Below are 144,179 nucleotides of genomic sequence, written 5' to 3' on the forward strand. Positions count from 1 at the left end.
GCGGTTCAGTTCATGAAAAAGGTGATTTTTCGCTTTGGTTTTCCACATAGCATTATCACTGACAATGGCACTAATTTGTCCCAAGGTGTTATGGAGGAGTTTTGTCAACGTGAGCATATCCGGCTTGATGTTTCTTCAGTAGCTCACCCTCAATCCAATGGTCAAGCTGAAAGAGCAAATGTAACACCCCGGATATGATTTACCCAATATGTAATCCAACTCTTGCCGTTTCTGGCCTTAAGTTATTTTATTTTCTCGGGTTCGGGTTTTTGTCTCCGTGTGTTGTTGTCGTTGTCATGCATCTCATATCATGTCATCATGTGCATTGCATTTGCATATGTGTTCGTCTCATGCATTCGAGCATTTTCCCCGTTATCCGTTTTGCATTTCGGCGCTCCGTTCTCCTCCGGTGGTCATTTCTACCTTTCTTTCGTGTGTGGGGATTAAACATTTCCGGATTGGACTGAGACTTGCCAAGCGGCCTTGGTTTACTACCGGTAGACCGCCTGTCAAGTTTCGTACCATTTGGACTTCGTTTGATGCTCCAACGGTTAACCGAGGGACCGAAAAGGCCTCATGTGTGTTGCAGCCCAACACCCCTCCAAGTTGACCCAAAACCCACCAAAACCCTCTCCATCATCTAGAGCTTCGATCACGATCGCGTGGCCGAAAACCGCACCTCATTTGGACTCTCCTAGCTCCCTCTACCTCTATATAAAGACCACCCTCCGAAATTCGCGGTTCCACTCTCCCCTAACCGTAGATCCATTCGTCTCCGCCGCCACCGGACACGTCCGGACGGCGCCGGACGCGTTCGCCCGCCGCCGCCGTCCAACAAGCAGTCGCCACGTGGCGCCCCTGTGACCACATCGCCGCCTCCCGCGCCGCGGGCCCGCCAGGCCCGCATCGGGGCCCCCGAGGCCCACTTCGCCCCGCCGCCTCCACCTCGCGGCGCGCCGCCTCTTCCCCGAGGCCGGCCACCTCGCCGGCCGCTCTTCCGCCGCACCGCCCGTACCCCGGCAAGGCTCGGCTCCGCGCTCCGGCAAGGGCCCGCCACCAAGCTCGCCGCCACCCGGCCGCCGAGCGCCGCCCTCCGTCGTCCGCGCCGCCCCCAAGACCGGCAAGTCCGGCCGGCGTGCGTCCTTCGAGCTCCGGCGTCCCCCAAGTCCCCTCCAGCGAACCTCGTTTTGCGTGCTCCGGCGAGATCCGATCCAGATATGAAAAACCCTAGGGTTGACCTTTTTTTCCACTAAGTTCTCAGTTTATTTTGCATACTTTGACCTGTGATAACTCCGCATCTGTAGCTCCGTTTTGGGCATATAGCATATCAAAACGTTCGTCTTAGAGAGCACATCATTTCATCTCATTGCATCATTTTCATTTGAGTTCATCTTGATGCCCGCAATGCTGTTAGAAGAGTGCTATTTGAGATAATTGTCAGATCTGCTGGTCCAATTAGATATTTGTCATTTTTGCCATGATTATTGTGTGCATGATATGCCCCTGAGCTCTACATGAGTTTTGTTATATGTTTTGCCATCTATCCAGAGGTGCAACCCATGTATTTTTTTGATGTGTGTGGTGACTAGCACAAGCTTGCAAAGTGGTGCATTCGTTAATGCTGATTTCAGGGACTTAGCATTTCCACTAAGTCCTTGATCTGTTTATTTCAATATGCCATATGTTCATGTTGTTTCCCAGTGATCCGTGCCTCTTTTGAGGATGATCAGTAAGGATGTTTTGTTAATCTTGTAGTGCTCTATCCATACATGTCTTTGTTTGCAATTATGGAGCACCCTAGCTTGAGTCAATCGAGCTCTACTTTTGTCATTTCGTGAATCTGTGCAGATTGTCTACTTGTTAGCGATTTTGCCGAGGATGTTGTAGTTGACCCGTGCATGCTATGTTATTGTTCTTGCCATGTATAGATTGTATAATGTGTTATCTTGATGGGTGCATACTTAGATTGTCATGACATGCTCTGTATTGAGTTCATCGAGCTCGTAAACATGCCTACTTGATATCTGATTTTGCATGCTCCAGTTTTCACTAAGTCTGTGATCTGATTATGTTTTTGCCATGTTCACATGCTTGCAAATGTATTTTCTGATCCCTTTTGGCCCAAGGTCACTAAGGGACTTTTGTTAAGCTCTTTGAGTAGATCCATTCCATGCTTTACTTTGCCATGTTCAGGTCCTGTAGCATATAGTTTTCATGCTCCAAAGTGTGCTACCTAATCTGAAATTCCAGACAAGTGTTAATTTCACTAAGTCTGAAATCTGTTTACCAAATGCATTTTTGCCATGCTTGTTTGAACCTGTTAATGGATGAATTGGCCGTAGCCCAGTGTTCATCTTTTGTTAAGCATCATGAATGGATCCCTGCCATGTATTTTGTTGCCATGTTTGAGTGCTGTAGCATGTTCATCTTGTTGCATTTAGATGACTACTTGCTGTATATCGCAGAACGTGGTCATATTTGAATTGCTTGCCATTTCCAAACCGTAACTCTGATTCCGGTGATCTTTATATCGTTTCCAAGCGATTTCATCTCACCTTTACAGTGGAACACTTGGATTTCCAAGTTGAGACCAGGTTCATTCACTCCTTGTCAAATCTTGCATATGCATCCCACATCGCATCCCGCATAGCATACCATCTTTGCATCATATTGTTTGAGCTTTGCACGTGGTTGATTGTGTCCTTGTTGCTTGTTTGTCTTGTTTGGGTAGAGCCAGGAGACGAGTTCTCTAATGAGGAGCCCGTTGAGTTTGCTTTCGAGGATCCAGCCAACTCTGACAACTTTGCAGGCAAGATGATCATACCCTCGAAATCACTACTATCTTTGCTTTGCTAGATGCTCGCTCTTTTGCTATGCCTATGCTACGATGCCTACCACTTGCTTATCATGCCTCCCAAATTGCCATGTCAAACCTCTAACCCACCATGTCCTAGCAAACCGTTGATTGGCTATGTGACCGCTTTGCTCAGCCCCTCTTATAGCGTTGCTAGTTGCAGGTGAAGATTGGAAACTGTTCCTTGTTGGAACATTATTTACTTGTTGGGATATCATTATATTGCCTTGTTATCTTAATGCATCTATATACTTGGTAAAGGGTGGAAGGCTCGGCCTCTCGCTTAGTGTTTTGTTCCACTCTTGCCGCCTTAGTTTCCGTCATATCGGTGTTATGTTCCCGGATTTTGCGTTCCTTACGCGGTTGGGTTATAATGGGAACCCCTTGATAGTTAGCCTTGATTAAAGCTTTTCCAGCAATGCCCAACCTTGGTTTTACCATTTGCCACCTAGCCTCTTTTTCCCTTGGGTTTCCGGAGCCCGAGGGTCATCTTATTTTAACCCCCCGGGCCAGTGCTCCTCTGAGTGTTGGTCCACCTCGTCAGCCGCCAGTGGCCACCAGGGGCAACTCTGGGCTGGCCTACCGGAAGTTTGGACAATCTGAGTGTGCCCTGAGAACGAGATATGTGCAGCTCCTATCGGGATTTGTCGGCACATTTGGGCGGTGTTGCTGGATTTGTTTTAACTTGTCGAAGTGTCTTGTAGAACCGGGATACCGAGTCTGATTGGAATGTCTCGGGAGAAGGTCTATTCCTTCGTTGACCATGAGAGCTTGTCATGGGTTAAGTTGGGACTCCCCTGCATGGATTTGAACTTTCGAAAGTCGTGCTGGCGGTTATGGGCAGATGGGAATTTGTTAATGTCCAGTTGTAGATAACTTGAACCTTAACTTAATTAAAATGAATCAACTATGTGAGTTACCGTGATGGTCTTTTCTCGGCGGAGTCCGGGAAGTGAACATGGTGTTGGAGTAATGCTTGCCGCAGGTTGCCCTCTAGTTGCTCGTTCGCGCTTTGCCCTCTCTTCTCGCTCTCTTTTGCGAACAGGTTAGCTACCATATATGCTAGTCGCTTGCTGCAGCTCCACATATTTTACCTTGCCTTACCTATAAGCTTAAATAGTCTTGATCGCGAGGGTGCGAGATTGCTGAGTCCCTGTGGCTCATAGATTACTTCCAAACCAGATGCAGGGCCTGATGATTCCGTTCCAGATGACGCGCTTGAGCTCAAGTGGGAGTTCGACGAGGACTCACGCCGATACTACGTGTCTTTCCCTGATGATCAGTAGTGCTGCCCAGTTGGGGTGATCGGGACCGTGTCGCATGTTGGGTTATCTTTTATTTTGGCGCCGTAGTCGGGCCATGAGTGTTTGAATGTTGTAATGCTATTTATGTACTTTGATTGACGTGGCGAGTGTAAGCCAACTACGTTTCTCCCCTTTTATTATTTATATTACATGGGATGTTGTGAAGATTGCCTAACTTGCGACATTGCTTTCAATGCGGTTATGCCTCTAAGTCGTGCCTCGACATGTGGGAGCTATAGCCGCATCGAGGGCGTTACAGCAAATCAGGAAATCTTAAAAGGTCTCAAGCCCCGGCTTATGGTTCCCTTACAACGGATGCCGGGTTGTTGGGTAGAGGAATTACCCTCGGTGTTGTGGAGTATCAACACCACTCCTAACAGGTCTACAGGTTATACACCTTTCTTCATGGTTTATGGAGCGGAAGCAGTGCTGCCTAGTGACATCCTCATGACTCGCCTCATGTGGCGGCTTACGTTGAAGCTGATAATGAACAAGCCCGACAGGATGCACTTGACTTGTTAGATGAGGAGAGAGACTTGGAAGCGGCTCGATCAGCAATTTATCAATAGGACCTGCGTCGTTATCACAGCCGCCGGGTTAAATCCAGGACCTTTCAAGAAGGTGACCTGGTGCTCCGGATCATCCAGGATCTGTCTGATGCACACAAACTATCCCCGCCTGGGGAAGGACCCTTTGTGGTCAGCAAGAATTTAAACAACGGGTCATATTACCTCATTGACGTTCGAGAGCACAAAGACTCACGTAAGTCGGAGGAGGAGACACGCCGGCCGTGGAACATTGCTCAGCTTCGGCCATATTACACCTAAGCTACCGGCTCTCGTCATGTACATACTTTGACGTTATATATATTATGATACGTAATAAAGCAGGACCTCTGTCCTTTTCCTTTTCAAAGATCATATATCTTTACTATTTTCAGTATTTAAATGACTATTAAGGAGCTGATCGTATCTGAATTTAGCTTAACCTTTTTGGTCCGGCTTATGATCATATTCGAATCTAGCTGTAAACCTCATGGTCACTTGGGGGCTTCCTGTTCAAACATAGGTTGTATTCGAACCAAAGAGAACATAGCTGTCGTAACCCTCTTGATCGGCTCAAAGCCAAACTCACTAGGGGGCTTCTTGATCGTATCCGAATCACAGCTTAACCCCTTTTGGGTCCGACTTGGATCGTATTCGAATTAGGGTCGTTAAAAACCTCTCAAGGTCATTTGGGGGCTTCCTGTTCAAACATAGGTCGTATTCGAACCAAAGAGAACATAGCTGTCGGTACCCTCTTGATCGGCGCAACGCCAAAGCCACTGGGGGCTATGTGATCGTATTCGAATCTTAGCTTAACCCCTTTGGTCCGGTTTACTGATCGTATTCGAATCAGAAACCCCCAAATTTATGTTGTTTGAAATCCGTTATTTTGTCTTACTGGTTTTTATTTTAAACTATCAGTATGGTTTTTATTTAAAGCCGGCTTGACTATTTGACAATAAGCCGCCAAGGCATGATTGTCATCAGGTATATGGAAGCATTGACTTCTCAAAAAGATTGGGTCATCAACCTCATCATCCGGGTCATGAAAACCGGCAGTCCAAAACACAAGTATGACAGTGTTATTCACAAACAGGTTTTTCAGCCTTGTTTATCTTTTCCAATATGACAATTTCATAAATACATATACCGGGTGTTTTTGACTCGTCCGGTGCTAAACCGCCAGGCCAACTCTTTCATTTTTTGTAGGAGCAAAGTTAAAACATTGCAGATGTAATCAAATATGTGCTGGCAAAGAGTAGTATGCAACATTTTGTGTGCGATGGCATAAGCAACACATGCAGTTTTTAAGCTAAATCTATTACAAGGCTTTGAGAGCCCACAAGATGGTTATGACTCTCCCCTCGCCGGTTCACCTCCTTCTACTGATTGGAAGCTGGGATTGGACCAGTCAAAGCCGTTTAGAGCAATGAATTCCACTTCATCATCAATCAGGCCGGCCGGGTCAACTTCCGGAGCAAAAGTGTGTTGACGAACCATCGGGATAAGATCTGTCACCTTATAAGAGGGAGTCGCCATCTTCTTATTCTCCATATCAAAACCCGGCTAATATTTATCGATGTTGGTCTCCTCTCCAAGAATGGTAGCTTGAGGTCGAACTCCCCTCACACGGGCAATGAAGTCATCTTGCTCAAATAGAGTCCCGTCTTCCTTCACGGTAGGGTACCCCTTAGCCACATCCACCGGGTCTAGATCTGGCACCCAGGCTTTGGCGCGGCTCAGGGCAGTCAGGGCTCCGGCTCTGGCACAAGATCGTTTGACCTCTTGAAACTTGGCAGGTAAGATTGATAACTTCTTCAAGACATTGCTCAACCGATTGGGTCCTTGGTTGGTAGGGGAGATGGTGGCAAGTGCTCGTTGAGTGCCAGTATACAATTGCTCCACCAAGGTATAAACCGCCTTCAACTTCGTCGCACTATCTTGGTTCAGATTTCTACTTCGTGGACCTGCGAGTGTTTTTAACAAAGGTTCAGCAAGCGGCTTATATTCCTGGCCAAAATAAAGCATAAGTGATTAATACAATTGACTTACCGAAGATGGCGGAGACCATTTGAGACACACGGTTTTTTAAGCCAGTGAGCTCCGTGGTGACCTCCTCAAGAGCCGCTTCAGCTGTCTCAGCACGTTGTATCAGCAGCGTCTTTTCTTCGGCCCAGGATTTCTTCTTTGCAGTCAAGCTGGTCTTCAATTTTTCTGTCTCAGAAAGACTCAATTGGAGTTTACAGTCAGCAGTCTTGATTTCTGCCTCTTGATCCGTCAGCCGGGTCTTTGCATCAGTTAATTGGGAGCCCAATTCAGATAGGGCATTCTACAAAACATACATAGGTGTGTCAAGGCTTAAACTAAAAGTTATAAGGGTTCAAGTCTCAAGTACTTTGCACAGCAATACCACTTGCCGAAGGAGCAGGCCCTCAAGCTATCCAACGAGAAGAGCACGCTCAACAGCGCCTTGGCGGAGGCACAAGGAGCGGTCATCAGCAGGACTGGGGAGCTCTCCGAAGCGCAAAACTCCGTCAGAGATCTCAAGCTGAAGCTGGAGGATCTCGCGAAGATGTTGTCGGAGAGCAGGGCTCGGGAGGAGACCTTGACCAGGAATCTGGAGGAGGAGAAGCACCTGCGGGCGAACGAGGCCGCCTTCCATCAGGAATATGTGGCGGGCGAGAACAGATGGATCAGCCGTCTGGAGGACGTCGCCGGCAGGGTCACCTCGCAGTTGGCCACCATGGGGATGCCAAACGTGAGGTACGCCCCTGAGCGCAGCGGGACCATCAACACCAAGCTGACCCAGTTCTTTGAGGGCGTCCTTGGAGCCTTGGCTTATCTTCACTCCAACCGAGCGGCCACATTGGCCGGGGAAGCCTGGCGACTTTGCCGGGGGGTCATGACCAAGGTCCTCACCAAGATGGCGTACTGGAACCCCGACCTCGACTTCGATGCCGCGATGGATAGCTTGCTGGATGGTACTAACATCACGGTGCTCAAGGAGCGCATCAAGCCCGTCATCAGCAGCATCGACGAAATCAAGAGGGTGGAAGGCCAGCGCCGGGATTAGGCATCCCGTTCTTCACCGCCGTTGCAGGTTCACGACCAAGACAAATTTCATCTTTAGTTAGAACCGCAGCAATGATGTGATGTAACATAACTTTTGCAGTACTCTTAATTTCATGCACGTTATTTCCCCGTTCAATTCCTCTTTGTATGCGCGCCCTACGTCGATTGGGTAGGCTCGCCGGCGCGGAAGCCCCTAGCGGCGTTTTGGGGACGGATCCCCATGGGCCTGCTGGGTATGCGTGCTACCGGACGAGCCACCTTTCCGTTCTGAATGGGGCCGCTCGAACTGTCGAGCTTGACTCGATTCAGAATCGTGGGCGTTGTTGATCGCGGAAGGCTACTCTGCCATTCTCGACACAGCCGCTTGAGCTGTTGAGCGGACTCGAAACAGGGCAAGGGCGTTGCCGATCGTGGGAGAGCCCCCTGGCATGCAGGTTTCTCATACAAAGGCGTGACATCTCCGGGGGGAATAACCTCATATAAGAAGGATAGAACAAATAAGGGTTCAGTGCAACTTAGCTTCTGTTTGCAATCGCTCGAGTGCCGATCTTCTGGCCTCCTTTCTTCTCCAAGGGTCACGAAGATGAAGGAGTGTCGGGCTAACTGCTAAAGCCAATTCACACAGCTACGCCCCCTACCTGGCACGCCAAAGGTGTCGGTGGGAACGATACCTATGGGATCACAAGAATCCCTACTGTGGTTAGCGGGGCGCGGGGTCGTGAGAAGAGCGGATCAAACAGATAGCACACGGTTCGTTTATCCAGGTTCGGGCCGTGAGGATGCGTAAAACCCTACTCCTGCTTTGGTGGATTGTATATCTGTGTTCTTGAGCTAGCTATGGGGCGTGAGGAGCTCTGAAAAGCCGAATCCCTCCTCTGGTCGCCTCGGGCCTCCTTTTATAGAAAAAGGGGTTGCCACAGTGGCACACAGGAGGTGGAAAGGGTACAGTGATGCGAGGTTATCCCTCGCATTACATGACAAGGCGCATTTAATGCGTCTTGCTTAGGTGTCCTTGCTTTATCGGGGACGGGGGAGAGATCTGTCTCGTCCGTCGCCGCTCCTTCTTGTGTCGACACGCGCCCTGGCCAGCGACGTCTGTGATGCCATGTAGGTAGGCAGGCAGCTGAGGTGGCATAGTGGTGGGTCTTCATGAAGATCTGCAATGCCGCCACGCGGGTGCCTGCCCAGCTAGTTGGGTCGGCAGCTGCATGCATGAGGTGGTGGAGGTTTAGTCGGCATGGGCCTGATGGTGGCCCTGCGGGTGTCCTCGGCAAGGGCCTTGACGGGGCCCCGGCAAGGGTCTTGCCGAGGTGCCTGCTGTCATCCCCGGCAAGGCGCTTGCCGGGGGCCTTGTGGTCTTCCTCGTCTGGGATCCTGCCAAAGGTTGTCGTCTCCTTAGTGCGTATCTGATCTTGAATGTCTTCACAAAGATCTGCATGCCGCTACGGGGATGTCTCCCGAATCCTTGCCCTTTGGGGGCAGTGGACTCAAGGGTGATTTGCTCCGTAGGCGCGGGACGAGCCGCCGCGGCAAGGGTCTTGCCGGGGCTGCTAGAACTGTCTCCCGGCAAGGATCTTGCCGGGGGAGTCCGCTTCGTCCCCTTTGCTCTTTGTGGTCTTGGCCTTGGCGTTGTTCTAGTTCTCTTGAGCTTCGGTCTTACCCTGGCTCACCTCCCTTGCCTTGCTTGGTGTGGTGGTGCCCGTGGCTCAGACTGCCTGTGCACAGTTATAGGGGTACAAAAAGTGTACCCCTCTTTTTGTACACCGGCACCCTCCTTCCTCTCCGGTAGACCCCGAGACCGTTGATGCTTCATTGTTCGACTACGGCTACTGAGGGAGTCCTGGATTAGGGGGTGTCCGGATAGCCGGACTATACCTTCGGTCGGACTCCTGGACCATGAAGATACAAGATTGAAGATTTCGTCCCGTGTCCGGAAGGGACTTTCCTTGGCGTGGAAGGCAAGCTTGGCGATACGGATATGTAGATCTCCTACCATTTTAACTGACTCTGTGTAACCCTAGCCCTCTCCGGTGTCTATATAAACCGGAGGGTTTTAGTCCGTAGGACAAAGAACAATCATACCATAGGCTAACTTCTAGGGTTTAGCCTCTCTGATCTCGTGGTAGATCTACTCTTGTACTACCCATATCATCAATATTAATCAAGCAGGACGTAGGGTTTTACCTCCATCAAGAGGGCCCGAACCTGGGTAAAACATTGTGTCCCTCGTCTCCTGTTACCATCCGTCTAGACGCACAGTTCGGGACCCCCTACCCGAGATCCGCCGGTTTTGACACCGACATTGGTGCTTTCATTGAGAGTTCCTCTGTGTCGTCACTTTTAGGCCCGATGGCTCCTTCAATCATCAACGACGATGTGATCCAGGGTGAGACTTTTCTCCCCGGATAGATCTTCGTATTTGGCGGCTTTGCACTGCGGGCCAATTCGCTTGGCCATCTGGAGCAGATCGAAAGCTACGCCCCTAGCTGTCAGGTCATATTTGGAAATTTAAACTACACAGCGGACCTCCACGGAGACTTGATCTTCGACGGATTCGAGCTGCAGCCGAGCGCGCCGCACTGTCACGATGGGCATGATCTAGCTCTGCTGCCGAACAGTGCCCTGGAGGCCGCACCCGCATCAGCTCCGACCCTTAATTCAGAGCCAACTGCGCCAATCGAGGTGGGTGGTTGGACACCGCCTCGGGGGCTGCAATCTCTACAACGATCGAGCCGAACACCAGCCCTATTCTCTACAAAGCCCGTGACTCCAAGGAGCCGGACTCCTCTACCAATCGAACCTGATTGGGCGCCGATCATGGAGTTCACCGCCGCGGACATCTTTCAGCACTCGCCCTTCGGCGATATTCTGAATTCACTAAAGTCTCTCTCTTTATCAGGAGAGCCCTGGCCGGACTATGGTCAGCAAGGTTGGGATGCGGATGATGAAGAAACTCAAAGCCCACCCACCACCCACTTCGTAACCACTGTCGATGATTTAACCGACATGCTCGACTTCGACTCCGAAGACATCGACGGTATGGACGCCGATGCAGGAGATGATCAAGAACCAGCGCCTATAGGGCACTGGAAAGCCACCTCGTCGTATGATATATACATGGTGTACACCCCAAAAGAAGACAATGGCGATGGAACAGCAGAGGATGACCCCTCCAAGAAGCAGCCTAAGCGCCAGCGTCAACGGCGCCGCTCTAAATCCCGCCAAAGCAAAAATAGTGATTCCGGCACGGGAGATAATAACACCCCGGACAGTGCCGAAGACAACCACCTCCAGCAAGATTCAGCACGGGAGGATGGAGAAGCCAGCCCTCATGAGAGAGCGGCAGACAGAGAGGTCGAGGACGATAATTATATACCTCCCTCCGAAGACGAGGCAAGCCTCGACGACGATGAATTCGTCGTGCCAGAGGATCCCGTCGAACAAGAGCGTTTCAAACGCAGGCTTATGGCCACGGCGAGCAGCCTCAAGAAAAAACAACAACAGCTTAGAGCTGATCAAGATTTGCTAGCCGACAGATGGACTGAAGTCCTTGCGGCCGAAGAGTACGAACTCGAACGCCCCTCCAAGAGCTACCCAAAGCGCAGGTTGCTACCCCGATTAGAGGAGGAAGCACCTAAACCTACATCACCAGCGCATGATGTGGCCGACCGGCCACCCCGTGGCCGCGACAGAGAGGCCTCTTGGCCCTCCACTCAAGCCGCACCCCGACGCCGCTCAAAAAATATCAAGGCACGGGAAAATGCGCCAGACCTGCGAGATATATTGGAGGACAAGGCAAGGCAAACAAGATCGATCTACGGATCGCGTGGGCACCCCACGGCACGAGACGCTAATCGTCACTCCGGATACAGTAAATCCGGCCGGGCCGAACACAGTAGACAAAGCTCGTTTGAGCTGCATCGTGATATAGCCCAATACAGAGGCGCCGCACACCCACTATGCTTCACAGATGAAGTAATGGATCATCAAATCCCCGAGGGTTTCAAACCTGTGAACATCGAATCATACGATGGCACAACAGATCCTGCGGTATGGATCGAGGACTATCTCCTTCATATCCACATGGCCCGCGGTGATGACCTACACGCCATCAAATACCTCCCACTCAAGCTTAAAGGACCAGCTCGGCATTGTCTTAACAGCTTGCCAGCAGAATCAATTGGTTGTTGGGAGGACCTGGAAACCGCATTCCTCGACAATTTCCAGGGCACTTATGTGCGACCACCAGACGCTGATGACCTTAGCCACATAATTCAACAGCCAGAGGAATCGGCCAGACAATTCTGGACACGGTTCCTAACCAAGAAAAATCAAATTGTCGACTGTCCGGACGCAGAGGCCCTAGCAGCCTTCAAGCATAACATCCATGACAGTGGCTTGCACGGCACCTAGGACAGGAAAAGCCGAAATCTATGGCAGCCCTCACGACACTTATGACCCGCTTTTGCGCGGGAGAAGACAGCTGGCTAGCTCGCAGCAATAACATGACCAAGAGCCCTGGTAATTCGGATACCAAGGACAGCAGTGGCAGGTCGCGTCGCAACAAGCAAAAGCGCCGCATTAACGGCGACAATGCTGAGGATACGGCAATTAATGCCGAATTCAGAGGCTCTAAACCCGGTCAGCGGAAAAAGCCATTCAAAAGAAATACTCCGGGCCTGTCCAGCTTGGACCGAATACTCGACCGCTCATGCCAGATACATGGCACCCCCGAAAAACCAGCCATTCACACCAACAGGGATTGTTGGGTGTTCAAGCAGGCAGGCAAGTTAAATGCCGAAAACAGAGACAAGGCGTTGCATAGTGATGACGAGGAGGAGCCCCGGCCGCCGAACAACAGTGGACAGAAAGGTTTTCCCCCACAAGTGCGGACGGTGAACATGATATATGCAACCCACGTCCCCAAGAGGGAGCGGAAGCGTGCGCTAAGGGACGTATACACGATGGAGCCAGTCGCCCCAAAGTTCAACCCATGGTCTTCCTGCCCGATCACTTTTGATCGAAGGGACCACCCCACTAGCATCCGTCATGGCGGATCCGCCGCATTGGTTCTAGACCCAATTATTGACGGATTTCACCTCACTAGAGTCCTTATGGACGGCGGCAGCAGCCTGAACCTGCTTTACCAGGATACAGTGCGGAAAATGGGCATCGATTCCTCGAGGATTAAACCCACTAAAACGACCTTTAAAGGCGTCATACCAGGTGTAGAGGCCAACTGTACAGGCTCAGTTACACTTGAAGTGGTCTTCGGATCTCCAGATAATTTCCGAAGCGAGGAGTTAATCTTCGACATAGTCCCGTTCCGCAGTGGCTATCACGCACTGCTCGGGCGAACCGCATTTGCCAAGTTCAATGCGGTGCCGCACTACGCATACCTCAAGCTCAAGATGCCAGGCCCTCGAGGCGTCATCACGGTCAATGGAAACACCGAACACTCTCTTCGAACGGAGCAGCATATGGCGGCTATCGCAGCGGAAGTACAAAGTAGCCTCTCAAGGCAATTCTCCAGTCCGGCCATTAAACGTCTGGACACCATCAAGCGTGCCCGGAGTAACCTACAACAAGACCGCCTGGCACGTTCCGAGCAAGCGTAGCAATGCGGCCCCAACCCCAGCCCTTGCGAACTTGTGAAACCAGTGTTGCGCGTACATAACTACGCTCTGGAAATACCATGGGCACAGGGGTAGGGGCACCATCACGGCACGCCCGAAACGCGGGTTAAACCGCACTAGGGGTGTCGATTTCTTAATTTTCTCTTATTTTCAGGACTCCATTCTTCGGAAGGCTTGTCCGGCAGTACAATTGCCGCACAAATGATACAACCAGGGAAGCAGAAAGCTACGCCACACTAGGGAACTCTAAGGTGGTCTCTATAACGAGCAGTATACCTGTTTTACATAACATTCCGCAGCTTGCCCCTGGAAAGGACATATTAAATAGTCCCATCTTTTGCTTATTGCAGTATTTGTATCGTTCTGCTTTGATCGCAGCTTTTTTAAATAAACAATGCATAGCTTCCGTCTATTATTGCATTACTCTTTTTTTTACGAATATATGTTCATTAATGACATGTTGCACCCGTACACTTTGGTACGGCCAATACACCAGGGGCTTACGTACCCCACAATACGGTGTGAGAAGTCCGAACACCTTCACAAGTGCGGCACCCCGAACTTATAGCATTATATGCATCGGCTCCGAATCATGTCTTGGGTCAATAGTTGGGTTTGCCCGGCTCCTATGTTTTGGTACCTTACGTTCCGTTATATCGGCTAAGGTAGCACTAGGAGAACTACTGCGATTGTGCCCCAGTTGAGCTGGGCTAAGCACCTCAGTAGAGAAAGCTAAAACTGACCGTCATGATGAGGCGAGAGCTGGTCGCTGTTCGAGAGGTTTTCGAGTCCCTAAAGACTTATGCCGCTTAGAGCGAGGAGTCGGCTTTGTCTGGCCTAGGCGTGGATAGCGCCCCGAACTCAGTCTTCCAAACACTAGGGGCTTCGCAGAAATTTAAAATTATAGAATTCTATGGCTAAGTGAGAGTGTTCAAGCATTATAGTCTAATTGCCTTGTTCGTTGTGTTGAGCGCCTCCCTCGAAGGACCCAAGAATGGGAAAAAGAGCGCTCATGTTTATCCCGAACACCCCAGCACTCGTGGCATGGGGGCAGAAGCCGACGACTCGCCATCTCTCAAATTTGATAAACGGCCGCACAGAAGGTAATATTTTAAATTCAAAAGCGTTGCTTAGCGCATATGAACAAGTTTTCAGCGTACAGGATCACAAATGCGAGTTTACTCAAATATTACATCTTTGGAGCATTCATCCGCTATAAGGCAGGCACCCTTCAGGACGCCCTCATAATATGCTTCCGGGACGTGATGCTCCTTACCCGGCGGCGGCCCGTCCTTCACCAGCTTCTCCGCATCCATCTTGCCCCAGTGCACTTTAGCACGGGAAAGCGCCCTACAGGCACCTTTGATGCAGACAGAGCGCTTGATTACTTCAAGCCGTGGACAGGCATCCACCAGCCGCCTCACCAGCCCGAAGTAGCTCCCAGGCAGAGCCTCTCCAGGCCAAAGCCGAACTATGAGGCCCTTTATGGCCTGTTCGGCCACCTTGTGGAGCTCGACCATTTGCTTCAGCTGGTCGCTCAAAGGCACCAGGTGTCCGGCCTCAGCATACTGAGACCAGAACACCTTCTCCGTCGAGCTCCCCTCCTCGGCTCGGTAGTAGGCGGCGGTATCAGACGCACTATGGGGCAAATCTGCGAATGCTCCTAGAGAGCTCCGGACTCGGGTAAGTAACAAGTAATTCACTTTCACGTGCTTGCTTTGCATAATGAATGCCTTACCCGCCGCTATCTTCTTCATATCTCCAATTTCTTGGAGGGCTTTCTGGGCTTCGGCCTTGGCAGACTTCGCGCTTTCGAGGGCTGCCGCAAGCTCGGACGCTTGCGTCTTCGAGTCAAGCTCCAAACTCTCGTGTTTTTTCACGAGAGCCTGGAGCTCTTTCTGCACCTCCTCCACCCGCGCCTCCTGCTCCTCTCTCTCTGTGCGCTCCATGGCCGCTCTGTTTTCGGCCTCGGACAGCGCTTTCTTAAGGGTTGCCACCTCAGTCGTGGCCCCTATAATAGCACGTTGATCCTGTCATTTTTTGCAACCACATCTTCTCTATATAGTTGCACAAGGTATTACTTACCTTCCTTCTCCTCGAGTTGCCTCTTGGCATGGACAAGCTCGTTCTCGGACCACGCGAGGTTTTGCTTCAGCGTATCCACCTCCGCAGTCAGTGCGGCGGAGGCCAGCAGCGAAGCCTGCATACGCATATTGACTTGATTATGTTAGACTCTTGCGAATGTTATTAGATCCTCTATTCGGCTTTTCTTTCCGAACGCCGAACAGAGCATCAGGGGCTATTGTCTATGCGGTAATATTTTTACATATTCTTTACTTACCTCAAAGCCTGTTAGAAGGCTGGCACAGGCTTCAGTCAGTCTGCTCTTGGCGGACTGAACCTTCTGGATCACCGCACTCATAATAGTGCGGTGCTCCTCGTCGATGGAGGCGCCGTTAAGCACCTCCAACAAATTGTCCGGTGCCTCCGGTTGGACGGAGGTCGCCGGCTTGGTAGGCTTGCTCCTCTTGGAAGGAGGCTGCCTACCGGAGTCCGGAACCGTTGAAGGTTCCAGCGCAGTGTCCGGCTCAAGGCCGGACTTGGAGCCCTTGGGGGTTCTATCCCCTTTACCCCTGGAGTCCGGGAGGTCGCCTTGCGACGCCTCCAGGACCACCTCCTCCTGGCTTGGAACCTGTTGGGACGCCACCGCGGCGTCGTCCGTAGGATGGGGGGAGGTAGCCGTCGGAAGCGAATTCACATCCGACGAATCCAGGGAACCGCTCGACGACACGTCAAGCTGGTCTTTGGGTGGACTGCATAAACATGTTCGACGTATGGAAAAGCTGTGCAATGGGGGAATACTATGAATCACTCTGGTATCCAGATACTTACGATCTTGCCAGGGGCTTGGCCCTATGCGGACACTCCTCTTCGCCGTCGTCGGCGTTGGTGGAGTAGTCCGGAGGAGGGGTCTTCCCCTTCTTGGACCCTTCGGCCTCCCCAGTTGGGGTGGCCTTCCTTTTCTTTCCTCCCCCCGCCGGAGGGGGAGAGGTCTCTTCTTCCTCCTCCTCGTCTTCATGGGAGGAGTGCGCCTTGGAGTCGTCGGATGATGAATCCGACACCTCCTGGCGCCGGGCACTCTTTCGAGTCCCTGTGGCCTTCTTCTTGGCCTTCTTCTCCAGCACCACATAGGGCGCCGGAACCAGCAGCTTCGCCAAGCGAGCGTCCGCTGGGCCTTCAGGCAAAGGAGCCGGACAGTTGATCTGTCCGGACGTCTCCTGCCAATCTTGTCAAAGGTAAGGGAGCTTAGATCCCGCATGGAGTCAAACTATGAAAAACTAAATACCCTATAAAAGGTAAAAACAGCTTACCGCACGAGCGTGACGCTGCGTGCTGAATCCGCGATCCTTGGTAGCGGATGCGGGGGCCTCGGCGCCCTTGAAAAGCACCTTCCAGGCATCTTCGTACGTCGTGTTGAAGAGCCTGCTCAGAGTTCGGTGCCGCGCCGGGTCAAACTCCCAGGTTGAAAGCCCGTTGTTTACACGGGAGGATCCGGCGGATGAGCATAACCTGGACTACGTTGACAAGTTTGAGCTTCTTGTCCACCAGGGTTTGGACGCATGTTTGGAGTCCGATCAGCTCTCCTTTTTTACCCCACGACAGGCCCGTCTCTTTCCAGGAGGCGAGCCACGTAGGGGGTCCGGATCGGAACTCGGGGGCTGCGACCCATTCAGGGTCGCGCGCAAGGTTGACAGAATCGCGATTCTGTTATACGATTCTATGACTTTACGATCCAAACTTACCGCTCTGATTCTACGATTTTAGTTCATGGAATCTACGTTTCTACGATCCTGATAGTGAAGATTCTATGATTTGCGATCCTGCCATCAGAGCTCCGATTCGATTCAAAATCACGATTCTGACAACCTTGGTCGCGCGGCTCGGTGATGTAAAACCACCACGATTGCCACCCCTTTAGGGACTCCACGAAGGAGCCCTAGAGCCATAGGACGTTGGGCATCTTGCCCACCATGGCGCCTCCGCACTCCGCCTGGGTGCCGCGCACCACCTTCGGCATGACATTGAAAGTCTTCAGCCATAGGCCGAAATGGGGGCGGATGCAGAAGAAAGCCTCGCACACGACGATAAACGCCGAGATGTTGAGGACAAAGTTCAGGGCCAGATCGTGGAAATCCAGGCCATAGTAGAACATGAGCCCCCGGACAAATGGGTGGAGAGGGAAGCCCAGTCCGCGGAGGAAATGGGGGAGGAACACCACCCTCTCATGGTGTAACGCCCCGAGACCGATGTGCCAGGTGTCCTCCAGTTATTCGTTGTTGTTGCCGTGTCATTGCTTGCGTGTCATGCATTTCATATCATGTCATCATGTGCATTTCATTTGCATACATGTTCGTCTCATGCATCCGGGCATTTTCCCCATTGTCCGTTTTGCATTCCGGCGCTCCGTTCTCCTCCGGTGGTCATTTCTACCTTTCTCTCGCATGTGGGGATTAAACATTTTCAGATTGGACCGAGACTTTCCAAGCGGCCTTGGTTTACTACCGGTAGACCGCCTGTCAAGTTTCGTACCATTTGGACTTCGTTTGATGCTCCAACGGTTAACCGAGGGACCGAAAAGGCCTCGTGTGTGTTGCAGCCCAACACCCCTCCAAAATGGCCCAAAACCCACCTAAACCTCTTCCATCATCTCGGTCGTTCGATCACGATCGCGTGGCCGAAAACCGCACCTCATTTGGACTCTCCTAGCTCCCTCTACCTATAAATATGTGCTCCCCTCTCGAAATTCGCGGATGAACCCTAGATCTTCCTCCTCCGCGCGCCGGACATGTCCACTCCGCCGCCGGACATGTCCGCCTCTGCCCCTCGTCCAACCAGATTGCGCCACGTCAGCGCCCGCGCCGCCCCACTTTGCCGCCGGCCCGTGAGGCCCGAATCGGACTCGCCCCGGGCCGCGCCGGGCCCGAGGAGGCCCGTGCCTCCGCCGCCGCCCCCGCGTTGCCGGAGTTCCGCGCCGGCTTCGTCTCCGGCCGCCGCCGGCCAGCAGCTCGCCGGAGCCGACCGAGCCGACCACGCCGCCCTGCCGCCTGGAGGCCCGCTCCCAGCCGGATCCCGCGCCTGAGCGAGCCCGATGCCGCTGCTCGCCGCTGCGCTCGCCGGCCACCGCCTCCTCGCCGCTGCGCTCGCCGCCGACCGCCGCCTCCACCACGCGACTCCATCGCAGCGCCCCGCTCGCCCCTGGACGCCGCCGCGCGCCTTGCCTCGCCGCCGCACCCGGCTGCCCGCATCACACCTCGCCCGGGGACTCCAGCGAGCGGCCCGACCTCACCTCCCAACTCCGGCCGCCTCCGCCGCCACGTCGTCTCCGGTCATCCCCTCCGGCGAGATCCGGTGGATCGAGACGAGATCCACCGGGATCTCATCCAAACACATCCCGTCTCAGATCTGCACCACTCCGTCCCGGATCCCTCCGTCCCGCGTTGACTTTCGCGGAGGTATAATTTCACTAACTCCCCGAAATTCCCAGATTCATATGCTCATGTTCATCATATCGTAACTCCGCATCCGTAGATCCGTTTTGCACATATAGCATATCAAAATGTTCGTCTTAGAGAGAGCATCATTTCATCTCATTGCATCATTTTCATTTGAGCTCATCTTGATGCCCGAAATGCTGTTAGAAGAGTGCCACTTGAGATAATTGTCAGATCTGCTGCTCCATTTAGTTATTTGTCATTTTTGCCATGATTATTGTGTGCATGATATGCCCTTGAGCTCTACATGTGTTTTGTTATATGCTTTGCCATCTTTCCAGAGGTGCAACCCATGTATTTTTGTGATGTGTGTGGTGACTAGCACAAGCTTGCAAAGTGGAGCATTCGTTAATGCTGATTTCAGGGACTTAGCATTTCCACTAGGTCCTTGAGCTGTTTATCTCATTATGTCATATGTTCATGTTGTTTTCTAGTGATCCGTGCCTCTTTTGAGAATGATCAGTAAGGATGTTTTGTTAATCTTGTAGTGCTCTATCCATCCATGTCTTTGTTTGCAATTATGGAGCACCCTAGCTTGAGTCAATCGAGCTCTACTTTTGCTATTTCGTGAATCTGGGCAGATTGTCTACTTGTTAGCGATTTTGCTGAGGATGTTGTATTTGATCCATGCATGCTATGGTATTGTTCTTGCCATGTCTAGCTTGTATAATGTGTACTCTTGATGGGTGTATGCTTAGATTGTCATGCCTTGCTCTGTAGTGAGTGCATCGAGCTCGTAAACATGCCTACTTGATATCTGTTTTCAGCATGCTCCAGTTTTCACTAAGTCTGTGAACTGATTATGTTTTTGCCATGTTCACATGCTTGCAATTGTTTTTTCTGATCCCTTTTGGCTCAAGGTCACTAAGGGACTTTTGTTAAGCTCTTTGAGTAGCTCCATTCCATGCTTTACTTTGCCATGTTCAGATCCTGTAGCATGTAGTTTTGTTGCTCCAAAGTGTGCTACCTGATCTGAAATTCCAGACAAGTGTTAATTTCACTAAGTCTGAAATCTGTTTACCATATGCATTTTTGCCATGCTTGTTTGAACCTGTTAATGGATGAATTGGCCGTAGCTCGGTGCTAGTCTTTTGTTAAGCATCATGTATGGATTTCTGCCATGTATTTTGTTGCCATGTTTGAGTGTTGTAGCATGTTCATCTTGTTGCATTTAGTTGGCTACTTGTTGTAAATCGCAGACCGGTGCCATATTTGAATCGCTTGCCATTTCCAAACCGTAACTCTGATTCCGGTGATCTTTATATCGTTTTCAAGCGATTTCTTCTCACCTTTCCAGTGGCACACTTGGTTTTCCAAGTTGAGGCCAGGTTCTTTCGTTCCTTGGCAAATCATGCATATGCATCGCATACCGCATCCCGCATATCATATCATGTTCATGTGTGGTTTTTTTACTATGTTGTGTGCTTCTTTCCGGTGTTTACTTCTTCGGGTTGGTTTCGATAACGTCGCTTTTGTGAGGACCCGTTCAACTACATCCGTTTGTCTTCTTCATGGACTCGTTCTTCTTCCTTGCGGGATCTCAGGCAAGATGACCATACCCTCTAAATCACTTCTATCTTTGCTTGCTAGTTGCTCGCTCTTTTGCTATGCCTATGTTGCGATACCTACCACTTGCTTATCATGCCTCCCATATTGTTAAACCAAGCCTCCAACCCACCTTGTCCTAGCAAACCGTTGATTGGCTATGTTACCGCTTTGCTCAGCCCCTCTTATAGCGTTGCTAGTTGCAGGTGAAGATTGGAGATCGTTCCTTGTTGGAACATTATTCACTTGTTAGGATATCACAATATATCTTATTTAATTAATGCATCTATATACTCGGTAAAGGATGGAAGGCTCGGCCTTATGCCTGGTGTTTTGTTCCACTCTTGCCGCCCTAGTTTCCGTCATATCGGTGTTATGTTCCCGGATTTTGCGTCCCTTACGCGGTTGGGCTATAATGGGAACCCCTTGACAGTTCGCCTTGAGTAAAACTCTTCCAGCAATGCCCAACATTGGTTTTACCATTCGCCACCCAGCCTTTTTCTTTTCCCTTGGGGGTCGCGCCCCCAAGGGTCATCATTATTTTAAACCCCCGGGTCAGTGCTCCTCTAAGTGTTGGTCCAACTTGTCAGCCGCCGGTGGCCACCAGGGGCAACTCTGGGCTGGCCTACCAGAAGTTTAGACAATCCGGTGTGCCCTGAGAAAGAGATATGTGCAGCCCCTATCGGGATTTGTCGGCACATTCGGGCGGTGTTGCTGGTTTAGTTTTACCCTATCGAAGTGTCTTGTAGAACCGGGATACCGAGTCTGATCGGAATGTCTCGGGAGGAGGTCTATTCCTTCGTTGACCGTGAGAGCTTGTGATGGGCTAAGTTGGGACACCCCTGCAGGGATTTGAACTTTTGAAAGCCGTGCCCGCGGTTATGGGCAGATGGGAATTTGTTAACGTCCGGTTGTAGAAAACCTGAAGTTGACCTTAATTAAAATGAATCAACAGCGTGTGTTACCGTGATGGTCTCTTTCTGGCGGAGTCCGGGAAGTGAACACGGTGTTGGAGTTATGTTCGACGTAGGTTGTTTAGGATCACTTCTTGATCATACTTCCTCGAACGTGCTTTGCCTTCTCTTCTCGCTCTCATTTGCGTATGTTAGCCACCATATATGCTAGTCACTTGCTGCAGCTCCACCTCATACCTTCACCTTACCCATAAGCTTAAATATCTTGATCGCGAGGGTGCGAGATTGCTGAGTCCCCGTGACTCACAGATACTTCCATAACCAGCTTGCAGGTGCCGATGAGTCCGTGCAGATGACGCAACCAAGCTCAGGAGGAGCTCGTTGAAGATCTTATCCTTTGTGTTGTTTCGTTCTAGTTGATCAGTAGTGGAGCCCAGTTGGGGTCGATCGGGGACCGTGTCGCATTTGGGGTTCTTCTTTTATTTTGGGTTCCGTAGTCGGACCTTGATTGTATCTGGATGATGTAATGCTTTATTCGTGTAATTGTGTGAAGTGGCGATTGTAAGCCAACTATGTATCTCTTTCCCCTTATGGTATTACATGGGTTGTGTGAAGATTACCTCACTTGCGACATTGCTTTCAATGCGGTTATGCCTCTAAGTCGTGCTTCGACACGTGGGAGATATAGCCGCATCGAGGGCGTTATACATGGGGCCTAGGGGTGGGGACGATTTGCCCCTCTTCGGGAAGCCGGTGCGCAATGTCGTTAGACAAGTATCCGGCCTTCCTCAGTTTTTTTGATGTGTCCCTCCGTAACGGAGGAGACCATCCACTTGCCTCCCACTCCGGACATGGCTGGAGAAGGTTGAGGTGGGGTGTGCGGACTTGGGCGCTGGAGCTCGAGTGCACGGAAATGGATAGGCAAAGGAGGAAGAAGGCGTGGATGAAAAGGTGGATCCTTATCCCCTTATATGGGTGGACGCGACTATGCGTCCCCACCAGCCTGGTAAAACTCGCTTATCTCCCAAGCGCCGTAATCAATGGCGCGGTTGGGTTACCCACGCCCGTGTTGATGAGAATCCCGGAATAAGGGAACACGATCTCTGCTTTGACAAGACGTGCCAAGGAAACTGCCTCGCTAAACGCGCTGAGGTGGGACAGTAAAACGATTCGAATAAAGACTTGGCCGTGGTGTGATGTCACGCTACGGAATACGTCAGCAGATTAGATTTGTGTAAATATTATTCTTTCTATGGCAATATGTGGAAACTTATTTTGCAGAGCCGGACACTACCTTTGTGTTCAAAATCTTCTATGAAGTACTTGGAGGAGGAACCCGCCTTGCAATGCCGAAGACAATCTGCGCGCCGGACTCGTCGTCATTGAAGCCTGGTTCAGGGGCTACTGAGGGAGTGCTGGATTAGGGGGTGTCCGAATAGCCGGACTATACCTTCGGCTGGACTCCTGGACCATGAAGATACAAGATTGAAGACTTCATCCCGTGTCCGAAAGGGACTTTCCTTGGCGTGGAAGGCAAGCTTGGCGATACGGATATGTAGATCTCCTACCATTGTAACCGACTCTGTGTAACCCTAGCCCTCTCCGGTGTCTATATAAACCGGAGGGTTTTAGTTCGTAGGACGAAGAACAATCATACCATAGGCTAGCTTCTAGGGTTTAGCCTCTCTGATCTTGTGGTAGATCTACTCTTGTACTACCCATATCATCAATATTAATCAAGCAGGACGTAGGGTTTTACCTCCATCAAGAGGGCCCGAACCTGGGTAAAACATTGTGTCCCTCGTCTCATGTTACCATCCGCCTAAACGCACAGTTCGGGACCCCCTACCCGAGATCCGCCGGTTTTGACACCGACAACTACGCTTCCGAAGATTCCTTCCATCTGCTGAGCAATCAGGAAAGCAAACCCTCTTTATCATTCTGATATAGCCCATTTCTTTCCCTCTCATGCTTGCATTAGAACTACTACTGCTTTTGTATGACCCTATTCTGATGCATAGCTTGATTTTGTAACTTGCAATTGTTACCTTACCTATTTATCCTAAACTGCTTAGTATAGGTTGGTTAGTGATCCACCAGTGACCCCTCACCCTGTCCCAGTTGCCCCTGCTCGATGACCGATGACTCAATCAACATGATCCACGTCCAGAGCCCGACACATCACATCATACCCCCTTAGTTGTACAACTCGGCAGAGCTACTATCGAGTGCTGAGGGTTCTGCCTCGTATAGCACTACTGATGAGATCTTTGTAGTGTAGCTAATCAGTCGTGGTCTTCGAGGATGATTCCTCCTTCACCACTCCCGATATGACTCTGTCGTGTAGCCCCTCAAGTGTGAACCATCGAGGGTGATTCCTCCAAGTCCATCTCGACGGTTACATCGAGCGGGAATTCATCGAGGGTGATTCCTCGGGTCCCCCCTTGCTGTTTTGGACACACGGTTACTATGACTTTACCACAGAACCATGATGGAGTCAGGTCAGCCTCGCGGGGTACCTGCGAGAGAAATGTGACGAGTGGTGTGAAGTCGGGTTGACCTAGAGGGTATCCACAAGTTTTCTACGCGGCATGGCCGGGCATTCTCAGCCCTTGTTGTAAGTCCGTGAGACGGGGCGACGGGACCACATATCATGGATCATTGATCATTACCGTGCGCTCCCAAGACATTAACGATTTGTATATGTGATCCGAGTAGGCCTCTGGCCTTTTCGCACTGACCACCACACATGAATAAGTATGGGCACTCCGCATCGTATGTACCAGCCGAAAGCTCTTCGGACGTCAGCGACTGAACGATACGCGCCCGGGTGGCCCGCGTAAGCACCTGCCTTGTATAAGGACATTGCCAGGACTGATCCCGCCCATCCACCCAATGTGTAGGAGTGCAAAGGGCGATGGGCCCAAGCCCCCTGCGCTTAGGATGTAGACTGGCGTGCTGGTCTCTCTGTTGAGCCTAGGTAGGGCTGCGGTGTGTTGATCGGCCGAGGCCAGTCATGACCTGATGGTGTGTCCGGCCGGAGTTGATCGAGTGTGTTGGGTAAGTTTGTGCACTCCTACAGGGAAGTATTATCTGTTCGAATAGCCATGTCCACGGTAACAGACGCTCAGAGTTGTATCCTGATCAATACAACTAGAACTGGATCCTGAGGCATGAAATAGAATTGATGGCTCCGGTATTGCTTTCTCGCAGGGAGTCAAAGAAGTGATCTCTGGGCGATGTTAGAACACACTTACAACTATCTCTTCTGATGTTGCAAGATGCTTGAAGATGTTAGTCTTCGATAGGCTAGGCTTTTCCCTTTCTCTTCTGGCATTCTACAGTTGAGTCCACAGATACAATCCATTCATTTGATACAAATGCATACTTAGTTTAGATCTGATGTAAGTTTTGTGAGTACTTTGGATAAGTACTTACGGTTGCTTTGCTACCTCTTTTCCCCTATACCCGATTGTTGCGATCAGATGACGGACCCCAGGAGCCAGATGCTACCGCCGCCGCCGACTACTACTACCCTGAGAGTGCCTACTACTACGCGGAGACCGTTGACGACCATGAGTAGTTAGGGGGCTCCCAGGCAGGAGGCCTTGCCTTTTCGGTCGATGCTACTTTTGTGCTAGCCTTTTTAAGGCAAATTTGTTTAACTTATGTCTGTACTCATATATTGTTGCTTTCGCTGACTCGTTTGTTTCGAGCTTATATATTTGAGCCCTTTGGCTTGTAATATGAGTTTGTATGACTCTAATTTATGTCTAGAGTTGTGTTGTGATATCTTCCCGTGAGTCCCTGATCTTGATCGTACACGTTTACGTGTATGTTTAGTGTACGATTGAATCGAGGGCGTCACACTGATGCACCAGCACAACAGCCTATTGTGCGCCGCGATGTTCTGATCGACTTGGGGCGGCGGGTCATTCGACCAGGGGCGGCAGTGTGACCGACCTTGACCGGGGTGACCTATGGGGTGATCTACAGCAGCGGAAGATGCGGAGTACCGGCGGCAGGAACGGCTAGGCAGAGGGTGCGCCGGCGACTGCCATGGTCGCACACACACAAGAAGGGTAAGGGAGTGGCGGCTAGCTAGGTTGGGGGATAATCGGGAGTGGGTTGGTCGTTCAGGCCGCAGTGGGTCTTGTCGCATAGAGGCGAGCGCCACACACGTGTGATGATACGGGTGACATCCAACAGTCAGGAGCGAGCCGCTCATTCTTCTCAAATACTCCCTATGTTCCTAAATACTTGTCTTTCTAGGCATTTCAATAAGTGACTACATACGAAGCAAAATAAGTGAATCTACACTCTAAATATGTTTACATACATCCGTATGTAGTAGTCATTTGAAATGTCTAGAAAGACAAATATTTAGGAACGGAGGGAGGGAGTAGTATGTACACACTTTTTAGATTTTAGGAAATAAAAATTCATGGCTCCTCAAAGAGAGGGGACAGTCTGATGTGGTCTCCGCACGTGCGTAGGCCCGTGCCCACTGGAATACTCGTAAAGCCAGCCCACTGGATGCGATTTGCTCTTCCCCTCTGCCTCTCCGATTTGCCGTCCCCGGTATCGCTGCCGCTCTGGTCGGAGGCTGTGAGAGAGGGAGATGACGGGACTAGGCGGCGGCGCGGCGGCCCCCGGGGACTACGTCTACTTCAAGTCCGTCGTCCCGCTCCACAAGATCTCTGTAAGCTCCGGCCTTTCCGAACCCCTCCCCGGCCTCGCCGTCAACCAACGCGGGCACTGACTTTAGCGTGGTGCCGTGGTCTCGAGCACGGGCCGTGTAGTGGGTTCCGTTTTGTTCTGAGGTCGTGGATAGTTCTCAGGATCGAAGTGGATAGGTAGGGGAATTTTGGGAAAATCCTGACGGAAGAAGAGAGGAAAATCGATCAAGAGAGATAGCTGCGCTAGAGTTCTAGTTGCGGAAATGTGAAGGCAAGTAATTTAGGGTTTTTCTGTTTATCCCTCTCATATCCAGCTCCGAGTGTATATACTACTCGTGCGGTGAATCAATAGTAGCTCACTTAGAGTTTAAACTGGAGTGTAATTATTACAAAGCCGAGATGAAACTGAACAGGAAAGGTAATTTGTCGGAATTGTTCTCTGCTGTTGCATTTGAGGGATCTGGACCGTCCGAGGAACATAATGTTTGCCCGTTCCTTTGTTACTCTTCTGGAGAATAGACTGACTGTTGAAATGTTCAGACTAGGATATTTGGGTCCTGACACTGCACCTCCTGAGATTAGATTTCAAGGCTAAAATGTAGGAATTACCTTTTGAATGAATGCGCATCCTCCCAGGTATGCACAAGCCATTACATCATTGCAGCATTTTTGTGAAGGATAGCCGGAAGAGCTAATCATAGGCAGTTGAGGGTTTGGGAGTGCATTGGGGCCCAAGTGCTACTTGAGATGACTGACATGAAACAGTTGGTGGATTTGAGTGCTCTCCAGATGTTGCAATTTATAAGACATCTCACCCACTTTCTGAAGGATGTGAAAGGGGCCGTAGTATTTGGACTGCACCGTCAAGGTGGAACGGAGACCAAATGCAGTAATTCTGTATGCTTGAAGTTTAAGGTATACCATCTCTCCCATGTTGAACGTTCTGTCTGCTTCAGGTATGCGAATTTGTTGATTCTGGCCTAAGCATGATCCCGATTTTCCTGCAGTTTTGCCATTGTAGCTCCTGTGTCAATTAGTGCAGCTCTGGCTTTGTCACTGACAGTGCAAGGAATTGCCATTTCAGCAATCTGAGGTGTCTGATACCCATACAGAGCCTTCAAGGGAGAAGTTTTCAAAGATATGTGGTATGATGTGTTGTGCCACCATTCTGCTGCTGGCAGCAGATTACACCAACACTTGGGTTCGTGAAATGTCATGCTACCGAGGTAGCTTTCGAGACATTGATTTACACGTTCAGGTTCAGGCTGTCCGTCAGTTTCTAGGCGATGAGTGGTGGTCAATTTCAGTTCTACATTTAGAGATGTGAAGAAATCCATCCTATCTTGATCAGATACGATCACCTGAGGCAGACCATGTAGCTTATGGATATTATCCATTAAAAGTTTTTGCCACAGTTTGCACAGTGAATGCATGAACCAAAGGCAGGAAGTGTGCATACATTGTCAGTTGACCAACCACCACTAGAATGAAATCTTTGCCCTTGGATTAGGCAATCCCTCTATAAAATCCATGGATATTTGGGATCATGCCTCTAGGAATTCTGAGTGGGTTGAGCGAACCAGGGTAATTAATTGTTTCTCCTCTAGTAACCTGACAATTTGGACACTAAGCAAGGAACTGCTCAATTTCTCCTTCTAACCCATGCCAATACAAGAGCTTCTTAATTCTGTGGCATGTCACTCTTCTGCGAGAATAGAATACCCTCCAATGATGGAAGAATGGGAAGAAGTGAGGATTTGTTTCCCGAGGTTGTTGGAGTTGCCCACATAAATTATTTATCTGAGGATACCAACTTCAGATGAATATTTTGGTTTGCTTGAGGGAGCTACAACCAGTTCCTGTAGTAATTTCAAGCACTTGTCGTCAGTTTTGTATGATTGTTCCACTTCTTTCACTCAAGCCGAGATTACCATTGAGATTTCATTACAACAATCACTTCATTTTCTTGGTCTTTCTTGGATAGCTACCTTGTTTTCTACTCGTTTTTTGTACTTAATAGCATAATCATACCCTAAGAGCTTGAGCATGAGTTTGTGTTGTATTGCCTTTAGTTATCTCTGACTGAACATGAACTTGAGACTTCTATGGTCTGATTTGATGATCAGTTTGTTGCCAGTGAAGTAATGTCTCCACTTTTTCAACCCTTCCAAAATTGCAATGGCCTATTTTCATATGTTGACTGTGCAGTTGCATTTAGACCTAAACTCTTACCGACATAGGCAGGATGTCCCTTTTGCATGAGAACAACTCCTATAGAAGTACCACTTGCATCAACTTGTAGTGTGAAAGGCAGAGAAAAATCAGGTAATGCCAAGACAGGTGCAGTAGTCGTTGTTGTCTTCACTAATCCAAATGCAGCAGTTTGCTCTGCTCCTACTGAAAAGCCTCTTTTTTTGGCATGTCATGGAGAGGCTTGCGGATGTAACTGTAATTTCTGATGAACCTTTTGCAGTAGCTAGTCATCCCCAAGAAACTTGAGTTTACTGAGGGTTGTTGGTTGTTTCCAAGCAATGATTGCAGCTATCTTTGAAGGATCAATAGCTACCGCCTTAGAGGAAATGACGTGTCCCAAATATTCAACAACAGGTTGTGCAAAAACACGCTTTATTTTCTTCACAACCAGTTTGTTCTTTCTCAAAATATTTCCAAAACTTAGTGTGGATGAGTTGCACGCTGTTTTATGCTTTTGCTGTAGACCCGTATGTCATCAAAGAACACCAGTACATGTTCCTTGAGTATCTTTGAGAAAATGTTGTTCATAATGGCTTGGAATGTTGCTGGTGCATTTGTAAGCCCAAAAGGCATTACAAGATACTCATAATGCCCTAGATATGTTCTGAATGCAGTTTTGTGGACATCATCTGGATGCATTCTTATTGGATGGTACCAGGATCTGAGGTCCAATTTGGTTAATATAATGGCCTGCCCCTTGTAGTTCATCTAATAACTCTTCTATCACTGGCACAGGATATTTGTTGTTGCTCTTGCTCTTGTGCTGGAAGTTGTTCTTGTTCCAGTTCCTCTTGCTCATCACCAGAAGGACCTTGCATTTTGAGTGCATTCATGTTCTTTGCAGCCCCTTGCATTTGTGCTCATAGAACCAGTTCTTAGGACAACATCAACATTTCTTTGGTTCTCTACCTTTGTCATTTGGAGCCCTGGGTCAGTTATCTCTTGCAGGTGCTTGCCTTGATCCTTGCTGAAATTGATTTGGTCTGGCCCCCTTTTGAGTGGCAGCAAGAACATGTCTTTTTACTGCTGCCAAATGAGTTTGTTCTAGCTGCCTGGAGGACTCGTATGCACCGAGCAGCGTTAGGTTTATGACATTTGACCATACGTTTCACATTATCCTTGTGGCCACTGATAAATCTCAGCACAAAGAAATATTCAGGTAAATAGGGATTGTCCCTCGTCATTAGTTGCATCCAACTCTCAAACTGATCAATGTAATTATCCGTACTGTTGATTTGCTTTAGATGTTGGAAGTGGTCCATTGAATCATACCAGTTTGCTTCAGGAAATCTGTCACATAGCAAGCTGCAGAATTGATGCCAGCTGAAGTAGTGCAGCTGTATATTGTCCTCTGCCGACCATATTTGAGCTCTTTCTCTAATGTGTGCACTGACCATTTTACTCACTGATCTTGTTGGATGCCTGATAGCCCAATTTTTTTTTCACATTGCTGGATCCTAGTGATTATGTCATCTCCATTGTAAATGGGAATTTCTAGAGGGTGATCAAATAAGGGGCTCAATTGGAGGTTATGGTGTTGAGGGGGTGGGGGTGGAGGATTGGCTGGTGGTATGCTGCTATTGATGTTGTAGCTGAGGAATTTGTGGATAGTAACAATAGAGATGGGGTGGGTCTTGTGGGTGATATACCGGTGTGTTTTGAGGAATATGTGCTACTGGATAGTAGTTTTGAGGTACGTAAGGTTGCTGGTAATTGAGATTGCTGTTGTTTGGCTGTAGATGTGGTGGTAGGCATGCGATGGGAGTGTTGGTTTTGTTGCGGAGTAGTCTGAAATTGTGGGTTTTGAGTTGGAGAATGGACAAAGAAGTTGATGTAGGGTAGAGACCCTAATCGCCCGATCTTTCACGAAAGGAGCGGATCCCGCGGAAATCACGAAGAACACGGGGAAGAACGGAGAGAAAACACAATAAGAAACACGAGAGGAATCACTAAACCGACACGAATAAGTCACACATGGGCTAGATCCTCGAGTACATAAGGAAAGATACACGATCCACGGACAACTAGGGACGATACAAGGGTAGCCGGTCTTCTCCGTGAGGTCTTGGGTTCTTCCCTAAAAGGGGTCTTGAATCCGCTTGGGGGATCTTCTCCGGTGGAGGCTCGAATCTCCGTAGAGAAGACTACCAAGTGGATGAGCAAAGCTCTCTCACAAACATGAGCTAAACATTTGCTAACCCTAAAAATGAGGAGTAGAAGATCTATTTATGGCCCAAGGGGCGAAAGGGTAAGTGGGGGGGGGGGGGCGAAACGGGTACACGGGCCTCGGCCCAAGTCACGCACACAGGTGGTGGCCGGATGATCCGGGAGTTGGTCCGGATGATCCGGGCTTTGGGGGTCCGGATGATTCGGGTCGGCGTCCGGATGATCCGGCTGTGTTGGAGCAGCTGGGGGAGGGCCGGATGTCCGGGACCTGGTCTGGACGTCCGGGCGTGTCCGGATGATCCGGGTCTGGGTCCGGATGACCCATCTCCAAGATGACGTCTCGGGTGTCGCTGGGCACATTATCCGGATTGTCCGAATGGCGGTCCGGATCGTCCGGGCTTCTGCTGACTTAGCCCTTTTTCTTCTCCGCCTTCACGTCCATCTTCCTCTTCGGATTCTCCTCGCTCCTTGGCGTCTACATGGCTAACTCCTTGATACCTGAGTATGCACAATGTCTCCGTTTGAGGTAGTAGCCATGTCTTATGGTCATCGAAGTGGAATTGTGAGAGGAGAGATGTCACCTCGGTCTTGAGAGCTCTTGCACGTGATCGAGTCATGGGTCCACTAGGCACTTGATGAGATGATGGTATGTCCATGGGGATGACCTTGGGATGCTCAGCATCATCTCCCCTCCTTTGGGAAAGATCCGACCTCGGATCGAAATCCTCATCACCATGGTACGGGGAGAGATCTTTGACGTTGAAGATGTCGCTCACGGAGTATTTGTCACGTGGGATGTCGATCTTGTATGCGTTGTTGTTGTAGCGTGTAAGCACCTTGAATGGTCCATCCGCTCGTGGTAGAAGCTTGGACTTGCGTTCGTTGGGGAAGCGTTCCTTGCGAAGGTGTAGCCACACAAGATCTTCAATGTTAAATATCATGTGATGCTTGTTGACATTGAGCTTGGTCGCGAGTCGTTGTACTTGGAGCTCAGTGGTGTGCCTTGTATCTTCATGCATCTTCTTGAGGTGGTTGACTCGGGCACTCGTGTCCATGTTTGTGCGCTCGTGTAGTGGTAGAGGTAGAATGTCCAATGAGGACAACGGGTTGAAGCCGTAGACAACCTCGAAGGGGGACTTGCCGGTAGTCGAATGTCTTGCGCGGTTGTAGGCGTACTCGGCGATGGGTAAGCACTCTTCCCACTCCTTGATATTCTTCTTGATTAGCACGCGAAGAAGGGTGGAGAGCGTACGGTTTGTCACCTCGTTTGGCTGTTGGTTTGTGGATGATATGCCGTGGAGAATAGTAGCTTGATGCCGAGCTTGGCGCATAAGGTCTTTCAAAAGTAACTCAAGAACTTGACGTCGCGGTCCGAGACGATAGTCTTTGGCACACCATGTAGACGCAATATTTCCCTACAAAAGAGATTAGCAACCTGTGAAGCATCGTCTATCTTGTTACAAGGAATAAAATGTGCCATTTTTGAGAAACGGTCCACATCGACAAATATGGAATCTTTCCTATTACGAGTCCTAGGCAAACCAAGTACAAAGTCCATGCTAATGTCTTTCCATGGTTGGTATGGAATTGGTAGAGGCATATAGAGGCCATGAGATTGAGCTTTGGACTTAACTGGTGAAACGATTGATGTCCCGAAACATCTTGGGTCAAAAGTAGTTCTTCGAAAGCGTGGCGAACGTCTTGTCGTGTCCGAAATGTCCCATCAAGCCTCTTTCATGAGATTCCTGCAAAAGCAACAAACGAAGAAAGAACTTGGGGATGCAAAGTTTGTTAGCTCTCATAAGATAGCCATCTTTGATGTAATAGCGTTCCCAAGATGTATTCGACAAACACTTGGCATAAGGAGTAGCAAAAGTTGCATCATGCTCATACAAGTCTTTGATATGCTCGAAGCCAATGACATCTAACTCAAGTTGTGTAATAAGCATGCATATGCAGGAAAGAGCATCCGCTACGATGTTTTCTTTACCCTTGATGTACTTAATGATATAAGGAAAAGACTCAATAAATTCACTCTTTACCCTTGATGTACTTAATGACATAAGGAAAAGACTCAATAAATTCACTCCATTTAGCATGACGCTTGTTCAACTTGGTTTGACCCTTAAGATACTTGAGCGTCTCATGATCGGTATGAATGATAAACTCATGGGGACGAAGGTAATGTTCCCATTCACGCAAAACACGGACTAAAGCATATAGCTCTTTGTCATAGATGGGGTAATTGAGTTGCGCTCCGGAAAGTTTCTCACTAAAGTAAGCTATGGGGCGCTTCTCTTGCGTTAACACACCCCCTATGCCATTACCACTAGCATCGCAATGAATCTCAAAAGGTTTATCAAAGTTGGGTAAGGCAAGCACGGGAGCATGAGTAAGCAAGTTCTTCAGCTCATTGAAAGCGGTATCTTGGGATGGTTCCCAAACAAAAGGCGCATTCTTCTTGCTCAAAGCATGCAAAGGCGAAGCAATGGTGCTAAAATCCTTCACAAAGCGACGATAAAAACCCGCAAGGCCAAGGAAACTACGCACTTGATGCAAGTTTGTTGGTTGCGGCCAAGTCTTAATAGCATTGATCTTGGACTCATCAACATGAACACCCTTAGAAGAAACAACAAAACCCAAGAAAACGAGCTTATCAACACCAAAAAGGCATTTCTCCATATTAGCATAGAGGCGCTCTTTTCTAAGAGTTTGCAAAATGGTGCGGACATGGATGACATGCTCTTTGATAGATGTGCTAAACACAAGAATGTCATCAAAGTAAACCACGACAAATATACCAATGTAAGGGCAAAAGACATGATTCATAAGGCGCATAAAAGTGCCCGGTGCTTCCCAAGAGACCCATAGGCATGACTAACCACTCATACAAACCAAACTTGGTTTTGAATGCGGTTTTCCATTCATCACTTTCTTGTATGTGGATTTGATAGTAACCACTCTTAAGATCAATTTTGAAAAATATAGTGGCACCACTAAGTTCATCTAGCATATCATCTAGGCGTGGAATAGGATATCTATAGCGAACGGTGATAGCATTGATAGGTCTACAATCGGAGCACATGCGAAAGCTACCGTCACGTTTTGGCAGAAGAATGACCGGTACGGCACAAGGGCTCAAACTTTCACGCACATGTCCATGGTCTATGAGATGCTTTACTTGCCTTTGTATTTCTTTGGTTTCTTCGGGGTTGACGCGGTACGGAGCTTTGTTCGGAAGTGGTGCTCCGGGGATGAGGTCAATGCAGTGCTCAATGCCTCAGAGTGGAGGTAGTCCCGGAGGTAGCTCATCGGGGAAAACATCTTGGAATTCCTGCAATAAAGAAAATAACACCAAGGGTAGATTGTGAGAGGTGTTAGTTTGTGGTGCCTTGTCCTTGCACAATAGGACATAGTGTAGGACACTCGATGGGTTCTTACACGCTTCCCTCATCTCACGTTTGGTGGCAAAGAGAACTAAGTTTTTCTTGTCGCTCATCGTGGAGGCGTTCAATTTGGGCTTGTGGCGCTCTCCTCTCTCTTTTGGGTTGTTCGCTCTCTCGCTATTCTCTTCACGATGGGTGTTTTGCTTGTCGGCGAGCACTTGGCTTGGAGACATAGGATGTAGCACAAACTCCTTTCCTTTCATCTTGAAGCTATAGTGGTTTGTACGCCCATTGTGGACGACTCCTCTATTGAATTGCCATGGCTGTCCAAGGAGAAAATGACAAACGGACATTGGAACGACGTCGCACTTCAAGGTGTCTTCGTAGGCGCCGATTTTGAAGGAGACTTGTACTCGGTGCTTGACTTGGATAGTGCCGGAGTCACTAAGCCATTGCACTTTGTATGGATGTGGATGCTTCGTCTTGGGCAATTGGAGCTTGGAGCAAAGTTCTTCACTTGCGAGATTATGACAACTTCCTCCATCGATGATGAGCTTGATGGATCGTCCATTAATGCCGGCCTTGGTGTGGAATATGTTGCATCTTTGGTCTTCTTCTTGGTGATGTTGGAGGGTCAAGACTTTGGAGACAACAAGTGCGGGACTTGAGTCTTCATCGCAAAAGACTTGTCCTTCTTCATTGTTCACTTGGCGGTGCATGGCGACTTGCTCAAGGGCTTCCATTTCGCCTTCACTCATGGAGTCTTAAGTGCCATCGTCGTTGAAAATCATGGTTCGCTTGTTGGTGCACTCATAGGACTTGTGGCCTCGGCCTCCGCAAGTGAAACACTTGAAGGAACTCGTCTTGACGGGCTCATCGGTTGGGGTTGATGATGATGAAGCTCTCGGCTTGAAGTTGCTCGTAGTAGGATGGCTTGTATTTGACGAAGCTTTCTTGGAAGTTGATTTGTCGATGTTGGTAGAAGAAGGCTTTGTAGTCGGTGTTGGAGTCGTTGAAGCTTGGTTGTTGGTGAAGCTATAGGACTTGGATGAGAACTTGGCATACTTGAAATCATCTTGCACTTGGCGTTCCGCTTTGGTAGCTTGGTGCACTAGCTCGATGAGATTTGTGTATGGTTGGAAGTCGGCGATCTTCTTGATGGGATGATTGAGTCCATTCAAGAAGCGTGCCATTGTTTGCTCATCATCTTCCGTGACATTGACTCTTATCATTACAATCTCCATCTCCTTGTAGTATTCTTAAACGCTCTTGGTTCCTTACTTCAGTTGTTGGTGTTTCTTAAAAAGGTCGCGGTTGTAGTAGGTAGGTACGAAGCGTGCTCTCATGACATCCTTCATTTGCGTCTAAGTAGTGATGGGTGGTTCACCCCTTGCCGCGCGGCGCTCAATGACTTGTTCCCATCAAATGAGTACATAGTCTTGGAACTCAAGGGATGCCATTGCGATCTTCTTCTCTTCTTCATAATTGTGCAAACGGAAAATCTTGTCAACTTTCAATGCCCATGAAAGGTACTCTTCGGGATCGTTGCTTCCGTTGAACTTGGGCATGGTGAACTTAAGCTTGCCGTAGCGTTGCTCTTCATTGTGTTGGGGTCGGGGATGATGACGCCCATGTTGTAGATGATTGTTCAACTCGTGGTGCTCTTGGCGCGGAGGGTTGTCAACCTCGTGTTGCTCTTGTCGTGGAGGATTCCCATTGTCTTCATGCTCTCGATGAACTTGATGGTCTTGGCAAGCTTGTGGATGAGCTTCTCGAGCTCGAGGAGGAACTTGACGGTGCACGCGAGCTTGATAAATCCTCTCGCGGACTTCTTCGCGAAGTGCTTCGGCATGGTCACAAGCTTGTCGGCCTCGGTCGGCTATGGCTCGACTTGAATCGCGTAGAGCTCGTTGTGCCTCAAGTGCTTGAGCGTCACGGAGTTGTTGTTCTTAACGTTGTGCCTCGGCATCTTGTGCATTTTGGTGTAGACGTGCATGTTCTTCCTCTTCATGTTGGCGTTGTCGTTGCCGTTCTCGTGCTAGCGCAAAGGCTTCTTGGGTTTGACGTCGTCGGTGCTCTTGCGAGTCGGTGTCGCGTAGAGGATTGAGGCTTGCTTGATGCTCGTTGCGCGCGGCACGTCGAAGAGTGTTCGATGACGGTGTACTTGAGCCGGAGAGGGTAAAGTCGGAGTGGCGACTTGAACGGCTCCTTGAAGTGGAAGAAGAGCGGTTGAGCAACAAAGCGCGAATCTCGTCCATCCTTGCGTCATTCTCTTGCTTGTGATCGTCGAGCTTGTGGTTGAAGTAGTCCCTTGTACGTTGCTCGGAGAGTCGCAAGTCGGTGGCGAGGTTGTCGATGCGGTCACTCATGGCTTGTTGTTCTTGATGCAAAGCACGTTGTGCACCAAAGAGGTGGCTTTTGGTGACGAAGGAGTTCATGTCATCGTCTTGCTCCGTGAAGAGTGAGTTGGTAGATGTACTTGGCCTATCCATCATTCCAAGACAAATGTGAGTGGTAGAAAGAGAATAACGAATACCAAATGTACCTTGACCGAAGTTGAAAGTGGATCGATGATCACTCCAATGTAGGACAAGGGAATAGCCCAATTGGTATGAATTCTTGTCGGTTTCTCACACCTACACAAGTAAAAGCTTATGGTGGAGCTTGGTTAGGATGGTGGCACAATTTTTGATGTGAATGTAAACAAGATTCAATAATGTTGGAGAAGATTCACGACTTGTAAATGCAACAAGTAGACCAATAGCAAGATGTGGTACACGGAAACACAATACACGGAAAGATAAATGGGGTCGTGCAACTAAGGGTGAGTCAAAATGTGGAATCCACGAAAATGCTCTTGTTGCACAATACTAGAGAGACGCTAGCACGATTGCACAATAGGCGGATACGAACTTGTGCACAACCTACTAAGAAAAAATGCAACACTTCTCCCAAGTATGATGTTCCGGAGATATGATCCAAGATGATCGAGTATGACAATCTTAATGTTGTATGATGCTATGGTTCTTGCTTATAAGCTCTTTGCTTATCTTTTCTTTTTGCTTAAAAGCTTGTTTGGCTCTTTGATGTTTGAGCTCTTTTCTCATGCGATGCTTCACGAACCAAGATAGCAATTGTGTATGCGATGACAACTTTGTGACACAAGAGATGATTCCAAGATATGCAACACGATAATAGTATGTATGCTATGGGATGTATGATCACTAATGTGCACAAGTCACGTTGCCGGCAATACTCAAATGCTAGTCTCGATGGGTAAGCTATGCAAAAGTAAGGCTATGGGGTTATCAATCCAAATTGAGAAGAGTATGATGATATCACAATACCAAGATGATACCAATGGGAAATTGATACCACAAGGGTGTAGTCGTTCGTAGTAGTCCTTGGTGAAAATGAGCGGTGGTGATGTTGATGTCGAACCGTCCCTAGGTAACCGAAACACGAAAGGAAACGGTGAGCCACAACTCAAATTCTCAAAACCAAGCGCGACCAAAAGCGTCGGAGTAGGTATCGGTCAAGTGGTGGTGTGGGTTGGGGTATTGGAAGGGTGTGCGTAGGGGTTTGCGGAAGTTAGGAGGTGGTGGTCGAAGTGGGTATGCGGAGGCATAGGCGGCGGTGGTTAAAAACTGCAGGAAATGCAGTTTGGTCAGAGAAGGCCGGATGATCCGGGCCAGGAGCCAGATGATTCGGGCGGATCCGGATGATCCGGGCGACCAGCCGGATGATCCGGGCGGGTCAACTCGCTCGGGAATGGCTCAGGATGAACTCAAAAACGGCCACAAATTCGGGGATTTCGCGGATTTTGGAGGGATTTCGAGGTGGAGATGGTGGGGAAGGCTAGATCCACTTGCAACACAACAAACTCACGGATCAAAACCAACAAAACATCATCAAAACTCACAAATCACAAGAAAAAATTTTAGGCTATTTTTGTGGGTATTTTCGGATTAGGACGAAAACAACAAAATCAAGCTAGAAAACGAAGAGGGGAGGCTCCGAAATCATGATCAACCTTGCTCATGATACCAAGATGATGTAGGGTAGAGACCCTAATCGCCCGATCTTTTACGAAAGGAGCGGATCCCGCAAAAATCACGAAAAACACGGGAAAGAACGGAGAGAAAACACAATAAGAAACACGAGAGGAATCACTAAACCGACACGAATAAGTCACACATGGGCTAGGAGGTCTTGGGTTCTTCCCTAAAAGGGGTCTTGAATCTACTTGGGGGATCTTCTCCGGTGGAGGCTCGAATCTCCGTAGAGAAGACTACCAAGTGGATGAGCAAAGCTCTCTCACAAACATGAGCTAAACATTTACTAACCCTAAAAATGAGGAGTAGAAGGTCTATTTATGGCCCAAGGGGCGAAAGGGTAAGTGGGGGGGAGGGGGGCGAAACGGGTGCACGGGCCTCGGCCCAAGTCACGCACACAGGCGGTGGCCGGATGATCCGGGAGTTGGTCCGGATGATCCGGGCTTCGGGGGTCCGGATGATCCGGGTCGGCGTCCGGATGATCCGGCTGTGTTGGAGCAGCCGCGGGAGGGCCGGATGTCCGGGACCTGGTCCGGACGTCCGGGCGTGTCCGGATGATCCGGGCCTCGGTCTGGATGACCCATCTCCAAGATGACGTCTCGGGTGTCGCTGGGCACATTATCCGGATCGTCCGGGCCGGGGTCCGGATCATCCGGGCTGAGGCCGGATCGTCCGGACGGCGGTCTGGATCGTCCGGGCTTCTGCTGACTTAGCCCTTTTTCTTCTCCGCCTTCACGTCCATCTTCCTCTTCGGATTCTCCTCGCTCCTTGGCGTCTCCATGGCTAACTCCTAGATACCTGAGTATGCACAATGTCTCCATTTGAGGTAGTAGCCATGTCTCATGGTCATCAAAGTGGAATTGTGAGAGGAGAGATGTCACCTTGGTCTCGAGAGCTCTTGCACGTGATCGAGTCATGGGTCTACCAGGCACTTGATGAGACGATGGTAGGTCCATGGAGATGACCTTGGGATGCCCCGTATCAGAAGTTCTGCTGTTTTGTAGGAGTGAAGTAAAGAAAATTATGGTTGTGGCATTTAGGCTATTCTGTGGGGTGCGTGGAAGCTTGCTATCCATGTGCCAGAGCCATGAGTTGATCGCGAGATCTTATGGGTTTCACCTCTAGCCTACCCCAACTTGTTTGAGACTAAAGGTGTTGTTATTGTTGCTGTTGTTGTTGTTGTTGTTGTTGTTGTAGAACTGTAATTGGTTTCATGAATGGCCATCAGATATTCGCTAGGCCCTTAAGACATGTGATGACCGAACCGACCGTGAACCTCAAAAGTTCATGCATTGAATTCAACTCACGAGTGGATTGCAGTCAGTCGATGGCTACTTGCTAAAATTAATGCTCATCACCACCTCTATTAGCTTAGAGATCTCACCGTGCAAAGAGAGCAATGAGTCTTGTTGATCCTTTTGCCCATGGAGGCACACCATCTCGTGGGGCCAATGATCACGCACTGCTTCCTCAACGCATGCGGCTCTTTCCTGCTTCTAGCCACCGCCAGAGTAGTCGCTTCCTCTTCCATCACCTCGAAGAGCTCCTTTCATCACTGTCGTCGTAACTCACTTTGAATCGTGGGATTTTGCATTGTTCCACCAACCCTTCTTCGTTGCTTTGCTGAATCGTCCTCGGTCTGTCAAATCCGCGGCGGTAGGGTTCTAGCAGGTAGCGGTGTTCATACCTTGCTCGCGAATTTGAGCCAATAATGGGTGAGAGGCTCTAATACCCTTGTCAAGATCGAAAGAAGAGATGGAAATCGATCGGGATAGATAGCTATGCTAGGGTTCTAGTTGTGAAAATGTAAAGGCAAGTAATTTAGTTTTTTTTTGCTTATCCCTCTCATAGCCATTATATACTACTTGTGTGGTGAATCACTGGTAGCCATGTAGAAACAAGGTTTGTTCGTTAGGATGCCTCAGCTGAATGCATCACTGCACTTCCACTTGACACCTATTTAAACGACTCGTCTCGCCGCTACCTTATCCTATTTCCATACTGCTGTCGCTCCATCCCGTATGGGTAGAGAACCCGTCGCTGTCTCGGCTGTGATACCGGAGGCTCTAGGGAAGTCAGAGGAGAGAGCACTCATCTTTGGGTGGGTTTACTACTTACTAGTAATCGTGTACGTGCAAATGCACGTATCTAAGTAAAATTGATCATTATTCAATTTGCATGCAGGTACAAATCTGAACAAATAATTTTAAGAACATAACTAACATATATATCTTTTATTTGAAATTGCTGCTTCACCCCAGAAATAAAAAGCAAACAAAATTCCAATTATCATCTACATGCAAGCCACATATTGACCAACGCAAATACTGCAAAAACATACTCTCTCCGTTCCAAAATATTTGTCTTTTTAGTGATTTCAAATGGCTACCACATACGGATGTATATATACATATTTTAGAGTGTAGATTCACTCATTTTGCTCCGTATGTAGTCACTTGTTGAAATCTCTAGAAAGACAAATATTTAGGAACGGAGGGAGTATTTCAAATGCAAGAAACTTATAATCTTTGTACACAATTTTATCTGAGCTAAGCGAAATCACAGAAGTACTCTCTTGCACATCAATTTTATAATTTATACAGCTAATTGTATAATTTCCAGATTTTAGGAAAATAAGAACTTCTGCTACTATAGACTTATAGAGATCTATTCGAAGATGACACCATTCAAATATATTAAAACAGATTTTTCTTTACGGGAATACATTCACAAAACAACAAACATCAATAAGAAACTCTTTATATTAATATTTCAAATGACTTACATAATTTTCAATATATATCGAAAAACTTGAAACAGGTCTATGCCTATATGATTGGCTTGCAATTCCATGCGTGACTCTATTCCATTGTTTGATGCTCTAACTCTTCACATCTTCTATATAACAAGACATACTTTGTACTACTCTTCACATCTTCTCATTAACGACAAATACATGATTATCATCGCAACTACCAGTCAAGAGAAATGAATGGAAAATGGAAAGTACCTGTCAGCATCTCCCTTACTCCCAATATTATGCTTCCTCTCTCTGTTTCCTTCCCTTCTCTGGATTCTTTTCATCAAACTAACAGCATGAAGGAGAAAATCAATCAAGCATACCAGTCAAGAGAAACAAAATATAAAAACATGAATAAACCTTATCTCACTTCAATGCAAATCTGGGATACTTGTGGGCACCGAGCCGCTGATTATCCTGCTACTCGTTGGACTGCTCAATGCAAATTACCCAGAAGGTTCAGCTTTGGTGGTCCTGCAAGCAAATATCTTGTCTGGATATAATAATAGCAGGGACAAACTTAAAAACTTTATTAGATGCCCCTGATGCACCGTAAGGCCTTCCAGTGGTAGGTTGAACAGCCCAACAGTATAGACCTGTAAATCAGGTACCAACATGAAAATATAGAGGAAGATTCCATACATTCTTGTAGGTGAAGAAAAAACCCTAGTTAGTAGTTGCTGCAAGTCTGCAAGTACATATGTATTGTAAGATTCTACATACAATATGATATATCAGTCCAGTAAAAGTGGTGACAAGTCTATACATATTGCAGCATTGTATACATAGTAAGATATGGGGTGAAGATAACATATCATTACAAAACTCAGTCCCCAAAAGTGAGGTCAACCTTCTGCATATTTGCACGGGAAACACAATATAGTCAGACATATGGAAAATGTATTTACATGCCAAAATCATACAATTAGATGGCATATATTTAGACATTTGTTCAGACTGTCTTATTTTTTATAAAAAGTAGTACAGATATGCTAATGCTGCTATCGTTCTTCTTATGTAAGCAAACGCCTTCTAATGGATGGCATGGAAACTTGTTTTCTAAAATGCATTCAGAAGGATAAAAGTTTCCTCTTCTTATGTAAGCAAACGCCTTCTAATGGATGGCATGGGAACTTGTTTTCTAAAATGCCCTCAGAAGGATAAAAGTTTCGCATGGAAACTTATTTTATAAAATGCCTCTAGAAGAATACATGAACTATACAGATGAGAAAATCCCTGTTGTTTAAATTGAAATTTTATTAATGACGTTGAAGTTGGGATAGAAAATATTTATGTTACCCATTCGTCTAGCAAATAACAAAAAAAATGACCATATATATACTTGCATCAAAATCAATTTTAGGGTCTTGCACAATTACTTCTCGAACCCAGTGCTGGTACGGATGCTTGGCTAGGAGGTATGTAAAAGTCCTAAATGAAAATAAATATACACTCCTACTTGTTTTATCTAATTCAATCATGCATATCGGTGAATAGTAAAAAAACATATTGGTTCAGGAATAGGAGTTAATCTGAAGCATGTGTGTTGTTCTGAACTTATCTCTGGCTGCTCTCTCCTCCTCCTCCCGGTTGCTCTGTTGATATCCTCTTTCAGAAGCACATTTAGTAGAAGGAACAAAATTGAGTTTGAAGGAGAACCGTATTTTTAGAAGAAAAAAACAGTGGAAATTTAGTACAGGTCAAATCCAGTAGCTTCAGAAAAATATGCAATTGATACACATCATTTTGGGCCATGCTTAAGAACAATACCAATACCAATTTAAGATTGCTTATTCTGCCACCGAATTTACGTAAGCCAAATTGGCAATGAATGTCAGATTGCACGTACATTAGGGAATAGGTGAAAGCATCTTACAAGGAATACCTGTACCTGTAGTGCGTTATGGAGTTGTACACGTCAACTGGAGATTAATTTGCGAAGGGCCATACAGAGAACGAATGCCCAAGAAACAAGCACAAAGGCAGATTTTCTCAGAGATGAGTGCAACCTCCGATGCACAAGGATCGACCAAAGGACGTGAATCAACGGCCGCTCCTGCATGGGTCCACGTCCCTAGCGACGGCACCTCCTGACCTCCTACGTGGGCATTCGTTTCCGGCGGCACATGCCCGACAGTAGCACCCTTGGCAGCCGAGGCTTCGCGTCGAGAGTTGGGTTGGGGCAGGTGCCGTGCGTAGGGCAGCGGAGGCGCGTGGTAGTGCAGTGCCGGCGGCTTGCGCGTTGAGGGCCACCAGCGGCGGCGGTGGCGGCAGGTCCCGCGCGCCTTGCCGCGTCGCCGGCCGAAGAGCGCCCTCGCCTAGGGTCAGGCCGGCGGTGGAGCGGTCGGCGGCCCCAGCGAGATGAGGCAGTGAGTGCGGCGGCGGCGGCGATGCATACTGCAGCGATCTTGGGGAGTACAGACGGCGTGGCAGTTGGGGCGAATTGTGGACGCAGAGGTGATGCGGAGAAGAGGTAGTGCGGGCGATCGTGTTGTATGAGGATGTGGGGGTGCGGGAATTAGTTGTCGATGGGTTGATTAGTGGCTTGTTGCGTTAAACATCTGGACATTTTAGTCCCTTGGATCTGATAGATAGACGGTCGTCCTTATTTGGATCTGCCCCTCTCTTCCTTTTATAGTGGTATAGTAGATATGCTTTTAGCAGTTATCCTCTCCGCACTCGGCTACCCGACTTAACTGGAGCGTAGTTTTTACAAAATGTGAGATTAGTTAAGAGTTATATTATGTTGCATGTATAGCTTGGGTATTTTTCCCATTGTATGAGGGGTTTCCTGCATATATATACTTGCCCTCCCAAGGAAATACAAGTTGCATATTTCCTGACATGGTATTAAAGCCCTAGGTTATTTTTTCTTCCACGCGCAACTCGTGCTCCAGTCCAATCTCACACTTGCACTGCCGCCCCCCTCTTGGTTGGCAGTCACTGCCTCCTCTTGGGCTGTTGTCATCCTCTCGGCTGGCCGTCGCTGCCTCCTCTCCCTTTATCCCAATTTCTCTCCCTCTATCGTGCTCGCTTCTGCATTGCAGGTCTCCAGATCACCACACACCACCTCTTGTCTCAGGTCAGGCCATGGCGCTGCTCTCCAGGCTCTCCCTCGTTGCAGCCCACTGCCTCTGTTGATGGGCTCCCTTGTCATCGTGCTCCCCATCCGACTGCTAGCTTCGTCTGGGGCCCTCCTCTAGGACCAGCCGCCGTTGCTCCCAAATCGGCCGCCGTCGCGCTCCCTGGCCACTGCCTTTCAGACCGCCCGCCGTCCATCTACTGCCGACTCTGCTACCCCATTTGGTGCCTCTCTCTTGTTGTCTCGTCTCTGCTCAGCCTTCCGCAGCCTGCTGTTGCAACGTTGTTCTTTCTCTTGGGCTTGTGTGCTCGGGAGCGTGGCCTCCAGGTTGGCTGGCTGCGTGCACTTGGGCTGACCTGTGCGATGGGGCTGGAGTGCTTTTCTTGAAGCCATCTACGAGCTGATTAGTTTGTAAAAAAAGAAGTAAGAAAAGTAAAGAGGGGAAAACAATATCATCAGACATGGTGTCTCTCGCTCGCCCTCTAGTGATTTCCAATGGTGTTTCTGGTGTTCCCAACACTTAGTCCATCTCGCAATGTGCCTTTCCTCGGTCTTTGGTGCTCGTTTGTTTGTGACGTCATCCCTTTTGGCGCCTTACGCAGACTGTGGTGGCTGCTCTACAACGAGTCCTCTCGCAACCTCCGTGGATGCTGATTGTCGCTCTACACTAATTCCCCCGCGACTTTCATCGGCAGTATTGGTGCACATTGCTACACCGACTCTGTCTCGCACGCACGTCCTCCCTTGGTGCTTGCGTGCCTGCGACCTTGTCTCCTCTACTGGCTTCTGCGGATCGACGTTGGGTGTGCTACACCGCCTCCTCTAGCGACTAGCGACTTCCACGGGTGGCAGTGCCTGCTCCTCTCCTGGTGCTGCTACATCGACTACTTGAGCTGCGTCCTTCACTGAGCAGGAGACTGCGCGCCTTCGCAAACTGCTTATTGCCTCCGGTTCAACATTTCCCGGTGCATCTACGTTGACCTCTTCAGTTGAGCCCCTGACTGAGCAGGGGATTACATGACTTTGGTGCTTGCTAGCTGCGTGATGAAACACAAACAAGTGAGACGCAAATTTGCGCATGTAAAGGTCTCAATCTTTCACGGTACTTGACGAAACGAAGACGCAGCAAAGTAGATGAAGATGTAGCCGAACAAATACTATGGATCGAGCGAGATGCAAGAAACCAAAGTAACAAAATCAGCACAAGATAGATCAAAAATCAATCTCGTAGCGACTCTTGCTGTGCTCTTGCGACGCATCATCAAAAGATTAACATTGTAGCTTTCCTGTACTTTCCTAACTCTCAAAAAAAGACCTCCCCCAGCACTACTAACCTGACAGGAATTTCACCATTCAAATTTGTGTTAGCAGATTTAGCATACGGTGCAATTCCCAGGATTCCTTTGCCATCTTTCTTCTCTTGAGCAAACAACACTATGTCATGGAGACATTCTTGAGTCCGTGTCGTGGCTGAAGAAGCTCTAGTTGCCACATCATCGCCTCCCTCTTTAAACAAAGCTGTCCTTGGTTTCTTGGTTGCTCTGGGGACATTCTTTGGAACTGAAATAATAGCATCCACCTTGATATCATTGGCAAACATCAGTTATAGCACATGTCGTTTCCCGTTAAATGAGCAAGTGTTGGACCTCCCATGATGTGTGGCACCACGATCATGTTGCCACGTCCTTGCCAACAGTAAGTGGCATGCATCCAATTGGCAAAACATCACATATCACCCTATCAATATAGTTGCCAACCAAAAATTTGATGCACACCTTGTGAGCAACATTTAACTTTTCAGTATTATACAGCCACTCGACTAAGTGGGGTTGTGGGTGTTTCCACACACGTAATCCTAAATAACCCACCAACCCCTTGCTGACCTCATTGGTGTAGCTTCCACCATCGATGATCAACTTACAATTGGTGTCGCTGATTTTGCACTCAGACTGAAAAATATTCCAGCGTTGCCCCTTGTCCTCGATACGGTCTTCTTGCACTCGCTGCACCATCAGGGACGTATATGATTCAGCAGCTTCAAAACTCATGGCCTCTTTTTCAAGATCTTCAGACTTCTCACTAGATCTGTCATCAACTTTCTCTTCATCACTAGCTGATGTATCCATCTTTTGTGAGTAATACTCTCTTCTCATTAGGACATTCACGCTTTATATGTCCCCGACCTACACACTTGAAGCACTCTACATCACTAGTGCGTACGGTGGACTATGCACTCGAATCAGCTCTCAATGCTCCTATTTTTGGAACACCCTTACAAAGAGGCTGAGTCCCGAGCTATGACCTTTTTGACGGCAAAGGTTACTGTGTTTACTTCAAGAGTTTGGTGTGTACATGTGCGTGCTATCAGTATTGCGCGTGACCCTGTGAAGCATGAGCTTACCAAGCATATTGGTGTTGATGCTTCTTTTGTGCGCGCTGGTGTGGAGGACTAAGTATTTGCTCTCATTATGTGCCTTCCGAGTTACAATTGGTGGATTTCTTTACGAAGGCCCATACTAGAGCGCAACATGGATTTTATCTTTCCAAACTCATTGTCATGGATCCACCCTGTGTTTGAAGGGGTGGGGTGTGGGGGGGGTGTGATAGAGTTATATTATGTTCCATGCATAGCCTATGTATTTTCCCTGTTGTATGAGTGGTTTCTTGCGTATTTACGAGCTGTTCATGTATACCCCCCCCCCCCCCCCCCCCCAGGAAATACAAGTTGCATATTTGCTAACAAAATTAATTCATTGGCTGTGGCTACCTATCCATTTAACTGGCGCGCACGTGATCATACAAATAGACACATATATGGCCTCGACACAAGCTAGGGAAGTATTGGAAGCTTCGTTCGGTACACACGTTCAACATAAATCTTTGTTCTGGTTAACAAGTCCCCTATCCAGTACAAAGTCAAATGTATGTTTTACAATCTTATCAATTCAGTTTTAAATCTGATTAGTAAATACACTGCGTGATTCATGCCTTTTGGAAGAAAGAAGGGAAAGTATTGCTCAATTTTTTTTTAAAACTTGTTTCTACATTTCTTATGGTTGGCGAGATTCTAAATTATTTCTTTCTATTGGATTTTGTAGATTGGATCAAAATTGTGGAGATATTATGATTTTGGCCCCAAGGCTGTGCCACCCCTTATCTGCATCCCAGGAATTGCTGGGACGGCTGATGTATACTATAAGCAGATAATGTCCCTCTCTATGAAGGTGCTTACAATGAGAATGAATGAGTCCCATTCCATTGCCAGTTCAGCACACATCTTTTCTGATTTTGCTAGCTGTCTTGAGTGTTCATATGTACCTGCAAATGTATACACAATGTGATATGCAACCCTTATGCTGACATACAGTGGCGGAGCAAGGATTGAAGCAAACCCTGGGCCATTTTTTTTTTCTGGCAACATGGATAAACTTTGACACTTATAACTACACCAAAAATACCTCATACATTCCCAAAAATATCCAAGGCGAGAATAAGCAAAATAAAGCTCAACTGTTTAGTAAATCAATAATTTAAACTCAATGCACTGGTGAAAAGGATCTCCTCATCTTCTATATATACAACATGAAATGAAATTGACATAAAAATGCACCGATTTGAATTCAACAAAATGTGGGCAAGAGGCCTTGATTTCTTTCTGCTACATTAGTATTTTATGAGATTTTCATGCTTTGCATGATGTCCAAATTGTGGTGGCACTGTTAAGTGTATCCAATTTGAATAGCCATCTCTCTCTTCTTGGAATTTTATTAGAGGTCAACAATTGCAGAATCCTCCTTTAGTTCTGCTTGGCACATGTATAATTGTTAGATACATATATCGGACCAACCTAAGATTTTTGTCTTCATTTTTTTCAGGGTTATCGAGTAATATCTATTGATGTTCCCCAAGTTTGGAATCACCATGAATGGATTCATTCCTTTGAAAAGTTTTTGGACTCCATGAATATCCATCATGTAAGGAAATATTATAATACTTTCCTTTTTTACGAGGCTGTTAGCCTAGTAATGTGTTGTTCTCTTTCATTTCCAGCCTTGCTTAAAATTGCGAACCCATATTTCCTAGGATCTAATGCATCTTCACTTCATGTGTGTGTGCCTGCTGCACCTATAATCCTGAATTACCCCCTCCATTCCTAAATATAAGTCTTTTTAGAGATTTCAAATGGACTACCACATACGGATGTATATAGACATATTTTAGAGTGTAGATTCACTCATTTTGCTCTGTATGTAGTCACTTGTTGAAATCTCTAGAAAGACCTATATTTAGGAACGGAGGGAGTATTTTTGTAGTGTTGTTTAAGTTTTTATTGGTACATAAAAATAAATATAAGCACGGTATCATGGGGTATCGACATGTGAACTTAAATTAGTTCTGCTCCTACTTGTTCTTGAAATACACGTGGTTCTGATTATTAGAAGTTGGTACAGTTTGTACTTACTAGTTTTCTATGATTCCCTTAAGAGACGGCTGTAGCATGGTTTTCTAACTTAATTGCCCGTTCTGTGCAAATTAACAGCACATGTCGTATTTTATTCGCTTAATCCCTGAGGGACTCTTGCGAAGTACTTCCTCCGTTCCAAATTATTTGAAATTCTAGCTTTGTACCATGTCAAACGTTTTTAAGTTTTAACCAAGTCTGTATAATTGGACAATCTAATGGGCACACACATGCACATTTGTTGCGCCTTCCAATAGGGCATGAATCTGCCACCACATGTTGACTTCATCTACATTAATTGCTAAATTGGATTTTTTAAAATGGCTTGTCTCACACCGATTAGCGATTCCAGTGGTGAAGTACTCCCCACTTCTGCCAAGATGTCCTGGTTGACGTCGCTCTCTGCATCTCTGTATTGCACTTTAAAATTTATTAAAAGTCAAAGCAGAGAATATTTGCTGATGTCATGTTTTGGATGCATACGATACCATGCTTGTATGAGAGAAAGAGAGAGGTTGGATGGCCCCATGGAAAGACTAAGATGCAGCGTCTGCTACATAGTCGCGTCCATATAAAAGATATGAACATCCAACACAACACCAAATTAGTTACATTGGATTAATGATAAAATATATTTCCATACTGTATGTAGATATTAGCACATTTTTTATGGACTTGGTAAATATAGAGAAGTTTGAGTTAGGTGAAAGCTAACTCAAATACTCCCTCCATCCCAAAAAGCTTGTCTTTGATTTGTCTGGATGCGGATGTATCTAGAGACGTTCTAGTGTTAGATACATCTGTATCTAGATAAATCTAAGACAAGCTTTTTGGGACGGAGGTAATAGTTAGTAATGGATGGAGTGGTACTGATTTATATTCAACCATTTTATGAAGCAGGTTCATATCTGTGGTACATCTCTTGGTGGATTTCTTGCACAAATATTTACTCAATACCGCCCAAGGAGAGTAAAGTCCTTGGTGCTATCAAATACCTTTCTTGAGACACACAAGTTTGCTGCTGCTATGCCATGGTCTCCACTGTATGTAGTCTGTTTTAAGAACTTTTTTGTAAGATCACATGATTGCTTTATTATAACCTAGTGATATGCCCATGTGAAAGTGTTTTATTGTGTTTACATGCCTACACACTTTATAAAGTCTTAGTCACATGCAGATTTCCAAGTTACATTGATCCCTATATTTTTGAAGTTTTCAAAAATGTACTTGCAGATTTCAAAACAACAACAAAGCCTTTCTGTCCCAAAGTAGTTGGGGTAGGGTAGAGTTGAAATACATCAGATCTCAAATCCAAGTCATGGTTTTGGCAGCTGGATAACTAACTTTCACGTACCCTGGCCTATGGCTAGTTCTTTGGTGATACTCCAGTCCTTCAGAGCTCTCTCACGGAGCCCTCTCATGTCAAGTTTGGTCTACCCTGACCTCTCTTTACATTATCAGCACACTTTAACTGTCTGCTATGCACTAACGCTTCTGGAAGTCTGCGTTCTATATTCCCAAACCACCTCAGACGATATTGGACAAGCTTCTCTTCAGTCGGTACTACCCCAAGTCTATCTCGCATATCATCATTTTGAGCCTGATCCTTTCTTGTGTGGCCACATATCCATCTCAACATGCGCATCTCTACTAGACCTAACTGTTGGACATGTCGCCTTTTAGTTGACCAACATTCAGCGCCATACAACATTGCATGTCGAATCGCCATCCTATAGAATCTTCCTTTTAGCTTTTGTGGCACTCTCTTCTCACAGAGCGTTAGAAGCTTGGCACCATTTCATCCATTCAGCTTTGATTCGATGACTCGCATCTTCATCGATATCACCATCCTTCTGCAACATTGACCCCAAATATCAAAAGGTGTCCTTCTGAGGTACCACATGTTTGTCAAGTCTGACCTCCTCCTCGTACCTAGTAGTACTGAAACCACAGTTCATTTACTTAGTTTTAGTTCTACTAAGAGCTAAAACTGTTTGATTCCAAAGCCTGTCTCCATAGCTCTAACTTTCTGTTAACCCTCGTTCGACTATCCTCGACTAGTAACACATCATCTGCAAAATGCATAAGGAGCATGGAGAGCTCTCACTCCAGCAAGACAACCTAGCAGCGGGCGCCCCCGACCAGACATCAGCCGCCATAGCCATAGAAAGAAGAGAGGTGAGATTCAACAACTTGGGAGAGTGAGTTGTTTTGGAGAGAGGCGTCCACGGGAGCGCGCAGGAACCCGACGATGGGTGGAGCTTGGCGTGGCTGCGCGCGTGGAGTGGAGCAGCCGACGTGGCGTTGCGTGGACGTGACGTCGATGGTGGCGTTCGGCCCCGTGGGCGCATGCCATGGAGGGCTTGGCAGGCCGCGGGCGGGAGTGCGCCATCAGCATCCTGGCGGCCATCTAAAGCGGGGTTAGATCCGCTGACAGTGAAATGTATTTTTCTGGGCTATGCTTTTGGTCAGTAGGGGTATAAATGTGGTGTCCCTCTGAGAAACATAGATTTGGAAGATGGTCAAGAGGGGGAGAAGGTCGTCTCATACTCATGGTGATTCTGAGGGACTAACACTGATGATGATGATGCAAGTGTTGAAGTGTATATGTGGGTTGCCTAGCCCTTTCCATCAGTTCGGACGTTTGGTTGCGTTGGCTAGTGCATGAAGCTTAACATGGTATCAGAGCCCAAGGTCTTGAGTTCAAGTTCTGGCTGTCGCAGTTTATCCAAAAATTGTTGCTGCCCCCCTTTGTCCACATCTAGGCCTCTTGAGCCATACCTTTGAGTCTTATCCACGTGTTGACTTTCCGCGTCACACGTGAGAGGGGGTGTTGAAGTGTATATGTGGATTGCCTAGCCCTTTCCATCAGTTCGGACTTTTGGTTGTGTTGGCTAGTGCATGAAGCTTAACAACAAGCTCATCAGACACAATGGAACTGCCTATTGCGCTGCGAAAGGGGGCGCGCAAAGCAGTAAAGAAGGCTTTACCACTGGATGCTCTTTATGATCATGAAATTGGCAATTTTGTGCCTTGTGAGGCTTTATCTCCTTCCTACAGAGCGTTTTGTCTCTTTCTACAAACAGTGACAATCCCAAAGGATTGGAAGGCTGCAAAGCAAGATCCGAAGTGGCATGAAATGATGATAGAGGAGTTGGAAACACTGAAGAAAAACAAAACGTTGGCACTAACCACATTGCCGGCAGAAAAGAACATACTGAGTTGTAAGTGGATCTATACCATGAAGCAAAATCCTGAGAGAAAGGTGTAACGGTATAAGGCCAGATTGGTTGCCAGATTGCTCCTGTTGCAAAGATGAACATAGTAAGGATGCTGGTTTCGTGTGCTGCAAACTTTGGGTGGAAATTGCACAAATTAGATGTCAGAATGCCTTTTACATGGTGACTTGCAGGAAGAGGTATACATGGGGGAAGGTACGCAGGATGAATAAGTCTTTGTATAGACTGAAGCAACCGTCAAGGGCATAGTTTAATAGGTTCAAACTTGTTGTCTGTGGCTTGGGTATGGTCAATGTAATGTGACCACGTGGTGTTTTGCAGTCACTCTGATCAAAATATCACCATTCTTGCAGTTTATGTGGATTACATTATCATCACTGGAGATGATAAGAAGGAAATAGAGATTGAAGGGGTGTCTGAGCAAGGAGTTTGAGGTAAAGGATATGGGCAACTTAAAATACTTTCTTGGTTGGCATTGAAGTGGCCCGAACAGCGAAGGGAATATCTTTGTGCCAGCGGAAATACACCTTGGATCTCTTGACATTACGTATGCCGTGGGTGTGGTGAGCAGATACATTCATGAACAATGGAGTGGGCATCTCGATACTGTGCACAGAATCCTGAGATACTTGAAAGGCACTCCGGGTAAAGGGTTGTGGTTTGCGGAGAGTGGACATCTTGAGGTGGATGGCTAGAGTGACTCTTGATTTGGCAGTTGTCAAGATGATAGAATATCAACTTCTGGCTATTGTGTTTTGTGGGAGGAAATTTGGTGTCATGGAGAAGCAATAAACAGACAGTTGTGTCTAGATTAACACCAAAAGCCAAGTATAGAGCCTATCTCAAGGGCTGAGAGAGATTCTCTGGGTGAAGCACCTACTAAGCGAGTTGAAACTTCAGAGGAAGGGACTCTAGGGCTTGGTGTGACAATCAGTTATCTATAAGCATTGGTAATAACCTAGTTCAACATGATAGGACAAACTTCATTAAGGAGAAACTTGATGTTGGGATCATCAGCCTTGTTCATATCAGCTTTAGGCAGCGGATTGCAGATTGCTTGACAAAGGGACTGGGAACAAAGAACTATAAATTGGCTTGTACAAGATGTGGTTTGATAGATATCTACCATCCATCTTGAGGGGGATTGTTGAACCGGTATGGGCCAGGGTCCATCTCCACTTAGGGCATTTCTAACCGATCCCAAATAAGGCCGTAAGGGAGGATAAATTCAGTTATCCTCCCTTACAGCGCACCTAGCCTTCCCCTAACCGGTATAGTGGAGTAAAAATTATCCCCCACTGCCCAAAATCCCCCAATTTCCCTGAATATGCTCACTCCCGCCGGGGCCGAGTAAAACTGGCGGCCTCTCTTTCTCCCACCCTTGTTCCCGCCGCCGCAGCCACCATGCCCCGCCGCCGCCCCCGATGACCCTCCGGCCGGAATGGATAGCTCGGACCCTTCCCTTGCCCCCTGGCCACCGCCGCTGGCTTGTCGCCGATGGAAGCCACCCATGCGCCGCCGTCTGCCCCGAAGAAAAGCTTAGGGATAAAAAAACCCACTGGGTTCAAGCTCCGCCTCCAACCGCAGCAATGGTGGCCGGGGTGGCGGCCGCTTCTCCCGCAACGGACCGCTGCCCTCCCACCTCTACCGCCGGAGCAAAAAGAGCAAGAAAACCAACGACGGCGACGTCGGCTCTCGTCGAGGCGGCTGCGAAGAAGGCCACAACGGTGGCCCGTCCAAGGCTAGCGCCTTGTGCAGCTACTCCGGCTGCCCCTACGGCTACTGCTCCGGTGCGAGCGGCGGCCGCAGCTAGCACTAAGGGTCGCGGCCGCCAAGTGCTTGATGAAATGCCGACAAGGTAAAAAGAAAATGCTCTTTCGCATTTCGGCTGATCGGTGATTGTTGGTAGCCGATGGTGATCTAGTTTCTTTTTTCGTTGTCGTAGTGTGGAGATGAATACAGTCGAGTTCTTAGCATCTTTGGAGTCCTCGGCCACCATTGGACTTGATGAGGTCAACTATGACTCCGTTTGGTATCATTCGGAGGCGGCCCAAGAAATGGAGCAAGAGGGGGTGGTGGTGCATGCCATTGGTTGGCTCGATCCACAACATATACGTGCTATGTTTGTGGTGATTTTGGATCAAGCATTGTGTTTGACGTGATGCCTTTTGGGTGAACTTTGAATGTTTTTATTTGAAATTCGTGACGATGAAACTATATGTTATGACGGTTATGTTATGCATGTTTTAATTTTAATATCCTCATGATATATTATTGTATAGTGTTTGAAGTTGATGCGGCTAGGACACAAAATCTACACAATTTTCTTTTTACTCTCACTAACTATAGGGGATCGGCTAGGTGTGGCCAGTGTCCACTAACTTTACTCCGCCGGATCCTCCCTTAACTTTTAGGGGATCGGTTAGAAATGCCCTTAGGCCCTGTGGTCTCTCCAGCATAAGGAGCAAGGAGAGCTGTCTCTCTAGCAAGACAACCTAGCAGTGGGCGCCCTTGACCAGACGTCAGCGGGCATAGCCATAGAAAGAAGAGTGACGAGATTGAACTTGGTGTTGTATTATCTACTCTGACTACCTTAGGCTGGGATAATTGCAGGATTTGGTATTAGTAGTGAGTATGTTTGGTGTCCTGTTGTGAACGAACATGTTTAAAACACTAGACAAACAGTCAGCACTTGGAAGTACTGTTTCGTCCAGATCGTGAGTTTCGGTATGATGACAATTTTACAGTGTATCTGAAGAACAACTTATTGTACTGATACTTTGTTTTTACAGTACATAAAAATGACTAAAATCTTGAAGTCTGAAACTTGGGAGTGTGCAGTGACTTGGTGGCCTATTTCTTAGGACTTAAGTTTACTCCATGGCGGTCTTGATGTTATGCATATTGAGGAAAATATAAGTGAGCAGATTTACTTGGGGATACTTCTATGACTTGAGGGCAAGTCAAAGTACAATTTACAAGCATAGCTAGACCTGCAGGAAGTTAACATCAGCCTGTACCTGCATCCATGAAAGAGCTTGTGATGCATATTATTTGCCTTCCACTTTCTGTACAATGTCAAGAAAAAGGCAAGCTGCAGTTTTTCAAAAATCAAAAAATGTTTCAGTTGACAATTTGGTAACAACTTTAAGATGTAAACACTAACACTGGTAAAGAGAGAATTTCAGGCCTTGTCTTGACTATCATATTTTAATCTAACAAATTCTTATTGTTGCTTTATGAGATCTATTTCTTGATATCCTTTTTTTGTGGCCACATGCAGTAACTCCTTGGCCTGAACAATATTTAGTAAAACTAATCGTCGAGGAGGAATAATATACATTCATCTAACTTTTCGTGAAGCAATTATAAACCTTGCATAGCTTTCACCTAAGATTGACAATATTATACCAGTTTCTGCCTAAGATGACTAAATAAGTTATTGGGTGAATCAAGTATATTGAATTATGTAAACAAGTTTTTTTTGTATATAGTTAAAACTAAAACACATTTTTCTAGTTCAGAGCAAATTCAACTCCATTGTATGGATTATTCCAGTTGAGAAATACATAATGGCTGTTTGTAACGCGTCATATGTGGGACCATCCCGTATTCACGAAGGCGCTGCACCTCACGATCTTCGGAGCTTCGCACCTCATCGCTGCCACCCCCGTTCATCTTTGTGGTCGTTGTGATGAGAACTTCTAGTGTTGTCGCTGATTGGCAAAGATGCTACCCTTGGTCATCAATGGTGTGCTTCCATACGTCGTCCCTTGCTTCTTCTCTGGTCGTCGTGGGTTGGTCCAGTGGTGGAGTTGCCAGATCCTCTGCCCCTGCCCCTTGTTGGCGTGGTACCGTCCCCCTATCGCCATCTCCACCCCATGCCTCCTTTTGGTTGTATTTTTGTCGGATCCAGCGAAGCGCCAGATCTGGTGCTCCCACATTCCCACTTGTCTGATTGTTGTTGGTGGCAGACCTTGGCTATATGCCGCATTTCATGACGTTGCTCCACGTGAGCCTCTCTTGTCTTGCAAACCGTGTTCGTCGTGTGTGTTCTTCATATTGGTGTTGGTTGGCACGGAGAGCTTCATGCACTTGGTCTGCTTGTTCTTGATGGCGAGCTTCTTCTTGGCGATGAGCATTGCGTTATTCTTCTCGGTGGTGGCTCTCTTCACTGGCACCTTTTTTTCGAGCTTATATTTCACATTGCTCATGGTCAAGGATGCGGTCTTGGGACCATTGGCACGGTGAGGTTGGGGATCCCGATGTTGCTCTTGTTCTTCATTGTGGCGGTGGCGTCGAGATCAGTGTGAACTTGAGTATTACGGTAGCTCGGAAGCATTTGTACTTGAATGTCGTCTTGAAGATGAAGAAGATGTAGAGGACTTGCGATTGTGGAACATTTTCTTGATTTTGTCTATTTATGCATCCAACTTGGGGGTTGAGGTAGTCCTTGTTGCGAGTTTCCGCTTCACGCAACTCGGCATGCAAGTCGGAGGTGAGGTTGTTAATCAGCTCATGCCAAGGTAATTTCCTTTTTGAATGGCAGTTCCAAAAAACGTACTTCAATGTCAAAAAAGCGTATTCAAGCCCTTGTCTGTGGTCCACTTGGAGCTTGTGGGTTCATTTTGATGTCCGTAGGGTGCTCCGCACCAAGGTTGAGTGATATTGGGTCGTGGCGGTGCATTCGTCTTCCATGATTTGGCCTTTTATTTTCCATCCGACTGGCTTTGGGGCACCTGCCTGCCTCTCCTTTGCTCCTCCGCCCCTGGTCATGTGTCGTCCTCGCTGTGGTGCGATGTGTGCTCCTCCCCAGTTCTTGCTGGTCCACCCATTGGTCCTCCTGTGACCTGGGTGGCGGCCAATCTATTGGCGTTGGGACGTCACGCTTACACTTGGGAGAATGGTGTTGGCTCATGGTTGTTGGCGGACCTGTCCCTGTGACGCTTGTGCTTTAGTCGCGTTTGTCATCGTCTTTGTAAGGGCATGTCCAGCCGTTCGCCCCCTCCCCCCCAAGGGATTGAAATAGCGCCGCTTGGGGGCTAACCGACGCTATTTTCGCTGTGGGGGCTCGGGTCCCCAACCGCCGCCCCAAGTTGGCCCCCAGACGCCGTTTTTCAAATTCAAATTGGGCCCAAATGTGAACAAAATAACTTGACTTTGGATGAAATTTAGGCGGTTTCATTCATATTTGTACAAATTTAAAGACACACATAAAAAAACTTTAAAAAAACTACGCCGCCGCCGGCGCCCCAAGCCTACTTCATGCCGAGGAGCTTGTAGAAGGCGGTGTCGTCGCCGTCGTCCTGCACGCCGCCATCCTTGCTACAGCCCTGCCCTGGATCTTTGCTGCGGACGGGGTTGGCCGACGTCGAGGACGATGACGCTGCCCTCCTCGCGGTCGCGGCGCTGCGCTGCGCGGCGATCTCCTCCAGAGCACGGCGCTGGTGCTCCATCTCCCGCACGTAGTTGTCGCGCGCCCATTTTAGGCTGGTTTCGAGGTCGGCGGCCATCTCCACGTGCTCTTGCTTGATGAGCACGGGCGGCGTCGCCGGCTCCTTCGGCCTGACCAGGCGAAGATGGCCGCGGGGAGGTGAAGGTTGGCGGCGGCCCTCGTTTATGATGGGGCTGCCGCTGCGGCTGCGCCGGCATCTCCTGGGGCTCGGGCTTGATGGCGGCGAGCCGCGTCGTGCCGGAGGAGCGGGAGCCGGAGGAAGAGGACGCCCCCGCCATGCACCTCGGCAACCAGGAGTTGCCGCTCCGGCACGAGAACGATGACACCGGGTACTCCAACGGCGGCTCGTTGCCGCCCTCGATGTGCTCGAGGTTGGCGTGGAGCGTGCGCCCGAGGATGCCCTACCACTGACGACGGCCGTCGGAGTTGTGGCGCCCCCTTGGTGCCGGAGCGCCGTTGGTGGACGCGAGCTAGTCGGCGTGGCGGTGCTGGAAGTATGCCGTCCACAGAGAGTGGTTGTCGGGGGCGTACTTCGGCTGCTGTCGCGCTTCCTCCGGCATGGACGCCCGGATTCGCGCGATCTCGCCGCGGCGTTCCGCGTCGGAGGACGGCGGGGGCACGGGGACGCCTCTGGCGCTGAGCCTCCAAGAGCCCGACACGCGCATGTCGGTGTCGGGTAGTTGGCCTCATGGAGAAGGCGCGCCTCCCACTCATGCAGATGGCGGCGGCGGAAGCTGTTGGCCGTTGCTCCATCGCCGGGGAACCTCTCCGCCATCGGTCTGGCTTGACTATGAAGGAGAAAGGGCGGGAGAAGGGCGGAGAAGGAAAGAAGGTGGTCGGCGGCGAGAGAGAGATGGCTGTGGCGAGGCGAGTGTGCGGCCAACGGCGATGAAGGCGGTTTTTATAGCGGCGAGGGGGCGGCAGCAGTGCGGACGCGTGGCGGGAAGGGGCGGGACGCGCGGTGATGTAGGCTGGAACCCTAGATGGCTGATCTTTCACGAAAGGAGCGGATCCCGCGATGAACACGAAGAACACGAGGGGAAAATCACAAGGGGAACACAAGAGAACACTCAAACCAACAAGTATGATCACACATGCGCTAGATCCATGAACACAAAGGGAGATACATGATCCACGATCAACAAGGGACGATACACGGTAACCGGTTCTTCTCCAAAGGAGGTCTTGAATCCAAGGGGATCTTCATAGAGGGGCCGCGGTCTCTCTCGAGAAGTAGATCCGATGTGGATGAGCGAGGTTCTATCTCTAATATGAGCTATCACAACGCTAACCCTAGCTAGGAGGAGGTCTATTTATAGTCTTAGTGCAAATGGGGACGAAGTGAGGGGATACATGGGCCTCGGGCCTGAATCCTGCTCGCAGACAGGTACCGGACGTCCGCTGGGGACCGGTCGTCCGGTGGCTCACGGGCGGCCGGACGTCCGGTAGTCGCCGATCGTCCGCTCGTTCTGGCTCGGATGCTGAAGTAGCGGATTTCCGGAAGTGGCCGGTCGTCGGGTGGCGTCGGACTTCCGCTCGTTTGGCTCGGGTGCGGGGTTGCCAGTCGTCCGGTCCGGGCCGGACGTTCGCTCGCTGTAGCTCGGCTGGGGCTTCAGGCGCCGGACGTCCGGTCCCGACCGGTCGTCCGGTGGCTGGGGCTTCTTCCGCAGCTTTTCTTGTCCTTCACGGTTGGTGTTCTCGCCGTCTTGTCCATTGGGTGTAGTCGCTCCGTGGCTCTTCTCCAAGTCCCTGATCGCACATAGTGTTTTCGCTTGAGGTAGTAGCCATGTCTCATGTATAGGAAATGATAGTTCGAAGAGGAGCGAGTTCACCTTATCTTCGATAGCCTTTGCTCTGCCCTTGTCATTGGTCCAAGTGGCGTCGTGGGAGACGTAGGTAGGTCCATGGGGATGATCTTGGGATGCTCCGCATCATCTCCCCTTCCTTGGGAAAGATCCGACCTCAGATCGAATTCTTCATCACCATGGTAGGGCGAAAGATCCTTGACATTGAAGATGTTGCTCACGTTGTACTTGTTGCGCGGGAGGTCGATCTTGTAAGCGTTGTTGTTGTAGCGTGCAAGCACCTTGAAGGGTCCATCCGCTCATGGTAGGAGTTTGGACTCGCGTTCAGTAGGGAAGCGGTCCTTACGAAGGTGTAGCCACACAAGATCACCAATGTTGAATACCATGGGTTGCTTGTTGATGTTGAGCTTGGTCGCAAGTCGTTGTACTTGGCGCTCAATGGTGTGTCTTGTATCTTCGTGCACCTTCTTGAGATGGTTCACACGTGCACTTGCGTCCATATTGATGCGCTCTTGTAGTGATAGAGGAAGAATGTCCAATGATGACAATGGGTTGAATCCGTAGACGACCTCGAAAGGGGACTTGCGCGGTTGTAGGCGAACTCGGCGATAGGTAGACACTCTTCCCACTCCTTGATGTTCTTCTTGATTAGCACGCGAAGTAGAGTGAAGAGTATGCGGTTGGTCACCTTCGTTTGGCGATCGGTTTGTGGATGGTACGTCATGGAGAAGAGTAGCTTGATTCCGAGCTTGGCGCATAGGGTCTTCCAAAAGTAGCTTAGGAACTTGACGTAGCGGTCCGAGACAATCGTCTTTGGCACTCCATGTAAACGCAATATTTCCCTACAAAAGAGATGGACAACATGTGAAGCATTGTCTATCTTGTTGCAAAGAATGAAATGTGCCATCTTAGAGAATCGGTCCACAACAACAAATACCGAATCCTTTCCATTTCTAGTTCTAAGCAATTCAAGTACAAAATCCATGCTAATATCTTTCCATGGTTGATATGGAATTGGGAGAGGCATATAAAAGCCATGGGATTGAGCTTTAGACTTAGTTTTGCGACATGTAGAGCATCGGTTGGTGAAGCGGTTGATGTCGCGAAACATCTTGGGCCAATAGTAGTTCTTGGAGAGTTTAGCGGAAGTCTTAGTCGCGTCCAAAATGTCCCATTAGTCCTCCATGACATTCCTATAAAAATAACAAACAAAGAGAAGACTCGGGGATGCAAAGTTTGTTAGCTCTCATAAGATATCCATCTTTGATGTAATAACGTTTCCAAGAGGTATGCGTCAAACACTTGGCATAAGGAATAGCAAAAGTCGGATCATGTGCATACAAGTCTTTTATGTGCTCAAAGCCAATGACATCCAATTCAAGTGAGTAACAAGCATGCATATGCGGGAAATAGCGTCCGCCACAACATTTTCCTTACCTTTGATGTACTTGATGACATAAGAAAAAGACTCAATGAATTCACTCCATTTAGCATGACGCTTGTTCAACTTGGTTTGACCCTTAAGGTATTTAAGCGTTTCATGATCGGTATGAATGATAAACTCATGAGGGTGAAAATAATGTTTCCATTAATGCAAAACTCGCACTAAAGCATATAACTCTTTGTCATAGATGGGGTAATTGAGTTGCGCTCCGGAAAGTTTCTCATTAAAGTAAGCTATGGGGCGCTTCTCTTGCGTTAACACACCTCCTATGCCATTACCACTAGCATCACAATGAATCTCAAAGGGTTTGTCAAAATTGGGTAAAGCAAGCACGGGAGCATGAGTAAGCAAATTCTTAAGCTCATTGAAAGCGGTATCTTGGGATGGTCCCCAAACAAAAGGCGCATTTTTCTTGCTCAAAGCATGCAAAGGTGAAGCAATGGTGCTAAAGTCCTTCACTTCAACCAAGGAAGCTACGCACTTGATGCAAGTTGGTTGGTTGTGGCCAAGTTTTGATAGCATTGATCTTAGAGTCATCAACATGAACACCCTTAGAGGACACAACAAAACCCAAGAAAACGAGCTTATCAACGCCAAAAAGGCATTTTTCCATGTTAGCATAGAGACGCTCTTTTCGAAAAGTTTGCAAAATGGTTCGAACATGGGTGACATGATCTTTGAGAGATTTGCTAAAAACAAGGATATCGTCGAAGTAGACCACAACAAACTCACCAATGTAAGGGTGAAACATATGATTCATAAGACACATGAAAGTACCCGGTGCTCCCGATAAACCCATAGGCATAACTAACCACTCATACAAACCAAACTTTGTTTTGAAAGCGGTCTTCCATTCATCACCCTCTTGTATGCGGATTTGATAGTAACCACTTTTAAGATCAATTTTGGAAAAGATAGTGGCACTACTAAGTTCATCAAGCATATCATCAAGGCGTGGAATGGGGTACCTATATCGAACGGTGATAGCATTGATAGGTCTACAATCGGAACACATGCGAAAGCTACCGTCTCGTTTTGGCACAAGAATGACCGGAACGACACAAGGACTCAAACTTTCGCGCACATGTCCAATGGTCTATGAGATGTTTTACTTGCCTTTGTATTTCTTTGGTTTCTTCGGGGTTGACACGGTAGGGAGCTTTGTTCGGAAGTGGTGCTCCAGGGATGAGGTCGATGCGGTGCTCGATGCCTCGTAGTGGAGGTAGTCCCGCAGGTAGCTCGTCGGGGAAAACATCTTGGAATTCCTGCAAAAGAGAAGACAACACTAAAGGTAGAGTGTGAGATGTGTTAGCTTTTGGTGTGTTGTCCTTGCACAAGAGGACATAGTGTAGGACACTAGATGGGTTCTCACACACTCCTCTTATCTCACTTTTGGTGGCAAATAGAACTAAGTTCTTTTTTTCGCTCATCGTGGAGGCGCTCAATTTGGGCTTGTGGCGCTCACTCTCTTTTTGGTGGTTCGCGCTCTCACTATTCTCTCCATGATGGGTGGCTTGCTTGTCGGCGATCACTTGGCTTGGAGACATAGGACGAAGTACGTACTCCTTTCCTTTCATCTTGAAGATATAGTGGTTCGTTCGGTCGTTGTGGATGACACCTCTATCAAATTGCCATGGTCGACCAAGAAGAAGGTGGCAAACGGTCATTGGAACGACATCACACTCCAAAGTGTCTTCGTAAGCTCCGATTTTGAAGGAGACTTGCACTCTATGCTCGACTTGAATAGTGCCGGAGTCGCTTAGCCATTGAACTTTGTAGGGATGAGGGTGCTTCGTCTTGGGCAATTGGAGCTTGGAGCAAAGTTCTTCACTTGCTAAGTTATGGCAACTCCCTCAATCGATGATGACCTTGACGGACCTTCCATTGATGCCGGCCTTGGTATGAAATATGTGGCATCTTTGGTCTTCTTCTTGGTGATGTGGAAGGGTCAAGACCTTGGAGACAACGAGAGCGGGACTTGAATCTTCATCACAAAAGACTTGTTCCTCTTCATCGTTCACTTGCCGGTGCATGGCGACTTGCTCAAGTGCTTCCATTTCTCCTTCATTCATGGAGTCGTATGTACCATCGTCGTTGAGGATCATGGTCCGCTTGATAGTACATTCAAAGGACTTGTGGCCTCGGCCTCCGCATGTGAAGCATTTGAAGGAACTTGTCTTGACGGTCTCATCGGTTGGGGTAGATGATGATGAAGCTCTTGGCTTGAAGTTGCTCGTTGTAGGAGGATGACTTGAGGTTGTCGAAGCTTTCTTGTAACTCGACTTGTCGACGTTGCTTGTCGAAGGCTTGGTTGATGTAGAAGGTGTTGGAGTCGTTAAAGCTTGGGTGTTGGAGAAACCATAGGACTTGGATGAGAACTTGGCATACTTGAAGTCATCTTGCACTTGACGTTCCGCTTTGGTAGCTTGATGCACTAGCTCGATGAGGTTTGAGTATGGTTGAAAGTCGGCGATCTTCTTGATGGGATGATTGAGTCCATTCAAGAAACGTGCCATAGTTTGCTCATCATCTTCCGTGACATTGGCTCGTATCATTGCAATCTCCATGTCCTTGTAGTACTCTTCAACGCTCTTGGTTCCTTGCTTGAGTAGTTGGAGTTTCTTGAAGAGGTCGCTGTTGTAGTAGGTAGGCATGAAGCGTGCTCTCATAACATCCTTCATTTGCGCGCAAGTAGTGATGGGTGGTTCATCTTTTGCCTCTCGGCGCTCATTGACTTGTTCCCACCAAATGAGGACATAGTCTTGGAACTCAAGGGATGCCATCGCGATCTTCTCTTCTTCATAGTTGTGCAAGCGGAATATTTTGTCGACCTTCAATGCCCATGAAAGGTACTCTTCGGGATCATTGCTTCCATTGAACTTGGGCATGGTGAACTTAAGCTTGCCATAGCGTTGCTCTTCATTGTGTTCGGGTCGGGGATGATGACGTCCTTGACGAGGAGGATCGTCTCTCCCAACTTGCTCTTGCCGTGGAGGATTTCCATTGTCTTCTTGCTCTTGTTGAACTTGATGTTCTTGGCGAGCTTGTGGAGGAACTTGTCGAGCTTGACGATGCACACGAGCTTGATATATTCGTTCGTGAACTTCTTCGCGAAGCGCTTCTTCATGTTCACGAGCTTGTCGGCCTCAGTTGGCTACGACTCAACTTGATTCTCGGAGGGCTTGTTGCGCCTCAAGTGCTTGAGCTTCTCGCAATTGTTGCTCTTGACGTTGTGCCTCGACATCTTGTGCTTCTTGGTGTAGACATCGCTCTTCCTCTTTGTGTTGGCGTTGCCATTGCCGTTCTCGTGCTTGCGCAAAGGTAACTTGGTTTTGATGATGTCGTTGTTCTTGAGAGTTGTTGTCGTGTAGAGGGTTGCGGTTGGCTTGACGTTCTTGGCGCGCGACACGACGAAGAGTGTTCGATGTCGGTGTACTTGAGCCGGAGATGGTGTAGTCGGAGTGTCGACTTGAGCGGCTCCGTCTTGATGAGGACGAAGTGGAAGAAGAGCGGTTGAGCAACAAAGCATGAATCTCGGTCATTCTTGCATCGTTCTCTTGCTTGTGGTCGTCGAGCTTGTGGTCGAAGTAATCTCTTGTGCGTTGCTCGGAGAGTCGCAAGTCGGTGGTGAGGTTGTCGATGCGTTCACTCATTGCTTGTTGCTCTTGATGCAAAGCACGTCGTGCACCAAAGAGTTGGCTCTTTGTGACGTAGGAGTTCATGTCGTCGTCTTGTCCGATGAAGAGTGGGTTGGTAGAAGTACTTGACCTATCCATCATTCCAAGGGAAATATGTGAGTGGTAGAAAGAGAAGAACTTATACCAAATGTACCTTGACCGATGTTGAAGGTGGATCAAAGATCACTCCAATGTGGAACAAGGAAATAGCACAATTGGTACCAATTCTTGTCGGTTTCTCACACCTACACAAGTAAAAGCTTATGGTGGAGCTTGGTTAGGATGGTGGCACAAAATTTGATGCAATTGTTAGTGAGCTTCAATAATGTTGGAAAAGATTCGCAAGGTTGCAATGCAACAAGTAGACCAAGCAAAATAAGGTACACGGAAACACACACGCAAAGAGATGAAATGGGGTCGTGCAACCAAGGATGAGCCAAAATGTGGAATCCACGAAAATGCTCTTGTTGCACAACACTAGAGAGACGCTAGCACGATTGCACAATAGGCGGATACGAAGACTTGTGCATAACCTATTAAGCAAAAATGCAACGACTTCTATCCCAAGTATGCTCTATGTATGGTATTCCGATGATATGATCCAAGATGATCTAGTATGACAATCTTAATGTTGTATGATGTTATGGTTCTTGCTTAAAAGCTCTTTGCTTATCTTTCCCTTTTGCTTAAAAGCTTGTTTGGCTCTTTGTGTTTGAGCTCTTTTCTCATGCAATGCTTCACGAACCAAGATAGCAAGTGAGTATGCGATGACACTTGGTGACACAAGAGTTAATGTGCACAAGTCACGTTGCCGGCAATACTCAAAGGCTAGTCTCGATGGGTAAGCGACGCAAAAGGTAAGGCTATGATGGCTATCAATGGAATGGCAAGAATGATGTATCACTATACCAAGATGAGTTTACCGCTTCTTGCTTACGGTATGGTGTCAAAATGGTGGAGTGGTTATTGTCGATGACGCGTCCGTGGCGAAGATGAGCGGCGGTGATGTTGATGTCGAACCGTACCTAAATAGCCGAAACACAATAGGACACGGAACTGCAACTCAAATTCTCAAAGCACAATGTGGCAAAAACGTATCGGAGTGCGAAACGAGTAAGCAATGGTGGTTGTGGAAAATGGTGGTGGTATGGGGATGTGTATGCGAAAGTGGGGCGGTTGAGGGAGTCCTGGACTAAGGGGTCCTCCGGCGTCCGGCCTGTTAGCCATGGGACGGACTGATGGGCTGTGAAGATGCGAAGACCAAAGACTGTACCCGTGCCCGGATGGGATTCTCCTTGGCGTGAAAGGCAAGCTTGGCGACCGGATATTGTAACCGACCTTGTGTAACCCTAGATCCTCCCGGTGTCTATATAAACCGGAGGACTTAGTCCGGAGGGAGAATTCATTATCATAGCCATACCAGCTAGACCTCTAGGGTTTAGCCATTACGATCTCGAGGTAGATCAACTCTTGTAATACTCATATTCATCAATATCAATCAAGCAGGACGTAGGGTATTACCTCCATAGAGAGGGCCCGAACCTGGGTAAACATCGTGTCCCTTGTCTCCTGTTACCATCGACCTTAGACGCACAGTTCGGGATCCCCTACCCGAGATCCGCCGGTTTTGACACCGACAGCGGTGGCTGCAATTTTCGGGGGGGGGGGGGGGGGGGTTCAGTTTCGTCAGGTTTTTGCGGACGTCCCGTGCGTGGGCGAAAATCGGCCACGGGATGAACAACTAGGGTTCTTCAAGGAGAGGTCAAAATTCGCCGAATCCGGGCGATTTAGTGGATGGAAAAGGTGGAGATGAAGGGGAGAGCTAGATCCACTTAAGGCAAAGCAAATCCACGGATCGAATCCAACAAAATTTCATCACACCAACAAATCACAAAAAAAAATTTGGGGCTATTTTTGTGGGGAATTTTCGAATTAGGGGCAAAATCAACAAAAACAAAGGTAGAAACACAACAGGGAGGCTCCGAAATCGTGATCAACGTGGCTCATGATACCAAGATGATGTAGGGTGGAACCCTAGATGGCTGATCTTTCACGAAAGGAGCGGATCCCGTGATGAACACGAAGAACACGAGGGGAAACACGAGGGGAAAATCACAAGGGGAACACAAGAGAACACTCAAACCAACAAGTATGATCACACATGCGCTAGATCCATGAACACAAAGGGAGATACATGATCCACGATCAACAAGGGACAATATACGGTAACCGGTTCTTCTCCAAAGGAGGTCTTGATGGGGCCACCCAAAAGGGGGTCTTGAATCCAAGGGGATCTTCTCCGTAGAGGGGCCGTGGTCTCTCTCAAAGAGTAGATCCGATGTGGATGAGCGAGGCTCTATCTCTAATATGAGCTATCACAATGCTAACCCTAGTTAGGAGGAGGAGGAGGTCTATTTATAGTCTTAGTGCAAATGGGGACGAAGTGAGGGGATACATGGGCCTCAGGCCCGATTCCTGTGCGCAGACAGGTATCAGACGCCTGCTGGGGACCGGTCGTCCGGTGGCTCATGGGCGGCCGGACGTCCGGTAGTCGCCGGTCGTCCGCTCGTTCTGACTCGGATGCTGAAGTAGCGGATTTCCGGAAGTGGCCGGTCGTCCGGTCGCCGGATGTCCGGTGACGTCGGACTTCCGCTCGTTTGGCTCGGGTGCGGGGTTGCCGGTCGTCCGGTCCGGGCCGGACGTCCGCTCGCTTAGCTCGGCTGGGGCTTCAGCGCCGAATGTCCGGTCCCGACCGGTCGTCCGGTGGCTGGGGCTTCTTCCGCAGCTCTTCTTGTCCTTCACGGTTGGTGTTCTCGTCGTCTTGTCCATTGGGTGTAGTCGCTCCGTGGCTCTCCTCCAAGTCCTTGATCACACAGTGTTTCCGCTTGAGGTAGTAGCCATGTCTCATGTATAGGAAATGATAGTTCGGAGAGGAGCGAGTTCACCTTATCTTCGATAGCCTTTGCTCGTGCCCTTGTCATTGGTCCAAGTGGTGTCGTGGGAGACGTAGGTAGATCCATGAGGATGATCTTGGGATGCTCCGCATCACGCGGCACCTCGCCTTCATTGCATCGCCCGTGATCAATTGAAGGCTGACCAGTGGCAGCCTTGGCATTGATTCGCGCGGGAGCCGAGGCGATGGGATGAGGACGAAGATGCTAGTCGCTGACTTGGCAGGCCCATGGGGTGGGAATCTGGCGCGGGAAGTTTTGGCGCCATTTTCCTTTCCCCTAGTCGGCCCCCAGCACGCTGGGTTGGGCATGGGTCCGCCGGCGCCAGTTTTGCCCTAACCGGTGAAATTTGGGCTCCTGGGGGCGCGACTGGGCCGTTTTTTCGAGCCGGCGATAAATGGAGGGCCTGCTGGAGGGGTGGGGTGGGGGGGGGGGGGCATTGGAGATGCTCTAATCTTGTATGGGTCGTGATTGCTGGCTGTTTCAGACACAGTTTAGGCTGGGCTTGTCGGTCTTCTAGTGCGGATCGCCGATTCTTAGGTTGGCAATCCTTGGGTCGTTTGGTTCTATTGTTGGGGCATGCCTCTATGGCGATGTATGGGTCGTGCCTATCTTGCCGTTCTATCTTAAATGAAATTACATGCAGCTCTCCTGCATGTTTTGAAAAGAAAATAAAATCTCAAAGCATTTCTTCAATGCAACATTAGCTAATATTTTATGTTTGTATTTTGCCTATAAATCATTACTGCAGATAATAATCATTTATTCTGTCTCAACTACTTTGTGATATTGCAGTGTCAGTTGGACCCCTTCTTTTTTGCTGAAGAGGTATCTCTTAACAGGAATTCGAGATGGTCCACATGAACCATTCATTGCAGATTCTGTGGATTTTGTAGTGGGTCAGGTTGTATCACGTTCAAACACTTAGGCATGTTATAAATATAAGTAACGTAATGGATCTTGATGCTCTTCTAATTTTCCTAGTTTATGATTTGGTAAGATCGAACTTCTGCATGCCAGGTAGAGACATTATCAAGAGAAGACCTTTCGTCAAGGTTGATATTAAATGTCAATGTTGCATCAGTTGGGTCATTATCGCTACCTGATTCATTCATCACAATAATGGATGTAAGCACCTAACTCAGTTATAACATGACAGATTAGTGTATGTAAGTTTTCCTAAATTATTTTTACTTCAATCCAACGATTGCCTATGAGAGTTTTTGCTGTGGTCTTTGGTTAATTTAAGATTGATAAATCAGTTCCTAACCTCTCTGACTCTTATGCTTAGAAAACCATGTTAATCTTTTTTTCGAGAAAACGCACAAGACTTGTGTTTCATTGCATTGAAAAGAGAGAGTTTGTGTTTACCATCCTCCTAGGAGGTAGGTTACGGAGTACACGGAAGTAACTAATGGGCACTGGTCGTCATTCGTAATGAGGGAGTGGGTAGACGGCAGATTGTCGTCGAAATGCACTTGTTCCTGGGCTTCCAGATCACCCATGGCATGAGGGCGATGGAGGCCAAGCCTTTGAGAAGGGGCTTGGGGGTGTCTTGCCTTGCTTGCTGCCACCAATCCTTCAGCGAGGCTTCATTCGTTGGGCACTGGTCGTCATTCGTAACCAAGCCAATATCTCATGCCAGTCCTGTCGAGAGAAGAGGCATTCGAGCAATAGCTGACGGATTGTCTCCATAGTTTTATCGCAGAGGGGGCACCGGGGAGGATGCCGTAGGCCACGCCGCGTGAGGCAGTTGGCCGTCCAGCAGCGATCCTGGCTCGCCAACCAGCGGAAGAACTTCACTTTGGGGGGTGCCCAAGATTTCCAGATCAGCCTCCATGCATCGCAGGACACAGCCAAAGGAGGCGTGATAGCAGGATTGCGCAGTGTAGACGCCGCTCGAGGTCCACTTCCAGATTAGGCGATTGGGTTCCTCAATGAGCGTGAGGCCCTTGAGCTTTTGCCAAAGCAAGAGGTACTGCCCGATCTCGTGCACGCTAAGGATACCCTAAATGTCACGGGCCCAGCCATGGTCATGGAGGCCCTCAGCCACGGTCCTGTGCTTTCTGCGCCGCTTGGGGATGCACGCGTATAGGAGTGGGGCAATTTCGCTGATCGAACGCCCATCAATCCAGCGGTCTTCCCAGAATTTGGCAGTGAGCCCATCACCAATCATCATGTAGGTTGACGCAAAGAATATGACCTATTCCTCCGCGGAGAACTGCATGTCAAGAGCAGACCAGTCGCGGGTGTTGTTAGTGCGAGAGAACCAAAGCCAACGCAGCCTAAGGGAGAGTCTAGTGCGCTCCAGGTCCTGGACCCCCAGGTCGCCCGGGACAGGGGGCGACATACGCGGCGCCAATTAACGTGGTAGTGGCCGAAACGGCGGCGCGTCCAACCCAGAGAAAACCTCGCTGTATCTTTTTGAGCTGTCTGAGAGTCTTCTTAGGCGGGGTGAACACCAGGAGCTGGTGTATCGGTATCGCGCCCATGACGGATTTGACAAGGGCGAGACGGTCATGCGGTTCATCAGGTGGGCTTTCCAGGAGGGGAGGCAGCCAGCAGTGTGATCCACTAATGGCTGGAGTTGCGCGGCAGTAGGGCATCACAACGTAAGTGGGATCCCAAGATAGGAGAAGGGCATCTCGACTATGGGGCACCCAAGTGTCTCGACCACAGGTGCAGCTTCCTCGGGATCACAGTGCAGCAGAGTCGCTGAGCTCTTGGCGTAGTTGATTCGCATGCCAGAGGCTCTCCTGAAGATTTCCAGAATACCCTTGACATCAGCTGGGTTGGCTGGCGATGGTTGGCAAAAGAGGACCACGTCGGCGGCGTATAGCGAGATTGCCTGTATTGGCCGTTGAGGGTGGAGTCGCTGTAGTATGCCGTCGTCGATGGCGCGCTTGATCAGCCACCCGAGGATGTCCACAACCAAGGAGAAAAGTTGCGGCGAGAGGGGGTCACCCTGGCGCAATCCACAGCGCTGCCAGATCGAGGGCCCTGGCTCGCCGTTCAGCAGGACCCTGGTATTGCCCGAGGAGAGCAGGATCGCAAGCCACTCGAGGAATCTCTCGCCAAAGCCATACTGGCGAAGGGCCATGAGAGCGAGTCAAATGCGCGGGTCAGATCGAGCTTTAGCAGCCCAACTGATGCAGGAGGCGTGCTGTTTGCTTCACGAGCACGAAGTTGTCGTGAAGACAGCGGCCGGGGATGAACGCGCTCTTGTTTCGACTCACCAAATTGTCAAGCTTGGGCGTGAGGCGAAGGGAGAGAACCTTTGCGAAGATCTTCACGACCAAGTGAGACTAATTGGACGATAGCCGCCCAATGTACTGGTGTCGGCGCGCTTAGGCAGCAACATTAGCAGGGCCTGGTTCAGGCGGTGAAAGCCACGACTGTGCATGTCGTAGAGCTGCTGGAACACTGCAACGAAGTTGCTCTTGACGATACTCCAGCACGCGTGGAGGAACTCTGCGGTAAATCTGTCGGGCAGGGCATCTTGCGCGCGGGCAGGTGCTTCATAGCGCTCCAGATCTCATCCTCGCTAAACGGCGCGTCCAAATCGATCAGGTTGCTGGGCTCAATGAACTCGAAGTTGATGGTGTGGTCGCGATCAACAACAGTCCCGAGGAGGTCGTCGTAGTGCTGGAAAGCAGCCTCGGCCATGTTGGTGTGGTCGAGGAGCACGCGGTTGCCAGTGACAAGGCTGTGGACTGTGTTCTTTTGACGGCGGTAGGAACATTGCCGGTGGAAGAAGCTTGTACGTCGAGACGCGAGTGCGCTGCCTGGCAATGGAGCACTCCAGCAAGGCGAGGCAGAGGTGCACAATCTTAAGCTGCTTGCGCAACCAGTCCTCCTGCGGCGTGAGGACGCGATCCTCCTGGGCGCGGTCAAATCGTGATATGAGCTCCTGAGTGATTGCAAGTTTCTGCTTGACGGTGCCGACCGAGCGCGAGCTCCAGCTGGTCAGGCCACGGGCAGTGGCTTGCAAGTGGAGGACGAGGCACTTGATGGGGTCATCGTCGTGGACAGAGGTCCAAGCAGCATGCACCATCTCCTGGAAGCCGTCAAGGCGTAACCAGAAGTCGTCAAACCGGAAACGCTGGCGAGCGATGGGCTTCAAGGCGCAATCCAGGAGTAAGGGGCAATGGTCCGACACTACCGACGCAAGGCATCGTAGGTGGCATTCCTTGTGCAATTCCTCCCAATCCGAAGTGCACATCACCTTGTCGAGGTGGACAAGGGTGGGCGGCGATTGCTCGTTTGACCATGTATAGCGCCGGCCATTGAGGTAAACCTCTTTGAGTGCTAGGTCGTTGATTGGGCGCTGGAACCTGCCCATCACGCGGTGATTGAGATTGCCGTTATTCTTGTCCTCATCGCGATATATGAGGTTGAAGTCATCGCAAATCATCCAAGGCCAAGCACAATCGAGGCGAATGTCACGGAGCTCTTAGAGGAAAGCAATTTTGTTGACGTCCTCCCGCGGTCCATAAACCACGGACATCCACCATGGAGTGCCTGCACCTTGGCGGTAATCGCGTTCGTGGTGAACTGGGAACTGGGGGTCTGTGATAGATACGGCCCTGCCCCGCCAAGCGAGTAGAATGCCGCCACGCGTGCCGATCGCAGGCAGATACACATACTCTTCAAACTCCGAACCGAGTCTCTAAAACCACCGACGAGCAAATCAACTCCATTTTCATTTCCTGGAGGCACACAATAGCGGCCCCGGTAGTGTCAAGGAGAGATCGCATACTCAAATGGAAGGCACGGGAGTTGAGGCCGCGCACGTTCCATACAACGATCTTGAGGCCATGATCCATATAACTAGATCGATGGGGGAAGGGGGGAACTTGATGCCTAAGTTGCTGTAGTGTCGACGAGGGGCGCGAGGGGTAGGCATGGCACCAAGGTCATGCGGGATCTCTCGATCAACTAGAGCAGCGATGGCCGAAATGACGGCGAGGGGGAGGGGTGTTGCGAAGACACCATCATATGCTTTCATCTCGGCGGGGGTGATTTCTGGCCCGTGCCAATGATGCCCAATGTGCGCCGCAGTGGTGGAGCGCCCATGGCGAGGGGAGAAGTTGAGGGGTTGCCTCCGTGGACGCCTACCAGGGGGAGGCAGGGCTGCGTTCAGGTGCTTGGTGGCAGCCTGTAGGAAGTCACCCAACGTCCAATCGCGGGGGGTGCAGCAGCGCGAGGCCTGGTGCGGCACAGCGTAACCGGCGGTCACGCAAAATGCATGTTAATCTTTTGTACCATATAATAATCTATGCATTTGAAACCCTCAATTCACAAGGACTTCCAAGATTGATTCTTTCTCCTATCTGTTAGTTTTGACACTCCAGCATCCCTTGTACGGTAACTATGTTCAGTGAACATCTATGCACAGACGAACGACTACTCTGCTGTTCCTCAGCAGTTGAAGGACCAAGTGAATGAAAGGTACCCAAGTGCAAAGCGTGCAGTACTGAGGACTGGTGGGGATTTTCCCTTCCTGTCACGTCCAGATGAGGTCAATTTGTACCTTCAGGTATTATTGATTATCTTCCTTCTCCATTTGTTTGTTAATGTGGAACTTTGAAGAACAAATTGCAAAACACTGGCAGCTACACTTAAGGCGAGTTGGAGTAGAACCAAGACCAGATCTAGTCCAGGGTTTCACACGGGATGGTAGCTCCGGGAGCTCAAATGACCACGAAGATGGAAACAGTTTTGATGACCATCCCAGAGATGATGGGGACCGTAGTTCAGGTAGTGATGGCCGTAAGACGGAGCACTCTGAATCAGGGCCACCTAATTCAGATGGACTGGTACCAACAAGCATAGTGCTAGGTATGGTCAGTTCAGCTCTGCATGTTTCCCTATGTGCGTGCTCATGATGCATCATTACCATACATCCGTTTTGTATATTTCTTCAAGCCGGTTGTTTAATGTATGAAGTTATGCCTTTTGCCGGAGTATAGAACTCGTCTTCTAGAATATCAGCAGACCCGTGAGTGGCGCGACTGCATTGGAACAACTGATGGAATTCATTCATGTATTTTGTGTAATATAGGAATTTCTTCTTTATTCTGTGCTTGTAGGCTCGTACATTGATGAATTATAGATGCCCGAGACATGTGATTGTGGTTGCTTGTTTTTCTTTGAACCAAATAAATTGCATAACCTCGATAATTTTGTAGTGTCTTGCCAATTTTAATCTCTATTAGAAGAGTTGGACGCACACGTAGCTGGTGTTGGAATTTTTCATAAAAAAAAATGTTATTTGCTTTGGCGTGCGGGGAAGACGGAGTGTGTTTTCCTTTTTTATAATGCCGTGTTTTGGTGGACCTTCCTTGCGATGTGATGCTTGAGATGTAATGTGTAGGGAAACTATTTGGAGGTGTTTGGTTGACAAACGCAAAGGGAAATAGGTGACACTGGAACCAGAAGTGTAACGGCACATTCATTGTTTCGTTTGCATCCTGCTTGAAACGTTATCAGTTTACTTACTCTGGCCCCAGCACTGTAATGTGAATACATCACAGGCGCTTTGGAGAATTCCATGTACAGGACATCAAAACAGCTTCTACGCAAGCAATTTACAAGTGCTTCACCAGCACAACGTCAAATTCATGAAGCACACATAAGAAGTATGTGCTCAATATGGTCACTGAGGTTGAAAAAACGCCGGGGGGATTTGAGACCGACAAGCTATGCCCCATGGCTGGGCGAGCTAGCCACCACGCCAAATCTGCTATCTTGTTACAAACAAAAAATGTTTCTGAATTTCAAAAGTTGTTCCCCAATTTCAAGAAATGTTCGCCTATCTAAACAAACTTGTTGACGAGTTCCAAAAAACTTTATTGGCCCATTGTTATTGGGAATTTTATCAAACTACACAAACTTTTCTTTTACATTGTATAAACATTTGAAATTTTCACACACATTATTTGTAAACTACGCAAACTTTTTTCTTTACATTGTACAAACATTTTGGAAAATTTCACATACATTATTTCGAAATATGTGAGTATTTCCTTTTAATGTTACACTTATTTTTAGAATGGGAATAAACATTTTCTGAATGTTGTTGGGAATTTTATCAAACTATGCAAACTATGCACAGTGTATTCGTCCAAGCATGTGTGTGCTATATGTGTGGAGATGCACTTCTTATATATGTAGTATTTTCTATAAGAAATCTATTTAGGTTTTTAGAAAAGAAATCAATTTAGGTATACATAGTCTATTTAAGTATACATAGTCAAATTGGTAAATATGTTTCGAATTTAAAATTTGTTCACCTAATTGAAAAAAAGTTCACCATAATTTTCAAGTTGCGAACATTTTCTAAATTCATGAGCTTTTTTTACAAATTCGTGAATCTTTTTGAATTCAAGAACATTTTTTCAAGTTGCATACATGTTTTTTGGAACTCGTCAACAAGTTTCTTTTGCATAGGTGAATATTTCTTCGGAAATAACTTTTGAAATTCAAGAACATTTATTGTTTGTGACAAACATTTTTTAAATTCATGAATATCTTGTTGAATCAGTGAACATTTAAAAAAATCGGAAATCTTTTTTTAATTCCCAAACATTGTTTTGAATATTTTTTAAAAAATTCATGGACATTTTTTGTAGACATGAACTTTTATTTTTTCAATCATGAACATTCTTTGAATCGATGAATGCTTTTTTGAAAAAATTGATGAACATTTTATAAATTTACGATTTTTTTAAAGACAACGATATGCATCTAGTAGACAATGCATCCCATATTAAACAAACTCACGGACTTGGCCTGGTGGCTAGCTCGCATAGCGATGACCATATTAAGCACGTATTTTATTGTACCGGGACCATATTGAAGCACTTTACAACTACCAGGATCAAGTTAGAGCATCTTTAGCAAACCTCGCATCTCGCCCCAACCCGCAAAATAACCGCCAAAATGCGGGTCGGGGCAGGAAAACCTACCCGATCAGACCCTGCATCCCGTCCCGGTCTGCAAATTTTTTTGAGGGGCGCGGCGAAATCTCGGGCCCAACCTGCGAATACGCGGATTTTCCCCTCGCTGCTGCGGTGCCCTGCATATAAGCGGAAGCGGTTGGTGGAGTGACATTTCAGCCCGCGCTTTCCCCACCAACCACCTCCCCTCTTCCCCTCGCCTAGCCGCCGCCCAAGATTCCGGCGACAGTAGTCGGCGGGAGCACGCCGGAAGGCTGCCACACGCACGAGGCCTCCCCTCTCCCTCCCTGTGTCGGCGGGCCGTCGAATTTGCGGATCTGTGGCCCTTCATCGCAGGCTGTCGGATTTGGCTTTTCCGGCCGCCGGGCACTGCGCCAAGCGATGGAATGGTCGGGGAGCATCTCCCGCAGCCCGGGCAAGGGCGCATCGCCGCATGCAGGTACGGGTTCGTCCTCCCGCCGTCGCTGACGGTTTGCGGGCATGGATTCGTCCGGCCGCCCACCGGGCTCGGCGCTCGCGCAGCGGCTCTGTGGCTCGCCGATGCCGCTCATACAGTGCGACGACTGCACACGGACATGCTGCGGCTAACTTCGGGCATGCCGAAGCACCCCGGATGGGTGTTCTTCAAATGCGAAAACGACGGGGTACGTGCACTTGCGGTAGCTCATCACTACTAGGGAAAACCCTAGTAGTAGCGCTTGAAATATGCATAGCAGTAGCGCTGGATCCAGCGCTACCACTAAGGCGCTACAGCTAACTAGTAGCAGTAGCGCTGGAAAGGGAGCGCTACTGCTACTTGTAAGTAGCAGTAGCGCTTGTTCTAAAAGGCGCTGCTGCTAAATTTTCCTATATTTTTAAAAATACAGCTTATTTTCATTGTGTGGTTTTATATACAGTACTTTCGTCATATGATTTTATGACCATGATTACTTATTATATATAACAGTGAGTGAAATGAACGTGGAGTAGATTCAAGTGGAGGCAACATGTGGTGCATGTCGAAAGCACTACTCTAATCCAAACTTGATCTAGTTTGATTAGTAGTACTTTTGATGTGCATCACATGTTGGCTTCACTTCACCAGGTTCATTTCACCCACTGTTATATATAATGCGAAAACTACGACCAGAGACCCTTCGACGAAACTGTGTGCGATGCCATAATCGCAAACGATGGTGTAAAAAACCCGTCAAAAAAGGTGCAAAACGTTTGCGATGGAGGATGCATCAAACACGGTTCAGATTTTAGTTGCGTGTGTGATGCAGGGCATACGGTTCAGATCAATTAACTGTTTGCGATGAGGAGGAACAAAAGAAACGGACAGCCAGATGAAGGTGTGTGCGATGAACAACATATGGTTCACTCGGATGAACTATTTGTGATTAGGCAACACAATGGAAATGGTTAGCCAGATCAAAGGTGTGTGCGATATACGACATGCAGTTCACTCAGATGAACTATTTGCGTTGAGACATGAGAACAGAAACGGTTCAAATGAACAAGATGTGTGTGATACGCGGCAAACAGGTCTGTAATTAGAAATGTGTGTGAATACCGATAATAACACAAACGGTTGCTGTTAATAAGACGTGTGTGTTGTGCGATAGGATTGCATACAAAACAACACACACACACACACACTTATAAGGACATGCTTGCATAACCAAATTAAACATCTACTTACATAGGTGGCTACTTGATGAGGACATCAATATCATTGTTACACCCACAACCCCTACTGTTACATATACTAGACCAATTACTAGAGCTCGCGCACACCAATTAAATTATCAGGTACTTCCGTTTCTTGGTAATGATTCTAATGTTCATGAGAATACGAGGCTGCCTAAATTAGATACATTTGTTTTGCTTAAAAATGAAGGGTCTGGCATGGATAAGAGGGATGAACACTGGAGCAAGACCAAGCATCGAGATGATGGCATGCGCAAGGGGAACAAGAACAGAGTTGCAAGTGATGATTTTAGGACTTTGAAGCCACCATAAGGAGGGCATGAAGCCTTGGACGAAATATACAAGATACCACTTCATAAATTTCGTCCAGAGGCTATTCTAGATGCTGCGTCACCTTATTATTGGGCCAGGCCCATGTAATTTCGAAATACTTAAGTATAGGCTGTTTTTAGAGTCTGTATGTGTGGGAAAACAAGAGTTAGGGTTGGTTTCGGACCCCTCCTCCAAGGGCCATGAAATTCCCCCCTCTTCCTCCATATATACAGCCCTTAGGGCGTCGTTTAGACTTTGGGGTTTTGTTTAGATTAAAGTTTGCCATAGCTGCAACTTCACGTACTTCGTTTGTGTTCAACGACCAGACAAAGGCGTCACAGAACCCCACATTGATCAATAAAGCTTTCCTCTTATATTCACAATATCCAGATTGCAATCTTAGTTTCTTGCTTGTTCTTCGTTTGCCTGCAGGAAACAGTCCTTCATGGTCTGGTTGATCGTGCTTCGGCGTGGTCAATAACCTCTTGGAGTTAGTTTAGCGATTGCTAAGGCGCGACATCCTCGCACGTTCGTAGTCGGATCGTCAAAGTCGACTTCCTCCAAAATGATAGCCACCATCTCATCAAAAGATGGGACACCTTTGCCTCTATCACTACTACAACCATGGCATTTTGTGACGCCCCCGATTCAACCGTACACTAATCATACACGCAAATGTGTACGATCAAGATCAAGGACTCACGGGAAGATATCACAACACAACTCTAGACACAAATTTAAAACAATACAAGCTTTATATTACAAGCCAGAGGCCTCGAGGGCTCGAATACATAAGCTCGAGAAACACAAGAGTCAGCGGAAGCAACAATATCTGAGTACGAACATAAGTTAAACAAGTTTGCCTTGAGAAGGCTAGCACAAAAGCAACACCGATCGAAAAGGCAAGGCCTCCTGCCTGGGAGCCTCCTAACTACTCCAGATCATCAGCGGCCGTCACGTAGTAGTAGGCACCCTCGGGGTAGCAGTAGCCATCAGTGGTGTCGTATGGCTCCTGGGATCCGTCAACTGGTCGCAACAATCGGGTATGGGGGAAAAAGAGGTAGCAAAGCAACCGTGAGTACTCATCCAAAGTACTCGCAAGACTTACATCAGATCTAAACTAAGTATGCATCTGTATCAAAGGAATGGGTTGTATCTGTGGACTAAACTGCAGAATGCCAGAAAAGAAGGGGAAAGCCTAGCCTATCGAAGACTAGCATCTTCAAGCATCTTGCAGCATATAGAAGAGTACAGATCAACATAATGTAAAGTAGTAATAGTGTTATCAACCTCGCCCAGAGATCCTTTCTCGACTCCCTGCGAGGAAGCAATCCCAGAGCCATACTATCCATTTCTTATACACAATTCATTTCTCATCACAAGTATCCAGTTCTAGTTGTATCGATCGGGATACAACTCCAAGTGTCCGTTACCGTAGGACAGGCTATCGATAGATGTTTTCTTCCCTGCAGGGGTGCACCAACTTACCCATCATGCTCGATTAACTCTGGCCGGACACACTTTCCTGGGTCATGCCCAGCCTCGGCCAAACAATACGCTGCAACCTGACCTAGGCTTAATAGAGAGATCAGCACGCCGGACTAAACCTATGCCCCAGGGGTCATGGTCCATCGCCCCGGGAACTCCTGCACGTTGCATGGGCGACCGGTGAGAAGACCTAATTACCTCCTTCAAAAAGGCAGGTGCTTACACAGTCCAACCCGGTGCACGCCGCTCAGTCACTGACGTCTATTAAGCTTCGGCTGATGTATACGACGCAGAACACCCATACTATGCCCACGTGATGGTTAGTGCCATCAGGCCAGAGGCCCCTCGGATCAAATATCCAAATCGTAGTGGGTTATGAACGCGCGGTAACAAGCAGAGACTCACGAAAGATGTGACCCAATCACCCCGTCTCGAGGACTTGCGGCAAGGGCTAAGAATGCCCGGCCACGCCTCGTAAGTATCTCGCGGGCACCTTCCAGGTCAACCCGACTCCACATCACTCGCTATGAAGCTCGCGCGGGTACCCCTCAGGGACGACCCGTCTTTAGTAACATGGTTTAGTATAAAGTCATAGTAACCATAGTAACTGTCTGTCTAACACCAAGGGGAAAACCCGAGGAATCACCCCCGGTGAATTCCACTCAATGTTATCATCAAGGTAAACGTAAAAGGATCCACCCTCGAGGTTCACACTTGAGGGGTTGCATGACGGAGCCGTAACAGAAGTGGTTAAGGAGGAAATCACCCTTGATGACCTCGAATGTATAGCTACACTACAGAGATCTCATCAGGAGTGATGTTAGAGGTTCCACCCTCGGCACTCGATGGTAACTCTGCAGAGCCGTACAACTAGGGGGGTGATGTGCGGTGTCGGGGCCTAGACGTCAATCACGTTGATCGAGTCATCGAACATAAAGCAGGGCAACTGGGACAAGGTGGGGTTCACTGATGGATCACTAACCAACCTATACTAAGTAGTTTAGGATAAGCAGGTAAGGTATGAAAGCAGGTAACAAAAACAGGCTATGCATCAGAGTAGGATCATACATAAAGCAGTAGCAGTTCTAATGCAAGCATGAGAGGGAAAGAAATGGGCAATATCGGAATGCTCAAGGGGGGTTTGCTTGCCTGGAAGCTCTGCTGTAAGGAAGAAGTGTCGTCGACGTAGTCGATCACAGGGGCGGCATCGGTCTCGGGGTCTACCAGAGGGAAGAGGGGGAAGAAATAGTAAATACATAGCAAGCAAGTGCATAACAGGACAACAAGTCGATAGGCAGAGCTAGGGTTGTCCTAACATAGTACTACACGTTGTAGACGGAGGGGATAAACATCCGAGGATGAATCCCCGGCGTTAGACGAATTCTAGACAGATGAAAGAGAGGGAACGGTTCCATGTTCAGCATGCTAGGGGCATGTGACAGGTGAATGGACCATGCATTCGGATTCGTGGGATTTTTCTGAGCAACTTTCATATAGAAAACATTTTCATCGGAATTACGGTTTAATTTCTACGAATTTTCAAAGTTTTAAACATTTTCTGGAATTAATTAAATTAACAGAAAAGAAAATATGACGTTAGCAGAGTGTCATCATGACATCAGCAGGTCAACAGACCCACTGACTGGTCAAACTGACCAGTGGGTCCTACATGTCATAGACAGAGGGCTAACAGTGGGTTATTTTAATTAAATGTGGTTAATTAGCAGCTGGGCCCCACGTGTCAGTGACTATTTAGCTAAATTAATTAGTTTTAATTATTAAAACATTCTAATTAGAGGATTAAGTGGTGGGTCCCGCACGTCAGTGGCTGGGGCCTGCCCAGTCAGCACAGTTGACCAGGTCAACTGGTCAACTGGGGCCAGGGGGCCCACGGGCAGTGACCCAGAGGCGGGCCCTGCCGGTGCCAGGTCAGCGCCCGCGCCGGAGCAATGTCGGTGAGGCCATCTGCGGTGGCTAAATGTCGGAGACGGCCGGGATTCGCCCACAGGGGGCCAACACGGGCGCGGGCGGGCGCGTTCGAACAGCGAGAGCCCGCCGCGTCGCGTGGTGAGGCCGGCCGGAGCTGGAGCTCCCGGAAACGGCGCTGGCAAGCGGCGGAGGCGGCGACGTCCATGGGCGCTCGATGAAAATGGAGCTATGACGCGCTATCGAGCAAACAAAGAGGCGGGGGAGTATCTACGCGGCGTGGGGAGTGCAACGGGCTTGAGCCCGTGACCAAAAGGTCACCGGAAGCACGCCGGCGACGAGCGGAGGCGGCGATGTGTTCAGGCGCAAGTAGAGCGGTGGCTACAAGAGCTCAAGAGGCCAGGGGAGTGAGGGGAGAGGATGAGGGGCTCACCGCGCGGCGCAAGAAAGGCCCGTGGGAGGTTTAGGAGTTGCCGTTCCGTGGATCGACGCCAGCAAGCTCCTGTGATCCAAAATGGAAGACGAGGCCGGGGCAGCATTCGGGGGCGCCCGGCGTCCTGCGGCTCGTCGGGGAGGCGTAGTCGAGGGAGGCGGAGCGGACGGACAGGGCCGGGGGCCTCGGGGCCGCCGGTGGCCGCGGTGGAGCGTGGTGCTCGGCGGCGACGGAGCTCGGTGGTGATGGATCTGAAGGGAGAGAGGAGAGGAGGAGCGGACGAGGGAAGTGAGCGGGCGAGTGGGGTGGCAGAGAAAGTGGAAGGGGAGCCCAAGGCATCGAGGGGATCCTCATCCCCCTCGTCGACGGCGAGGTGGTTCGGCGGTGACGCGCGGGCGCGCGCTCTCGGTCGGTTGAACAGGGGGATGGGAGAGCGACCGGGGAGGTTGGTGGGCCGGCCTGTTGGGATGAGCCGAAGCCCAAGGGGAGGCCAGGGGCTTTCTCTCTCTTCCCTCTGCTTTCCTTTTTCTTTTTCTTTTGTTTTTTAAGCTTTTTCTGTTTTAGCTATTTTAGGACACATAGGCATTTTGCAAAAATGTTGGTTCACCACCAATATTACCAGGAGAATATTTTACACGTGATGAACATTCTAGTTTTTATGTTTGAGCATTTTTGAAATTCACACACAATTTGAGATTGAATTCAACTGGAATTTGAAATGGAATATTGATTAAAGTGGCTAAGCACTGTTATAGCAAAATGATTAGCTTGATCTCTGGGATTACTGTAGCATCATTACACCGGGGTGTTACAACTCTCTTCCTCTAAAAGAAATTCTCATCCCGAGAATTAAGAGGTAGAAGGGAACAGATCGGGGTATTCAACACGGAGGTTATCCTCGCGTTCCCAAGTGGCTTCATCTTTAGAATGATTTGACCATTGCACTTTGAGGAACTTGGTAACCTTCTGGCGTGTTCGGCGTTCAGCTTCTTCAAGAATGCAGATCGGATGCTCCTTGTATGTGAGATCATCTTGTACTTCAATCAGTTCCGGATCCACTTCACGTTCCGGATCCTTGAAGCATCGACGAAGTTGCGACACGTGGAAGACATCATGGACGTGAGAGAACTGAGGTGGCAACTCCAATTGATAAGCCACCAGCCCACGACGGCAGAGAATACAGAAAGGACCAATGTAGCACGGAGCTAGCTTGCCCTTGACTCCGAACCGATGAGTGCCTCTCAAAGGAGTGACACATAGATAAGCTTGTTCACCAGGTTGATAAGTTGAACCCCAGTGTTTCCGGTCATAGTTGCTCTTCTGGCAGGACTGGTCCGCCTTGAGATTATCCCGGAAAATGCGAACCTGGTCTTCATCTTGTTGAATAATGTCTGGACCAATGAGCGTCCGTTCCCCAGTTTCTGACCAATTCAGAGGGGTTCGGCACTTACGTCCATAAAGCACTTCAAAGGGTGCCATCTTCAAGCTGGCTTGATAGCTGTTGTTATAAGAGAACTCCGCATAAGGGAGAGATTCTTCCCACTTCTTACCAAAAGAAATAACACAAGCTCGAAGCATGTCTTCAAGAATTTGATTGACTCGCTCGACTTGGCCTTGGGATTGGGGATGATAAGCAGTGCTCCAGGTAATATGAGTTCCCATTGCCTCTTGGAAACTATCCCAGAACTTCGAAGTGAATATACTGCCACAGTCTGAACTGATCTCCTTCAGAATGCCGTGGAGTGACACAATTCAGGATATATACAAGTTTGCTAATTGACTAGCAGTGATAGTCTCCTTGACTGGCAGAAAGTGAGCAACCTTCGAGAATTGGCCAATGACGACAAAGATAGCATCGTTACCTTTCTGAGACTTGGGAAGGCCAGTGACGAAGTCCATCTGAATCTTATCCCATTTCCATTCAGGAATAGGGAGAGGTTGCAGAAGTCCAACCGGTTTCTGATATTCTGCTTTGACGCGACGACAAACGTCACATTCTTTGATATATCGAGCAATATCTTGCTTCATCTTGGACCACCAGTATTTCTGACAAATGTCTAAGTACATCTTGGTACTTCCCGGATGAATAGAGAGAGGGGTGTCATGCGCTTCTTTCATCACCTTCTCTGTCATAAGCTCGAATCGGGGTACCACAATGCGATCTCTGAAGTATAAGTTTCCATCTTCACCAAGTGAAAAATCTCTTGATTTCTCTAAGGCAAGATCCTTTTTCATCAGATCAACATGAGCATCTTTGGCTTGAGCAGACTTAATTGCTTTTAGAAGAGTTGGTTCCAAGACAAGGTTATTTAGAGAACCCTGTGGAACTAGTAGAAGGTTCAGCTTGCATAGCTCTTCATAAAGGCGGGGTTGAGCTTTGTAGACCATGTGGTTATTGCAATAAGACTTACGGCTTAGGGCATCGACCATTACATTAGCCTTACCAAGGGTATAGGATATGCCATAGTTGTAGTCAGCAATAGCTTCCATCCATCGCTGCTGATGGAGGTTCAGATCTGGCTGAGTAAACAGGTACTTCAGACTCTGATGATCGGTGAAAATCTCACAACGATTACCGAGAAGGTACTGTCGCCATAGCTTCAATTCATAGATAACCGCAGCAAGCTCAAGGTCATGAACTGGGTAGTTCTCTTCATGAGGACGCACTTGACGAGAGGCATAAGCAATCACTCTGCGCTCTTGCATTAGGACATGACCTAATCCTTGACGTGAAGCGTCGCAATAGATGACGAAGTCCTTGTGAGAATCAGGGGGAGCAAGCACTGGGGTAGATGTCAGCTTGTCTTTGAGTGCCTGGAAACTTTCCTGACATTTGTCTATCCAATCGAACTTAACACCCTTGTGAAGCAAATTGGCCAGTGGCTTGGCGATCTTGGAGAAGTTCTCGACAAAGCGGCGGCAATAGCTGGCTAGACCGAGAAAGCTTCTGACTTGCTTGACAGTCTTCGGAGAGGTCTAGTCAAGAATAGCCTGCACTCGCTCTGGGTTGACGACAATACCATCCTTGGAGATGACATGCCCAAGGTAGGTTACTTCAGGAAGCCAGAATTCGCACTTGGAATACTTGGCATAAAGTTGATGTTCTCGAAGCTTCTCTGGAACAAGTCGAAGATGTTCAGCATGTTCTCCTTTGTTCTTCGAATATACTAGGATATCATCCAGATAGACTACGACGAACTTGTCGAGGTAATCCATGAATATGTAGTTCACCAGACGAGAGAAAGTGGCTGGAGCATTGGTCAAGCCAAAAGACATGACGGTGTACTCGTAAGAACCATAACGAGTGATGAATGCGGTCTTTGGAATATCCTCTGCACGAACACGGATCTGGTGGTAACCCAACCTAAAGTCGAGTTTAGAGAATATTGATGAACCAGCAAGTTGATCATACAGATCATTGATCCGAGGAAGGGGATATTTGTTCTGAATTGTAGCTTGGTTGATAGGACGATAGTCTTGGACCAAACGGTTCGTTCCATCCTTCTTCTTCACAAAGAGAGAAGGTGCTCCCCAAGCAGAGGAACTTGGACGAATGAAACCACTGCGAAGAGATTTGTCGATTTCCTCCTTAAGTTCAAGGAGTTCATGAGGTGGCATCTTGTAGGGTCGTTTGGCGATAAGAACGGTGCCTGGTTTCAAATCGATGATGAACTCGACAGCCCGGGCAGGGGGTATTCCTGGAAGTTCTTCTGGAAAGACATCTAGGAAGTCGCGAACAACTGGAATATTTTCAATTCCCTCAAGAGGTGCCGCGTTCTACACATTCAAAGCATAAAGTCATGCTTCAGCGTTTTGAAAAATCTGAGCATGGTAGCTTACTATCTCATCGGAAGGATGTAGGAGATGAACGACTTTGGTGGCACAAACGATAGAGGCAGTATGTGCTTTCAACCATTCCATTCCCAGAAAGAGGTCAATGTTAGAAGACTCCAGAATAATGGGAGAAACATGAAATTCCAACCCTTCAATTTCAACGGGGACGTCGCGACCAATCATGGTAGTTCGACACTGACCCGCAGGGGTGTGTACCACTATCGGAGTGTTCATGGGCTCGCATCGCATGTCGTGTGCATATGCAAAATTTTTCTGACATGAATGAATGCGATGCTCCTGAATCAAATAAAGCAGATGCTGGTACTGAATTAACAAGGAGAGTACCCATCACAGTAGTAGGCTGGTCTTGAGCTTCATTCAGATCAATGTTGTTAGCCTGCCCACGACCATAAGGTCGGGCATTGTTGTTGCGGGGTTGATCGTTACCACGACCAGCAGCAGGAAGAGCCAGTTGATTCTGATTCTCAGGACAGTTACTGGAGCGGTGACCCGGAAGGCCACACTTGAAGCACATACCATCATTGGGATTGGGAGCAGAATCTTGGGGTGGTACAGGCTGAAGGGGCTGCCTCTGCGGTGGAGGGGGAAGACGAGGTGCAGCATAAGACTGTCTTGGTGCAGGTGCAGCTGGATGATAAATGCTGTGGGGAATCCATATCCGACGCTTCTGCGCTGACGGGTCCGAAGATAGGCCAGCGTCATGGTGGCGCCTAAGGGATCCCTAGTGTTCCTGAAGACCAGTCTCAACCTGATTAGCCTTGTTCACCAAGGTGGCGAAGTCGGCAAAGTCATGAGCGAGCAGTGCTAGCGTAATATCAGGGTGAAGTCCTTCACGGAACTTTTCTTGCCTACGAGCATCAGTTGCAATGTCTTCTTCAGCATAACGAGACAAGTCCAGAAATTCCCGTTGATAAGCATCTATAGTATTGTTGCCTTGGGTGAGGTTGCGGAAATCTCGCTTCTTCCTATCCATGACTCCTTGAGGAATGAAGCGGGCACGGAAAATAGCTTGGAAATCCGGCCAAGTGATGACCGTTCCAGTAGGTAGGGTACGCCTGTGGTTGTCCCACCATTGAGCAGCGGGACCCTTCAGAAAGAAATATGCAAAGGTGACATAGTTAGCAGGGGCCACACTTGCAGACTCCATTTCATATGTGATGTCGTGGAGCCAGTCCTCAGCATCAAGGGGTTGAGTTGAGCTGCGGTAGATAGTTGGGTTGAGGCGCAAGAAGTCCTGCAGAGTTACTAGGGTTGGTTGTTGATTAATGTTCGAACGAGGAAACTGAGCCATCATTCCTTCCATGAACTGGCGGTTTAGCTCAAATTGTTGCATCATTCCAGCAAAGAATTCGGGCGGTGGTGGATCGTTGGCACCACGACAACGACCAGCGGGTCTAACCATCCTGCTAACATGTAACAGGGGGTAGTTCATCATTGAGCATTTGCAAAGACAAGGATCATTCATGAGGTAACATGCATAATGAAAGAGGTACGATGGATACCACTGCGTAGTCAACATGACCGTGTGTGTACTATTCAGAATACTATTCTAAGGAAAAACTATGGCTTATCCAGCTTTGGGGTGAATGTGGTCACGGGATCCTAATGTTAGAGTTAGTAAAACCATTTAAACCCGAATAGAAGAGAGATCAGAGTCCCAGAGTATAGATGAGGATAAAAGATCCTAATACCACCCATATGACAACGTGGGCCCGTAAGACACACAACCATGTTAGTAAAAGTTTTTGTAGTGACTAGACTCAACTTCGGCCAAGGAGTTGGAAAGGGGGCTACCTACAGGAAGTCGGCTCTGATACCAACTTGTGACGCCCCCGATCCAATCGTACACTAATCATACACGCAAATGTGTATGATCAAGATCAAAGACTCACGAGAAGATATCACAACACAACTCTAGACACAAATTTAAAATAATACAAGCTTTATATTACAAGCCAGGGGCCTCGAGGGCTCGAATACATAAGCTCAAAAAACACAAGAGTCAGCAGAAGCAACAATATATGAGTACAGACATAAGTTAAACAAGTTTGCCTTAAGAAGGCTAGCACAAAAGCAACATCGGTTGAAAAGGCAAGACTTCTTGCCTGGGAGCCTCCTAACTACTCCAGATCGTCAGCGGCCGTCACGTAGTAGTAGGCACCCTTGGGGTAGCAGTAGTCATCAGTGGTGTTGTCTAGCTCCTGGAATCCGTCAACTGGTCGCAACAATCGGGTATGGGGGAAAAAGAGGTAGCAAAGCAACCGTGAGTACTCATCCAAAGTACTCGCAAGACTTACATCAGATCTAAACTAAGTATGCATCTGTATCAAAGGAATGGGTTGTATCTGTGGACTAAACTGCAGAATGCCAGAAAAGAAGGGGAAAGCCTAGCCTATCAAAGACTAGCATCTTCAAGCATCTTCAAGCATCTTGCAGCATATAGAAGAGTACAGATCGACATAATGTAAAGTAGTAATAGTGTTATCAACCTCGGCCAGAGATCCTTTCTCGACTCCCTGCGAGAAAGCAATCCCAGAGCCATACTATCCATTTCTTATACACAATTCATTTCTCATCACAAGTATCCAGTTCTAGTTGTATTGATCGGGATACAACTCCAAGTGTCTGTTACCGTAGGACAGGCTATTGATAAATGTTTTCTTCCCTGCATGGGTGCACCAACTTACCCATCATGCTCGATTAACTCTGGCCGGACACACTTTCCTGGGTCATGCCCGGCCTCGGCCAAACAATACACCATAACCCGACCTAGGCTTAATAGAGAGGTCAGCACGCCGGACTAAACCTATGCCCCAGGGGTCATGGGCCATCGCCCCAGAAACTCCTGCACGTTGCGTGGGCGACCGGTGAGCAGACCTAGCTACCTCCTTCAAAAGGCAGGTGCTTACGCAGTCCAACCCGGCGCGCGCCGCTCAGTCGCTGACGTCTATTAAGCTTCGGCTGATGTATACGACACAGAACGCCCAGACTATGCCCACATGATGGTTAGTGCTATCAGGCCAGAGGCCCCTCGGATCAAATATCCAAATCGTAGTGGGTTAGGAACGCGCGGTAACAAGCAGAGACTCACGAAAGATGTGACCCCGTCGCCCCGTCTCGAGGACTTGCGGCAAGGGGTAAGAATGCCCTACCACGCCTCGTCAGTATCTCGCGGGCACCTTCCAGGTCAACCCGACTCCACATCACTCGCTATTAAGCTCGCGCGGGTACCCCTCAGGGCCGACCTGTCCTTAGTAACATGGTTTAGTATAAAGTCATAGTAACCATAGTAATTGTGTGTCTAACACCAAGGGGAAAACCCGAGGAATCACCCCAGGTGAATTCCACTCAATGTTATCATCAAGGTGAACGTAAGAGGATCCACCCTCGAGGTTCACAATTGAGGGGTTTCACGACGGAGCCGTAACGGAAGTGGTTAAGGAGGAAATCACCCTCGATGACCTCGACCGTATAGCTACACTACAGAGATCTCATCAGGAGTGATGTAAGAGGTTCCACCCTCGGCACTCGATGGTAACTCTGCAGATCCGTACAACTAGGGGGGTGATGTGCGGTGTCGGGGCCTGGACGTCGATCACGTTGATCGAGTCATCGAACATAAAGCGGGGCAACTGGGACAAGGTGGGGGTCACTGATGGATCACTAACCAACCTATACTAAGCAGTTTAGGATAAGCAGGTAATGTATGAAAGCAAGTAACAAAAACAGGCTATGCATCAGAGTAGGATCATACATAAAGCATTAGCAGTACTAATGCAAGCATGAGAGGGAAAGAAATGGGTGATATCGGAATGCTCAAGGGGGGTTTGCTTGCCTGAAGCTCTACTGTAAGGAAGAAGTGTCGTCAATGTAGTCGATCACAGGGGCGGCATTGGTCTCGGGGTCTACCGGAGGGAAGAGGGGGAAGAAATAGTAAATACATAGCAAGCAAGTGCATAATAGGACAACAAGTCAATAGACAGAGCTAGGGTTGTCCTAACGTAGTACTACACGTTGAAGACGGAGGGGATAAACATACGAGGATGAATCCCCGGCGTTAGACGAATTCCAGACAGATGAAAGAGAGGGGACGGTTCCATGTTCAGTATGCTAGGGGCATGTGACAGGTGAATGGAACACGCATTCGGATTCGTGAGATTTTTCTGAGCAACTTTCATATAGAAGACATTTTCATCGGAATTACGATTTAATTTCTATGAATTTTCAAAGTTTTAAACATTTTCTAGAATTAATTAAATTAACAGAAAAGAAAATATGACGTTAGCAGAGTGTCATCATGACATCAGCAGGTCAACAGACCCACTGACTGGTCAAACTGACCAGTGGGTCCTACATGTCATAGACACAGGGCTAACATTGGGTTATTTTAATTAAACATGGTTAATTAGTAGCTGGGCCCCACGTGTCAGTGACTATTTAGCTCAATTAATTAATTTTAATTAGTAAAACATTCTAATTAGAGGATTAAGAGGTGGGGCCCGCACGTCAGTGGCTGGGGCCTGCCCAGTCAGCACAGTTGACCTGGTCAACTGGTCAACTAGGGCCAGGGGGCCCACGGGCAGTGACCCAGAGGCGGGCCCTACCAGTGCCAGGTGAGCAACGCCGGTGAGGCCATCCGCGGCGGCCGAACGCCGGAGACGGCCAGGATTCGCCCACAGGGGGCCAACACGGGCGCGGGCGGGCGCGTTCGAACGGCGAGAGCCCGCCGCGTCGCTGGTGAGGCCGGCCGGAGCTGGAGCTGCTAGAAACGGCGCCGGCGAGCGGCGGAGGCGGCGGCGTTTACGGGCGCTCGATGAAAATGGAGCTACGGCGCGCTATCGAGCAAACGGAGACGCGGGGGAGTATCTACACGGCGTGGGGAGTGCAACGGGCTTGAGCCTATGACCAAAAGGTCACCGGAAGCACGCTGGCGGCGAGCGGAGGCGGCAACGTGTTCAGGCGCAAGCAGAGCGGCGGCTACGAGAGCTCAAGAGGCCAGGGGAGTGAGGGGAGAGGATGAGGGGCTCACCGCGCGACGCAAGAAAGGCCCGTGGGAGGTTTAGGAGCTGCTGTGCTGTGGATCGACGCCGGTGAGCTTTGTGATCCGAGGTGGAAGACGATGCCGGGGTAGCGTTCGGGGGCGCCCGGCGTCCTGCGGCTCGTCGAGGAGGCATAGTCGAGGGAGGCGGAGCGGACGGACAGGGCCGGTGGCCTCGGGGCCGCCGGTGGCTGCGGCGGAGCGCGGTGCTCGGCGGTGACGGAGCTCGGTGGTGATGGATCTGAAGGGAGAGAGGAGAGGAGGAGCGGACAAGGGAAGTGGGCGGGCGAATGGGGTGGCAGAGCAAGTGGAAGGGGAGCCCGAGGTGTCGAGGGGATCCTCATCCCCCTCGTCGATGGCGAGGTGGTTCGGCGGTGACGCGCGGGCGCGCGCTCTCGGTCGGTTGAACATGGGGAGGGGAGAGCGACCGGGGAGGTAGGTGGGCCGGCCTGTTGGGATGGGCCGAAGCCCAAGGGGAGGCCAGGGGCTTTCTCTCTCTTCCCTCTGCTTTTCTTTTTCTTTTTCTTTTTCTTTTGTTTTTAAGCTTTTTCTGTTTTAGCTATTTTAGGACACATAGGCATTTTGCAAAAATGTTGGTTCACCACCAATATTACCAGGTGAATATTTTACACATGATGAACATTTTAGTTTTCATGTTTGAGCATTTTTGAAATTCACACACAATTTGAGATTGAATTCAACTGGAATTTGAAATGGAATATTGATTAAAGTGGCTAAGCACTGTTATAGCAAAATGATTAGCTTGATCTCTGGGATTACTGTAGCATCATTACAACGGGGTGTTACACATTTGCACACACCAAAGTAAACTATTACATGCATAATTACATAGGTGGCTACTACACACATGACATTTCCACACACCAATAAAGTAAACTATATATTACATGCATGATTAACTAGCATAAACGACCATATGATCATCATCTACTTCTTGTGACGCTTGCTCTGCTTGTGGCTCGATCCGGGCTCGTCGATTTGGGTAACGAGGCACTTCCTCATGTCAACGATCCGCATGTGCATCTCGTAGCATGTGTACACGCTCTTGGCCACAAACCTGAGGTGAGGTTCATACAGTTGCCGCATCTAGGCCCCGTGCCAGGATAGGGGGCTTGTTCTCTGGGCATCCTGCTTCATCTTTTTGTAGTAGGGGTCGATGATGGCCGAGGTGAGTTCGACCAGGGAGTCCTTCGTGCTGCCCCAGACCCTGTAGTGGTCACGGATTTCAACAAGGTTCTTGCAGGCCAAGCCTGTAACACTGAGCGCGTTTACATCGTCTTTGGTTTCCACCATGGCGAACTTGTAGTCGGTGCTGTTGACAAACCTGTTGAAACGGTCGCAAGGATCTGTGGCCATGCAGTAGTGGTAGATGAGTACATGATGGCGCATGCACAACTGGGCGACGACAACTTTCTGATCTATGCCGGGACGACCGGCGGTGTACTGGAGCTCGATGCCGACCACCTTATACTTGTCTCCAGCGAGCAACTTCTAAACGCTGTTGATGTGGTCGTCCACCACGGCCGGATCGATGGTGTACACCACCGAGAGATCCGTTTCCCTCGCATGGGTCTCCACACTATGCTCGCCGAACTCCATTGGAGCACTGCTGGACATCCCCTCTCTATGTGTCGTCGTGGGTGTGCTTGTTGTGTTGTGGGGCTCGATCAAAAGGTTGAAGAGACTAAGGTTATAATGGCCGCGGGAATTAAAGGGGAAGCCGGACGGCCAGGAATATCGGCAGGCCCTGATGGCAGTTCTAATTTGCAGCGCGTAAATCCATCGTGCCACACGTAACTGCATCCCATGGCAACGCGCGCGGTGCAACCGCATGCATATGGGCCCCCCTACGTGATCGTGCGCACGCCCAACCGCTGGTAGAGCATGCGCGGAGTGACGCGAGCAGAGCGCTCCGCGGTCGCCTCAATGGCAAGAAACCATATATATATGCATATAGTAGTTGAACGCGCAAGGAAAAGTTGCCCACAAGCCGAGCGCACCGACGGATGCGAGCAGAGCGGGCCAACAGATGCGACAGTGCGCGCCGCGGCGCCTAATGGCGAGCACAATGCGCTGCGGCGCCTAACGGCGAGCAGAGCTTGCCGAGGGACGCGGGCAGAGGATGACACAGTGATACATGGCAAATAAGATGAACTGTGCGAGCGATGTCGGAGACATCAAGCACGAATCAGATTAGAGTTGCATGTGCGATACCTGGCATACAGTTTATCCATCCGAGCTGTTTGTGATGTAATAAGCCGTGTGTGTTGCGGGCAAACGCTTGCTGGTATATAACCTTAAATTTAACCAAAAAAGCGTTAATGCATGTTACAAAAATTGTATAGCTGGAAACTATGTTCAAATACGACTCCAACGATATAATCTTTGGCGACATGCATTCGTATTTTATTAGTTAAATCCTACTTATAAACCAGGGCAGGGGTATAGTAGGTAATTAAATCGCAAACGTTTTTTTATTAACTGTATGTGTACATGTCCTCTCGTCCTCCTCTTGCACGTCTTGTCACCCCGCTGCCGCAGACGGCTTACAACGCAAGCTTGCCCAGCGCGGGGGGCATTCTTTTGGCCAAATGGTGGCGCCAATGAATCGTTGGTGAGCCCGTTCCGGTGCAACCCCGCAGGTTCCCGCGCAAGCTTCGCGCTGGACTCGGTGAAATCCCCCAAAATCCCAATGCTTACCGGCCTGCTATAAAAACCCTCACGACCGGTGAGTCCCGCGTCGCATTTTCCCCTCCCTCCCTGTAGCTTATCTTGTCTGCTTCTCCCACAATCGCCAATGGCACCGGTCCATCGTCGTCGCTCAACCACTCCACCATCATCAGAGGACAGCTCCATCTGGGAGGCTACACCGCGGCGGCGGCGTAGTCCCCGGCGTAGTGTAGTGCGCGTCGCGTCCCTATTGGGTGTGCGCGGAACACCCACCACATGCTCCTCCGCCGCTGCCCGTCGGCAGCTGTTGCTGGCCGCCATTGCCGCCACACCACCATCGAAAGCCAGGGCCATCTCCCGCTCCGTCGCCGCGACCCGAAGGCGGGAGGTGGCCGTCGTGGCTACCACCCCACTGCCGGCCACTGTGGCCATCACCCACTCTGCCACCGCGGCCCGAAGGCGGGAGGTGGTGGTCGTGCCTGCCACCCCCATCTTCGGCTCCCGTGGCCGCCAGCCCATCGTCGACCGCCGAGATTATCACCCGCTCCGCCGCCGTGGCCCGAAGGTGGGAGGCGAAGGTGGAGGCCCGCACGTGCGTCAGCAACCTTGCGTGCTACATCGAGTTCCTGCGAGAGGAGGAGGAGTGCCTCGCCGAGCAAGCAAAGAGCCTTACCGCAGCCGTGGTCGCAACATACGCCGATGCAGAGGTGAGGAATCAGGAGATCTACGAGCTGTCCGGCGACTTCGAGAGGGATCGTCTGGAGTGGCAGTGGGCGTTTGAGCTAGCGAGCGTCGTTGAACGTGCAATAGCGGCATGCACCATATAGCATTTGTCCAGCTCATCGGTAGGCTCCTCCGCCTCCTCTGCCTATTACTGAGCGGGTGAGCGCGCTCGGCGGAGGAGAGGCTAGCGGAAGTAGCACAAAGCCCCTCCGTGGTAGTAGTAGTATTTAGGGGCTATTTTGTTCAGTTCATTTGACTATAGATGTGTGGTCGTACTGTACAATGTACTTAAAATTAACTAGTATATACAGTTGAACTAGCTATTTCAGTACATGGTTGACAACAATTGGGGAGAAGTTTGGTCGGTTCAGCTGTCGAGTTGAACTGTTTGTATAAATTAAGAACGACTGCTTAATCTATGAATGAAATCTATGCTTAATTACTGAATTTTAGTTGCAAAAATTAGATAGTGCTAATGATTTCTAGCTGCATATTTTGACAAATCGCAGTGTTACAAGGATTGACAAATGGCAACATTACTAGATCAACAAATGTAAATCTTTCCAGTTTGACAAATGGCAACATACCCAATATTGTTTGTACGGTGCACCGGACGGCTCTCGCACGCCTCCCGTTCAGTCAAGGTCAAGCAGCTGTCCGCACGGCACCTCCTATAGCCAATTAAACCAAGACATGTGGCGTCACGTGAATGGTTAATAGAACGCACACGGTTTGAATTATACAAACGTTTGAGATATTAAAGTGGCAGCTATTTTTTCAAAATGCCTTTGCTGGATGTCATTATTCGAGTGCGCCTTCTCTCAAAATGGACACAAAAAATACCACAGCATGTCGGGTCCCATTCCATGATAGCATGCCAAGTTTCATGAATTTTAGACGACTTTTGGATTTACTAGAATTCAAAAACCAGGCATCTCAATGTTTTGCCGGCAATCAATGGTGCCCTAGTGTTTGAAATTCATTCCCATTTCTTGCATGGGACCTAAGCATGCACCCAAGGACACAAATTTGATTTTCAACCAATTTATATGCACTAGAGCATGTGCATGTAGTTCAAATTTGAATTATGCACATAAATGCATTGAAAACTCAGTTAATGCATAAAAATGTCCAAACGAACCCCGAAAAATCACAAAAATTCACACAACACTCCTGTTGTTCTATGTTGACACGAGAAATTTTTTGAAAGCAATAAGAGGCAATGGATATCGTTTCGTCCCCAAAGGTGGGACCTTCCCTACCGAAAACCATCATGCTTGTTGTGAGAAGCTCCGGTTTCTGAGAAGCATATACCCAAACCTGCCCCAAATGGGACAATTTTTTTACCACGGCATGTTGATGTCGCTCCATGATAGCATGCCAAGTTTCATGAATTTCAGATGAGTTTTGGATTTACTAGAATTTAAAAACCAGGCATCTCAATGTTTGCCGGCAATCAACGACGCCCTAGTGTTTGAAATTCATTCCCATTTCTTGCATGGGACCTAAGCATGCACCCAAGGACACATATTTGATTTTTCAACCAATTTATATGCACTAGAGCATGTGCATGTAGTTCAAATTTGAATTATGCACATAAATGCGTTGAAAACTCAGTTAATGCATAAAAATGTCCAAACGAACCCTGAAAAATCACAAAAATTCACACAACACTCCTGTTGTTCTATGTTGACATGAGAATTTTTTTGAAAGCAATAAGAGGCAATGGATATCGTTTTGTCCCCAAAGGTGGGACATTCCCTACCGAAAACCATCATGCTTGTTGTGAGAAGCATATACCCAAACCTGCCCCAAATGGGACAATTTTTTACCACGGCATGTTGATGTCGCTCCATGACAGCATGCCAAGTTTCATGAATTTCAGACGAGTTTTGGATTTACTAGAATTTAAAAACCAGGCATCTCAATGTTTTGCCGGCAATCAACGGTGCCATGGTGTTTGAAATTCATTCCCATTTCTTGCATGGGACCTAAGCATGCACCCAAGGACACATATTTGATTTTTAACCAATTTATATGCACTAGAGCATGTGCATGTAGTTCAAATTTTAATTATGCACATAAATGCATCGAAAAATTAGTTAATGCATAAAAATGTCTGAACGAACCCCGAAAAAAAATCCAAAATGGAACACAACACTCTTGTTGTTCTATGTTGACACTCGGAAATTTCTGAAAGCAATAGGAGGCAACGGATATCGTTTCATCCCCAAAGGTGGCACGTTCCCTACTGAAACCATCACGCTTGTTGTGAGAAGCTCTGGTTTGTGAGAAGCTTATACCCAAACCTGCCCCAAATGGGACAAATTTTTTACCACGGCATGTTGATGCCGCTCCATGATAGCATGCCAAGTTTCATGAATTTCAGACGAGTTTTGGATTTACCATAATTTAAAGACCAGGTATCTCAATATTTGCGGCCGAGTGATGGTGGCAGGGTGTTTGAAATTCATTCCCATTTCTTGCATGGGACCTAAGCATGTGATAACCCACAAGTATAGGGGATCGCAACAGTTTTTGAGGGTAGAGTCTTCAACCCAAATTTATTGATTCGACACAAGGGGAGCCAAAGAATATTCTCAAGTATTAGCAGCTGAGTTGTCAATTCAACCACACCTGGATACTTAATATCTGCAGCAAGGTATTTAGTAGCAAAGTAATATGATAGTAGTGGTAACAGTAGCAGAAGTAACATTTTTGGTTTTATAGTAATTGTAACAGTAGCAACAAAAAAGTAAATGAGCAAAGAACTATGTATGAAAAGCTTGTAGGCATTGGATCAGTGATGGATAATTATGTCAGATGCGATCAATCATGCAACTGTCATAACATAGGGTGACACAGAACTAGCTCCACTACATCAATGTAATGTAGGCATGTATTCCGAATATAGTCATACATGCTTATGGAAAAGAACCTGCATGGCATCTTTTGTCCTACCCTCCCGTGGCAGCGGGGTCCTATTGGAAACTAAGGGATATTAATGCCTCCTTTTAATAGAGTACCGGACCAAAGCATTAACACATAGTGAATACATGAACTCCTCAAACTACGGTCATCGCCGGTAAGTATCCCGACTATTGTCACTTCGGGGTTAATGGATCATAACACATAATAGGTGACTATAGACTTGCAAGATAGGATCAAGAACTCTCATATATTTATGAAAACATAATAGGTTCATATCTGAAATCATGGCACTCAGGCCCTAGTGACAAGCATTAAGCATAGCAAAGTCATAGCAACATCAATCTCAAAACATAGTGGATACTAGGGATCAAACCCTAACAAAACTAACTCGATTACGTGATAAATCGCATCCAACCCATCACCGTTCAGTAAGCCTACGATGGAATTACTCACGCACAGCGGTGAGCATCATGAAATTGGTGATGGACAAAGATTGATGATGACGATGGCGATGGATTCCCCTCTCCGGAGTCCCGAACGGACTCCAGATCAGCCCTCCCGAGAGAGTTTAGGGCTTGGCGGCGGCACCGTATCGTAAAACGCGATGAATCCTCTCTATGATTTTTCTCCCCGAACACGAATATATGGAGTTGGAGTTGAGGTTGGTGGAGCGTCAGGGGGCCCACGAGGCAGGGGGCGCGCCCAGGGGGGTAGGTGCGCCCCACCCTCGTGGACAAGGTGTGGGCCCCCTGACGTGGATTCTTCTTCCAGTATTTTTTATATATTCCAAAAATAATCTCCGTTGATTTTCAGGTCATTCTGAGAACTTTTATTTCTGCACAAAAATAACACCATGGCAATTCTGCTGAAAACAACATTAGTACGGGTTAGTTCCATTCAAATCATGCAAGTTAGAGTCCAAAACAAGGGCAAAAGTGTTTGGAAAAGTAGATACGATGGAGACGTATCAGCATGCAACCAAGGACACATATTTGATTTTTCAACCAGTTTATATGCACTGGAGCATGTGCATGTAGTTCAAATTTGAATTATGCGCATAAAATGCCTCAAAAACCTAGTTAATGTATAAAAAAATGTACAAACGAACCCCAAAAATTCCAAAATTGAACACAGCACTCCCGTTGTTCTATGTTGACACTCTAAATTTTTTGAAAGCAATAAGAGGCAACGGACATCGTTTCGTCCCCAAAGGTGGCACGTTCCCTACCGAAACCATCACGCTTGTTGTGAGAAGCTTATACCCAAACCTGCCCCAAATGGGACAAATATTTTACCGCGGCATGTTGATGCTGCTCCATGATAGCATGCCAAGTTTCATGAATTTCAAACGAGTTTTGGATTTACTAGAATTTAAAAACCATGTATCTCAATGTTTGCGGCCGAGTGACGGTGGTAGGGTGTGTGACATTCATTCCCATTTCTTGCATGGGACCTAAGCATGCAACCAAGGACACATATTTGATTTTTCAACCATTTTATATGCACTGGAGCATGTGCATGTAGTTCAAATTTGAATTATGCACATAAAATGCCTGGAAAACCCAGTTAATGTATAAAAATGTCCAAACGAACCCCAAAAATTCCAAAATTGAACACAGCACTCCTGTTGTTCTATGTTGACACTCTAAATTTTTTGAAAGCAATAAGAGGCAACAGATATAGTTTCGTCCCGAAAGGTGGCACATTCCCTACCGAAACCATCACGCTTGTGGTGAGAAGCTCTGGTTTGTCAGAAGCTTATACCCAAACCTGCCCCAAATGGGACAAATATTTTACCACGACATATTGATGCCGCTCCATGATAGCATGCCAAGTTTTATGAATTTCAAACGAGTTTTGGATTCACTAGAATTTTAAAACTAGGTATCTCAATGTTTGCGGCCGAGTGACGGTGGCAGGGTGTGTGACATTCATTCCCATTTCTTGCATGAGACCTAAGCATGCAACCAAGGACACACATTTGATTTTTCAACCTGTTTATATGCACTGGAGCATGTGCATGTAGTTGAAATTAGAATTATGCACCTGAAATGCCTACAAAACCAAGTTAATATATAAAAGCGTCCAAACGAACCCTGAATAATTCCATTTTTTGATGACACACCTATAGTTGCATGTTCATTGCAGACAAATGTTCTAACAATTCAAACACCATCCTTTGTAGCTGTGACCCCATTACGTAATTCAAATCAAGATGATAAATCAAGTAGATCGCACACAGTTTATTATCACCAACCATGTGATATGCAGCACAAAATATCTTGGAGCACTGTCGGTGTATAGTCCGCCTATGGCTTACGAGAGAAGGTGCGTCGGCTAAAGTCCACAGCCGGCGTGTCAAGCACACTAGCTCACTCCCCAAATACCATTTCACTATTCATTCATCACCAGTGAAAGATGGGGACGTGGACCCACGTCGTGAGGGCATCTTCGGCGGCCCACTCCGGTGAGAGCGCGGCCGCAGCCGCTAGGCGCGTGCTAACAAGCTTCGTGAGGGCGACCGCAGTCTGCGTCCGGGCAGTCAAGGCAGCCCAAACGGCCGCTGTTACTTCTCAGGCGGCGGCAGATGCATCTGCCGCTGTTGCTTCCCTGCCTCGTGGCTCCCTTGTTTCTTTCTTGACGTCCACTCCAAGTCCCCTGGATCTCGTTTGTTCCAAAAATAACTCTCTCGAAGGTTTCATTCCGTTTGGATTCCGTTTGATATTCCTTTTCTGCGAAATACTGAAATAGGCAAAAAAACAACAATTTGCAGTGGGCCTTGGGTTAGTAGGTTAGTCCCAAAAATAATATAAAAGTGTATAAATTAGCCCATTAACATCCAAAACAGATAATATAATAGCATGGAACAATCAAAAATTATAGATACGTTGGAGACGTATCAAGCATCCCCAAGCTTAATTCCTGCTCGTCCTCGAGTAGGTAAATGATAAAAACAGAATTTTTGATGTGGAATGCTACCTAGCATAATTATCAATGTAATTTTCTTTATTGTGGCATGAATGTTCAGATCCGAAAGATTCAAGACAAAAGTTTAATATTGACATAAAAATAATAATACTTCAATCATACTAACTAAGCAATCATGTCTTCTCAAAATAACATGGCAAAAGAAAGTTCATCCCTACAAAATCATATAGTTTGGTCATGCTCCATTTTTGTCACACAAGAATGCTCTCATCATGCACAACCCCGATGACAAGCCAAACAATTGTTTCATACTTTAGTAATCTCAAACTTTTTTCAATTTTCATGCAATACATGAGCGTGAGCCATGTATATAGCACTATGGGTGGAATAGAATATGATGATGGAGATTATGTGGAGAAGACAAAAAAGGAGAAAGTCTCACATCAATGAGGCTAATCAACGGGCTAGGGAGATGCCCATCAATTGATGTCAATGCAACGAGTAGGGATTGCCATGCAACGGAAGCACTAGAGCTATAAATGTATGAAAGCTCAACAAAAGAAACTAAGTGGGTGTGCATCCAACTTGCTTGATCATGAAGACCTAGGGCATTTGAGGAAGCCCATTGTTGGAATATACAAGCCAAGTTCTATAATGAAAAATTCCCACTAGTATATGAAAGTGACAAAACAAGAGACTATCTATCATAAAGATCATGGTGCTATTTTGAAGCACAAGTGTGGTAAAAGAGGATAGTAGCATTGTCCCTTTTTATTTATTTTTTCCCTTTTTTCCCTTTTTTATTTGGCCTTTTTTGGGACAATGCTCTACTAATGATCATCACACTTCTATTTATTTACAACTTAATGATTACAACTCGATACTAGAACAAAATATGACTCTATATGAATGCCTCCGATGGTGTACCGGGAAGGGCAATGAATCAAGAGTGACATGTATGATAAATTATGCATGGTGGCTTTTCCACAAATACAATGTCAACTACATGAACATGCAAAGCAATATGACAATGATGAAGCGTGTCATAAATGAAACAGTGGAAAGTTGCATGGCAATATATCTCGGAATGGCTATGAAAATGCCATAATAGGTAGGTATAGTGACTGTTTTGAGGAAGATATAAGGAGGCTTATGTGTGACAGAGCGTATCATATCACGGGGTTTGGATGCACCAACGAAGTTTGCACCAACTCTCAAGGTGAGAAAGGGCAATGCACGGTACCGAAGAGGCTAGCAATGATGGAAGGTGAGAGTGCGTATAATCCATGGACTCAACATTAGTCATAAAGAACTCACATACTTAATTCAAAAATCTACAAGTCATCAAACACCAAGAACTACGCGCATGCTCCTAGGGGGATAGATTGGTAGGAAAAGACCATCGCTCGTCCCCGACCGCCACTCATAAGGAGGACAATCAAATAACACCTCATGTTTCAAATTTGTTACACAACGGTTACCATACGTGCATGCTACGGGACTTGCAATCTTCAATACAAGTATTTCTCAAATTCACAACTACTAAACTAGCACACTCTAATATCACCATCTTTATATCTCAAAACAATTATCAAGTATCAAACTTCTCATAGTATTCAATGCATTTTCTATGATAGTTTTTATTATACCCATCTTGGATGCCTACCATATTAGGACTAATTTCATAACCAAAGCAAATTACCACGCTGTTCTAAAGGACTCTCAAAATAATATAAGTGAATCATGAGAGATCAATAATTTATATAAAATAATAATACCACCGTGCTCTAAACGATATAAGTGAAGCACTAGAGCAAAATTATCTAGCTCAAAAGATATAAGTGAAGCACATAGAGTATTCTAATAAATTCCAATTAAGGTGTGTCTCTCCCAAAATGTGTGTACAGCAAGGATGATTTTGGTAAACTAAAAAGCAAAGACTCAAATCATACAAGACGCTCCAAGCAAAACACATATCATGTGGTGAATAAGAATATAGCCTCAAGTAAAGTTGCCGATGGAAGAAGACGAAAGAGGGGATGCCTTCTAGGGCATCCCCAAGTTTAGGCTTTTGGTTGTTCCTGAATTTTACCTTGGGTTGCCTTGGTCATCCCAAAGCTTAGGATCTTTCCACTCCTTGTTCCGTAATCCATAAAGTCTTTACCCAAAATTTGAAAATTTCACAACACAAAACTTAAACAGAAAATCTCATGAGCTCCGTTACTATAAGAAAACAAACCACCACTTAAGGTACTATAACGAACTCATTCTTTATTTATTTTGGTGTTAAACCTACTGTATTCCAACTTCTCTATGGTTCATAACCTCCGATACTAGCCATAGATTCATCAAAATAAGAAAACAACACACGAAAAACAGAATCTGTCAAAAACAGAACAATCTGTAGTAAACTGTAGGTTTCAAATACTTATGTAACCCCAAAAATTATAAAATAGATTGATGGAAGTGAGGAATTTATATATTAATCATCTGCAAAAATAATCAACCTAATCGTACTCTCCAGTAAAAAATGGAAGCAAATCTTGTGAGCGCTAAAGTTTCTGTTTTTTACAGCAAGATCGCAAAGACTTTCCCCAAGTCTTCCCAAAGGTTCTACTAGGCACAAACACTAATTAAAAGCATAAAACCACATCTAAACACAGGCTATATGAATTATTTATTACTAAACAGAACCAAAAAGCAAGGAACAAAAATAAAATTGGGTTGGCTCCCAACAAGCGCTATCGTTTAAAGCCCCTAGCTAGGCATAAAAGCAAGAATTGATCTAGGTGTTATCATCTTTGGTATGCAATACATAAGTGGCTCTTATAATAGATTCATAAGGTAATTTAATTTTATTTCTAGGAAAGTGTTCCATGCCTTTCCTTAATGGAAATTGGAATCTAATATTCCATTCTTCCATATCAATAATTGCACCAATCGTTGTAAGGAAAGGCCTACCAAGAATAATGGGACATGTAGGATTGCAATCTATATCAAGAACAATGAAATCTACGGGCACATAATTCCTATTTTCAAAAATAAGAACATCATTAATTCTTCCCATAGTTTTCTTAATAGTGGAATCCGCGAGGTGCAAATTTAAAGAACACTCATCAAATTCACGAAAACCTAACACATCACACAAAGTTTTTGGAATCGTGGAAACGCTAGCACCCAAATCACATAAAGCATAGCATTCATGATCTTTAATTTTATTTTTAATAGTGGGTTCCCACTCATCATAAAATTTTCTAGGGATTGAAACTTCCAATTCAAGCTTTTCTTCATAAGATTGCATTAAAGCATCAACGATATGTTTACTAAAAGCTTTATTTTGATTATAAGCATGAGGGGAATTTAGCACGGATTGCAACAAGGAAATACAATCTATTAAAGAACAATTATCTTAATTAAATTCCTTGAAATCCAAAATAGTGGGTTCATTGCTATGTAAAGTTTTGACCTCTCCAATCCCACTTTTACCAATTTTAGCATTAAGATCTAAAACCTGCGAATCATTGGGACGCCTTTTAACTAAAGTTGACTCATCTCTAGTCCCATCATTATCAAGATTCATATTGCAAAACAAAGATTTAATTGGGGATGATGCGGAGAATCCCAAGGCCATCCCCATGGACCCAACTACATCTCGTTCGACACCTCTTGGACCCATGACACGAGCACATGCAAGAGATCTTGAAACCAAGGTGACATCTCTCCTCTCACATTTCCACTTTGATACACATGAGACATGGCTACTACCTCATATGGATACTTTGTGCATGCTCAGGTACCATGGTGAAGCTAAGGAACAAGGACAAGAAGAGGAATATGGACGTGAAGACGTAGAAGAAGAAGTGATGAAGAGGAAGCTACAGGCTCCGGACGATCGACCTAGACCGGACGTCCGACGACCTCCAGGCATCAGACGTCCGGCCCCCTCCAGACGACCGGCGTCTTCACACCCGAGGCCAAACCCATGGACGACCGACGCCACCCGGACGACCGACGACCATCGGACGACCGACCCCGACCGGATGTCCGACCGAAGACCACCCGAGCCGAAACTACGGACGTCCGACAGGCACCGGACGTTCGGACCTCGCGAGCCTCCGGACGACCGGTGACCCTCGGACGTCCGACGCCTATGTGCTGATTCGTGTTGGGCCGCAGCCCATGTACCCCTTCGCCCCCCTCTTTTGCACTAAGACTATAAAATACTCCACCTATTCCTTCTATCTAGGGTTAGCGTTGTGAGAGCTCATTTGAGAGATGGAGCTACGCTCATCCATATCAGATCTCATCCTTGTGAGAGACCGCGGCCTCTTCGAAGAAGATCCCTTTGGATTCAAGCCCCTTTCTAAGGGAAGATCCCCCCGTGGATTCAAGACCTCCTCACAGAGAAGACCGGTTACCGTGTATCGTCCCTAGTTGATCGTGTATCGTGTATCGTTCCATGTATCCGAGGATCTAGCACATGTGTGACCTATTCAAGTTGGTTTGAGTGTTTTCTCTCATTTCCCCCTTTATGTTCTTCATGCTCTTCGCAGGATGCCGCTCCTTTCGTGAAAGATCGGGCGATAGGGTTCCTACCCTACATCATCTTGGTATCATGAGCCACGTTGATCACGATTTCGGAGCCTCCCCGTTGTGTTTCTAGCCTTGTTTTGTCGTTTTTCGTCCTAATTCGAAAATTCCCCACAAAAATAGCCCCAATTTTTTTTGTGATTCATTAGTGTGTTGAGATTTTGTTGGTTTGGATCCGTGGATTTGCTTTGTGTTGAGTGGATCTAGCTTTTCCCCTTTTCCCCCACCCTTCCCATCCACAAATCCGCCCGGAATCGACGAATTTCCCCTCCACCACCTCGCCCTCGTGCTGTTCATCCCATGCCCGAAATTCGCCGAGGCACCGGACGTCCGACCCAGCCCGGACGTCCCACGACGACCGGACGACCAGCCCATCCCGGACGTCCGACCGACCGTGATGAAACTGATTTTTTTCTTCAGTTTTAGTCACCACCACCGCCCCACATTTCCGCATACGCACTCCTACCACTATAAACCATCCCCACTTCCGCATTCCACCACCATTTGCTTACCCGCTTCACACTCTGACATGTTTGCTACTTCGAGGTTTGAGAATTTGAGTTGCGGTACTGTAGGATCGAAAGTATGTCTAGAGGGGGGGGGTGATTAGACTACTTGACCAAATAAAAATCTAGCCTTTTCCCAATTTTAGTTCTTGGCAGATTTTAGCAACTTTAGACAGCTCAAGCAATCTTAACACAATTCAAGCAAGCATGCAAAGAGTATATGAGCAGCGGAAAGTAAAGCATGCAACTTGCAAGAATGTAAAGGGAAGGGTTTGGAGGATTCAAACGCAATTGGAGACACGGATGTTTTGTCGTGGTTCTGATAGGTGGTGCTATCGTACATCCATGTTGATGACGACTTCAACCCACGAAGGGTAACGGTTGCGCGAGTCCACGGAGGGCTCCACCCATGAAGGGTCCACGAAGAAGCAACCTTGTCTATCCCACCATGGCCATTGCCCACGAAGGACTTGCCTCACTAGCGGTAGATCTTCACGAAGTAGGTGATCTCCTTGCCCTTACAAACTCCTTGGTTCAACTCCACAATCTTGTCGGAGGCTCCCAAGTGACACCTAGCCAATCTAGGAGACACCACTCTCCAAGAAGTAACAAATGGTGTGTTGATGATGAGCTCCTTGCTCTTGTGCTTCAAATGATAGTCTCCCCAACACTCAACTCTCTCTCACATGATATGGATTTGGTGGAAAGAAGATTTGAGTGGAAAGCAACTTGGGGAAGGCTAGAGATCAAGATTCATATGGTAGGAATGGAATATCTTGGTCTCAACACAAGTGTAGGTGGTTCTCTCTCACAAAATATAGGTTGGAAGTGTAGGTTTGTCCTGATGGATCTCTCCACGAATGAAGAGGAGGTGGAGGGGTATATATAGCCTCCACACAAAATCTAACCGTTACACATAACTTTCCAAACTCGGTGGGACCGAATGGTTAAACTCGGTCGGACCAATTCAGCAAAGCTAGTGACCATTAGGGTTTTCGGTGGGACCGACATGCAACTCGGTAGGACCGATATGATTAGGGCATAACGTAATCTCTATGAGACCGATTACACAAACTCGGTGAGACTGATTTTGGTAATAAGCTAACCAGAGAGTTGGTTAGGTAAACTCGGTGGGACCGATCACTCATTCGGTGAGACCGAAACGTTATGAAGGGAAAACAGAGAGTTTACATTGCAATCTTGGTGGGACCGATCGCTCATCTCGGTGAGACCGAAATGTTACGAAGGGAAACAGAGAGATTACAATCCCATCTCGGTGAGACCGAGATCCCTATCGGTGAGACCGATTTTCCTAGGGTTTGTGGCAGTGGCTATGACATTTGAAACTCGGTGGCACCGGATAGAAATAATTGGTGGGGCCGAGTTTGACTTTTGGTTTAGGTCATATGTGGATGTGGGAAAGTAGTTGAGGGTTTTGGAGCATATCACTAAGCATTTTGAGCAAGATCCTCATTAAGGAACACCTCATCCCTCCTTGATAGTATTGGCTTTTCCTATAGACTCAATGTGATCTTGGATCACTAAAATAGAAAATGTAGAGTCTTGAGCTTTGAGCTTGAGCCAATCCTTTGTCCTTAGCATTTTGAGGGGTCCACTTTTCTCATCCATGCCATGCCAATCATTGAGCTTTCATGAGACATTAATCTTGAAGTAGCATTAGCTCAATGAGCTATATGTTGTTAGGAATTACCAAAACCACCTAGGATAGTTGCACTTTCAGGTATCGTATCCTTTTGTGTTTCGGCTATCTAGGTATGGTTCAACATCAACATCACCGCCGCTCATCTTCGCCATGGACGCGTCCTACATCATCATCAACAACGACCACCTCGACAACATCTTGGTATTCGTCCACCATTTTGACACCATACCGGAAGCAAGACCGGTAACCTCGTCTTGGTTTTGGACATATCACTCTTGCCATTACATTGATAGCCATCATAGCTTTACTCCTTTGCGTTGCTTACCCATCGAGACTAGCCATTGAGTATTGCCGGCAACGAGACTTGTGCACATTTATGATCATACTTCCCATAGCATACATACATCATTGTTGCATATATTGGTATCATCTCTTATGTCACAAAGTTGTCATCGCATACACAATTGCTATCTTGGTTCATCAAGCATCGCATAAGAAAAGAGCTCCAACATCAAAGAGCCAAACAAGCTTTTAAGAAAAGAAGAAAGATAAGCAAAGAGCTTTTAAGCAAGAACCATAGCATCATACAACATTAAGATTGTCATACTCGATCATCTTGGATCATATCATAGAAACACCTTGCATAAAGCATACTTGGGATAGAAGTCGTTGCATTTTTTGCTATGTAGGTTGTGCACAAGTTCTTGTATCCGCCTATTGTGCAATCGTGCTAGCGTCTCTCTAGTGTTGTGCAACAAGAGCATTTTTGTGGATTCCACATTTTGGCTCATCCTTGGTTGCCCAACCCCACTTATCTTTTTGCGTGTGTGTTTCGTGTACCTTATATGCTTGGTCTACTTGTTACATTGCATCTTACGAATCTTTTCCAACATTATTGAAGCTCACTTACAATTGCATCAAATTTTGTGCCACCATCCTAACCAAGCTCCACCATAAGCTTTTACTTGTGTAGGTGTGAGAAACCAACAAGAATTGGTACCAATTGTGCTATTTCCTTGTGATGAGGACATCAATACCATTGTTACACCCACAGCCCCTACTGTTACATATACTGGACCAATTACTAGAGCTCGCGCACGCCAATTAAATTACCAGGTACTTTCGTTTCTTGGTAATGATTCTAATGTTCATGAGATTATGATGCTGCCTAAATTGGATACATTTGTTTTGCTTTCAAATGAAGGGCCTAGCTTGGAGAAGGATGAACATTGGAGCAAGAACATGCATGAAGTTGATGGCATGCGCAAGGGGATCAAGAACGGAGTTACAAGTGATGATTTCAGGACTTTGAAGCCGCCATAAGGAGTGCATGAAGCCATGGACGAAATATACAAGATGCCACTTCATAATATTCGTCCATAGGCTATTCTAGGTGCTGCGTCACCTTATTAATGGGCCAGGCCCATGTAATTTCGAAATACTTAAGTATAGGCTATTTTTAGAGTCCGTATGTGTGGGGAAACAAGAGTTAGGGTTGGTTTCGGACCCCACCCTCAAGGGCCACGAAATTCCCCTCTCTTCCTCCATATATACAGCCCTTAGGGCGTCGTTTAGACTTTGGGTTTTGTTTAGATTAAAAGTTTGCCATAGCTGCAACTTCGCGTACTTCGTTTGTGTCCAACGACCAGACCAAGACGTCACAGAACCCCACCTTGATCAATAAAGCTTTCATCTTATATTCGCAATATCCAGATTGCAATCTCAGTTTCTTGCTTGTTCTTCGTTTGCTCGTAGGAAACAGGCCCTCGTGGTCAGGTTGATCGTGCTCCGGCGTGGTCAATAACCCCTCGGAAGTTGGTTTAGCGATTGCTAAGGCGCGACGTCTCGCACGTTCGTAGTCGGATCGTCAAGGTCGACTCCCACAGAAAACGATAGCCACCATCTCATCGAAACATCGGGACACCTTTGCCTCTATTAAGTGGTATCAGATTTCCAGGTTGCTCGGTGAGATTTTACAGTTTTTCGTAGATTAGATCGAGTCTGTTCTTCATACCTACAGTCCACGAAAAAGCCACACACAAAAAAAATTAGGGTTAGTTCATCATATCCGAACCAATCTGAGCCTTTGCATAATCTTTTTAGGGTTTTTGCTTTGTTGAATTTGCGGTTGCATCGTCGTGTCAAGTTGCTGGTCTTAGAGTCTAGTCTTTTAGAGTTTCGAGTTCTGGTCACAAGTTGTCACGCCGCCGCCGCACCATCATCATCGCCCATCTACCACTTTTGCTTATCTGCCACCGCTCTGAATCCATATCCATATACCACCACCAATCCGTATCCATATACCACCATCAATCTCTATCCATATACCACCACCGCTACCATATACCACCACCGCTGCCATATACCACCACCATATATCCACCACCAATCCGAGTTCTTCTCATATTAGGTTTGTTTTTGAGATCAATCTCAATTCCGATTCGTGTTTCCTTGCCTGAGTAGGTCTCAGAAAAAAAAAGAAAAAAAAAGTCTGGAGACCCCCGGGCAGTTTTTAGGCCAAAATTTTCACGGGCAAAAATATTTTTTCCCTATCCTATTTTTAGGCTTTTCTGAGTCTTTTGAGCCACGTGCCATCATAGTGATTTTTTGTCGCACTTTTTCGTCGTCGCTGCCCTGATTTCCGAAAAAAAAAGTGAAAAAAAATTTCGTGCCCATCCTATCAGTTTGACGAGGGAAGAGTTTTGAGACACTCGCCATTATAGTAATTTTTCGCAAAAAAAAAGAGGAGCACAAAAAAAAAGAGGAGCGCAAAAAAAAAGAGGAGCGCAAAAAAAAAGCGAAAAAAAAAGTTCCAGAGTGTGCTTTTCCCTTATTTACGTGCAGCGCCGTGATTTTGTTAGTGTTCTAGGCTCGTGTCTCTAGCACGGTCTAGCCTAGGACCAGCACAGTACCGTCGTTGAGCGTTTATTCAACTTTGCATCTCTGAATTGATTATTGCTGACCCTTTTTGCTACCATACTATAAGCCTTCCCAGCTCCACATACCTCTACGTCGTGCGTTTGACTCTCCCTGGCAATCGCTCTATCCAAGCTTTTCAGAGTTTTGACTACAACGGTTGCCGATCACCGCCTGCTGCTGGGTAAGAACTGGTAAGAATTTGAGATTTGCTTGACGGATTTGTGACACCCGCCACCACCACCTCTTGTTAGTATTCTGTAGGATCATATTCTTGTGTGTTTTCTATTGTTGCTAACCATGGCAGGATCACAAGCCGACGAGACTGACTGGGAGAACATGACGAATCAGGAGTTGCATGATAAATTTCAGCAAATGATGAATGGACAGGTGCAGGATGTGCTAAACAGATTTGAAGAGGCCATGGAGAAGATAGATGACATGGAGAAGACGTTCGAAACAAAGCTCGATGACAGGTTTAATGAATTGCTCGCGCGTCTTCCACCACCACCACCGGCTGCACCTAACGCACCTCTACAACAACAACAACGACGACTACCTACACATCGTGAAACAGCCCTCCGCCGAGCGAGCCGTCTCCCTCTTGCACCTGGCCAAACTGTTGGTGCTGCTGTTGCTACTTCTGTGGCTCCTGCTGCTGATGCGGAGGAGGATGATTTTGCTGGCGATTACGAGGATGAGGTTGATCAAAATCAGAACTACGTGCCACCACCAGCACAGCAACCATCAGGTCGTCCACATGCAAATAATGGCAATGGTAGGGCTCACCCTCAGGTACGAGATCATGACCATCTCCCTAAACTAAAATTGAATATTCCACCATTTGAGGGTAGATATGTTCCTGATATATATCTTACTTGGGAGTTAGAAACTGAACAACGATTTACATGTTTACAATATCCCGAGGAGAGACGTGTTCCTGCTGCTGTTTGTGCATTCACTAGTTTTGCATGTGTTTGGTGGTCTGAGCATTGTAGATTATATCCCATTCCTGCTACTTGGGCTGCTTTGAAAACTGCTATGCGTACTCGTTGGGTTCCACCATATTATCAACGTGAATTACTTCAAAAATTGCAGCGCTTAAGACAGGGAAAAAATTCTGTAGAAGAATATTATCAGGAATTACAAACTGGCATGATTAGATGTGGTATTGTTGAGGAGAATGAAGCTATGCTTGCACGTTTTATGGGTGGATTAAATAGAGAGATTCAGACGATTCTAGAGTATAAGGAGTATACTAATATCACTCGTTTATTCCATCTTGCTTGTAAAGCTGAACGTGAAGTGCAGGATCGACAGGCATTGGCACGGACTAACTTTTCTGCAGGTCGACCTTCTTCATGGACACCACGTGCATCATCTACTTCCACACGTTCTGCTTCACCGGCGCCTCCGTCGGCTGCCACCTCCAACCGTGATACAATAAAGCAGGCACAATCACCACTATCTGCCAAGAGCACACCTTCTGGGCCTGCAAAGAGCTCTTCTTCATCCATGGCATCAACAGGGCAAACACATGATATTATTTGTCGACGTTGCAAGGGTGGAGGTCATTATGCGAGAGAATGCCCATCTAAGCGTGTGATGATTGTTACTGAGGATGGTGGGTATGAGTCCGCTAGTGACTATGATGAGGAGACTTTGGCTCTTATTACACGTGACGAACACGGTGGAGACGATTCTGATCATGAGACGCAATACATGGCTCCTGAAGATGCTGACAGGTATGAATGTTTAGTTGCTCAACGTGTTTTGAGTGTGCAGGTTACACAAGCTGAGCAAAATCAGAGGCATAATTTGTTCCATACAAAGGGAGTTGTGAAGGAACGTTCTGTTCGCGTGATCATAGATGGAGGGAGTTGCAACAACTTGGCTAGCATCGAGATGGTGGAGAAGCTATCTCTCACCACAAGACCACATCCACATCCTTACTACATCCAATGGTTCAACAACAACGGCAAGGTTAAGGTAACACGTACTGTTCGTGTGCATTTTAGTATCTCTACATATGCTGATTATGTTGATTGTGATGTGGTACCGATGCAAGCATGTTCCTTATTACTTGGTAGACCATGGCAATTTGATAAAAATTCTATTCACCATGGTAGAAACAATCAGTATACTCTTGTTCATAAGGATAAAAATATTACTTTGCTTCCTATGACTCCTGATTCCATTTTGAAAGATGATATTAATAGAGCTAATAAAGCAAAACAGGAGAAAACTAAGAGTGAAAATCAGATTGTGGCAAAAGAATTTGAGCAACAAATGCAGCCTAATAATAATAAACAATCTAGTGTTGCTTCTGAAATTAAATTGAAAAGTGCATGTTTACTTGCCACCAAATCTGATATTGATGATCTAGATTTTAGCAAATCTGTTTGCTATGCTTTTGTGTGCAAAGAGGCATTATTTTCATTCGAGGACGTGCCTTCCTCTTTGCCTCCTGCTGTCACTAACATTTTGCAGGAGTTCGCCGACGTCTTTCCACAAGACGTGCCACCGGGATTACCATCTATTCGCGGGATTGAGCATCAAATTGACTTAATTCCCGGTGCATCATTACCCAACCGGGCACCATACCGTACCAATCCAGAGGAGACGAAGGAGATTATGCGTCAAGTACAAGAACTGCTCGACAAAGGTTATATACGCGAATCCCTTAGTCCTTGTGCTGTTCCTATCATTTTAGTGCCGAAAAAGGATGGTACGTCGCGTATGTGCGTTGATTGTAGAGGCATTAATAATATTACTATTCGTTATCGTCATCCTATTCCTAGGCTAGATGATATGCTTGATGAATTGAGTGGCTCTACAATATTCTCCAAAGTTGATTTGCGTAGTGGTTACCATCAAATTCGTATGAAATTGGGAGATGAATGGAAAACAGCATTTAAAACTAAGTTTGGATTATATGAGTGGTTAGTCATGCCTTTTGGGTTAACTAATGCACCTAGTACTTTCATGAGGTTAATGAACGAAGTTTTACGTGCTTTCATTAGACGATTTGTGGTAGTTTACTTTGATGACATATTGATTTATAGCAAATCTTTGGAGGAACATTTGGAACATTTACGTGCTGTTTTTATTGCTCTACGTGATGCACGTTTGTTTGGTAACCTTGGAAAGTGCACCTTTTGCACCGACCGAGTATCTTTTCTTGGCTATGTTGTTACTCCACAGGGAATTGAAGTTGATAAAGCCAAGATTGAAGCTATTGAGAGTTGGCCGCAGCCCAAAACGGTCACACAAGTGAGGAGTTTCCTTGGCCTCGCTGGTTTCTATAGGCGTTTTGTGAGAGATTTCAGCACCATTGCTGCACCTCTCAACGAGCTTACAAAGAAGGATGTACCTTTTGTTTGGGGTACCGCACAGGAAGAAGCCTTCACGGTATTGAAAGATAAGTTGACACATGCTCCTTTACTCCAACTTCCTAATTTCAATAAGACTTTTGAGCTTGAATGTGATGCTAGTGGAATTGGATTAGGAGGTGTGTTATTACAAGATGGAAAACCTGTTGCATACTTTTCTGAAAAATTGAGTGGGCCTAGTCTGAACTATTCTACTTATGATAAAGAATTATATGCTCTTTTTCGGACCTTAGAAACATGGCAACATTATTTATGGCCCAAGGAATTTGTTATACATTCTGATCAAGAATCTTTGAAACATATTAAAAGTCAAGCAAAACTGAACCGTCGACATGCTAAATGGGTTGAATTCATTGAGACTTTCCCTTATGTGATTAAACACAAGAAGGGTAAAGAAAATGTTATTGCTGATGCCTTGTCTCGTCGTTATACTATGCTTTCACAACTTGACTTTAAAATATTTGGTTTGGAGACCATCAAGGATCAATATGTTAATGATGCTGAATTTAAAGATGTATTGCAGAATTGTAAGGAAGGGAGAACTTGGAACAAGTTCGTTCTTAACGATGGATTTGTGTTTCGTGCTAACAAGCTATGCATTCCAGCTAGCTCCGTTCGTCTTTTGTTGTTGCAGGAGGCGCATGGAGGAGGATTAATGGGACACTTTGGCGTCAAGAAGACGGAGGATATACTTGCTACACATTTCTTTTGGCCAAAGATGAGACGGGATGTTGAGCGTTTTGTTGCTCGCTGCACTACATGTCAAAGAGCTAAGTCACGACTCAATCCTCATGGTTTATATATGCCTTTGCCTGTACCTAGTGTTCCTTGGGAGGATATATCTATGGACTTTGTTTTAGGTTTACCTAGAACAAAGAAGGGGAGGGATAGCATATTTGTTGTCGTGGATAGGTTCTCGAAAATGGCACACTTTATACCATGTCATAAAAGCGATGATGCTGTTAATGTTGCTGATTTGTTCTTTCGTGAAATTATTCGCTTACATGGTGTGCCAAATACTATTGTTTCAGATCGTGATACTAAATTTCTTAGCCACTTTTGGAGATGTTTATGGGCTAAGTTGGGGACTAAGCTGCTTTTTAGTACTACTTGTCACCCTCAAAATGATGGACAAACTGAAGTAGTCAATAGAACATTATCTACTATGCTTAGGGCTGTTTTGAAGAATAACAAGAAAATGTGGGAAGAATGCTTGCCTCATATTGAATTTGCTTATAATCGTTCATTGCATTCTACTACTAAGATGTGCCCTTTTGAAATTGTGTATGGTTTCCTACCTCGTGCACCTATTGATTTGTTGCCTCTTCCATCTTCGGAGAAGGTTAATTTTGATGCTAAAGAACGTTCTGAATTGATTTTAAAAATGCATGAGTTAACTAAGGAAAACATTAAGCGTATGAATGCTAAATATAAACTTGCTGGAGATAAGGGTAGAAAACATGTTGTGTTTGCACCTGGAGATCTTGTTTGGTTACATTTGCGTAAAGATAGATTTCCTAATCTGCGCAAATCAAAGCTAATGCCACGTGCTGATGGTCCTTTTAAGGTTTTAGAGAAAATAAATGATAATGCATATAAACTTGAGCTACCTGCAGATTTTGGGGTTAGTCCCACTTTTAATATTGCAGATTTGAAGCCTTATTTGGGTGAGGAAGATGAGCTTCCGTCGAGGACGACTTCATTTCAAGAAGGGGAGGATGATGAGGACATCAATACCATTGTTACACCCACAGCCCCTACTGTTACATATACTGGACCAATTACTAGAGCTCGCGCACGCCAATTAAATTACCAGGTACTTTCGTTTCTTGGTAATGATTCTAATGTTCATGAGATTATGATGCTGCCTAAATTGGATACATTTGTTTTGCTTTCAAATGAAGGGCCTAGCTTGGAGAAGGATGAACATTGGAGCAAGAACACGCATGAAGTTGATGGCATGCGCAAGGGGATCAAGAACGGAGTTACAAGTGATGATTTCAGGACTTTGAAGCCGCCATAAGGAGTGCATGAAGCCATGGACGAAATATACAAGATGCCACTTCATAATATTCGTCCATAGGCTATTCTAGGTGCTGCGTCACCTTATTAATGGGCCAGGCCCATGTAATTTCGAAATACTTAAGTATAGGCTATTTTTAGAGTCCGTATGTGTGGGGAAACAAGAGTTAGGGTTGGTTTCGGACCCCACCCTCAAGGGCCACGAAATTCCCCTCTCTTCCTCCATATATACAGCCCTTAGGGCGTCGTTTAGACTTTGGGTTTTGTTTAGATTAAAAGTTCGCCATAGCTGCAACTTCGCGTACTTCGTTTGTGTCCAACGACCAGACCAAGACGTCACAGAACCCCACCTTGATCAATAAAGCTTTCATCTTATATTCGCAATATCCAGATTGCAATCTCAGTTTCTTGCTTGTTCTTCGTTTGCTCGCAGGAAACAGGCCCTCGTGGTCAGGTTGATCGTGCTCCGGCGTGGTCAATAACCCCTTGGAAGTTGGTTTAGCGATTGCTAAGGCGCGACGTCTCGCATGTTCGTAGTCGGATCGTCAAGGTCGACTCCCACAGAAAACGATAGCCACCATCTCATCGAAACATCGGGACACCTTTGCCTCTATTACCTTGCCCTACATTGGAGTGATCATTGATCCACTTTCAACTTCGGTCAAGGTACATTTGGTATTCGTTCTTCTCTTTCTACCACTCACATTTGTCTTGGAATGATGGATAGGCCAAGTACTTCTACCAACCCACTCTTCATGGAGCAAGACGACAACATGAACTCCTTCGTCACCAAGAGTCACCTCTTTGGTGCACAACGTGCTTTGCATCAAGAGCAACAAGCTATGAGTGAACGCATCGACAACCTCGCCACCGACTTGCGACTCTCCGAGCAATGTACAAGGGATTACTTAGACCACAAGCTCGACGATCACAAGCAAGAGAATGACGCAAGAATGGACGAGATTCGTGCTTTGTTGCTTAACCGCTCTTCTTCCACTTCAAGAAGGAGCCGTTCAAGCCGCCACTCTGACTTCACCCTCTCCGACTCAAGTACACCGACATCAAACACTCTATGCCGTGCCACGCGCAACGATCATCAAGAAAGCCTCAATCCTCTGTGCGACACCGCCTCTCAAGAGCGCCTACAACGTCAAACTCAAGAGGCCTTTGCGCTAGCACGAGAACGGCAACAACAACGCCAACATGAAGAGGAAGAGCGAGCGCGTCTACAACAAGTTGCACAAGATGCCGAGGCACAAGCCAAGAAGAACAACTCCGTGAAGCTCAAGCAGTTGCGGCGCAACAAGACCTCCAAGATTCAAGTAGAGCCGTAGCCAACCGAGGCCGACAAGCTCGAGAACAAGAAGAAGCATTTCACAACGAAATTCAAGAACGGAGATTTCAAGCTCGCGTACATCGTCAAGTTCCTCAAGCTCCTCCTCGAGCTTGACAAGCTTATCCACAAGCTCGGCAAGAACATCAAGTTCATCAAGAGCATGAAGACAATGGAAATCCTCCATGACAAGATCAACATGAAGTTGAAAACCCTCCTCACCAAGAGCGACACGAGTTTGACAAACATATACAACATGGGCATCATCATCCCCGACCCCAACACAATGAAGAGCAACGCTATGGAAAGCTCAAGTTCACCATGCCCAAGTTCAACGGAAGCAACGATCCCGAAGAGTACCTTTCATGGGCATTGAAAGTTGACAAGATCTTCCGTTTGCACAATTATGAAGAAGATAAGAAGATCGCGATGACATCCCTTGAGTTCCAAGACTATGTTCTCATTTGGTGGGAACAAGTCACAGAGCGCCGAGAGGCAAGAGGTGAACCACCCATCACTACTTGGGCGCAAATGAAGGATGTCATGAGAGCACGCTTTGTGCCTAAATACTACAACCGCGACCTCTTCAAGAAACTCCAACTACTCAAGCAAGGGACCAAGAGCGTTGAAGAGTACTACAAGGAGATGGAGATTGCAATGATACGAGCCAATGTCACAGAAGACGATGAGCAAACTATGTCACATTTCTTGAATGGACTCAACCATCCTATCAAGAAGATCGCCGACTACCAACCATACTCGAACCTCATCGAGCTAGTGCATCAAGCTACCAAACCGGAACGCCAAGTGCAAGATGATTTCAAGTATGCCAAGTTCTCTTCTAAGACATACGGTTTCTCCAACAACCAAGCTTCAACTACTCCAACACTGACTACCAAGCCTTCTACTAGCAACATCGACAAGTCGAGTTCCAAGAAAGCTTCGTCAACTCCAAGTCATCCTCCTACTACGGGCAACTTCAAGCCGAGAGCTTCATCATCGTCCACTCCAACCGATGATACCGTCAAGACAAGTTCCTTCAAATGCTTCACATGCGGAGGCCGAGGCCACAAGTCCTATGAGTGCACCAACAAGCGCACCATGATCCTCAACGATGATGGCACCTACAATTCCATGAGTGAAGAAGAAATGGACGCCATCGAGCAAGTCGCCGTGCACCGGCACGTGAACGATGAAGAGGAACAAGTCTTTTGTGATGAGGATTCAAGTCCTGCTCTTGTTGTCTCCAAGGTCTTGACTCTCCAACATCACCAAGAAGAAGACCAACGATGCCACATATTCCACACCAAGGCCGGCATCAATGGACGATCTGTCAAGGTCATCATCGATGGAGGGAGTTGTCATAATCTCGCAAGCGAAGAACTTTGCTCCAAGCTCCAATTTCCCAAGACGAAGCATCCACATCCATACAAAGTGCAATGGCTTAGCGACTCCGGCACCATCCAAGTCGAGCACCGAGTACAAGTCTCCTTCAAAATTGGCGCCTACGAAGGCACCTTGGAGTGCGGCGTCATTCCAATGACTGTTTGCCATCTTCTCCTTGGACGCCCATGGCAATTTGATAGAGGAGTCATCCACAACGGTCAAACGAACCACTACATCTTCATGATGAAGGGCAAGGAGTACGTCCTGCGTTCAATGTTGCCAAGTCAAGTGATCGCCGATAAGCAAGCCACCCATTGTGGATACCATAGTGAGAGAGCGAGCCACCAAAAAGAGAGTGAGCGCCACAAGCCCAAATCGAACACCTCCACGATGAGCGAAAAAAAAACTTAGTCTTATTTGCCACCAAAAATGAGATAAGAGAAGTGTGTGAGAACCCATCTAGTGTCCTACACTACGTCCTCGTGTGCAAGGACAATGCACCACGAACTAACACTTCTTACACTCTTCCTCTAGTGTTGTCTTCTCTTTTGCAGGAATTTCACGATGTTTTTCCCGACGAGCTACCTCCAGGACTACCTCCACTTCGAGGCATTGAGCACCGCATCGACCTCATCCCCAGAGCACCGCTTCCAAACAAAGCTCCCTACCGCGTCAACCCCAAAGAAACCAAAGAAATACAAAGGCAAGTAAAGCATCTCATAGACCATGGACATGTGCGTGAAAGTTTGAGCCCTTGTGCCGTCCCGGTCATTCTTGTGCCAAAACGAGACGGTAGCTTTTGCACGTGCTCCGATTGTAGACCTATCAATGCTATCACCGTTCGATATAGGTATCCCATTCCACGCCTTGACGATATGCTTGATGAACTTAGTGGTGCCACTATCTTTTCGAAAACTGATCTTAAGAGTGGTTACTATCAAATCCGCATACAAGAGGGTGATGAATGGAAAACCGCTTTCAAAACCAAGTTTGGCTTGTATGAGTGGTTAGTCATGCCTATGGGTCTTTCGGAAGCACCAGGTACTTTTATGCGTCTTATGAATCATGTGTTTCACCCTTACATTGGTATATTTGTTGTGGTCTACTTTGATGATATCCTTGTTTATAGAAAATCTCTTAGAGATCATGTCACCCATGTTCGAACCGTTTTACAAACTCTTCGAAAAGAGCAACTCTATGATAATATGGAGAAATGCCTTTTTGGCGTTGACAAGCTCGTTTTCTTGGGTTTTGTTGTTTCTTCTAAGGGTGTTCAAGTTGATGAGTCCAAGATCAATGCTATCAAGACTTGGCCACAACCAACCAATTTGCATCATAGTTTTCTTGGCCTTGCGGGTTTCTATTGTCGCTTTGTGAAGGATTTTAGCACCATTGCTTTGCCTTTGCATGCTTTGAGCAAGAAGAATGCGCCTTTTTTTGGGGACCATCCCAAGATACCACATTCAATGAGTTTAAGAATTTGCTTACTCATGCTCCCGTGCTTGCTTTACCCAACTTCGACAAGCCTTTTGAGATTCATTGTGATGCTAGTGGTAATGGCATAGGAGGTGTGTTAACGCAAGAGAAGCGCCCCATAGCTTACTTTAGTGAGAAACTTTCCGGAGCGCAACTCAATTACCCCATCTATGACAAAGAGCTATATGCTTTAGTCCGCATTTTGCATGAATGGGAACATTACCTTCGTCCACATGAGTTTATCATTCATACCGATCATGAGACTCTCAAGTATCTTAAGGGTCAAACCAAGTTGAACAAGCGTCATGCTAAATGGAGTGAATTTATTGAGTCTTTTCCTTATGTCATCAAGTACATCAAAGATAAGGAAAACATTGTAGCGGATTCTCTTTCCCGCATATGCATGCTTGTTACACAACTTGAGTTAGATGTCATTGGCTTCGAGCATATCAAATAATTGTATGAGCATGATGCAACTTTTGCTACTCCTTATGCTAAGTGTTTGTCGCACACCTCTTGGGAACGCTATTACATCCAAGATGGATATCTTATGAGAGCTAACAAACTTTGCATCCCCGAGTCTCTCTTCGTTTGTTGCTTTTGCAGGAATCTCATGGAGGAGGCTTAATGGGACATTTCGGACGCGACAAGACATTCTCTACGCTCTCGAAGAACTACTTTTGGCCCAAGATGTTTCGGGACGTCAATCACTTCACAAACTGTTGCTCTACATGTTGCAAAGCTAAGTCCAAAGAACAATCTCATGGCCTCTATATGCCTCTACCAATTCCATACCAACCATGGGAATACATTAGCATGGACTTTGTACTTGGTTTCCCTAGGACTCGAAATGGGAAAGATTCAATATTTGTCGTTGTGGACCGTTTCTCAAAAATGACACATTTTATTCCTTGCCACAAGATAGACAATGCTTCACACGTTGCTAATCTCTTTTGTATGGAAATATTGCGTCTACATGGAGTGCCAAAGACTATCGTCTCGGACCGCGACGTCAAGTTCCTTAGCTACTTTTGGAAGACCCTATGCGCCAAGCTAGGAATCAAGCTACTCTTCTCTACGGCATATCGTCCACAAACCGATGGCCAAATGGAAGTTACGAACCGCACACTCTCCGCTCTACTTTGGGTACTCATCAAGAAGAACATCAAGGAGTGGGAGGAGTGCCTACCTATCACCGACTTCGCCTACAACCGAGCAAGACACTGAACTACCGGCAAGTCTCCCTTCGAGGTCGTCTACGGATTCAACCCATTGTCACCATTGGACATTCTTCCTCTACCACTCCAAGAGCGCATCAATTTGGGCGCAAGTGCACGAGCGATACATCTCAAGAAGGTGCATGAAGATACAAGAAACCACATCGAGCGCCAAGTTCAACGCCTTGCGACCAAGCTCAACTTCCAAAAGCAACCTATGGTCTTCAATATTGGTGATCTCGTGTGGCTACACCTTGGCAAGGATCGTTTTCCACAAGAACGCAAGTCCAAGCTTCGATCACGAGCGGATGGACCTTTCAAGGTGCTCGCACGATACAACGACAACACATACAAGATCGACCTCCCACGTGACAAGTACAACGCGAGCGACATCTTCAACGTCAAAGATCTCTCTCCCTTCCATGGTGATGAAGAATTTGATTCGAGGACAGATCTTCCCCAAGGGAGGGGAGATGATGCGGGGCATCCCAAGGCCATCCCCATGGACCCAACTACATCTCCTTCGACACCTCTTGGACCCATGATATGAGCATGTGCAAGAGCTCTTGAAACCGAGGTGACATCTCTCCTCTCACATTTCCACTTTGATACACATGAGACATGGCTACTACCTCATACGGATACTTTGTGCTTGCTCAGGTACCATGGTGAAGCTAAGGAGCAAGGAGAAGAAGAAGAGGAAGATGGATGTGAAGACGTAGAAGTGATGAAGAGGAAGCTATAGGCTCCGGAAGACCGGCCTAGACCGGACGTCCGACGACCTCCAGGCATCGGACGTCCGGCCCCCTCCGGACGACCGGCGTCTTCACACCCAAGGCCAAACCGACGGATGTCCGACGCCACCCGGATGACAGATGACCATCGGACGACCGACCCCGACCGGACGTCCGACCGAGGACCACCCGAGCCGAAACTACGGACGTCCGACAGGCACCGGACGTCCGGACCCTCGCGAGCCTCCGGATGACCGGTGACCCCCGGACGTCCGACGCCTGTGTGCTGATTCATGTTGGGCCGCAACCCATGTACCCCTTCGCCCCCCTCTTTTGCACTAAGACTATAAATACTCCACCTATTCCTTCTAGCTAGGGTTAGCGTTGTGATAACTCATTTGAGAGATAGAGCTATGCTCATCCATATCAGATCTCCTCCTTGCGAGAGACCGCGGCCTCTTCGGAGAAGATCCCTTTGGATTCAAGCCCCCTTTCTAAGGGAAGACCCCCCGTGGATTCAGGACCTCCTCAAGGGCATGCCTTCCAGGCCATCCCCAAGCTTAGGCTTTTGGTTGTCCTTGAATTTTACCTTGGGGTGCCTTGGGCATCCCCAAGCTTAGGCTCTTGCCACTCCTTGTTCCATAATCCATTAAATCTTTACCAAAACTTGAAAACTTCACAACACAAAACTTAAACAGAAAATCTCATGAGCTCCATTAGTATAAGAAAACAAACCACCACTTAAGGTATTGTAATGAACTCATTATTTATTTATTTTGGTGTTAAACCTACTGTATTCCAACTTCTCTATGGTTCATAACCTCCGATACTAGCCATAGATTCATCAAAATAAGCAAACAACACACGAAAAACAGAATCTGTTAAAAACAGAACAATCTGTAGTAATCTGTAGGTTTCGAATACTTAGGTAACCCCAAAAATTATAAAATAAATTTCTGAACGTGAGGAATTTATCTATTAATCATCTGAAAAAAGAATCAACCTAATCTCACTCTCCAGTGAAAAATGGAAGCAAATCTCGTGAGCGCTAAAGTTTCTGTTTTTAACAGCAAGATCGCAAAGACTTTCCCAAGTCTTCCCAAAGGTTCTACTAGGCACAAACACTAATTAAAAGCATAAAACCACATCTAAACAGAGGATAGATGAATTAGTTATTACTAAACAGAACCAAAAAGCAAGGAACAAAAATAAAATTGGGTTGGCTCCCAACAAGCGCTATCGTTTAACGCCCCTAGCTAGGCATAAAAGCAAGAATAGATCTAGGTGTTATCATGTTTGGTATGCAATACATGAGTGGCTCTTATAATAGATTGATAAGGTAATTTAATTTTATTTCTAGGAAAGTGTTCCATGCCTTTCCTTAATGGAAATTGGAATCTAATATTCCCTTCTTTCATATCAATAATTGCACCAATCGTTGTAAGGAAAGGCCTACCAAGAATAATGGGACATGTAGGATTGCAATCTATATCAAGAACAATGAAATCTACGGGCACATAATTTCTATTTGCAACAATAAGAACATCATTAATTCTTCCCATAGGTTTCTTAATAGTGGAATCCGCGAGGTGCAAATTTAAAGAACAATCATCAAATTCACGGAAACCTAACACATCACACAAAGTTTTTGGAATCGTGGAAACGCTAGCACCCAAATCACATAAAGCATAGCATTAATGATCTTTAATTTTAATTTTAATAGTGGGTTCCCACTCATCATAAAGTTTTCTATGGATAGAAACTTCCAATTCAAGCTTTTCTTCATAAGATTGCATTAAAGCATCAACTATATGTTTAGTAAAAGCTTTATTTTGATTATAATCATGCGGAGAATTTAGCACGGATTGCAACAAGGAAATACAATCTATTAAAGAACAATTATCATAATTAAATTCCTTGAAATCCAAAATAGTGGGTTCATTGCTATGTAAAGTTTTGACCTCTCCAACCCCACTTTTACCAATTTTAGCATTAAGATCTAAAAACTCCGAATCATTGGGATGCCTTTAACTAAAGTTGACTCATTTACAGTGCCATCATTATCAAGATTTATATTGCAAAACAAAGATTTAATAGGGGACACATCAATCACTTTTAGATCTTCATCCTTATTATCATGAAAATTAGAAGAACATGCTTTCACAAAGCAATCTTTTTTAGCACGCATCCTAGCAGTTATTTCTTTGCACTCATCAATGGAAATTATCATAGCTTTGAGAGACTCATTGATATCATGCTTAGGTGGAATAGATCTAAGTTTCAAAGAATCAACATCAAGAGAAATTCTATCCACGTTCCTAGCCAACTCATCAATCTTAGACAATTTTTCTTCAATCAAAGCATTGAAACTCTTTTGCAAACTAATAAATTCTTTAATACTAGATTCAAAATCAGAGGGCATCTTATTATTATTTCCATAATAATTGTTGTATGAATTACCATAATTATTAGAGGAATTACTAGGATACGGCCTAGGATTAAAGTTTCCTCTATACATGTTGTTACCAAAATTGTTCCTACCAACAAAATTCACATCCATAGATTCATTATTATTCTCAATCAAGGTAAACAAAGGCATATCTTTAGGATCAAAAGAAACACTCTTTTAGTGTGCCATTGAGAATAATTAACCATAATATTATCTAGGAGTTTGGTAGCTTCTCCTAAAGTGATTTCCATAAAAGTGCCTCCCGCGGCCGAATCTAAAAGATTTCTAGAAGCAAAATTCAATCCGGCATAATTTTTTTGTATAATCATCCAAAGATTCAAACCATGTGTAGGGCAATTACGTATCATTAATTTCATCCTCTCCCAAGCTTGTGCAACATGTTCATGATCAAGTTGCTTAAAATTCATAATATCGTTTCTAAGAGAGATGATCTTAGCGGGAGGAAAATACTTAGAGATAAAAGCATCTTTGCACTTATTCCATGAATCGATACTATTTTTAGGCAAAGACGAAAACCAAGTTTTAGCACAATCTCTAAGCGAAAACAGGAATAGCTTCAATTTAACAATATCATTATCCACATATTTCTTCTTTTGCATATCACACAAATCAACAAAGCTATTTAGATGGGTAGCGACATCTTCACTAGGAAGGCCGGAAAACGGATCTTTCATGACAAGATTCAGCAAAGCAGTATTAATCTCACAAGATTTAGCATCGGTAAGAGGAGCAATCGGAGTGCTAATTAAATAATTATTGTTGGTATTAGAAAAGTCACACAATTTAGTATTATCTTGAGCCATCGTGACACACAATCCAACACATAAGCACACAAGAAGCAAGCGAAAAGAGACGAACCAGAAAAGAGAAGGGGAACGGAAAAAGAGGGCGAATAAAATGGCAAGGGTGAAGTGGGGGAGAGGAAAATGATAGGCAAATGGCAAATAAGTAATGCGGGGGAATAGAGTTTATGATGGGTACTTGGTATGTCTTGACTTGATGTAGATATCCCCGGCAACGGCGCCAGAAAACCTTCTTGCTACCTCTTGAGCACTGCGTTGGTTTTCCCTTGAAGAGGAAAGGGTGATGAAGTAAAGTAGCATAAGTATTTCCCTCAGTTTTTGAGAACCAAGGTATCAATCCAGTAGGAGACTACACGCAAGTCCCTCATACCTACACAAACAAATAAGAACCTCGCAACCAACGCGATAAAGGGGTTGTCAATCCCTTCACGGTCACTTACTAGAGTGAGATCTGATAGAGATAATAATAATAAGATAAATATTTTTGGTATTTTTATGATATAGATTGAAAGTAAAGATTGCGAAATAAAATAGATTGGAAACTTATATGATAAAAGATAGACCCGAGGGCCATAGGTTTCACTAGTGGCTTCTCTCGAGATAGCATAAGTATTACGGTGGGTGAATAAATTACTGTCGAGCAATTGATAGAAAAGTGCATAATTATGAGAATATCTAGGCATGATCATGTATATAGGCATCACGTCCGAGACAAGTAGACCGAAACGATTCTGCATCTACTACTATTACTCCACACATCGACCGCTATCCAGCATGCATCTAGAGTATTAAGTTCATAAGAACAGAGTAACACATTAAGCAAGATGACATGATGTAGAAGGATAAACTCAAGCAAATGATATAAACCCCATCTTTTTATCCTCGATGGCAACAATACAATACGTGCCTTGCTGCCCCTGCTGTCACTAGGAAAGGACACCGCAAGATTGAACCCAAAGCTAAGCACTCCTCCCATTGCAAGAAAGATCAATCTAGTAGGCCAAGCCAAACTGATAATTCGAAGAGACTTGCAAATATAATTAAATCATACATATAAGAATTCAAAGAAGAACCAAATATTGTTCATATATAATCTTGATCATAAACCCACAATTCATCGGATCTCGACAAACACACCGCAAAAAGAGTTACGTCGAATAGATCTCCAAGAAGACCGAGGAGAACTTTGTACTGAGATCCAAAGAGATAGAAGAATCCATCTTGCTAATAACTATGGACCCGAAGGTCTGAGGTAAACTACTCACACATCATTGGAGAGGCTACGGTGTTGATGTAGAAGCCCTCCGTGATCGATTCCCCCTCCGACGGAGCTCTGAAAAAGGACCCAAGATGGGATATCTTGGGTACAAAAGGTTGCGGCGGTGGAAATAGGGTTTCGTGGTGCTCCTGGATGTTTTCGGGGTATATGGATATATATAGGAGGAAGAAGTAGGTCGGTGGAGCTGCGAGGGGCCCACGAGGGTGGGGAGCGCGCCCAGGGGGGCAGGCGCGCCTCCCTACCTCGTGGCTCCCTCGTTTCTTTCTTGACGTCCACTCCAAGTCCCCTGGATCACGTTTGTTCCAAAAATAACTCTCCTGAAGGTTTCATTCAATTTGGATTCCGTTTGATATTCCTTTTCTGCGAAACACTGAAATGGGCAAAAAAACAACAATTTGCACTAGGCCTTGGGTTAGTAGGTTAGTCCCAAAAATAATATAAAAGTGTATAAATAAGCCCATTAACATCCAAAATAGATAATATAATGGAATTTAACAATCAACAATTATAGATACGTTGGAGACGTATCAAGCACCCCCAAGCTTAATTCCTGCTCGTCCTCGAGTAGGTAAATGATAAAAACAGAATTTTTGATGTGGAATGCTACCTAGCATAATTCTCAATTTAATTTTCTTTGTTGTGGCATGAATGTTCAGATCCGAAAGATTCAAGACAAAAGTTTAATATTGACATAAAAATAATAATACTTCAAGCATACTAACTAAGCAATCATGTCTTCTCTAAATAACATGGCAAAAGAAAGTTCATCCCTACAAAATCATATAGTTTGGTCATGCTCCATTTTCGTCACACAAGAATGCTCTCATCATGCACAACCCTGATGACAAGCCAAGCAATTGTTTCATACTTTAGTAATCTCAAACTTTTTTCAACTTCCACGCAATACATGAGCGTGAGCCATGGATATAGCACTATGGGTGGAATAGAATATGATGATGGAGGTTATGTGGATAAGACAAAAAAGGAGAAAGTCTCACATCGACGAAGCTAATCAACGGGCTAGGGAGATGCCCATCAATTGATGTCAATGCAAGGAGTAGGGGTTGCCATGCAACAGATGCACTAGAGCTATAAATGTATGAAAGCTCAACAAAAGAAACTAAGTGGGTGTGCATCTAACTTGCTTGCTCACGAAGACCTAGGGCATTTGAGGAAGCCCATTATTGGAATATACAAGACAAGTTCTATAATGAAAAATTTCCACTAGTATATGGAAGTGACAAAACAAGAGACTATCTATCATAAAGATCATGGTGCTACTTTGAAGCACAAGTGTGGAAAAAGAGGATAGTAGCATTGTCCCTTTTTTATTTCTTTATTTCTTTTTTCCCTTTTTTATTTGGCCTTTTTTTGGGACAATGCTCTATTAATGATGATCGTCACACTTCTATTTATTTACAACTCTATTATTACAACTCGATACTAGAACAAAATATGACTCTATATGAATGCCACCGGCGGTGTACCGGGAAGGGCAATGAATCAAGAGTGACATGTATGATAAATTATGCACGGTGGCTTTGCCACAAATACGATGTCAACTACATGATCATGCAAAGCAATATGACAATGATGAAGCGTGTCATAAATGAAACAGTGGAAAGTTGCATGGCAATATATCTCGGAATGGCTATGGAAATGCCATAATAGGTAGGTATGGTGGCTGTTTTGAGGAAGATATAAGGAGTCTTATGTGTGACAGAGCATATCATATCACGGGGTTTGGATGCACCGGCGAAGTTTGCACCAACTCTCAAGGTGAGAAAGGGCAATGCACGGTACCGAAGAGGCTAGCAATGATGGAAGGTGAGAGTGCGTATAATCCATGGACTCAACATTAGTCATAAAGAACTCACATACTTATTGCAAAAATCTACAAGTCATCAAAAACCAAGCACTATGCGCATGCTCCTAGGGGGATAGATTGGTAGGAAAAGACCATCCCTCGACCTCGGCCGCCAGTCATAAGGAGGACAATCAAATAACACCTCATGTTTCAAATTTGTTACACAATGGTTACCATACGCGCATGCTATGGGACTTGCAATCTTCAATACAAGTATTTCTCAAATTCACAACTACTCAACTAGCACACTCTAATATCACCATCTTTATATCTCAAAACAATTATCAAGTATCAAACTTCTCATAGTATTCAATGCACTTTCTATGATAGTTTTTATTATACCCATTTTGGGTGCCTATCATATTAGGACTAACTTCATAACCAAAGCAAATTACCATGCTGTTCTAAAGGAATCTGAAAATAATATAAGTGAAGCATGAGAGATCAATAATTTGTATAAAATAATAATACCACCGTGCTCAAAAAGATATAAGTGAAGCACTAGAGCAAAATTGTCTAGCTCAAAAGATATAAGTGAAGCACATAGAGTATTCTAATAAATTCCAACTAATGTGTGTCTCTCCCAAAAGGTGTGTACAGCAAGGATGATTGTGGTAAAATAAAAAGCAAAGACTCAAATCATACAAGACGCTCCAAGCAAAACATATATCATGTGGTGAATAAAAATATAGCCTCAAGTAAAGTTGCCAATGGAAGAAGACGAAAGAGGGGATGCCTTCCAGGGCATCCCCAAGCTTAGGCTTTTGGTTGTCCTTGAATTTTACCTTGGGGTGCCTTGGGCATCCCCAAGCTTAGGCTCTTGCCACTCCTTATTCCATAATCCATTAAATCTTTACCCAAAACTTGAAAACTTCACAACACAAAACTTAAACAGAAAATCAAATGAGCTCCGTTAGTATAAGAAAACAAATCACCACTTAAGGTACTGTAATGAACTCATTATTTATTTATTTTGGTGTTAAACCTACTGTATTCCAACTTCTATATGGTTCATAACCTCCGATACTAGCCATAGATTCATCAAAATAAGCAAACAACACACGAAAAACAGAATCTGTCAAAAACAGAACAATCTGTAGTGATCTCTAGGTTTCGAATACTTCGGTAACCCCAAAAATTCTAAAATAAATTTATGGACGTGAGGAATTTATCTATTAATCATCTGCAAAAATAATCAACCTAATCGCGCTCTCCAGTAAAAAATCAAAGCAAATCTTGTGAGCGCTAAAGTTTTTGTTTTTTACAGCAAGATCGCAAAGACTTTCCCCAAGCCTTCCCAAAGGTTCTACTAGGCACAAACACTAATTAAAAGCATAAAACCACATCTAAACAGAGTATAGATGAATTATTTATTACTAAACAGAACCAAAAAGCAAGGAACAAAAATAAAATTGGGTTGCCTCCCAACAAGCGCTATCGTTTAACGCCCCTAGCTATGCATAAAAGGAAGAATAGATCTAGGTGTTATCATGTTTGGTATGCAATACATAAGTGGCTCTTATAATAGATTCATAAGGTAATTTAATTTTATTTCTAGGAAAGTGTTCCATGCCTTTCCTTAATGGAAATTGTAATCTAATATTCCATTCTTTCATATCAATAATTGCACCAATCGTTGTAAGGAAAGGCCTACCAAGAATAATGAGACATGTAGGATTGCAATCTATATCAAGAACAATGAAATCTAAGGGCACATAATTCCTATTTGCAACAATAAGAACATTATTAATTCTTCCCATAGGTTTCTTAATAGTGGAATCTGCGAGGTGCAAATTTAAAGAACAATCATCAAATTCACGGAAACCTAACACATCACACAAAGTTTTTGGAATCGTGGAAACGCTAGCACCAAAATCACATAAAGCATAGCATTCATGATCTTTAATTTTAATTTTAATAGTGGGTTCCCACTCATCATAAAGTTTTCTAGGGATAGAAACTTCCAATTCAAGCTTTTCTTCATAAGATTGCATTAAAGCATCAACGATATGTTTAGTAAAAGCTTTATTTTGATTATAAGCATGGAGAGAATTTAGCACGGATTGCAACTAGGAAATACAATCTATTAAAGAACAATTATCATAATTAAATTCCTTGAAATCCAAAATAGTGGGTTCATTGCTATGTAAAGTTTTGACCTCTCTAATCCCACTTTTACCAATTTTAGCATTAAGATCTAAAAACTCCGAATCATTGGGACGCCTTTAACTAAAGTTGACTCATTTCCAGTGCCATCATTATCAAGATTCATATTGCAAAACAAATATTTAATAGGGGACACATCAATCACTTTTAGATCTTCATCCTTATTATCATGAAAACTAGAAGAACACGCTTTCACAAAGCAATGTTTTTTAGCACGCATCCTAGCGGTTCTTTCTTTGCACTCATCAATGGAAATTCGCATAGCTTTGAGAGACTCATTGATATCATGCTTAGGTAGAATAGATCTAAGTTTCAAAGAATCAACATCAAGAGAAATTCTATCCACGTTCCTAGCCAACTCATCAATCTTAGACAATTTTTCTTCAATCAGAGCATTGAAACTCTTTTGCAAACTAATAAATTCTTTAATACTAGATTCAAAATCAGAGGGCATCTTATTATTATTTCCATAAGAATTGTTGTAGGAATTACCATAATTATTAGAGGAATTACTAGGATACGGCCTAGGATTAAAGTTTCCTCTATACGCATTGTTACCAAAATTGTCCCTACCAACAAAATTCACATCCATAGATTCATTATTATTCTCAATCAAGGTAGACAAAGGCATATCATTAGGATCATAAGAAACACTCTTATTAGCAAACAATTTCATAAGTTCATCCATCTTTCCACTCAAAACATTAATTTCTTCTATTGCACGCACCTTTTTACTAGTAGATCTTTCAGTGTGCCATCTAGAATAATTAACCATAATATTATCTAGGAGTTTGGTAGCTTCTCCTAAAGTGATTTCCATAAAAGTGCCTCCCGCGGCCGAATCTAAAAGATTTCTAGAAGCAAAATTCAATCCGTATGAAATGTTATGACTTGTTAGTTGATTGTGAGGGCCTCTCTCATTATCTCACCGAGACTAAAACCTTGAACCCATGGACAAGCTGACCCCAAACTTTTCCGAGAAAAACAATCACATTTCACCCGAGGAAATACATACATTATACTGAGTACCCCTTCTATCTTATGCCTGCAGATGACAACCCTTTACGAGTCTTTTCTCAAGGGCCCGGAAACGATCATGACCCTGACTAGTGGTCAGGATTACCCAAAAATCCTGAAGGACATGATGAAGCATATTCATCTTGAAGGAGATGCAATCTACAAGGGTTATCCTTTCATGGAGAATGGAGTTGAACTTTGGTATGTGGAGGTACACCTCCACCGTGTGAAGGGAGTTTGCCCAAAGACTATGGGGCAATACTTTTTCATTTCTCGAGTACCACGAGCAACATTCTTCGACTCTGTTCGTGAAGCTGCTATGGAAGCCATACGTCAGATTGGCGAAATACTTGAAGCAAGACTTCATCACACTCAGGAATACCTGAGAGAGGTCCATGCGGAGATGATGGAGATGAAGCTCATGGCCACCACGATGAAGCAAAACATCGATGATTTGAAGGATCACATTGCACAATTCTAGTGGGACCGAAGCATCTTCAAGTAGGGCAAATGAATAAAGATGGAAGTAATGCTTGACCATACCAAACTATGTGGATGGCAGCTTTTGTAATAGAGTACTTGTGAAATTTGAGTTTTGAGTAGTGGTCAAGGGTATAATAAAGGATTTGATATGAAGAGAATATGAATTATGGATGAACCAGTGCATTTTTGGCGATACTTGTCTGTGTGAACACTTGAACAATGGAAAAGGAAATGTATTCCATAGAGTGGAGTTTGGACACATGAGTGGGAGTTTGGTTTTAGTTATGATGGTTACCCCAAGAGTATGAAGTAATGAAGTACTATTGGATTTAAATGAGATGTAATGTTGGAATATGGAACAATAGTAACTCCAAGGATGAGTTAAAGATATACAAGTGTTGAAGTGGGCCATAACTCACAGGACCCAGGATTTGATAAGGAAACAAGCACAATCTTGTTGAAGAAAAGAATTCTAGAAGAAGCTGTGAGTTCATCAGCAGACGTTCCATAGGAGGTTACGTAAACTCGGGAGTTGTGAAGAAACGATACAGGTTTTGTTTGGCTTGCAGGACCAATAGATTTATCCGGACCCAGTTCGTGGAGAAGAGAAGTTCTGCAATACTTGTGAGGATGCCCAAGTGTTAGAATACGTGACTCACTATCTGCGTATGTGGTAATGATTCAAGTACGGGATGGATTGGCCCCCATACCGGAGACTTCTATCGTGAGCTATCATATGTTGATGGAAAACCAGAGAGCCTTAAAACCCTAGAAGACTGTCGACACGACAAGCCAAAAGCCTTAGAATGGCAGGATGATGGAAACCCTATACAGGCACCTGTTGCCAATTGTAGGTTATGCTGTGAGGTTCATCCTAGACCCATTTCCTGCAGGAGGAACCAGTAATTGTTGACCACCATGAGATTTACGATAGTTGTTTAGCATTGGCGCCAGACCTGTCAAGTCTCAGAAGGATCCTATTTTGATGCAAGGACTCCTGATTTTGAGGAAAAGGACATGCCCTTACCGGAAGAGCAAAAATGAAGGAGTTATCTCGGAGAATATGAGAAGACCGGCACCGTCAACAAAAAAGATGGAGTACATGAGTTTTGTTGGAACCGTGCCCATGCTTCTAAGGGTGGTAGCACCCCATACCATGTGTTGATGAATGGATTTTCAAGGAGACCCCCAAACCTAACCTTCTTTCTAGCCTCTCCGAATCTCGAGGAAGAGATTCATTTTAAGGGTGGTAGTTTGTAACATCCCAAAATTCTAAATTTTGGAATGTTATATTAAATAAATTATTATGATTGTTTGTTTGATTGTTGTGTGGTTGATTGTGTGAAAATGATTGGAAATTGAAAACTTTTTGAAAGTTGAATGAGAGGGAATAAAAGGACTTTCCCAAAACTTTTCATCTTGCATTTTGATCTCCCTGAGTTCAAATTCATTTCATTACAAAACCCTAGAGTGAAGATAATATGACTTCTTCCATTAGTGGAAATGAAAAGGGGTTTGAAAATGATTTGAATTTCAGTTGAAATATTTCAAATTTAGAAAGTTTAAGCAACTCAATGAGTTCATGAGGGAAGATAAAATGACTTCTTCATATTTGAAGAAAGAGAGTTGGAAGTTTCAAAGAAATAAATTGGAAGTCACTTTGAAGTTATTTGAAACTCATTTTCCATTTGAAGTTGTTTGAAATTCCAAATTCAAATCCAATTGGGAGTTATTTGAGTTTCTTTTCAAAATATTTTTCTCCTAAAAAATAATAAATGGAAATAAGGGTAGAATGATTCCCTTCAATGGAAAATTAGGAGAAAATAAATTTGAAATCATTTTGCTATTTAAAAAATGATTTTTATTGATTTTAAATGCAACAGTAGCACTGTTTGACTTTTATGAATTTTTATGGAATTTAGTTGAACTTGGAAAATAGTTCATCTTATTCTTTGTATTTTTCTGAGCATTTTGGTATATAATATGCCTATATAGTTTTTTTATTATTACTCAGTTTGTTTGCTTCTCTGATTGTAAAAAAAGAGAAAAACTTTTATTAAAAAAAACGCACGCACGCGCTGGCCATCCGTCCCAGCCACATGCCAGGGAGGCCATGGGCCAGCCGCAGCGCTAGGGGCCAGTGGCCTGCCAGGCCAGCGCCAGGAGGGCCAGCGCCGCACGCACGAGCCGCTGCTCCTCCTGCGCTCACTACCCGCTGACGCATGGGGCCCAGCCCCATCGTCCCTAACCTCCCGCTCGCCCTGCACGGGATCAGGAAGCCGCGCCCGCACGCCGAAACCGCCGGGAAAAGCCCTCGTGGATGAGCTTATCCTCGCGACTCCGCAACCCCTCCCCGCGCCTATAAAAGCCCCTCGTCCTCCTCTCTCCATTCTGCCACTCCACGTCGCCCCTCGCCCCTCGCATCGCTCGCCGTAGCCACTTGGATCTCTCCGGAGCCGTGCTAGTTCGCCGGAGGATTTCGTCGCCCGTGAGCCACCCCGGCCTCCACCGACTACTTCTTTTTACTGCCCGAGTACGTGTCCATCCGGTTGACATGTTTTCGCCGCCTAGGTCTCGCCGGAACCGCCGCCCCGATGACCTGCGTCCTCGTCGGAGCACCGGGGCTCCGCCGCCTCCCTCAGCTCGTCGCTGGCCACCCCACCGCCCGCCGACCCCACCAGCGCGCCGCCCACGCTGCACCCGGTCTCCCCATCTGCTTCCCCGCCGCCAAGGACCACCACAGTCGCCGTCCCGCCACCGCCGAAAGCCAGCGCCGCCGTCACCCTGTACGTCGTCGTCGTCAAGGTGAGCGAACCGCTCTCTCGCTGTTCGTTTTTTCTCTCTAAGATCGGGTTTAGTTTAGTGTTTTTTAGATCGGTTAATCCGGTTTACTTAAACCGAACGGTTTTGGTTAAATCGATGGTTTTTTTATTAGCCACCGCATAGGGTTTTGCTTATTTAGTGGCCGTTCGCCGTTTAGCCTAAGCCACGAACGCTGCTCAGCCACCCGGACGCCACCACGTGGCCAGGGACCTGGTCGCGAATAAAATCTCACAGTCAAGTCCCTATAAATTTCAGTTTAGCCCCTAAACTTCGGATAGCCACAACTTTTAACCATTTATCCAAATTCGATGAAACCAGTGCCAAAATGTTCGTCTCAAATAGCTTTATCCAGAAAGCCAACTTTGAAAACTTTTGGCCAAATTAAAATTTCAACTTTATTCAGATTTGAATTCAAACTTCAATTGGCCATATCTCCTAAACCGTAGCTCCGATTAATGTGATTCTTTTTGCACCGTGTCACCGTTGCCAAACCCTATCACCTGGACCATTGTCACACTAATTTTCACACACTTAGGATCTGTCCATAGTAGTTTTACTCGTATGCCTTGTATGCACTATGCTTCACGCCAAAAATTCTGAACCACATGCCTATGTTGTGTTGCACTTAGAATATTTTGTGATAGTTAAGTGTGTTGTATGTTCATTTGGTTTTTCCAAGACTTTTTACTTTGCATGTTCTTCTTGGTTCTTTGAAATGATTGCTTATGCAAATTCAATGTTGACTTTATAGATTTTCATCGGAGAGTGATGAATAGTTCTATTAAGTAAAGTTCCGAGAGCGATATAATCTTCATCAACTGTTACGAGGCAAGTTCACATTTGACCATTCTTTCAATTACCTATGTTTACATTATGCACTTAGTCCTTTTGTGGTAGGATTGCATGGTAGGATTTATTGTTGCTAGATGGCTATGCCGTTACCTAGTAGTTCATTGAGGTAGGTTTGAACCATATACCTTTGTCACCACTGCGTAAGTTTAATTTTGCCTCGCCAATGTAGACGTGGATTGGGAAGTGTTCATTGTGAGAGATGAGTGACAAAGTAGTAAGTAGAACCAAGATAACTTAATGAACTACCTGGGCAGAGGTTTGGTTTGAATGCTGGCGAAGTACAGTGGGAGCATGCATGGGAAATCCATGGTGGTGCACCACTAGTGGTCCGTCCGCCCAGGCTCAAAGAGATCAATCATATTCTCATGTCTAGAAGCTTACGTGTGCAACCACAAGCCAATATGGGCTCTGGCTTAGTTGAGTAGTTAGTGTGACCCCTTCCGGGATGGGCTAGCAGATGTAGAATGATGTAGGTGTACCGGCCTATCCGTGGGTTAAGGGGGAACATTTTCGAAAGACTATGTCTCGGTCATCCCGTTCTCAAGCGCTAGGCAGTGCGAGAACTTCTAGGGAGGCGATCGAGTCTTGTGGGGAAAAGTGTGCAAACCTCTGCAGAGTGTTAAAACCTAATCGATTAGCCGTGTCCCCGGTTACGGACAACTTGAGCATCTAGTAGTGGAAATGCTGGGAGATCTCATCACTCTTAATTAAACAGTTGGGTTTTAAATGAAACTTTGGGAATGGATTAAGTTGGGTTTACCAACTCATCCTATTCTATACAGTAGTGGTAGAATAATATCTTTTATTCTAGGGAAAAACTAGCTTTATGCAAAAACTAAACTTAGAGCCTTCCACCAGCCAAATTGCATGTACAAATAGGTTCATTATTCTTATGATGTGACTTGCCAGTACATTCAATGTACTGACCTACAGGGCTGCAACATCTTATGTTGCAGGGATTTTTTTAAGACGAGTAAGAGTTACGTTGTAGGGTTACGGTCTACACTCAACTTGCCATTGGCGTTGATGGACTCCACACCCTTATGTTTGTTTCCGCTGAGACTTATGAGGTATATATCAGTTTTACGTTATTTATACATGTGATTGCACTTTGATATATACGTTGATGTACTGTGTGTGCCAGCATACCGATCCAGGGATGGCACGGATACACAAAGGCTTGACCGTTTGATGTTTTTCCCGATAGCCACAAATAAAACTTATTTTCAAAACAATAGTGTGTGTATTGTGCTTATCTCTCTATCCCTCTTATCTCATCCCAAAACCCTTGGACCCAATAGATGATGAAAGAAGATGTTGACGACCCTGATGGAGAAAGCCTAAACCGATTTTATTCCAATGCTTGCTATTCATGTGGAGAAGAAGGACATTTTTCACAATATTGCATGAAGGAAAACCAAGAGTATCTGGGAGACTTCCCGATAGAAGAAGTGGAGTTTGATCCACATGAGATAGAAGAATTGATCGGAACAAAGAAGTCCAGGAAGAGAAAGAGCATGTATCCCTAGAACAACCCAATTTCTGCAGAAAAGGACCTGAGTCAAATCACTTGTTACAGGTGCAAGGATTTAGGTCATTACGCTAGCAAATGCCCAGCAAGGAAGCCAAGAACCCAAGGAGCCAAGATAACCACCAGGAAGCCCCTGGATTTGTCTGAAGTCATTTGTTTATGCTGCAAAGGAGTAGGACATTTTGCCGGAGAATGTTCAGACCCGAGGAGAGCTTGAGCAGAGTAGTTGAGATCTTGATATAAAGCATGTAATAAAGTTGGAACGCACTTTTATTTTCATTGGGGATGTTGAGTTGAGTTGTGAAATGGAATTGTAATAGCTCATGAAGCAATAAAAGTTGAGGTGTTTGGAATCTCATATGAAATGTTATGAGTTGTTAGTTGATTGTGAGGGCCTCTCTCATTATCTCACCCAGACTAAAACCTTGAACCCATGGACAAGCTGACCCCAAACTTTTCCCAGAAAAACAACCACATTTCACCTGAGGAAATACATACATTATACTGAGTACCCCTTCTATCTTATGCCTGCAGATGACAACCCTTTACGAGTCTTTTCTCAAGGGCCCGGAAACGATCATGACCCTGACTAGTGGTTAGGATTACCCAAAAATCTTGAAGGACATGATGAAGCATATTCATCTTGAAGGAGATGCAATCTACAAGGGTTATCCTTTCATGGAGAATAGAGTTGAACTTTGGTATGTGGAGGTACACCTCCACCGTGTGAAGGGAGTTTGCCCAAAGACTATGGGGCAATACTTTTTCATTTCTCGAGTACCACAAGAAACATTCTTCGACTCTGTTCGTGAAGCTGCTATGGAAGCCATACGTCAGATTGGCGAAATACTTGAAGCAAGACTTTGTCACACTCAGGAATACCTGAGAGAGGTCCAAGCGGAGATGATGGAGATGAAGCTCATGGCCACCACGATGAAGCAAAACATCGATGATTTGAAGGATCACATCGCACAATTCTAGTGGGACTGAAGCATCTTCAAGTAGGGCAAATGAATAAAGATGGAAGTAATGCTTGACCATACCAAACTATGTGGATGGCAGCTTTTGTAATAGAGTACTTGTGAAATTTGAGTTTTGAGTAGTGGTCAAGGGTATAATAAAGGATTTGATATGAAGAGAATATGAATTATGGATGAACCAGTGCATTTTTGGCAATACTTGTCTGTGTGAACACTTGAACAATGGAAAAGGAAATGTATTCCATAGAGTGGAGTTTGGACAAATGAGTTGGAGTTTGGTTTTAGTTATGATGGTTACCCCAAGAGTATGAAGTAATGAAGTACTATTGGATTTAAATGAGATGTAATGTTGGAATATGGAACAATAGTAACTCCAAGGATGAGTTAAAGATATACAAGTGTTGAAGTGGGCCATAACTCACAGGACCCAGGATTTGATAAGGAAACAAGCACAATCTTGTTGAAGAAAAGAATTCTGGAAGAAGCTGTGAGTTCATTAGCAGACGTTCCATAGGAGGTTACGTAAACCTGAGAGTTGTGAAGAAACGATACAGGTTTTGTTTGGCTTGTAGGACCAATAGATTTATCCGAACCCAGTTCATGGAGAAGAGAAGTTCTGCAATACTTGTGAGGATGCCCAAGTGTTAGAATACGTGACTCACTATCTGCGTATGTGGTAATGATTCAAGTACGGGATGGATTGGCCCCCATACCGGAGACTTCTATCGTGAGCTATCATATGTTGATGGAAAATCAGAGAGCCTTAAAACCCTAGAAGACTGTCGACACGACAAGCCAAAAGCCTTAGAATGGCAGGATGATGGAAACCCTGTACAGGCACCTGTTGCCAATCGTAGGTTATGCTGTGAGGTTCATCCCAGACCCATTTCCTGCAGGAGGAACCAGTAATTGTTGACCACCATGAGATTTACGATAGTTGTTTAGCATTGGCGCCAGACCTGTCAAGTCTCAGAAGGATCCTATTTTGATGCAAGGACTCCTGATTTTGAGGAAAAGGACATGCCCTTACCGGAAGAGCAAAAATGAAGGAGTTATCTCGGAGAATATGAGAAGACCGGCACCGTCAACAAAAAATATGGAGTACATGAGTTTTGTTGGAACCGTGCCCATGCTTCTAAGGGTGATAGCACCCCATACCATGTGTTGATGAATGGATTTTCAAGGAGACCCCCAAACCTAACCTTCTTTCTAGCCTCTCCGAATCTCGAGGACGAGATTCATTTTAAGGGTGGTGGTTTGTAACATCCCAAAATTCTAAATTTTGGAATGTTATATTAAATAAATTATTATGATTGTTTGTTTGATTGTTGTGTGGTTGATTGTGTGAAAATGATTGGAAATTGAAAACTTTTTGAAAGTTGAATGAGAGGGAATAAAAGGACTTTCCCAAAACTTTTCATCTTGCATTTTGATCTCCCTGAGTTCAAATTCATTTCATTACAAAACCCTAGAGTGAAGATAATATGACTTCTTCCATTAGTGGAAATGAAAAGGGGTTTGAAAATGATTTGAATTTCAGTTGAAATATTTCAAATTTAGAAACTTTAAGGAACTCAATGAGTTCATGAGGGAAGATAAAATGACTTCTTCATATTTGAAGAAAGAGAGTTGGAAGTTTCAAAGAAATAAATTGGAAGTCACTTTGAAGTTATTTGAAACTCATTTTCCATTTGAAGTTGTTTGAAATTCCAAATTCAAATCCAATTGGGAGTTATTTGAGTTTCTTTTCAAAATATTTTTCTCCTAAAAAAAAATAAATGGAAATAAGGGTAAAATGATTCCCTTTAATGGAAAATTAGGAGAAAATAAATTTGAATTTTTTTTGCTATTTTAAAAATGATTTTTATTGATTTTAAATGCAACAGTAGCACTGTTTGACTTTTATGAATTTTTATGGAATTTAGTTGAACTTGGAAAATAGTTCATCTTATTCTCTGTATTTTTCTGAGCATTTTGGTATATAATATGCCTATATAGTTTTTTATTATTACTCAGTTTGTTTGCTTTTCTGATTGTAAAAAAAAGAGAAAAACTTTTATTAAAAAAAAAACGCACGCACGCGCTGGCCAGCCGGCCCAGCCACATGCCAGCGAGGCCATGGGCCAGCCGCAGCGCTAGGGGCCAGTGGCCTGCCAGGCCAGCGCCAGGAGGGCCAGCGCCGCACGCATGAGCCGCTGCTCCTCCTGCGCTCTCTACCCGTTGACGCATGGGGCCCAGCCCCATCGTCCCTAACCTCCCGCTCGCCCTGCACGGGATCAGGAAGCCGCGCCCGCACGCCGAAACCACCGGGCGAAGCCCTCGCGGATGAGCTTATCCTCGCGACTCCGCAGCCCATCCCCGCGCCTATAAAAGCCCCTCGTCCTCCTCTCTCCATTCTGCCACTCCACGTCGCCCCTCGCCCCTCGCATCGCTCGCCATAGCCACTTGGATCTCGCCGGAGCCGTGCTAGTTCGCCGGAGGATTTCGTCGCCCGTGAGCCACCCCGGCCTCCACCGACTACTTCTTTTTACTGCCCGAGTACGTGTCCATCCGGTTGACATGTTTTCGCCGCCTAGGTCTCGCTGGAACCGCCGCCCCGATGACCCGCGTCCTTGCCGGAGCACCGGAGCTCTGCCGCCTCCCTCAGCTCCTCGTTGGCCATCCCACCGCCCGCCGACCCCACCAGCGCGCCGCCCACACTGCGCCCGGTCTCCCCATCTCCTTCCCCGCCGCCAAGGACCACCGCAGTCGCCGTCCCGCCACCTCCCGAAGCCAGCGCTGCCGTCGCCCTGTACGTCGTCGTCGTCGTCGTCGTCAAGGTGAGCAAACCGCTCTCTCGCTGTTCGTTTTTTTCTCTCTAAGATCGATTTAGTTTAGTGTTTTTTTAGATCGGTTAATCCGGTTTACTTAAACCAAACGGTTTTGGTTAAATCAATGGTTTTTTATTAGCCACCGCATAGGGTTTTGCTTATTTAGTGGCCGTTCGCCGTTTAGCCTAAGCCGCGAACGCTGCTCAGCCACCCGGAAGCCGCCACGTGGCCAGGGACCTGGTCGCGAATAAAACTCTCAGTCAAGTCCCTGTAAATTTCAGTTTAGCCCCTAAACTTCGGATAGCCATAACTTTTTAACCGTTGATCCAAATTCGATGAAACCACTGCCAAAATGTTCGTCTCAAATAGCTTTATCTAGAAAGCCAACTTTGAAAACCACCGCATAGGATTTATTGTTGCTAGATGGCTATGCAGTTACCTAGTAGTTCATTGAGGTAGGTTTGAACCATATACCTTTGTCACCACCGCATAAGTTTAATTTTGCCTCGCCAATGTAGACATGGATTGGGAAGTGTTCATTGTGAGAGATGAGTGACAAAGTAGTAAGTAGAACCAAGATAACTTAATGAACTACCTGGGCGGAGGTTTGGTTTGAATGGTGGCGAAGTACAGTGGGAGCATGCATGGGAAATCCATGGTGGTGCACCACTAGTGGTCCGTCCGCCCAGGCTCAAAGAGATCAATCATATTCTCATGTCTAGAAGCTTACGTGTGCAACCACAAGCCAATATGGGCTCTGGCTTAGTTGAGTAGTTAGTGTGATCCCTTCCGGGATGGGCTAGCAGATGTAGAATGATGTAGGTGTACCGTCCTATCCGTGGGTTAAGGGGGAACATTTTCGAAAGACTATGTCTCGGTCATCCTTTTCTCAAGCGCCAGGCAGTACGAGAACTTCAAGGGAGGTGATCGAGTCTTGTGGGGAAAAGTGCGCAAACCTCTGCAGAGTGTTAAGACCTAATCGATTAGCCGTGTCCCCGGTTACAGACAACTTGAGCATCTAGTAGTGGAAATGTTGGGAGATCTCATCACTCTTAATTAAACAGTTGGGTTTTAAATGAAACTTTGGGAATGGATTAAGTTGGGTTTACCAACTCATCCTATGCTATAAAGTAGTGGTAGAATAATATCTTTTATTCTAGGAAAAAACTAGCTTTATGCAAAAACTAAACTTAGAGCTTTCCACCAGCCAAATTACATGTACAAATAGGTTCATTATTCTTATGATGTTACTTGCCAGTACATTCAATGTACTGACCTACAGGGCTGCAACGTCTTATGTTGCAGGGATTTTTTTACGACGAGTAAGAGTTATGTTGTAGGGTTACGGTCTACACTCAACTTGCCGTTGGCGTTGATGGACTCCACACCCTTATGTTTGTTTCCGCTGAGACTTATGAGGTATTTATCAGTTTTACGTTATTTATACATGTGATTGCACTTTGATATATACATTGATGTACTGTGTGTGCCAGCATACCGATCCAGGGATGGCACGGATACACAGAGGCTTGACCGTTTGAGGTCGGGTCGCTACACCTACAAAATCATATAGTTTGGTCATGCTCCATTTTCATCACACAAGAATGCTCTCATCATGCACAACCCCGATTACAAGCCAAGCAATTATTTCATACTTTAGTAATCTCAAACTTTTTTCAACTTTCACGCAATACATGAGCGTGAGCCATGGATATAGCACTATGGGTGGAATAGAATATGATGATGGAGGTTATGTGGAGAAGATAAAAAAGGAGAAAGTCTCACATCGACGAGGCTAATCAACGGGCTAGGGAGATGCCCATCAATTGATGTCAATGCAAGGAGTAGGGGTTGAAATGCAATAGATGCCCTAGAGCTATAAATGTATGAAAGCTCAACATTAGAAACTAAGTGGGTGTGCATCCAACTTGCTTGTTGACGAAGACCTAGGGCATTTGAGGAAGCCCATTGTTGGAATATACAAGACAAGTTCTATAATGAAAAATTCCCACTAGTATATGAAAGTGACAAAACAAGAGACTATCTATCATAAAGATCATGGTGCTACTTTGAAGCACAACTGTGGAAAAAGACGATAGTAGCACTGTCCCTTTTTATTTCTTCATTTCTTTTTTCCCTTTTTTATTTAGCCTTTTTTGGGATAATGCTCTATTAATGATGATCATCACACTTCTATTTATTTACAACTCAATGATTACAACTCGATACTAGAACAAAATATGACTCTATATGAATGCCTCCGGCGGTGTACCGGGAAGGGCAATGAATCAAGAGTGACATGTATGATAAATTATGCACGGTGGCTTTGCCACAAATACGATGTCAACTACATGATCATGCAAAGCAATATGACAATGATGAAGCGTGTCATAAATGAAACGGTGGAAAGTTGCATGGCAATATATCTCGGAATGACTATGGAAATGCCATAATAGGTAGGTATGGTGGCTGTTTTGAGGAAGATATAAGGAGGCTTATGTGTGACAGAGCATATCGTATCATGGAGTTTGGATGCACCAGCGAAGTTTGCACCAACTCTCGAGGTGAGAAAGGGCAATGCACGGTACCGAAGAGGCTAGCAATGCTGGAAGGTGAGAGTGCGTATAATCCATGGACTCAACATTAGTCATAAAGAACTCACATACTTATTGCAAAAATCTACAAGTCATAAAAAACCAAGCACTACGCGCATGCTCCTAGGGGGATAGATTGGTAGGAAAATACCATCGGTCGTCCCCGGCCGCCATTCATAAGGAGGACAATCAAATAACACCTCATGTTTCAAATTTGTTACACAACGGTTACCATACGTGCATGCTACGGGACTTGCAATCTTCAATACAAGTATTTCTAAATTTCACAACTACTCAACTAGCACACTCTAATATCACCATCTTTATATCCCAAAACAATTATCAAGTATCAAACTTCTCATAGTATTCAATGCATTTTCTATGATAGTTTTTATTATACCCATCTTGGATGCCTATCATATTAGGACTAATTTCATAACCAAAGCAAATTACCATGCTGTTCTAAAGGACTCTCAAAATAATATAAGTGAAGCATGAGAGATCAATAATTTCTATAAAATAATACTACCACCGTGCTCTAAAAGAAATAAGTGAAGCACTAGAGCAAAATTATCTAGCTCAAAAGATATAAGTGAAGCACGTAGAGTATTCTAATAAATTCCAATTCATGTGTGTCTTTCCCAAAAGGTGTGGACAGAAAGGATGATTGTGGTAAACTTAAAAGCAAAACTCAAATCATACAAGATGCTTCAAGCAAAACACATATCATGTGGTGAATAAAAATATAGCCTCAAGTAAAGTTGCCGATGGAAGAAGATGAAAGAGGGGATGCCTTCCAGGGCATCCCCAAGCTTAGGCTTTTGGTTGTCCTTGAATTTTACCTTGGGGTGCCTTGGTAATCCCCAAGCTTAGGCTCTTGCCACTCCTTGTTACATAATCCATTAAATCTTACCCAAAACTTGAAAACTTCACAACACAAAACTTAAACAGAAAATCTCATGAGCTCCGTTAGTATAAGAAAACAAACCACCACTTAAGATACTGTAATGAACTCATTATTTATTTATTTTGGTGTTAAACCTACTGTATTCCAACTTCTCTATGGTTCACAACCTCTGATACTAGCCATAGATTCATCAAAATAAGCAAACAACACACGAAAAACAGAATTTGTCAAAAACAGAACAATCTGTAGTAATCTCTAGGTTTCGAATACTTCGGTAACCCCAAAAATTCTAAAATAAATTTATGGACGTGAGGAATTTATCTATTAATCATCTGCAAAAATAATCAACCTAATCGCGCTCTCCAGTAAAAAATCAAAGCAAATCTTGTGAGCGCTAAAGTTTTTGTTTTTTACAGCAAGATCGCAAAGACTTTCCCCAAGCCTTCCCAAAGGTTCTACTAGGCACAAACACTAATTAAAAGCATAAAACCACATCTAAACAGAGGCTAGATGAATTAGTTATTACTAAACAGAACCAAAAAGCAAGGAGCAAAAATAAAATTGGGTTGCCTCCCATCAAGCGCTATCGTTTAACGCCCCGAGCTAGGCATAAAAGCGCTATCGTTTAAGCGCCTCCCTACCTCGTGGCTCCCTTTTTTCCTTCTTGACGTCCACTCCAAGTCCCCTGGATCACGTTTGTTCCAAAAATAACTCTCCCGAAGGTTTCATTCTGTCTGGATTCTGTTTGATATTCCTTTTCTGCGAAACACTGAAATAGGCAAAAAAAAACAGCAATTTGCACTAGGCCTTGGGTTAGTAGGTTAGTCCCAAAAACAATATAAAACTATATAAATAAGCCCATTAACAGCCAAAACAGATAATATAATAGGATGGAACAATCAAAAATTATAGATACGTTGGAGACGTATCAGGCATACCTTGACACGACAGAGCCTGCCAGAGCTCAGATCGCGGCCGCCCACGCCCAGCTCGTGGCGGCCTATTCCAAAGATATGGCGGACACAGATGGTGAGATGCTTGCCAAGTATGGTGCAATTGATGCCATGGAGCCCCTTCCCTAGGAGACCGTCGGGTGCGAGCTGGACATGGAGGTGGCGGTGGAGATCGACGAGCACCAGCCGTAGTAGTACTCTTTGTTTTGTTTAATTAAGAGTGCCGATATTTAATTTGTTAGAGTAATGTTTATGTCAGCTAGCTCTGTCTAATTACTGAACTTTATCGATTAAGAAGTTAGTCTCCTTTGTGTACCCAAATTATGCAATGACGTGGATGACCACTGTAACCATGGAAATTCGAACCAAAATTTTTGACATTCAAACTCAACACACACGTGTTAAGATATCTGAATCATTTGTGATGTTCACATATCGTACACAGTTCTGCATAAGGGACCATGTCTGATGACACTTTGCACGCCAGTTTTTTCGCTGAAGTGATTCCAAATTTTCGGCTTCCGCGGAAATATCTACCGCCCCCTCCCCCTTACC

At 46.2% G+C, this 144,179-nt stretch overlaps 2 protein-coding genes across 5 annotated transcripts; one reads left to right on the plus strand and one right to left on the minus strand.

Annotated features, from left to right (window-relative positions):
* The first annotated feature begins 25,905 nt into the window (after nucleotides 1-25,905).
* LOC125555452 (alpha/beta-Hydrolases superfamily protein) lies at nucleotides 25,906-72,954 on the plus strand. 4 transcript variants are annotated; one of them, XM_048718407.2, is made up of 8 exons: nucleotides 25,906-26,124; nucleotides 46,942-47,067; nucleotides 47,719-47,817; nucleotides 49,203-49,348; nucleotides 67,672-67,780; nucleotides 67,897-68,004; nucleotides 72,275-72,415; nucleotides 72,492-72,954. In XM_048718407.2, the coding sequence occupies exons 1-8, from the start codon at nucleotides 26,044-26,046 to the stop codon at nucleotides 72,762-72,764; spliced, it is 1,083 nt and encodes a 360-aa protein (XP_048574364.1). In that variant the 5' UTR covers nucleotides 25,906-26,043; the 3' UTR covers nucleotides 72,765-72,954. The 4 variants fall into 4 exon arrangements, with proteins under 4 accessions (XP_048574364.1, XP_048574369.1, XP_048574373.1 ...); XM_048718412.2 differs by having other exon boundaries at nucleotides 49,206-49,348; XM_048718416.2 differs by lacking the exon at nucleotides 46,942-47,067 and having other exon boundaries at nucleotides 25,913-26,124.
* Nucleotides 72,955-85,264: 12,310 nt separating this feature from the next.
* LOC147990706 (uncharacterized) lies at nucleotides 85,265-85,945 on the minus strand. The gene has a single exon (XM_087538359.1). It carries the CDS (start codon nucleotides 85,943-85,945, stop codon nucleotides 85,265-85,267), a length of 681 nt encoding a protein of 226 aa, XP_087394485.1.
* Nucleotides 85,946-144,179: the final 58,234 nt, after the last annotated feature.

Source organism: Triticum urartu, chromosome 1A (genome assembly GCF_056163025.1).
Source record: "Triticum urartu cultivar PI428250 chromosome 1A, HENAU_Tu73, whole genome shotgun sequence".
Classification (NCBI taxonomy): Eukaryota; Viridiplantae; Streptophyta; class Magnoliopsida; order Poales; family Poaceae; genus Triticum; species Triticum urartu.

Bases quoted from the DNA above. Each gene is read 5' to 3' on its own strand.
- LOC125555452 (XM_048718407.2), top strand. From the start codon at position 26,044: ATGACGGGACTAGGCGGCGGCGCGGCGGCCCCCGGGGACTACGTCTAC. The intron at 47,818-49,202 runs GTAAGGAAATAT...CATTTTATGAAG, and splicing joins ACTCCATGAATATCCATCAT to CAGGTTCATATCTGTGGTAC. The intron at 67,781-67,896 runs GTTGTATCACGT...TCTGCATGCCAG, and splicing joins TGGATTTTGTAGTGGGTCAG to GTAGAGACATTATCAAGAGA.
- LOC147990706 (XM_087538359.1), bottom strand. From the start codon at position 85,945: ATGGTTAGACCCGCTGGTCGTTGTCGTGGTGCCAACGATCCACCACCG.